A 144,179-nucleotide genomic window follows, 5' to 3' on the forward strand; every position below is an offset into this window, starting at 1 on the left:
GCGACATTGTTTGTCTTGATGATGAATTGGGCACCCAAAAGATAATGCCTCTATGTTCTGGAGCAATGCACGATAGTCGTTATCTCACGCTCGTGTATTGTGTAGCGGCTCTTCGCATCTTTCAGCTTCCGTCTCTCATAGTCAATCAGATGACCCTCCTGCATGATAACTTCATCGATGGCGAAGTCGAAGGCATCTGTGTGCACTTTGAAGGGTCTGGAGTGGTTTGACAATCGCAACACTAGTTCCCTCACCAAGGCCTTCTTCAAGCGATCAAAGGCTTCTTGGCAGGCTCATGTCAAGAGCCATACCCGATTCTTCTTCAATAAATCCATAAGGGACGCAACAATGAGTGAGTAGCCTTCGATGATCTATCAATAACAATTTGCTAAGCCAAGGAATGACCACAACTCTGACACTTTGGTCGGCAAAATCTCTACCTGAATGACTCTTATCTTTTGTTCATCCATGCACAACAAACCACGCCCCACGATGTGGTCAAGAAAACTGATCTTTTTCTGACCGAAGAAACCATTCTCTCGCTTGATACAAAGATCATTCTCCTTCAGCACCTAAAACACTATTTGCAAGTACTTGACATAGTCCTCCATGTTGTTGTTATAAATCACGATGTCATCAAGATAGACTACCACAAACTTGTCTAAGTAAGGGTAGAAGATCTTGTTCATCAACATCATGAATGTGGCTGAAACATTCGTCAAGCTGAATGGCATCACTAGAAAATCATAGGCACCATAACGAGTGACACAAGTCATCTTAGGCTCATCACCATCAGCAATCCTCATTTGCTAGTAACTCGATGACAAATATAGCTTTGAAAAGACACAGACACTGCCTAGCTGGTCGAACAAGTTCGCTATTAGTGGTAACAAATACTTGTTCTTCATTGTGACCTTGTTCAACACACGATAATCCACACATAACTGTTTGGAGCCGTCATGTTTCACCTAAAAAAGTACTGGGGCACCAAAGAATGCTTTCAAAGGATGAATGATGCCTACTTCCAACATCTCATCTAGCTACCTACACAACTCCTTCAATTCAGCTGGCCCCATGCGATAAATGACCATAGTAGGAGGCTTTGCTCCAGAGGTTAACTCTATCTTGTGGTCAACCTTGCGTGTCGATAGTAGACGCATTGGCAGTTATGGGGGCATCACACATCACACCCTGAAACTCTGACAATAGTAGGTCTGTGATAAATTGGCATCAGAGCAGAAAGATTCACGACCTTGTTGTTCATTGTGTGCGACACTGAAGAAGACAATGATGATTTATCTTGGATACACAACTTGCGTAACTGAAGTATTGCTGACCAAGCACATAAGCAAGATGGTTGCAGTATGATATGAGACATCTTGACCATGTTAAGCAGAATTGTAAGGTTGTTATTCAGTTGGCTAAAAGAATATAAATAAGCCAAAGATTTTTACTAGTTGTGTGTTAGGCTCGCAGGTGGAGCATGGCATTTGCCTTGTGTATACATAGAATGCACGTTGGATTCAGTTGAATGGATTTGCACATTTGAGTTTAGGAGACTCAACTAAACTTCTATATTCTCTTTCAAGATTGTAGGTTAGCAGAGTGCTCATATTGAGCAGGATGCTCATTATTTTGGTCCCTTGAGTTGACAGTTTCTCTATGGATTGTGTGTGTAGAAAAAGTTATTATTCGTAGTTCATCGGTTTCTGCAAAAATGTTTTGCTGGCTCTTGATGAGAGTTACAATGTGCTAGTTTCGGGAGGAAAGTTTCAACGTTGGGATAAGGTACCCATGTGAGGATGAGTGACCAGGAAGACAGTTTGAAGGACCGCATTGGGGTGATACATAAGAAGACATCTCCCACTTGAGGACTAGTTTGGACCGTTGAAAAACTGCAAGTTGGTGCTCAAGGGAGTTGATATCCCTACGACACGCGTTGATGGTCGTCTTTCTCTACGAGGACCACGAAGGGATTAGAATTGTTCTTGTTGGGGTTGAAAGTCACCCCAGCCATGAGCATAGAGATGACAAGTTTATCGTGCGGGTGATGATAACCTGTTTGTGTATGAGACTGCACTAGGGTCCCACGAGCAAAAAATGCTCGATGTTGATTGAGCGAAAGACCGTTGTCTAAGTGATCGGAGGTGCGTTAAGGTATGAGATTTGGCATGTTAAAGATTACGTCTATGGTGGATGGAAACCAAAACAAGTTGAGTAGGGTGAATAAAACAAGAAAACCAAAGATAAGTGTAAATAAAAACTAACATATCAAGTTAGAGTGTGTTCTACTTGCTCCGGTATTGTTGAGGACGAACAATGGTTTAGGTGTGGGAGAATGTCCTGAGTCGATCCTTCGAAATGGGGCATGTGCAACGCAGAGCTCTACTGAGTGGAAAATGCATCGAGTGTGGAAACACGCAGTATGCATTAGCTTGATCGGTGACATGCGCTAGTAGTATGGCATGTGATAGGCAATAATATCGTCGTTAGTGCATCGCTGTGTGGCAGCACAGAAGTGGAGCGTTGTTTGGTTAAGCAGTGCCAACGGATCAGAAGATGTTGCCTTTAAAGATTTGGTTAAAGACCTCTTAGCTTGCAAGATGTCCAATGCATAATGGTTGGACATACGGAGGTACGTGTGGGTTAGGGCTAATTCCCTCAGGAATCACATTAGGTGATTTCAACTGAGTATGATGACCCAGGGCTAGGCGAGTGAATGCCTAGGCACCGACGAATGAGTCTGGGTGGTGCTCTTCGCTATAGTATTCAATCATCAACTTGTCTTCAGACTGAGGTTGTAAAGTCTTGATCCTTCAGTGGTGAGGTTTGATTTAGCATGCGCGTGAAGTTGCAATAAACTCTATGGCATGCAAGGCTAAGACAAAGTTTGTGCCTTTTTTTGAAAGTGATAGTTGGTATGAGAGGAATATGCACTAAGTGACATGGACTACATAGAATATGCATTTGGAAATGCGTTTGATCAACTTTCACTAGGCACATGCGCATGGGGTGGTGTGCATGGCCAATGAAATGATTCAGTACATGAAAAAATATTAGTACGTGGCCTTTGGCCATTAGGCTATTTAGACTGGGCTGCTTGACGCATTGAGGGTTTGCGAAACATTCTATGCCCGTGACAATGTAGTTGCGAGTGAGCGATCGAAAGGCTTGCGACAGTAAGAGAGGACCATCGCACCACACTGACTTGACTTGTTGAAGAAAATAAGCCCATGACACTTATAACCCTCTACAAATACACTTAAGGGTAACTAAGTAATTTCAAATAAAAAAAGCAAAGGAGGCATTTAAATATTTGAAATCTTAGGTTGTTAAATGTAAATTGCCAAATGCAAGCCGCCTATATGTAAATCGTTATCCAAAAATCCAACGAACCCTGTTACCGTAGACGAATTTCAAGGAGATAAAATTCCGTTGCATTCCCGTTAACAACGTCGGGAACGCACCCGCAGGACAGGATAATAACTTGTCCTCCACTTTAATAGCCAGAAAAATTGTCCGGCGGAAATAAAAGCGGCGAAAATGAATAGCGGTTATATACAAAACTAGAGCGAGGGAGAACGACAGAGAAGGAGAACCCGAGAGGCAAAGCTCCTTTCAGCTCTCCTCTGCCGCTGCGTTCCTGATCGCGCTTTTCCTTCCTCCGATCGCCCACCGGAAAAGCCAGGATTTTCCGGACGAGGAATGGTGGATCCCGCCGGAGAGAGCGGCCTGCTCGAGGAGGCCGCCCTGGTGCTGGAGCGGGCGAAGGAGCTGCAGGACTCGGCCGCCTCCCTCATCTCCCAGACTAAGAACGAGGAACAATCGCTCTGCCAGCGCGCCCTCGCCCTCGAGTCCGAAATCCAGCGGCTCAAGCGCTCCATCGACGCTGCGACGAAGGCCGGCGCCGTCGATCATCAGACCGCCGATAAGGTCTGCTCTTTATCCCGTTGCTCCGAACGATCGACTTCTTCATCTTCTTTTGTGTTTGCTGATTTTCTTTTTCATCCCTAATTGAACTTCCTGAGGTCCGTTCTCTCGTAATTAGATCGTATGGAATTCTATTTCCTTCCATTTGACGTTATTGATTGTGTTTATTCTTTTCTTTGGCTTTTTTGGGGTGAAGATAGAGGAAAAATTGTACAAAGCCAAATGTGTGATGGGCGATGGCGATGTTTCTTCGTTTCTCCCCGTGAAATCCAATGGTACCGTCTTCTCAGACTTGTATGGACTCTTCCGTAGATTTCTTAGCGTGTAGCTCCTAAATAGTTTCATCTCCTAAACATCGTAAACAATTCAAAAGAACAGTTAAGGCATTTTTTGTTTAATCTGAACTTCTAGATGTGTTGATCTTTATTTAATTGCTAAAAATCGTACTTTACATTGAATCAATGTAGCCATAAAATTCTATTTCATCGTCAAGTTTTAGTGTGATATCAACTGTTATTTTTTTTCTCTCTAAAAACACTTCCTAGACATGAAAAGCACACCATCTAAAGCATCTTTTTCTACTAAAAGTAAATTATGTAGAATATATTTGTAAGTTCAAATTAAGCAAACACCTAGGCATATGAGTTTTCGAGCCCTTTAGGAAGGTTTAGGAGATAAGACTGTTTAGGGACTATAATCTATGTCACATGGATATGGGTGCGGATATGGACATACATCCACTTTTATGAGGTTTCCGATATAGCTTGTATATACGGGGATACAGAGCGGGAGCTAAAATGGAGTGTCCATGTGACATAGGCCAGAATGGCATTAGGAATCACAAGGTCGTAGGTGTTCTTAACGTCTCTATATAGAGAATAATATTTTGGGGTTCATGTGTAGGTAGATTTCTTAGGATGTTTCTTGGTCCTATTAATGTACGGGCAATCAGAAAGGATGTGCAGTTGAAAGTGAAGGAGGAGTACAACAGTTACCGGGTAAGTCTACTCAACCTGCTTTGTTTACTTAAGTCATGGATTTGTTTGTCTTGGAAGAATTTTCTTATTGGAACAATAATTGTATGTATGTGCTAGAATTTATTTGGTTTTTTCTGCATCATGGACTGGCTATAAATAATGTTGTTGGTAGAGTATTGATTATATGAAATATATTATGGTTATGTGCACTTGTTTGCACTAATTAAAAGCTGCAATTATTAGCTTGAACTTGACAAGTTTAACATTTATGATATTCTTTCTTGGTGGAGAACAGTTTGAAAACTAATTGGCTTAGACAGGTTACTGTACAATTTTGAGGGACTCTAATATGATTTTTCCTTTTAGTGCACATACCTATGCATTGGCATTTGTGTTCTAGAGCTTTCTTGCAAAGAGACTGCAATAATGGTCGTTTTCTTCATTTTGTATTTTTCTCATTTTGATCTTGTGCTATTCCCCATAATTTTTTTTTCAGAAATTGTTGGAGGTTTTCTGCGTGTTCTTTTAGTAGGAGTAAGTGTCCTCACAGGTTGGTTATGCACCAGCTTTCTAGTATTCAGACTTTAGGCCTTTTTCCTGAAGTTATCCATTTTATTTGACTTGTGGTATTAGGTAGAACCTTGACAAACATATAGATGTGAAAATCCACAAGCAAAATCTTTTATTGATTTTCAAAAGTTTATTCTTTAGAAATCTCGCCTCCCATTTCAGAAAATATGGGAACCCCACTGGTACGATATTCAGCCGTTCCTCCCCAAGTGTCGAGGGATGACCCGATCAAGATTGAGACTTTCTTAAAGAATCACTTTTCTTGGCTTTTCGACAGAGCTTTCGCAACACTTGTGAAAAGAGAGAGAGAGAGAGAGAGAGAGAGAGAGAGAGAGAGAGAGAGAGAGAGAGAGAGAGAGAGAGAGAGAGAGAGAGAGAGAGAGAGAGAGACCACCAAGCCTCAGAAATTGGCAAGAAAGAGAAAATGACAATTAACAAATACAAAAGTAAAAATTTAACTAAAAATGGAAAAGAGAGAGGTTAGAGAACCTACTCGGGCTTGTTGAAGCTCTAGCCCCACTTGTGATGTCCGTATAGTCTCTCCATTCTGATTGTGAGCTTAGAATCCGATAGATTATTGCTACTCTAACCGGGGTTTCTTACAGAGAAGGGGCACTTCCCGTAGGAAAAAGCTATTCTAATAAGCTAGGAAAGTAAATTTCTACACTATACTAGAGTAATTACTTAGTATTTTCTCACGAAAATGGGAGAAAGTTTAAAGTAAGAAAGCTATCCCTAACCTACGCAAGCACTCTCTTTAATTCCCAGGCTTGGTGGCCAACCAAGCGAGAAAGCTAGACAGCCTACACTAGAAAGCTAGTTACCTAGGAAAGCTATCTATCTTATTGAGAAGAATAGGAAATTACCTCGAGGGGCCGCTCTTGGAAGCAAAAGAAAGGATGGAAGAAGGTAGGCACTCCCAATTCTCCATCAAGCACATGCACTCAAGTGGAGAATCTTGAAAAAGCTTGAGATAATCCGTAAATAAAGCATAAAGAGGGTTTTTGTAGGTGTTTTTCGGGCCTCAATAACCGAGACCGTCGACAAATGGGCCATCAACCGACATTCTGATCCTCGGCAGATGGGCCATCTGCTGAGGGTCAATCGGGCTGGATCGGATTCGCTTCGGGTCCAAATCTAGTTGACCATCGACCGATGGACCATCTGCCAACTGTCAAATGAATTCGAATCTGGGTTGGGTCAACCTAGTCTAGATCTAAACCTGGATCGAATTCACCGTCGATAGATAGGCCATCTGCAGACAATCATTTGGATATGAATCTGGATTAGCTCAAACCCAAATTGTCTAGACCTATCCTGACATGTTTCGGGAAAAAACCTATATCTTGAGTTTTAGAAATCCATTTGATGAACAATTTGGTGCATTGAAAAGCTAACATCCTCCTCTACAATCAGTCTTTTGGGATCAAAACCAAATTGAACTGTTTGAATTGTCAAAATGCCCTCAAAGTGAGCCATAATTTTTGAACAAGTTATTTCAAAATCCAAAAACATGTTTTGGCCATAACTTTTCACTTTGATATTCGATTGAAGTGATTTTTGGCTTGTTGGAAAGCGAAAAGCCTCTACTTCTTAGTTAAAAATGTTTGAGGATGTTAGTTTATGAGTTAAAAAGTGGTAAAACCTGAGTTATTACTCCAAAATACTTGAAACACCTAACCTTTTAAAAAGATATTCTCGAAACTTATTTTATCAAATAGAACTTCAAAATACCCTTTAAAAATGTTTGAGTATATTTGACTATGTTTGTATGGTTTGTGCGCCTCTCGAGAATTTCCTTCCTTTCGAAAAGTCCACACCTTAATTCTCTTGAGTGCGAACAAGCATCTCAATTTTGACAAGTCATGGCATTGACTTTACATAAGGGCCAAGGTGAATGTTGGTTGAGAAGAACTCATAAAATTTTTGGGTGTCTACACGTTAAAATATGTACAATATATATATATGTTTGTATATATATATATATCTGTTTTGTATTAGTTTGCCAAGTAGGGGCATTTTTGTCTTTTCACATGTAATTATTTTTAGAAACAACTATATTCTAGTTTTTCCTATTTTTTTCCATTAGGGGCCCCACTCCTAGAGTCGTTGGCTCCCAAACGGTCATAAATGTGACCGTTGGGAGCTCCCCAACGACTGTACGAGGGGAGCTCCCAATGGCCTCCCCTTTCTTATGATGTATATAAATAGAAGTGTGTTCCTCCTATTTCTCTCATTGCTTTCCAAGCACCTCATTAATAATATTTTTATTCTTTTACTTGGTGTTGCCCTTTGTAGGTTTTTTGTATTGTCCCATTGTGGACTTCTTGCTTATGCACTTTTGTGCCTATTGTGCCTTTGTTATTGTCCACTATTGGACTTGTTTGGTGCTTTTGCACCTTATCCTTGTAATTTCGCATACTTCATTACATGATATCAAAGCAAGGTTGTGCTCTTGGTCTCTTGAAGAGTGACAATTGAAAGATCGTGATTCAGAGATCGACGTGCTTGTGGCAACTCAAGTGGAGGATCTCTTCCGTGTTTTTCCATATTCCTTCTCTCTTCTTTATAAGCCACAATGGAGAATGATCAAAAGATTGATCTTTCTTTTAAGTTGAATGGTACCAATTACATGATGTCGGCATTCACCATGGAAAATAACCTTAAAGGCAAGGAGCTTTGGGGATATGTGATGAGCTCTATTTTGAAACCTCAATTCAAACTCACCTCCAAGATAGAAGATTAAAAAAGGAAACATGTGAAAATTCTTGCATGGTTTATGAACAATGTTGAGCTTAAAATATATGCCAACATCGCTAAATTTCGAAAGGCAAACAAGACATGGTTTTTTATGAAAGGTATGTGCACACAAAAAGATCTTGCAAGACAATTCTTTCTTCTAAAAAAAATATGTACCATCAAATAAGGGGACATGAGTGTCTGTGATTATTTTAACACTTTAGTCCCTTATTGGATAAATTACTTCTTCTTGAATCTAAGTAGGTTACTAGTGAAGATGTTGAACTAAGAAGAGAGCAAATGAAAAAAGAACATTTTTTCCAATTCTTATATAGGCTTAGGCCCAAATATGAACAAGTTAGATCTTCTCTTCTTCATAGATCTAAGTCTCTTCCTTTGGAGGATACCGTTGCCGAAATATGCGAAGATGAGACTCATCTTGGCATGATAAAAGGAGGAGATGAAGTTTTAGCCATGTCCAAGCCCGACAATCATGTAAAAATCTATAAGCCTCCACACTTTGGGAGGCAAAATAGTTATAATGGTGGCTATAAGAAGGCTATTTGTCATCATTGCCATGAACCATGTCATATACGACCTAATTGTCCCAAGTAATATGACACCCCAAAGAACAAAGTAGCTTTCGTTGAAGAAACCATACTAAGGAAGAACCAATCAAAAGAAAAAAATTCTTTTTCTCTTGCTCAATTATCGGAGACACTTCAAATGTTACTTAAATCTCCATCTACATCGGGTGTCGCAATAGCCTCTTCTTTTCCTCCAGGTATGTCTTCTTGGATCTTTGATTCTAGGGCCTCTTTTCATATGACACCTCATGAAAATGATTTATCCGATTTATGCACTAATTCAAAAACCTCTTATGTTTCAATTGTCAATGAAACATCTTTGCAAATTTAAAGTATTGGAACCTTAAATTCCTCTATTTTTTCTTTTGTGCCAAAAGTAAGGGTTGTTCCTCAACTAAGTTTAAACCATCTTTCCGTTTCACAAATTTTCGATCATGGACATCTTCTTCTCATCTAAGGGTTGCTCCATGCAGGATCTCCAGTCCGAGAATCAAATTAGGCAAGGCCATAAGAAGGGAGATCTCTACTTTATGAACTATCTAAACCTTCTTCCAATTTCTTTTTATAATTATGTCCAAGATAAAGATATTGAAACTTGGCTTAAAAGACTAAGACACCCAAGCTTCTCAAAGATGTATCTTTTTCTTTTTGGGGAAAATTTTTGCAATGAAAAAAAATTAGTTTGCGAAGATTGTATCTTTGGAAAGATGAAATCTACTCTCTTTCATGATAGAACCTATGTCACAGGGATTAGGCCAACCAGGTGCCGCACCCACATCGACGCGACACGACGCGAGTGCGGTCAACGCACCCTGCATCATATATGTCCAAATTTTGGACTTTAAAAAAAAGAGCCCGATGAAATGGGCTTTGGAGGATTAGGGCAAAACATTTTTGCCCTGTCCTCTGCCTCTCGACCCCGACGCAGCGAGCCTGCGACTTGCTCTCGACCCCGACACCTACGAGCTATCACCGTCTAGCGACACCTCCTCTCCATCTCCAAGGTACGCATTCTCTCTCAATCTCTCTTTCCACTCGTCTCTCAATCTCTTGGCTACCTCAGATCCAACTTTTCCAAATCCCATCATGGCTAATGTCTTCCTAACAAGGGAAATACCAACAAATTTGTTCCTTTGCCATTTCCCTAATTCATACAAAAAAGTCATATCACAAACAACATCACCATAGAAGATATAAAAAAGGAATTCAACCGCTGAATCATAAAACAAAATACTAATAGAAATCATTGGTAAAAAGTGCATTCACTATATGCAAAATTCCTATGAAACCTCACAAAGCTCCCATCGTACATGATTTGAAAATACGCCATTCCCAACCTTCAATGTTGTTATATGTTTATAGGGTAGATTGTAACAATAACATGGTGTCTTTATCATCTATATTTCAGGGTTCATGGAACTATGTTTCCTCTGATGAAAGAGAAAAAGATACCCGTGTTTCAAAGAATCACCACCAATTTTAATTTGAGGTTAGCAGTCTACGCATAAAACCCAGAAAGAAAATTCAAAAATAGTGCAAACAAGCTGTGTATTTCACAGTGGATCTCCATGTCTGTATGCATAATGGTTGTGTAGTATCATGTTGTTTTTGATGATACTATGATAATTGTTTTTTATTTCATTAGTGTTACTGTTGTTAATTGTTAAAACTTAAAAACTATATATATATATATATATATATATATATATATATATAATTTTATATATACCCTCCCACACCTCTGCACCTCCGCACCCAAGTTTTTTTAAAGTGCCGCACCCGCACCCGCACCTATGTGACATAGAATAGAGCCTTTGTCTCCAAGAGACCTTTTGAATTAGTGCATTCGGATGTTTGGGAACCTTTTCTCGTCATATCAAAAGGAGGATATTCATATTATGTTACCTTTATTGATTATTTCACTAGATATATATGGATACACTTTCTTAATTTTAAATTCGATGTGTTTTCTTTCTTTAAAAAATTCTATATAATTGTCAAAAATCAATTTCAAAGCAACATCTCTATTCTTAGATCCGATTCGGGTGGTGAATACTTATCAAATGAGTTTCAAAATTATCTAGAACTAAATGAGATTTGTCACCAAAAGTCGTGTCCTAGAACTTCCCAACAAAATGGATTAACCGAAAGAAAACATACATATTTTAGAAACCACTAGGACACTACTTATTTCTAAAGATATTCCAAAAAGTTTTTGGACCGAGGTCACTCTAACATCAACTTATTTGATAAATAGAATGACTTCATCATCCTTGCAAAACACATCTCATTATGAAAAATTATTTAAAAGAACACCCGATTTCAAACGGTTGTGAATTTTTGGTTGTAAGTGTTTATACTTTTGCATAAAAGAGATAAATTGTCTTCAAAATCCATTGAATGTGTATTCATGGGTTATGGAGAGAACAATAAAGGATATACATGTTTTGATCCTAAGAGTAACAAACTATATGTTTCTAAAGATGTAACCCTTTTGGAAAATGAAAATGGTTTTCAGAGAACCAAGGAAAACAATGAAATCAATTATACTTTTCTATTTGATCTCTTGCCACAAAAAGGGTTGACTTCTTGTTATGATTCTTTGAATGACATCGGGGATAATACCTTAAATAACAATGAAAACGGTGATGATAATGTGCATTCAATTAATGAGAATGAGGAATCATCTATAAGAAATAATGATATTGTTAATAAACCTATTCAAACTTATACCAACAAAGGATTTCTTTAAATGCTTTAGAAAAATATTCACAAAATTTATCGTTAGAAGAAACCTCCCTTAAAAGATCCAATCCTATATCTAACCCACCAAGTAGGTTTGTATCTTATGACACATTAACACCAAAATATAGGTCATGTCTAATAGCTTTACATTCCTATCATGAATCATCACACTATGATGAAGCCAAAAATCTTTCACGATGGGTTGAAACTATGAATATATAACCTAAAGCTCTTGAAAATTCAAAACATGAGAAATAACTTCATCACCCATAGAAAAGAAATCTATAGGATGAAGACGATTTTTTAAGGTTAAAACCAAGAGTGATGGGTATCTAGAACGAAAGCTAGGTTAGTAGCCAAAGGGTACTCTCAAGAATACGATATTGATTATGAAAACACATTTGCTTCGGTAGCTAGAAGGACTAGTGTTAGGACCCTCGTAGCAGTTGCATCTATTAAAAAATGACCCATCTACCAACTAGATGTGAAAAATGTTTTTCTAAATGGTGAACTAAATGAAGATGTTTACATGGATCCTCCACCGGGGTTTTGTATTGAAAAAGGTAAAATTCTACTTATAAAAGCTTTATATGGTCTAAAACAAGCTCTTAAAGCTTGACATAATAAATTTAATAATGTAATGACTGATCTGAGTTTTCATTCATGTATACTGACATTGCTCTTTTTGTTAAAAGTATAGGTTCTATGGTTATCACTCGAAGTGACAAATAAGGAATTAGTGATATTAAAAATATTTTAAAAGAAAATTTTGATATGTCTGATTTAAGTTTTTTAAGATACTTTTTAAGTATTGAAGTTATCTACTCAAGTCTGGTATTATAAATGATAAGAAGATAAAACCCTAAAAGTAATTAATGCTAAATTGAGTCTGGAAGATGAGACTACTTGAAGATCCTACTCCTTACCGCCAATTAGTTGGGTCACTCACCTATTTATCCATCACTTGATTCGACATAGCTCATGCAATTTACCTTGTTAGCTAGTTTCAACATGCTCCTACCACTGTACATATGAGTGTTGTCTTGAAAATTGTCAGATACAGTAAGAATACTATAACGAAGGTTTTTTTTATATCCTCATCTTATTTATTTGATTTACATGCCTATACTGATGTTGATTGGGGTTAAAATCCCAATGATAGAGTCTCAACTACTGTTTTTTGTGTATTTTTTAGATAACTATGATTTCATGGAGGTGCAAGAAGCAACATAAAGTATCATTATCCTCAACTGAAGTTGAATATCGTGCAATGGTTACAACGACCATGAAACTTGTGTGGCTTCGAAGTCTTCTCAGTGACATGAGAATAATCATCTCAACTCCTTCGAAGATGTGCTGCGACAATAAGAGTGCAATTTTCATTGCAAACAACCACACCTTTCATAAGCGAATTTAACATATCGAGATGGATTGTCACTATGTACGTGATGAATATCTAAGAGAAACTATTGCGTTGTCATATGTCACATCGGAGTACCAGTTGACGAATTTCTTCACAAAAGCTATTCGTGTTCGATTTATTTTTTCCTTAGCAAACTTTCAATTATTTTTCCATAAGTTTGAGGGGGAGTGTTAAAATATGTGTTTGTACATATATACTTATGTATATATATATATACATATTCACACATATATATATATATATAATATATATATAATTTGTTTTGTATTAGTTTGCCTGCTAGGGGCATTTTTGTCTTTTCACATGTAATTATAGTTGTTTTTTAGAAACAACTCTATTCTAGTTTTTCCTATTTTTTTCTAGTTTATTTTCTTTTTTTCTTTTTCTTTTCTTTGCCATTAGGAGCCCACTTGTAGAGTCATTGGGGCCCCAACAGTCAGAAATATGACCGTTGGGAGCAGTGTTGTTAGAGGCGAACGCCTTAGTACATGAAGCGTATGCCTCAGAGGCGAAGCACAAGCTCAAGGAACCGAGATACTGTAGGGAGGCATTTGTAGGCTTGAAGCACACACTTCACATGGGTGAAGCGCACGCCTCACATCGAGGCGCGCTTCGCTTCTAAAGCGTATGCATCAACTCGTTCAAGGGCTATGACAGGGTGAACCAGCAACAGAAGAGGCTGCAACACAGGAGGAAAACCAGGAAACAGATCGCCATCATCGCCGCATCCTCCATCATTCTGATTCTCATCGTCGTCGTAGTCGTTGCCAGCACGTTGATCTCCCGGAGTAAGGACTCTTCGGATTCATCGACAATGACAAGCGTCTTTAGCCAGAACGAGATGATCAAGGCTGTGTGCTCTGCCACCTTGTACCCCAGCTCCTGCATCGCCAGTCTCTCCTCTGTTGCGGATCCGCAACACTTCTTTCAGATCTCGCTGCAGGTCGCCTTTCGAGAGCTCTCAAACGTCTACGGTCTATTCGGAAAGCTCGCCGGAACCGTCAAGGACAATAGGACCAAATTGGCACTTTTGGACTGCCAGGAGATGATCGTTGACGCCATTGTCAAACTTGTTCTCCTCCTTTGAGTTGGGTGTTATTGGGTGAACCTGGTGGTTATTTTCCTTGCTTCAACACATTTCTGCACCCACCATGGCTGCAAATCTGACAAAGCCATGTGCATATGGGGCCCCATTCCACTATTCATGCATGCTTGGACCCAGAGAGGAGATTCAGGGAGTGCTTAAGTGCCATGTCACTTGATCCCCTCTCCTTGGACCATGGGTCCACAACCAAACAAAGATGTGGCAGTTAGGGATGTCGACGGGCATGGGTTAAACCTGGGTTCTCATTGGACAATTGGCAGAGTGGATCTCAATCCAGATCAAAAGTCAGCCAATGCTAAAATTTTGTATCTAGTCCTCAATTTGTTGGAATTTATGGCTCTAATTAAATCCAATTATAAGCTTCAATGGACCCATTCATTGTTTTTTTTTGTTTTTTGGAAGTAGAAAATGGACTTCTCAGAAGGAGGAAGAACTGGCGTTAATTATAGGAAAGTAGTATTTATTTTATACTGTCGTTTATTAGTAGTTCTTATTTAAAATTTGCATTATTTTACTAATATTATATATTTTATTATTTTGATCATGAAGCTTACGCTTCAACGCCTTGAGGCTTACGCCTCGCTTCATAACAGGCTCAACGCCTCGCGTTGCCTCATCGCATTTAACAACCTTGGTTGGGAGTTCCTCAACAACTTTATGGGGGAAGCTCCCAATGGCCTCCCCTTTCTTGTGATGTATATAAATAGGGGCGTGTTCCCCTTATTTCTCTCACTGCTTTCCAAGCACCTCATTAATAATATTTCTGTTCTTTTACTTGTTGGTGTTGCCCTTTGTAGCCTTTTTGTATTGTCCCATCGTGGACTTCTCGCTTATGCGCTTTTGTGCCTTTGTTATTGTCCACTATTGGACTTGTTTGGTGCTTTGGACCTTATCCTTGTAATTCCGCATACTTCATTACACTACAAAGCACCCTACTAATAAGAGGTTTCTCTTGGTTTAATTCATGCTTCTTATTGATTAAAGCACTTGCTTCTCATGTTCCTTTGCTGAAGATTCATTTTTTAATCTCATGGTTTTGGTGTCTGCATGCTAATTCATTAAAAATATTATGTTTAATATTCATCATTTAGTGTAATGGTTATGTTGGTTCAAATGATTTTTTTTTTCATTCTTTTGAAGAAAACATTTATTGAACTTTGCATATGATAAGGAACTTTGAAGGTGGCACCATCAATTTTTGTCCTTAAATTTTCACATCAAAAGCTAACTAAGGCTCTTGTGAAAATCATATGTTTGACTTTTCTAGGGTCTTAGTTGTCTGTTTTTTGTTTCTTATGTACATTGATGTAAATATATGCTAGTTAGGTGTATTTTAGTCTTAATTCTCTATTTTGTTGTGGTACCCCTAACAAAGGGGGCCGGCCCATATATAGTTTTGTGAAAGTATCTTTAACAAGATACTATGATCAAGACCTTAATATCCTTGATGATAAACACGTGCGCACATGCACAATAATCACTCTTAGAACACTTGTGCACAAAAGCACAACTCACTAAATCTCACAAATGCACAAAGGCATAAAAGAATAAAAAGCTTTATTGAAAAACACTTGGGCTTTGACCCAAAGCCTTAAGATTACAAAGGGGGATATGTCCCTATTTATACACAATTGTGACCGTTGGAGGGGTCCAACTCATAGACGTTGGAGCCCCTCCAACTGTCAAAATTGTGACCGTTGGAGGGGCCCAACGTCTATAAGAGTGCCCCCAAGGTGAGTTGACTTAGTCAAATGAAAAAAGAAATAAAAAAAAGAAAAGAAAAATAAAAAAACAAAATTACAAGCATATTCGTAAAATGAATAGGCGCAAGAATGGTGAAATGACTAAACTACCCCTATGGCTAATAATAAAGAAATATATATTATATATATAATTAGGTAGATACATATACATATATATAGTATATGTATATGTATCACCTTTTATATATATAAAATATATATAAGATTACAATATTTGATATATAATTTAACACCCCCCTCAAACTTACGGCAAGATGACCAAAAGTTTGCCAAGGAGAAAGTTGAATCGCGGTGCACACAAAGCTTTGGTGAAGAAGTCTGCCAATTGATATTCTGAAGTAACATATGGAAGATCGATGACTCCTTTCAGATAGGCTTCACGAACATAGTAACACAATGTGCTTAGTTCACTCGCGAAAAGTATGATTTTTAGCAATATAAATTGCACTCTTGTTATCACAACATAGTTTGGTGGGCCCTTCTAATATGATCCCCATGTCTTCTAGCAACTGATGAATCCATGCGATTTTCATGGTAGTAATTGCCCCATGCGATTTTCATGGTAGTAGTTGCCATGACACGATATTTAACTTCGGTTGAGGATAAAGACACTTTTTGCTGCTTCTTGCATCTCCATGAGGTCAATGAATCTCTTAAAAATACATAAAAACCAGTGGTGGAGTGACAGTTATTTGGGTCACCTCCCTAGTTAGAATCAGTATAAGCAATTAATTTTAATTCAGAAGAAGAGGATAAGAATACTCCCTTATTTAGTGTATTCTTTATGTATCTTATGACCCGCACAATTGCACTCATGTGAACCGATGTTGGTGCATGTTGAAATTGACTTGCAGTATGAACTGTATGAGAAATATCTGGTCTAGTAATACTCAGATACGTCAATGATCCCATAAGCTGTCTGTAGAGGGTGAGATCAGAGAGAGGAATACTATTATCAATCTTCATTTTGGCTCTCACTATAGCAGGAGTTTCACAAACCTTATCATCCGTAATACCTGACCTGTCAATAATCTAGGAGGCAAGTTTAGTTTGAGATAAAAAATACCCTTTATGAGAGTATGTTACTTCAATACCCAAAAAATAAGTTAGAAAACCTAAATTAGACATTTCAAATCTATCTTTTAAAATTGATTTTATACTTTTAGCCCTTTTAGAATCACTTCCAGTTATAAGCATATCATCCACATATAAATGCAGAATGATAATCCCGACATTGGTTTTTCTTACAAATAAGGCAGTGTCAGTGAAACAAGATGAAAAACCATTTTCTAACATTACGGAGTTAAACCTATCATACCAAGCATTGGGGGCTTGCTTTAAACCATAAAGTGTTTTGCGAAGGCGAAGCACTTTCCCTTTGGGAGTCTCTATTCCTAGTGGAGCATCCATATATATATCTCTTCATTCAGATCACCATTTAAGAAGGCATTTTTAACATCCATTTGATAAATGTTCCATTTGTTGATTGAGACAACGATGATAAGACATCAGACAGTGACCATTCGGGTCATAGGGGCAAAAGTTTCTTCATAGTTAATCCTATATTCTTGACTATATCCCTTTGCAACTAATCACGCCTTATATCTCTCAAGAGATCCATCGCTCTTAGTTTTTACTTTAAATACCCATCTACATCCTTTTGTTATCTTACCCTTAAGAAGATCCTGAAATTCCCAAGTCTTGGCTCTTCTCAGAGCATCGAGTTCATTCTCCATAGCTTCTACCCATTCAGAACATTTTTATGCTTTCTCAAAATTTTTAGGTTCTATGTAAGAATGAATGACACTAAGACAAGCCCTATATTTCGGTGAAAAGGAGTCATATGAGATAAATCTAGAGGGAGCTTTCTTATGTCTTTCGGTCCTACGCAGGTTCTTCTCTCTTGGGGGAACAATCCTACTGGTGTCATCATATCTTTCAAGAGCACTTCTGAAGGTGTTTTTATCTCTATGGACATAGGTGATGGGCTCTTTAGATGATCCCTCATCGATATGTTGATGAGGAGGAGAGAGCAGAGATGTGATAATTTCCTCGGTTTCATTATCGCTGGAGTTATTCTGAGTTGACTCATCATCACTTGTATCATCATCTTTAGCTAACATTTCAAATAGAAAGGAATAATCCACATTCTCATCATGAGATGCAAGACTTTCAAAACCACTATGATTTTCCAAAAAACTCACATTTCTGGAAACATACAATTTGTCATTTTTAACATCATAACACCGAAAACCCTTTTGGGTTTTCGAATAACCAAGAAAGAAACAAGGAATGGCCTTTGGGGAAAGCTTATCATTTTTATCCGTAAGGACAAAACATTTACATCCAAACACCCTTAACCTGCTATAGTCAGGTTCCTTCTCGTATAATTTTTCAAAAGGGGGAATTTTGTTCAAATTTTTTGATGGAAGTCTATTTATGAGATAGACCGATGTAAGGGCTACCTCAGCCCAGAGTTTTTTTGGAATGTTTTGCGAAATAAGCAAAATTTAAGTTGTTTCAATAATATGCCTATGCTTTCGTTCGACTAATTCATTTTGTTGAGTGGTTTTTGGACAATATTTTTGATGGAGAATACCATAACTTTCAAGATAACTCTTGAATTCGTTTGATAGGTATTCTCCACTAGAGTCGGATCTAAGGATTTTTAAGTTCCCATTTAATTGATTTAAGATCATCATATGAAAAGTTTTGAAAGTCGAAAAAACTTCATGTTTATGTTTGAGAAAGTATATCCAACAATACCTAGTGTAATCATCAACAAAAATCATATAATATGAGAATCCTCCTTTAGATATCACAGGAGCCAGACCCCATACATCGGAATGAACGATTTCAAAAGGTTTTGTTGTAAACATGGATCTTTGATAAAAGGGTAAACTTTTCATTTTCCCAAGAATACATTCATTACATGTAAAATCTCCTTTACAAAGATGTTTAACAAAAGGTAAATATGAAATTTTAACAATATTTAGATGTCCAAGTCTCTTATGCCACACATGAATATCTTTATTTTGGACAACATTAAAAAATTGATTCTTGGGAACTTGGAGAAAGTCGACATAGTAGAGATCTTCTTTCCTAGTGCCTTCCCTAATTAACCTCCCGGACCGACGATCCTGTATTCAACATTTATTAGAAGCGAATTTTATATCGCAACCATGGTCTGAGAGTTGTGAATCCAATTTAGTTTTGGTATGAATCTAATTTTTGGAATAAAAAAATCTTGTTTTTTTGAAATTTTCTATTCTTTTAATTTCAAGAGATGTTCCATCCGCCGTTGAGACAAAAGCTGAAAAAGATTTTTTAGAGTATTCGAAAAGAGAACAATCACTTGGGGTCATATGAAATGATGCACCAGAATCTAAGAGCCAAGATGGCTTACCGGGAGGGGAAGAGGTTGACATAGCGGCTTCGAAAATTCCTCCCTTGAAAAGAGGTTGAAGAGCTTCCATAATTTATTGTAAAGAAAGAGACCTATTGGAAGAGGATGGCCGTTCTTCCGATTGAGTGGTGGTGGCCATTGCAAGCAATTTCTTTCATTTTAGGCAAATGGGTTTGATATGCCCCGGTTCTTTACAAAAATGACAATTTAATTTGCTATAGTCTCTCTTTCCATTTTGCCAATTTCTCCCTTGATTTTGATTCTTAAAATGAGGCGGTTTGTAAGTCTTCACATTGTTACCCGGTCTTGAAACGACATTCATCCCTTCACTTCTTGAATAGAGGAGGTTGCAAGAATGTTAGGATTGCTTGTACTAATGCCCATACGGGTTTCTTCCCCACTCAATTTAGTAATAACATCTTCAATGACGGGAGATGTGAAAGAAGAAAGAAGAGAACAAATTTGTTCAAATTCGGGTCTAAGACCATTTAAGAAGTTAAAAAAACGATTTTCCTCTAATTGTTTGTGTCTAAGCTCGATAGCTTCATCACTTCATTTAGGTTCAAGTATAGCAATCTCGTCCCAAATGGAAGACAATTCGGCAAAGTATTCCCGAATAGTCATATCATTTTGTTGTAAGGTCAACGCCCTCTTTTGAAGGTAGTATTTGTGTGACAAATCTCTTGAAGTATACATTTTTTCAAGATATAGCCAAGCTTCAGAAGATTTTTTGAATTTGATGATATTGGCATTGATCTTAGTTTCAACGGATGAGAAAAACTAAGATAAAATCTTGAAGTTTTTCATTCATGTTTCTTTGAATAATCTTCAAGAGCTCTTTCTCTTTCTTCTCCTTCAAGAATCTTTATATCTCCTTTTTCGATAATGGTAATTTTTGGTTCGGGTTCCGGTATCGAACCTTTAACATACCTCCAAAGCCCCTTCCCTTTAATATGGGCTTCCATATTACCGGCTCAAACATGATACTTTGAACCATTGAGTTTAAACCCGAGGAAGAAGTGAGAGTCTTTTTCACCCATTAGAGAGTATATAAATAAAAAAAGAACACATACCTCAATATATTTTTAAGTCGTTCTTGACAAAGAAGACTTCTAAAATATTGACCGAGGGAAATGATCCACTCCAATCTTCAATAGCTTGAAGGCATGTTTTTCGAGGCACCCAAGAATGTGGAGAAACACACGATCTTCTTTCCTCAAATCAAGCTCTGATACCATGTGAAAGTATCTTTAACAAGATACTATGATCAAGACCTTAATATCCTTGATGATAAACACGTGCATACATGCACAATAATCACTCTTAGAACACTTGTGCACGAAAGCACAACTCACTAAATCTCACAAATGCACAAAGGCATAAAAGAATAAAAAGCTTTATTGAAAAACACTTTGGCTTTGATCCAAAACCTTAAGATTACAAAGGGGGATATGCTCCTATTTATACACAATGAGGAAGACCTTGGAGGGGTCCAACTCATAGACGTTGGAGCCCCTCCAACGGTCACAATTGTGACCGTTGGAGGGGCCCAACGTCTATAAGAGTGCCTCCCCCCCCCCCCCCAAAGGTGAGTTGACTTAGTCAAATGAAAAAAGAAAGAAAAGAAAGAAAGAAAAAGCAAAATTACAAGCATATTCATAAAATGAATATATGCAAGAATGGTGAAATGACTAAACTACCCCTATGGCTCATAATAAAGAAATATATATTTTATATATATAATTAGGTAGATACATATATATATATATATATAGTATATGTATATGTATCACCTTATATATATATAAAATATATATAAGATTACAATATTTGATATATAATTTAACAATTTTCTCTTAATTCAATAATACAAGACGTTTGGCTGTCTATCAAAGCTCTCTCTCGCTCTACGATTGATTTCAATATGGTATCAATGCTTAGTTAGGAGAGAGTTTTTGCATCCAAAAGGAGGGCATTGGAGCATCTAGCTGCGATTCTGCAGGGAAGTTGCATGAAATGCAGATGGTGTCATCCTTGGGAGGGATGATTGGCTGGTTTTGGCTACTTTTGGAGTAAGTTGGTTTTGAGTTGGAAGAACACTAAACCCCGTCATTTGCAGCTATAGGGAGTGAGTTTCAAATTTTTTTTTTGACTCTGGAAATTTTCTGAAAGCTGCAATCTGAAAGTTGAATCTGAATCCATTTTCGAGTTTTGAGACCCTAAATTGATTCTATTAGTGTTATTTTTGATGTAAAGGTGGTAGAAGACTTGGTTTGACAAGATTTGGTGTGATTTTTTCATGTTGGGAAACTTGTGAAGAGACATAAGAGGCAGCAGCCTATTCTTGACTAGTTCTTGCCCTACAACTTGCTATTTAAGAGCATTGGTGGTTTATCTTGTGCTGCTATTTGTGTTTGGAGGTATTGGTACTTTGTACTCTTGAGTTGTTTTTGTTTGGGATGGACAAGAATGATCTTATTCAAGTAGTCCCTATTAAACTTGATGGTACTAACTACATCTTTATTTTTATTTTTATGAAAACATTGATAAAGGGAAAAGGGGCTTGGAGGCTACCTAAATGGGACTTGGGTGCCACTTAAGATTGGAAAGGTAAACTATGAAGAGAAGCTCAAAGAGTGGGATATCAATAACTTAAAGAGTTTGCTAGGATTGATAGAACAAAACATGACAATTAACTTGGCAACAGATGAGAATGCCAAGGATGCTTGGAACTTCTTGACTCAGGTGCATCAACAAGCTAACTAGGCTAGAGAATACTAACCTAGGAATGCAATAAATTTGTGATGTTATTGCCATGATGGATACTCTATCTAAGTACTGATGTGATAATTGTAAGACTTGTCAAGTGAGAGAGGTAAGAAGATTGACAAGTCTCAAATTATAGAATTTCTGATAGTTTTGAGGCTAGAGTATGATTATGTGAGAAGTGCCTTGATTCATAGGGTACAATTTCCTTCTTTGACTTAAGTTTTGGCAGAGTTGATTATAGAAGAGAATAAATTTAGGTCTCTTAAGACTAGACCCATAGAAGAAACTATGCTTGTAGTCAAAGAACTCTTTTGAATTGGGTGGATTGATGCAACATCAAAGCGAAGGATTTGTAAGTGGAGACATGAGCTCAGTGAGGTGTGGGGCATATGAACCACAATTTCCAGTCTCAATAGGAAAAGGTTTCACATTGCTGCCTATGTCACATGGGTGCGGGTGCGGGGGTGTGACACTTTAAAAAAACTCGGGTGTGGGGGTGCGGCAAAAGTATATAATATATATATATATATATATATATATATATATATAAAGTCCAAAAGTTGGATATAAATGACCTTGGGTGAGGTCAACACACCCAGGGTCAGGTTGACCACACTGGGTGCCGCACCTGCACACACACACGTTGCGTCGCGTCGACGCAGGTGCGACACCGATTGTTGCATGTCTCCCCATATCATACCAAATAAATTACTTGGACGCGTTGTGTCAGGGTTTTACACAGTTGTAGGTCTCCCCATATCATATAATGCATTATTATAAATTTTCATTTCTTTATGAATTTGATCTTAAGCACCATAATCAGGGTTCAACATTTTAATGCAATCTAAGAGTCCCTTGTTGACTTTCCTGTCTATTTTAAATATAGGAAAGTATATAAATGCATGATTTAAATAATATGCTGCAACATGAAGAGGTTGATGAAGTTACTGTAATGAAATACACGAAAATAAACCCAATGTCCTATAATGGACATTCACACAGTGAATGCAAAGATCAAGTCCACAATGGCCATACACAAAAGCCAACAATGGCTTGCAAATATAAAAATGTTATAGAAGCAAGAAATGGGTTTCAAGAAGCCTTATAATGCAAAGGGGTCTACCCCTTTATTTATAGACAAGAGACTGAGAGAGAGTAGGAGAAAAGATAGAAGGAGTGGGCATTGGGGGCCCCAACAAGGAGTCGTTGGGCCCCCAACGGTCACATTTGTGACCATTGGGGGTCCAACGACTCTTGGTTGGGACCCCCAATGCAACATGCATTTAATGCATGTACAATAAAAAAACAAAAAATAAAAATACAAATAATAAAGGAAAAAGAAGAAAAGCATGGAAAAGACTAAAATACCCCTATTGGGTAGAATTACAGAAATACCCTTAGTTGGGTATGATATATATATATATATATATATATATATATATATATATATATGAGTATATATATTTCAACACCCTCCCTCAAGCTTTACAGGGACATGACCGAAAGCTTGTTGAAAAGGAACATAAAACGAGGAGCAGCAAGAGCCTTGGTGAAGAAGTCCGCCAACTGGTACTCAGATATATTATACGACAAAGCTATAGTCCCTCTTAGATATTCATCACGAACGTAGTGACAGTCCATCTCAATATGTTTAGTACGCTCATGAAAGGTGTGGTTGCTTGCGCTGTAAATGACACTTTTATTGTCACAACACATCTTCGAAGGTGTAGAGATGATTATGCCCATATCACTGAGGAGTCTTCTAAGCCACACAAGCTCTATGTTGTAGTAGCCATTGCACGCTATTCCTTTTCTGTTGAGGACAATGATACTTTGTGTTGCTTCTTGCATCTCCAAGAAATCATAGTCACCTAAGAATACACAGAAACCAGTAGTTGAGACTCTATCATTGGGATTTCCTCCCCAATCAGCATTAATATAAGCAATTAAATCAAGTGATCTGATGATATAACTAAAAATAATATAACTAAGGGAGTTTTCTTTCATCTTCTTCATGTATCTGATGATTCTTAAGACTGCACTCATGTGCACGGTTGTAGGTGCATGTTGAAACTGACTGATTGAGTGAACTGCATGAGCTCTTTTTGGCCGAGTGATGAATATATATGTCAGAGACCCAACGAGTTGACGATAGGAAGTGAGATCTTTGAGAAGGATTCCATCTTTCAACCTCAACCTTGCATTGATAACTTCAGGGGTTTCTATTTTCTTGTCATCTGAAATGTCAGACTTTCAACAAATGTCAGCATCAAGTTTCATCTGAGAGAGAATGTACCTTCATGGAGAGTATGCTACTTCAATACTTAAAAAATATCTTAAGAAACCAAGATCAGACATGTCATATTTTTTTTTAAAATTTTCTTAATATCATTAATTTCTTGCTCATCACTTCCAGTGATGATCATATCATCAACATAAAGCAGTAGAATAACTACTGAGGATCCTACACTTTTCACAAATAAAGCAGTGTCAATATAACATGAACAGAAGTTTAAACTTGTCATTACATTGCTAAATCTATCATGCCAAGCCTTTGGAGCTTGTTTCAATCCATATACTGCTTTGTTAAGTTTGAGAATTTTATCTTTACCAATACATACTCATGGTGGAGGATCCATATAGACCTCTTCATTTAATTCACCATTTAGAAATGCATTCTTAACATCCAATTGATAAATAAGCCATTTTTTAACTGAAGCAACCGTAATAAGAGTCTTAACACTAGTCATTCTAGCTACGGGAGCGAAAGTTTCTTCATAGTCAATGCAGTATTCTTGTAACGCTCCAAAATTTTAACCCAAATTTAAGAGGATTTTTTTTTTATTAACAGCGAAAATAATTAATATTATAGGGTTAAGTATTTTGAGACATTACGGTGGAGAGAAACCCAAGACATTTATTTCATTTCAATATTAATGAAAATCATCAGAGTTTTAAATGATATGAATAATTAAAAATTACATTAAACTCAAGCGATTCCTGGAACAATAAATCCAAAAACCTCGATCCGATGCCTCATCCCGCAGCCGCTCATAAACCATATTTTTTTTACCTGAAAAATAGTAAATTGATTGGAATTAGACTACCACGTCTAAGTAGGAAAACTGTAACTCTTAATGCAGGTACATCATGAGTCTAGTATATGATGTGGGTGTCAAGTGTAAATCTTTAGTATACACAATAACACGTAAAACAACAACAGTAATCAACAGTCATTCACATGGGCAGGTAGAACATGGTACGCAACATTAACAAGCAAGTGAGGTAAGTTATGCAACAACAATAACATACATAACTTTCATGTAATAGTTCAATCATCTCATATTTATCCATTTCAGGATTTCAGTTCATTTTAATTTCAAAATATAGAGCATGCTGAAAGAATATGCAAATGTCCCTTTAATAACTCCACTCACTGTGATACCTAACTGTTCTAAAGAGTGTTTATATTATCTTATCCCGTGGGTACACACGGGCCAAGGCAACCATCACAGAAGAGAACGTTCGGGGATATATTATTCAAGGGTATTTTATTAACCCGAACATTCTAACTGAGACTGAAAATCCTAAGGGAGCGGTCAATGACCGAGAGAACCTCCCAAAGGCCAAAACCAAAAACAGGATGCATCCCTAACTTCTGCAGAAGAACATGGAGCTACCACCTAGGACACATTTGGTAGTCCGGGTCCCCCAACTCTGAGGACTGGGACCAACGAGTCGCTTTACGCTTGAAAACAAACACATGTCCCCAGAATTTTGTACCACCTACCCTCTCCAAGGTAAGTCCGAATCTGAGTGGGTTAATCTTTTCATTTAATTATATTCCCGAAGTATAGGGCATTTCCCTGACTTCCTTCTACTATCATAGCAGTAGAATCCCTAACCTTAGTCATTTTACCAAGGTGTACAAAACAGTCCCAACCCTTTGTCACATTGATTGCATAAACCCACTCAAAGTGCTCCGGTGCCTTTAAACCAGTCAAGCACACAAGCCCCGGTACCTTTAAACCAGTCAGGCCCCGGAATTTAAATTTAAGTCTTTCATCAGTCTTATGGTTATTACCCAGAGTGCTTCGGTACCTTTAAACCGGTAAGCACCGATGCTCCGGTACCTTTAAATCAGTCGGGCACACAACACTTAAGATTAAGTTTTTCATTGATTGCATTGCCATAGCACACAAGCTAACAGTCCAAATACCCGTATCGGGTATTCAACCCATATTGCCCATTAGGCAGGAGTTCCCAAACACCCTCTCATAGTGCTCTGGTGTCTTTATTATCATTTGATAATTTCAGAAAGTATGTAGTGTGCTAGGACAGTGGTCGTTAGAAAGTTTATACACCTTAACATAAAGTTAAACCTTAGATGATAAGCAACTCCATAAACATTTTAACGTTAGCAAGGGTGCAGCTTAATCAGAACTTTAAAAAAGTAGGCACTTCGAATATCATAATTTATGCAGTTTAATATGCACTTGGACCCAAGTAACTATGCAGCTCAATATGCATTTATCGTCAAGCAATATGCAGTTTAAGAAATTATGAGGAAGAAGCTTATTAGACTGCAACATATTCAATTTCCCACAATATCATGCATACAACTTGTATAAGATTATACATAATCATATGTACTCAGATCTGATCACAGCCAACATAACTACTTGAAGACAATACTGATGATGGGAAATAAAATAACTTGGAACTCAAGTCTGATAATAGGTAATAAAAGAATTCAAAATTAAGCATGATAATGGGTAACGAAAACATATGTATTCAGATTTGATATCAGTTATTAAACCAACATTGAAACAGATTTGATATAGTCAGTAAAATGACATATAGTTATCTTGGATATCAATCAATATAATAATATATAAAAAAACCAGATTTGGTGATGGAACACAACAAGATATCATATAATCAACTCTAATCACCGTCAACAAACTAATAGGAAATCAGATGTGATACAATCCACCAAATAACATATTACTCAAGTATTTAAACTGTCAACAAAACATCATATAACCCATATGTTTACATTGTTTTTATGTTCATGGCATTTGCCATATCTGAATCTCCAAGTCAGATATGCATCCTCCTTCAGGATTTTTCTATTATTAAATATTTAGTGTGGTGTATAAATTTCACTGTCATAAAGAGAGCTTAACTGTGAAACTGGGGCATTGATAAAGTAGAGATTCAATGTAAAAGCAACATCAGAACCTAAATTAGCAAATATTAGTAATTGGAACAGATAACATGCTCTATTGTAAAGAAAATTAACATGAGGAATGGGTTCATGCACAGGTAAAACAAACAAAGTCCATTCCTATCGTCATGGGTTTTGATGTTAATCATGTATAACTACAACCTAAAAAGAAATTGTTCTGGTAGGAGGGTCAAAGATAAGTCATCAGATCAACCCCTTATCACACCGGATATTTAAACCATAAATTGTAGCATGCCACCTATAGATACGGTTGTATGCATACAGCCAAAGAGTTGAATGAAAAATATAATGGCTGATGCGGATATGGACTGGGGAGTGGCAAGGTTGACGAGGGTCTCCACGAACAAGCATCATTTGTAGGAAATTATGCCTATGTTTTCCTAAAGCAGACAAGATCCAAACGGATTGTGTAATGTGACCATGATTCTACCTTTTTCAATTAGCCACTTATGGTATATTTGAAACATCCCTTTCAGGTAGCGTAACAGACATAAAATTGCACAGCCTCAATCAAAAGGTTGTACACTTATTGCAGCAAGGCTCCCGAGAATCTTTTTGTTCCAAGATCACTAAACCCCACATCCAGACTATCCAACAAAATTAACGCAAAATACAATACACCCAAATGGAGAGAAAAACTCCAAGAGTGCTGAAATGAAGAAAATCAAGAACGCCAACCAACTCGTTTCATAAATACCTTAACTATAACAAACGAAAGAAATCAAAAACACCAAGAGACCCCTTTTTCCTTACCCCCATTCTGCGTTCAAGAAACAATCCTATGAGTCTAAAACAAGAAACCCCCAAATCCAAGAAATTGGGTTCTCGGTTTAGGTTATCAGTAGCCTTCAGCATTCAAGTATTTTTTTTTCCCTTGACCAACACAAGCACACCCAGACCCACTCAATAACCCACAAGAAAAGTTACTGATCCTACATGTTCCAGCGTTTCTCCTCGAAGATGCCATGGATGGAGGTGTTGCCGACCACCCCTACATGACCGAACACAGTCAATACCCAAAAGAAAATTTTCAGAAATCCTACAGCAGGAATAGAAAACCCCCTTTTTTTCTTCTTCTTTGACAGACTTACAAAACCCCCAAATCAACGATTTGGGGTTTCGGTTTGGGGTTCACCGTGAAATCCCGAATAGCAACTCGATTTCCCTAGATTTAAATCCATGCCAGACACTCTATCTCTTTACTATTGAAACTCCAAAATCCCCAAATCGGAGATTCTGGAATTTTAGTAGCTTAAACCCTAAATCCCCAAAATTTCTTGTCGGATTTGGGATTCACTGCACTCGTAAATCCCTATTCACTGCCCCCGCACCCCATACTCGACCCACATAATACCCCAAAGAAGAAGAAAACAAGAAAACCTACCTGTTCCGACGACGAGGAGGTGGCTGTCGCAATCAGGGAGATCGCCGACATCGGTTGCTCCTGCTGGCGAGCTCGGGTCGAGAGGGACAGTGAGACAGTGAGTGCGGGAGGAGAAAGAAGAGGCGAGTGGGAGGAAGAGAGGTGTGGGAGGGGAGTAATTAAGGAGGATGGCCCCAAAACGGAAGGAAGCAGTTACCTTCCTCCCTTCGCTCGGCGGCTGCGCACCCAGAATCCTTCACTTAACGTATTAGGGTTCAAAATGAACCCTAACACGATTTATCATTTTTGTTTTTGTTTTTCACTTACCTCTTTACACAGGCATGGCCCCAGGTCCGAGTCCGCGACCCTGGATCCAGACGCAGTATGGATCCACGACAGCTCAGCGGAGTGGATCCGAAGATCGGACCCAAATAGATCCAATTACAGATCCACATGATATGTTTATTTTATTATATATACATATATATTTGTACAGTTATATATATATATATATATATATATATATATATATATATATGGTTCCTTTATGGATCCTTTTAATAAATCTGGATCCAGGAATCTGAAGTTTTAATTATATGATTTGGAACTATGGATCCAAATGAATTCTTATGGATCCAACTAAATATACATTGATCCTTACGGTTTCCATACAAGGATCCAGATTAATATTGAAGTTCCGACGAAGATCCAAATGAAATGTTATGGATCCGAACATCGCCTAGGCTATACTAATCCCACTAAAGTGTTGTAAACCCAATATAGAAATTTTATCAATAAAAATTTGATTTAAACTTCGAGGATCCAATCCATTTGACCAAAATCTATCATTAAATATTCAATTTAAGGTTCGTGGTCCGATATCTAAGATCCGAATGGAATATCAGAGTTCTAATCAGGATATTAGGGATCCAACATTGAAGATCCAAATAGAGTATCCGATATCCGAATACAAATAACACATACAATAATAAAAATATCTGATATTCAGTTCAAGAACATAAATTTCAAGTTTATTTATCGGATAAAATTCACGGGTATTACAATTCTTGGGCGTATCTTTTGGCTACCAACCGTGCTTTATTGCGTTCTGATGACCCATCACTTTTAGTTTTGATTTTGAAGACCCATCTACATCCAATAGATTTCTTTCCAGTGGGTAATGAGGTTATTTCCTAAGTTTTTGCCTTTTCAGGGGCATTAAATTCTAAGTTCATGACTTCAACCCACTGGAGAATATTTTTGGCTTCATTATAATGAGATGGTTCATGAAAAGAGTGTAATGCAATTAGACACACCCTATATTTTGGTGTTAGAGACTCATAGGAAACAAACCTATTAGGAGGATTAGAGATTCGACCAGATCTTCTTAAAGAGGTTTCTTCTATGTTAAACCTTGAGAGTATTTTTCTAAGGCACTTATGGGAACTTGTTGACTATGCCTAACGTAGGTTTGAATTGGTCTACTTTCAATGATATTACTTTCATTTTCAACATTGTTAAGAAGAATATCCTCTTGGTCATTCAATAACTCATTAGAAATTACCTCTTCTTGAGGAGTCACCTCTTCTTGAGGAAGATCAAACAAGAAAACATATTCACTTTCATCAATATCTTTTGTTTTCTCAAAACCATTTTCATTTTCTAGGAAGGTTCCATCTTTAGAAACATATAGTTTGTTGCTTTTGAGGTCGAAGCATTTAAAACCTTTTTTATTTTCTCCATATCCTAAGAAAACACATTAAATAGCTTTAGGGGATAATTTATCTCTTTTATGTGAAAGAACAAAGCATTTGCACCCAAAAATTCTTAATCTATTAAAATCTGGTATTCTTTTAAATAGTTTTTCATATGGAGATGTATTTTGTAAGGATGAAGATATCATTCTATTTATCAAGTAAGTTGATGTTAAAGCGGCTTCGACCCAATAGCTTTTTGGAACTTCTTTGGAAATAAGAAGTGTCCTAATGGTTTCCAAAATGTGTCTATACTTTCTTTCGGCTAGACCATTTTGTTGAGGAGTTCTAGGACAAGATTTTTGATGACGAATTCCATTTGATTCTAAATAATTTTGAAATTCATTTGATAGGTACTCTCCAATCGAATCGGATCTAAGAGTAGAGTTATTACTTAAAATTTATTTTTTAACTATCATATGAAATTTCTTAAAAAAGACAAAGACATCGGATTTTAGGTTGAGAAAATAAATCCACATATCTAGTGTAGTCATCAATGAATGTAACATAATAAGAGTATCCTCCTTTCGATATGACCGGAGAAGGGCCTCAAACGTCCGAATGAACTAACTCAAATGACCTCTTGGACACAAAGGTTCTATTTGGAAAATGAGTAGATTTCATTTTTCCAAAAATGCCACTCTTGCAAACAAAATGTTTCTCATTACAAAATTTATTTCCAAAAGGAAAGGAGTACATTTTTGAGAAACTTGGATGTCCAAGTCTTTGGTGTCAAGTTTCAATATTTTTATCTTGGACATGGTTACAAAAAGAGTTGGTTGGAATTTTCAAGTTGCTCATGTAATAGAGATCTCCCCTCCTATGGCCTTGCCCAATCTGCTTCCCGGACCAGAGATCCTGAATGGAGCAACCCTTAGTTGAGAAGGAGATTTCACATCCATGATCACATAATTGAGAAACAGAGAGAAGGTTTAAATTAAGTTGATGTACCACCCTCACATTTGGTACAAAGAAATCTTTGAAAACTTAACATTCCAAAACTTTTGACTTGTAAAGATGTACCATCGGCGGTTGAAACGTAAGTGGTTTTTGAGTTTTTACATAAGTTGGATAGCCCATTCTCAAGAGGTGTCATATGAAAGGATGCTCTGGAATCAAGGATCCAAGAGGACATACCTGGAGGAGAAGAGGAAGTGATGGTGGCACCCGAAGTTGATGGTGATTTGAGTAGAATTTGAAGTGCTTCCGATAGTTGAGTAAGAGAGAAGGAATCCTTTCCTTTCATGGGCTCCTTCTTTTGAGTAGTTTCTTCAACGGAATCAACCTTACTTTTGGGAGCTTCATTTAGCTTAGGGCAATTAGGTCTTATATGACCCGGTTCTTGGCAATGATGGCAAATGACTTTTCTATAGTTGCCATTATAGTTATTTTGCCTTTCAAAGTGTGGAGGCTTGTAAGCTTTCATATGATTGTTGGGTTTAGACACGGCCAAAACTTCATCTCCTCTTTTAATCATGCAAATACGAGTTTCTTCTTGGCATATCTCGGCTACGACCTCTTTCAACGGAAGAGGCTTAGATCTATTAAGTAGAGAAGATCTAACTTGTTCATATTCAGGCCTAATCCCATGTAAAAAATGAAAAAAGAACACTTTTTTCATTTGTTCTCTCCGCAGTTCAACATCTTCACTAGAAACCCATTTTGGTTCTAGTAGAGATAGCTCATCCCATAAGGGTCCAAGGGTGCTGAAGTAATCTCTTACACCCATTTTCCCTTGCTTAATGGTATGAATTTTTTCTTGGAGGAAGAATTGTCTAGCAAGGTCCTTTTGAGTATACATACCTTTCATAAAGAACCATGCTTCATTTGCCATTCAAAATTTTGGAATGTTGGCGCAAATTTTGAGCTCCACATTGTTCATGAACCATGCAAGAATCTTTGCATGTTTGCTTTCCCAATCTTCGACTTTAGATTAGTGATCTTCAATGGCCTTCATGCGAGCATTTCCTTCAAGTGTTTTTTCTTGATCACCGTCCATCTTTGTAAGTTGGAGTTGTGGTTGCGGAATAGTGCCCATAACATATCCCCAAAGCTTCTTACCCTTGAGGTTGTTCTTCATGGCGGCGACCCACATCATTTAGCTGGTACCATTAAGTTTGAAAGAGAGATCGATCTTTTGTTCTCCTTCCATAATGACTCAAGAAAGGATGACAAACAAAGAAAAAAAATATAATATGCAAACTATAACTAATCAACTAGCTATAGCAAAAATCAAGAGCATAAACCTTGCTCTGATACCATGTAATGAAATACATGAAAATAAACCCAATGTCCTGTAATGGATATTCACACATAGAATGCAAAGATCAAGTCCACAATGGACATACACAAAAGCCAACAATGGCTTGCAAATATAAAAATGTTATAGAAGCAAGAAATGGGCTTCAAGAAGCCTTACAATGCAAAGGGGTCTACCCATTTATTTATAGACAAGAGAGAGAGAAAAGATAGAAGGAGTGGGCATTGGGGGCCCCAACAAGGAGTCGTTGCCCCCCCCCTCCCCCCCCAATGCAACATGCATTTAATGCATATACAATAAGAAAACAAAAAAGAAAAATACAAATAATAAAGGAAAAAGAAGAAAAGCATGGAAAAGACTAAAATACCCCTATTGGGCAGAATTACAGAAATACTCTTAGTCGGGTATGATTCATATATATATATATATGAGTATATAAATTTTAACAGTTACCAAGTCCACCTATGATCAATGATGTTCCATATAGAGATGTACAAATTTTTCTTCTCATTCAAATTATCTTTAATAGCCTCTTTTGCCTTATTCATGGCTTTATAGAGATAACCCATAGCTAGTATGTCTTTAGTGTCAACCAATCGAAGGACCTTCACCAAAGGTATAGTGATTCTCAACTTCTTGCATAAATCCCATAATTCTCTTCTGAATACAATATCTACAATTTCTCTTGGCTTTCTTTTTTGTGCATGGCGATATGCATTCCACTTATCTGATGAAAACATTTTTTTAGTGTACTTTTATTCTTTACTAGGCTTTGCACTGCCAAAAAATTCTTTGCAAATCTAGTAACTGCACTACGAATCAATGCAACACCACTAGTCTACTTTCTTATCAAGTTCGAAATTCATGTATGATTGTAAATAAGTTTAGTAACTTCTTGGCAACATTCAACTGTGTACTTTATCTCATCCATGCTGCTTATGTCCTTAAGCATGAGGTCTATGCAATGAACAACACACAAGATCCAAAAGAATAACTTATAACTTTTTGTCAATTCTTTACCTGTGGCTCTATAATTTGTTGTATTATCAATAATGAATTGAACAATATTTTGAGGTTAAACCTCTTCCATAACCTAATCAAATACCCTGAGCAATACATCTGCTGTCTTAGGCATATCTGACAGATCAATTGACCTCAAAAATATAGTTCATTTGGGGCAATAGACAAAGAAGTTTATTAAAGTCCTTGATTTTCTGTCTGTCCATGATGCTATACTCAGTTTCTCTCCATGATTGCCTCATCTCATTACAATATGCCTTCACTTCATTCATATTAGTATCTAAATTGTTTTCTCTAAAAGCATGATATGAAGGCATTTTATATCCAGGCTCTATGACATTTGCCATGACCTGAAAATGAAAAGAATTTGCCGTATTAAAAGGAATGCAAGCATTATAGAACTATCTCCCAACCACAATATTCACTTGCTCGACTAAATATTGAGGAGTCATTGTAGTATGAATGTTGGGTTGTGCCCTAGGGGCAGTCTTAAGAGGGAAAAAACTTCTAATAGAGCTTCTAGCTCTATCTCCTCTCGAAAAACTTTCTCCTACTCCTTTATCTCTTCCTCTTCTTTTTTTTGTGCCCGTGACACTATTACTACTAGCACCATCCATACATTTTTCCTTCGCTGTAGAACTTTCTACTTCTGATGCTATGATGGGGGCTGTAGGATCAAAAGTATGGAGCCTATCTTTGTCTTCTCAGGGCTGCACATACCCTATTTCTGCCTCATTCATCTCTTTTTCTTGTCTTTTTTTCTCTCAGACCAGTGAGTAATTGATGTCATTGTCATTTCACGACATTCGACAAATTTTTTGATGTGTAGGCTGCAACATTAAGATGTGTCTCGGCTAAATGATGCTTCAACCGAGAGATACTACCTGAAAACACAGTATGACAATAGTTGCACTCGATTTTCAATTTGTTTTCACTCATTACTTGAGTGCCTCATTGCCATTCCAGATCACTTAATGCGAGCTCAATAACAATTACAAAATAAGGTTTTTTTACCTTAACTCATTTTCTTGAGTGAAAAAAATGGAAATGCACTCTTTAATACACCTCCAAAACCCTCTCCCTTGTGCACAGATCAGCTCCCAAATCGCCCTCACAAGTCTTAGGTTGCGTGGATACCTCTCTGGTGGCTTCTACACAAATGAGGGAGTCGGCCCTCAAGAGGTCTTTAAAACCCAAACTAAAAAATTATGATTCGGCCATTTTTTAAGTGTGTCGGCCTTGTATCTACAATATGGCGTGATACACGTGTGTATCATATTGATATTCTACATAGCAACGATACATATAGTACCATATCGTACAGTACAATACGATACTTACTACATTGCTTTCACCCATTAATAACTCTTACACTTCCCTCCCAGAAAAGCACCTAGCTGGTTTCATGTCTGACAACACTGCACTTGTATCAGTCTTCAAGTGACATAGGTGTAGGCGCATAATGAGTTACAAGTATATCTTTGAAATCAACTGTTACCATATTCCAATAAAAGGCATGCTAATGTCTGAATGAAGTATAGGGCCTGATTACCAAGCTCTGGCAGCTGCTGATTCTTAAGCCTAATCAACTCACCGTTTGGTGACTGCTTATTTCAGAAAACAGATGAACCCATTTTTATGTTGTGAAAACAAGAGCATTGTGAAAATTCTTTGGAATCTAGTCAAAAGAGTGACGAATAAGCATGTTGATTTTGCTTGGAAGAAAATTGAAGACGCTGAATTTGACCTTAATTTGTTAGCAGCAAGCATCAAATTGCAGATTTGTTCACAGAATTCCTTTGGCATGATCAGCTTAAGAAGAAAATGTCCATGGTCATATCCATGCACAGTGTTGAGGTGCTGTTAAGAATGGCATCTAGTTTTGTAATTTGATTTATAATATGGTTGTTTATACTTAATGTTGAGCCTAATAGCATAATCATAAATCATTATTAAGGGCATTGCAAAGAATAGAATAATGGTTTAATCCATAAGTTCTGGCCTTTGCTTCTTGGCAGCTGATGCATTTTCTTCTCTGCATTCTCACTTCCATCTTATTTTCTTCACTAACAGATACATTTTTGCTGCCGCTTAACCATTTTATGTTTTGTATCCATTCCTTTTCCTGTTATTTTGTTATTCATTTATCATTTGATGAATTAGTTTTTTATTCGAGTTTGCACGTAGCATATATACATAATGCAATGATAAATCATCTTTTTCTTTGCTTGTTTTGATGTCTCTACTAATTATTGCTGGCAGGACCGCACAGCTGTTTTATTTATGATATTTCCATGTGCACTCCTGTTTTTAAGGAATTGGATCTGGGATGGATGCTTTCCTGCACTTCCAGTTCAACTATACCAAGTATTTACCTGTTCCTTGTCAGATACTTGAAAAACAATTTACATCTTCTACTAGGAATGTAGTGTTCAACTTATCGAATCAAAGCATGAGAAAATTTCTCTTTTTTTCAGGTCTGGCTGCTATTTCTATATACGAGTTTGGCCTTGAGGGAGAACATATTAAGAGTAAATGGGAGTGATATTCGTCCTTGGTAAATGACCTTTTTTTGGTCTGATCTTTGCTTCAAGTGGCTTGCCAAGTTTCTTTTGGAGCATGAACGTGTGATGCAATTTAATTCTTTTTGCAAATTCTGGTTCTTAAGGTTTGGTGAAAGTATTTCTTTTCCCATTATTCAGCCTAAGGCTGATGATGCCACGAGACTGTATGTTGGGTTTTATAGTAGATTACTTGCCATGACTTTGTCATTCAAGTTGATCTATATTAGTTTTATACTCATTGTAGAGATTTGATAAATATGGAGACAACATAACTGGCAATTCTTGTATCTTTAGTTTTTCTACAGACAAAATTCAATCCTCATTCAGGTTTTCTCTAGATAATCTTCTAACAAAGTTCCTAGAAAGTTTATGAAAGTATGTATCTTAAGAAGTTTATTAGTGATCAAGAAGTAGAAATAATGTTAAAGAATATAAAGAAAAACAAATCATCAGGTCCAGATGGTATTCCTATCAAGTTTTGGAACCCAGTTGGTGAGAGTGATAAAATGGTTAATAAAACAATTATTTGTCCACAAAAGAAGGGTGCAATGGGTGGAAAAGGGTATTTTTGTTCATATACATAAGAATAAATGTGTTATCCAAAACTGGGCCAAGTATATGGGTATTAAGCCTATCTTTAAAGAAAAAAAGGCATAAGGATATTAAACATAGTTAGATGAGGTGGTCATAAGCAAGTGGAATATTATGTGAGATAAATCCTCTTTATAATTAAAAGGATGTTTCTGTAGGACTGTTGAAAGATTTACATGTTTGTAGTGTTGCATATTGCACAACTAAAAAAGCAATAAGATATAATACTGGTTGCAGAAATGCATCACCGAGTTGACTTCCACCAAAAATGAAGTGAGGCATAAGCCTCTAGGCATAAAGTGTAAGCATCAAAAATATATTTAAAAAAAATATTAGAACTTTAAAAAAATCTAAAAATACAAATAAATAAAAGAAATGCTTTATTGATGAAGAAACAACCAATAAGAAATACTAATCTCTAATAAATACCAAAAATATGAGAATAACATGTAAAAGTAACATTAATGCAACAACTTGATCTATCCAAATATCTAACAAATAAAATATGAACATTCAATGAAAATTTAAGTTACAAAATCACTAACAATCAAATTCCTCAACATCATCATATAATGCACACAAATTCATCTAATTTTCTAAACAAACATTAAGCTAATTTTTCATGCATGCTTGTTTGAAAAATTAGCTCTGTCAAACTACTAAAATCACATAATAATCCATACCTACACTATTATACTAACATCTGCTTTTGTTCATCCTGGATAGGTGGATATGCCATCACTACTGTGCTATGGGAACGGCTCTGATCAGTCTCACATGGGAGATAAAAGGAGTACCTGATTGTGCCCATAAGCAGGTTGACACTGCTTCTATTGTACCCTAATTACTCATTATTTGGTTGATTCCAACCATTTTTTCCAAATGAATGATGCAGAGAGGAGTTCAGCTCTTTTTGGCATGGGCTATGATGCAAGGTGTTGCAATGCTTCTTCAGAACAGATATCAACGTCAAAGGTTGTACACTCGTATTGCATTGGGAAAGGTAGTTCTCTCCTGATATACATTTTAATGACTTATTTCTGCCTCTTTATGACACTATTTTTCGATAACAGTTTTCTAATTACTCTTCATGCTTTTGTATAGATAATGTTCCTGTAATTATAGTGTAAAAATGATACTCATCAGTATGTCTATCATCACTGTTCAATTAGCTTAAGTTTCCATGATTTTACTACATCGTTTTGAAAGAAGGAAAATTAATAATTTTGAAAGAAGGAAAAAAATTTAGTGTGCATTTGTTTTGGTCACAGCTGTAATTCCTCAGCTTGTGAAGGCCGGTCACAGGTTCACACATGTGACCAACTTTAACAGTTTAGAAGGGGTACCTAATAATAGGTGACAATCATAATCACGGGTTCTACTTTCACATGTTTGCATTGCCCTGTGAGAGTTCTATGATTGTGATTTGTAATCACAGGTTGAAAAAATCCCACTTTCATAGGGTGTTGCTAACATGCCCTTATTACATTTTCATGCACAATTGTGTTTAAAACCCATTCCATCATCGTTGCTGATAGAAAGTGGCTAAATTTTTAAGATGTTCTTTGTGCCGAACTTTGAAGTCGTAGATCTCTGTGGGGAAAATACATCAATGGACATTCCATCTTTTGATGTATGGCCCTCAGGATGCTTTTTCAATGGTCTAAAGGGTCTGGTCATTTGGTATAATAAAAAAGAAACCTCCATAAGTTTTAAAAGGGGGATTTCTTGTACTAGATTTTTTTTTTTGGATAATGAATGGAACCAACCATGCAGGGTGGTTGGGGAAGGATTTGCGGTCTCAACTTTCCTTTCACCAAACGACCTCATGGGTGTAAAACCTGGAGTATGTCCCCCTTGCCAACCAGGTTGGTCTCCCTATCTCTTTGGCCTTGCGGCAAGGGACATGCACCCTGGATATTGAACTCTCAATGCCCTTCAAAACCCACCTAACCAAGTGTGTGGAGCTTTTGTGTCTATTGTACTAGATCTTATGTAGAAGGAAAATGTGGTGATAGTCTCTTTGATAGTGGCGATGATTGACCTCTATGTCATGGTTGCAGAACATGCCAGGCAATATTGAGGAATTTCTTGCACTAGATCTTTTCTTGGAGTAAAACATGGTGATAGTCACATCGTTTCTGGAGATAATTAACCTCTTAGTTATGGTTGCCGAACATGCCCAAGTCCCTTCAACATGCCCAAGTCCCTTCAACATGCCCAAGTCCCTTCATCCTTCCTGAACATAAGATGTCCCTAAGGTGCCATAACTATGATATATCTTTGGAATGCATGGTGAATCTGTCTGGTGCCCATCAGGGTCTATACATCTTAGCTGTGATTTTCTATTCATGTTGGGCCAGGTGATCCATTAATATTATGACTTTGACAGCCATAGCGACTATTTGGTCTTGGAATCATGTTATGTTATTATCTATTCATATACAGAATCAGGTTTGGGTTTATAAATATTGATGATATGATTATAAGAGGAAGCCATATTGCGGTATTACTGCAATTCTGTGCAGCTTCATCAAGTGCTTAGTATGAAAATTTCTGATATTAGTCATTTTGGAGCAGCCAGTTGCTTTTGATTGAAGCAAGTGTTATAAATTTGTCCAGCTTACAGACAATAACATGGTGAGAACAGTCATAGAGCTTAATGTTAAAGCTTATTACATTTAAATATGTTTATTATACTGTCTGACTGTGTGTGTTGGTTGAGAAGGGGGCGGATGTGTTTTGGCATCATCAAAGAACAACAGAAGCTCACTATACGGCTCTGTTTCCATAGGGGTTATCCTAAAAGGCCAGTGATATAGCCAAAGACCAGGAAAATGATACTGTTTTTCAGGCTTATTATGTAGAAACTCTCACTTCTTGGATGAGATTTAAGTTTTCAGAGATTTATGTACACTGTTACCATCTAGTTGTCTCCAAAAGTTGTCTACAGTGACACTTTCTGGATGCTCCAGTTTTTAGTTCATAAAGTGTCTTTTTTGTAAATTTAGATTTAGGATTTACTGTACATTCTAACATGTTTTTTGCTATTTCTTTCTCAAATTAGAGGCTTCTTAATGATTTTATACTGAAAGCATATCCTTACAATATTTTTAAAAAACATGAACCAAAGTCTATAGAGTGAAATACTAATACTTTATTTGTCTATCCATAACATTACTAGTTTGGCACCCTTTTTCTGCATAGGCTATGTTCAAACGTGTTTTACCCTCTCTTTGAACTTCAGGGTTCCAACATGCCTTTCTCTTGTGTGTGTGTGTGTTCACATGTGCATGCATGTGCACATGTAGTTGTGTAAAGCGGTCTTTTTAAGCTTCAATGTGTCCATTAGGAACATTTGTCCAACATTGATTCCTGTGTTTGTGTCCTAGTTTTCGTAGATATTCTATGCTCCTTCCCAGTCCAAACTATCTACCTTCTCATGCATGCTATGTTGTTTGTTTTGTGAAAATTGTATGCTGCCAATCCATTTCTCACACTTGCCACCTAATTCAATCTCATCAATGTTGGTGATCTGGAAATGAAACTAGGCATGGGAAAAACATTTGCAAAATCTAGATGAATGGGGTGCATGCATGGATGCTTGTGTATGTGTGTGTTATTTGCCTTTCCCACTATTTTTAAGTAGCAAAAATTGCTAAAATGTTGCAAAATTTTTTTTGCTCAAGATGAACGGTTAGTTGTCTAAAACCCTCTTTGGTTGGATGTCATTATGATGAAAGATTTGCTGACTGGTATGTCAGTCTGTTTCCAAGGCCTACCTTGCTTGAGAAGCACCTCACTTCCAGTGATGTCATGGACTAGCACTTGGCTTATGCGTTGCCTCTCAATGTGTGCCTCATGAATTCAGTAGCTTTTCATTCTTGAAACTGCTGCTTGGAATGCTATGTAGGTTGCACAGTCTATCTTTTCAGTGGAGAAAATATAGGAGGGGTTCTTATGTTACATAATGACTTCATCTTGCGGAAATATTCTCGACGTTACGTGTAACAGATATTTAACTTGCTGGCATATTTATAGAACTGCATTATGCTGCTTGATTTAAGTTCTTAGCACACTACTTTGATTCACTGCAGTCATGGTTTTCATGTATTGTCTAATGCAATCCATTTTGATCATTTCGCTTGTACACCATCAGGGTGCCTCCTCTTTCATATTCTTGCACTAAAGTGTTGGTGATTTTCTGTTTGCAGTCAAGGAGAATGAATGTTGTATGGGGAGAAACTGCTGGTGTGGAAGGACAATTGTGGCTTTTATATCCTATCCTTTTCACATTACAGGTAAACTAAATTGCAGCGTATTAAAATTATTATTACCTGTAATTGGATTGGAATGCACTATTCTATGAAGAATGACATCTTTCATTTTATTGCTACTTGTTGAGCTTTTACATTGCGCATATGGAAATGGATAGGTCTGTGTATATCTGGAGATCCAATTCATTTGGGTGGCCAACTTGGCTTAGCCTAAGTCAGAATGACACGGCATTTACTTGGTTGTTCTAATCATCTGACTGCAAATCTACAAACACAATCAACTCTAAAAGTGGATCAGCTTATGTGTCTCATGCTTAGGCACAAAAAAAATCAATCTTCTGCAGTTTTATGCTTCTGGGATGGTGACTGTAGGCACGGCAGGCACGACCAGGTCTCCGATCCTGGATGTGGTTAAAAAAAAAGTTCTGGAGTCTTGTCCAATGTCTTGACGCAAGATATTGATAGGATTTTCAAAATTCAATGTCTTATGATCATTGGTGATGTTTAATATGATAAAAACTTGACATATCAGCTCATGTTCTCAGGTTTTTGAGGCATATGTGGGGATATTACTGCTTCAGACTGCGTTTGCTGGTGTTGTTTCCGAATGGCAGGTAAGTGCGTTCTTCCATGCTTATTTCAGGAAACTTTGTATTATGTTTAGCAGGTATGTGCGACATTTGATTTTGAAAGCATTTGTAACCATCATGCTGTCGTTCAGGTTGTTGTTTGCGGAACTCTGCTGATTATAATGGCTATAGGAAATTTTATAAACACGGTTCAGACCCTTACAGCGAAATCAAGGTTCAAAGCAATGAAGAGAAGCAGAAGCAAACAGGACTTCAACCATGGTTCACCCACAAGCCCTTCCATATAGAGTGAGTCTTCCAAGTCGTAAGACTATGGAGCCTGCTTGGTGTTACATTGTGGGATAATCTTGTAGGATAATCCTTTCTAGCTTTTTGGTAAAATGTTCTTTGCAAAAAGGTTTCATTCTTTCTCCTTTTGTGGCAACATCATGTGCCACATTGTATCCGCATGGTTCTTGGCCCTTTTTTCTTTTAATATTTTTAATCAGATCTTTGAATGTGTTTCGGCTAGCATTCATCTTGCTAGGAGGCTCTGACAATTGTGCTGGCTAGCTTGAGAATGCATATTGTGCTGGCTAGCATTCATCTTGCTAGCTTGACAATTGTGCTGGCTAGCACGAATGTTGAGCTTTTTCTTCCTATCACAAGGAGTTTTTTTTTCTAAAAACTTTCATTTGTGATTGCCTCTCATCATCATCATAAAAAATGTTTGTTTCCACGGAAGGGGTCCCCTTGGAAATAAGCAAGAAAAGTGTCTCCCATGAGCTGTATGGGGGGCCATGGAAACAGCATGTCTGCTCCATGTTTTCCCTGTTTAAAGCACGGTTTTCACAATTTGCAGTTTATTTTGTCGGTTTGGGTTCGACCAAAACATGTGTTGCTATGCAGGCAAATGGCAGGCGCAACTTACACTTCGATGTTTATGAAATTTAAACCCCTCTGTTTGCCTTCACTTTTGAGAGAGAGAGAGAGAGAGAGAGAGAGAGAGAGAGAGAGAGAGAGAGATGATGATGGGCCATGTAAGAAAATGACTGATAATTATTCAGCATTTAGTAATGAAGGACATGTAAAATCTTTTGCTTCGTTTAAACCAGAATAAATGGACGCCACCATATGCCATATGCATGGTCACTTCAGTCTGTGAGAGATCAAATGGTCAGTTCTTTGAGTTTAGCAGTTTATCGTTTTTTCTAGAATTGCCTTACCTGTTTGCGTAGGGAGGGAAAAGGAAAACTGCTTTTTCGGTTCGCTTGGAATTGGCACAATTTTATGCATTTTAGATTAAGAGCTATGTTTGATAAGGGGGTAACTGTGAGTCATTCAAAAGAAAAGAAAAGAGGTAATTGTGAGGTTTCAGAAAGGAGCTGTAAATTTATCCTGCAAATAATTCCCGTTGCTCAAGTTTGGCTCCTTCCAAAACCCGCAAAACCCTCCGAGTAAACTTTGGAAACAGCGGCAATTCAAGTCATCGTGAACTCCGACCAGCATGCACCGTCCTGCGTGCACTAAGCACTGTTGTTAAATCAGTGAATCGGTTCCTTAAAAAAAAGTTGAAAAAATAGAATCGATCTTGAATTGGCCCCTTTTTTATCGTCAGATGACGTGTAACTAAAAATTTAAAAATGTTTTAAGCCTCTTGAAAAACATTAAAAAAACTTGGAATGAGACTTCATGCAGAAGGATCTGACTATAAAAGTCGTTAAAAACTTTATCCAAGAACCAGCATTTATTGAAGAAGCAAAAGAGTTGAGGCTTTTGCTCTTACCATAAAGTCAAGTCTCCCAAAGCCTTTCACCCCCTTTCTGCCACTCTTGCACAACCCTATTGCTGCTGGAATGAGCAGTAGTAGGATGGTTGGAATCTCAGGCCTTGAACGCCATGCCTTCTCACGGACTTGCTGCAGCTATTCCATTGTCTAAAAGAGAGAGCTTGCACACCTTCTAGCTCAAGTTGTAATTGCCTACGTGTTCCCTAAGGGTATGTTTGATGGTTTGTGCAGGGTTGGACAAAATAAACAAAAAGGATGAAACAGAACATTGGTTCTGTTGGTTCCATGACAACTGTTTCAAGTCCAACGTTTGTTTGGACCGTACTCAGATGCTATGTTTCAAATGTCCGTTGTTTGATGATGATGATGTGCGAACAGCTTGAACAGTCATGAATAATGGGTGGAATTACTTGACGACCAGCTTGAACATTCCGTTGGCAAATTGCCAACTGCGAGAATCCACACCAGCAGCCCAACTGTCTTCTTCTCCTGGGGCGTGGTCGAAGGAGGACGCTGCCGCACAGGCCTGGATTCCCAGCGAATAACAATGAGTGAAAGGATGCCGATGCTGATGCTATTTTCAGCAAAAAGGGGACAAACGCCGCGATAACCAAATCTCATTTGCTTGCTTCAAATAAAACATAACGTATCCATAATCTGTGCTGCTCGAATACTCCTGGGCCAACCCAAACAATGTCTTTACAGCCGACTCTATCATCTCCATGTTTTAGACATCAAAGAAAAGCCAATGGAAAGATAACTATGTATGACACCGATTTTCGTCTTCTAAGAGCTTATCTGCATCAAATTAACCAACTGTGAACAACCTGAAATAATGAAATTTCAAGACCCCATCTCGTTTGAGAATTTCAACAAATACTTTGTGAGCATCTTCAAAACACCCACATTTGCAACACGTCTCGATGAAGATAAGCAACGCATGTAGTGAGTCCACCATCACCTACATAAGAGATGACTCTTCGTCATCTTGCACAACCTTTTTTTTCCTTATTTTCCAAATTATGGTATCTCGTTTTCTCTAGTTTTTCTGAGTGGGTTTCCCTTATTTATGCGCGTTTTCTGTTTTTGCAGGCTTTGATCAGAAGACTAGAGTTGTTGGCGAAGATGGCAACAAGTACGATTCCAATGCTGGGTTTGTTGGCGATCATCCTCCTATGCCGCAGATGAAGATGATGGTGGAGGTGAATTCTAAAGCAGGGATACCAGAGGCAGAAATAATGGCTAACAGGAGGACTAGTTGGCAATACCGGGTGGGTGGGTGGGAACAGACCATGGTAGCGAGAAGATCAATCTGCCCTTCATTGATTTCCTTTTGGATAATCGATCGGGTGGGGAGAGAGAGTTCGAAGAGGCCAGTCGGACGAGCTCTTCCAGGTGAGGAGAATGAGAGACGCATTGACGGGCGCGGCGTGCATTTTTTTTAAGTTCCACCCGTTCTTGTTATTTTTGTAACAGGGGGGAGGGTGGAACTAAAATAACATAGAAATAAGAACGCGGCGGACGCGCGGAACGTCGTCCGCCGCATCCATCGTTTGTAGAAAATCGCTGTTCTTAGCATAATTTTCGTCTGAATCACTCTGAGAACGGCGCATCAAACATACCCTAAGGTTACATTTGATGCACCGTTCCCAGCGTAATTTGAACAAAAATCACGCTGGGAACGGCGATTTTAACAAACATTGGACGCGACAGACGGTGTTCTGCGTGTCTGCCGTGTTCAATATATACCGTAATTGTTGATCCACCTCCCCCTGTTACAAAAAGAACAGGAATAGAGGGAACCAAGAAAAAAAATTATGCATCGACGGGCATGCCAGAAACTTCTCTCCTCGTTTCCTCGTCTTCCTCTTCTTCTCACAATTCTTCTTCTGCAAGCTTCGGCACCAACCCTAGCGTTGTCGGATCTGTCTTGTTAATCGGGGTTTGGTTCCTCACCGGCAGAAAAATCTCTGACGAAATGCGGTTGGGTTGGTCGCCGGAGAGATCGGTGCATCCCTGGTCCCCGGAGAGATCAACAAAATACGGTTGAGCAGGTCTCTGTTGGTTTCCCTTTCAGTGGTATATCCAATTTGGCTCTGGAGACTGTCTACAGGCTCAATGTGGGAGGTCCTAAGATCACCCCAATCAATGATATATTAGGAAGAACTTGGGAGAATGATAGGATTTACCTGTTCTCTAACAACTCCGTGACGGTTGCATATGTGGATCCAACCTCCATTAACAATGGAACGATGGTCACCAAGGCGATCGCCCCCAATTGGGTATATGTCACTGCTGAAGCAATGACAGACGTGAATGTTTTAAATGTCAACTACAACATCACATGGTCTCTCCCCGTCAATGGCGTAGCTAGGATTCATGTGGGGGGGGGGGGGGGGGGGGGGGGCAAACACGAGTGTAGCAAAAAAAAAATTTTGGTGTGATAGTCGGGGGTTTGGGGGCAGCGCCCTCGATTTTTTTTTTTAGATAAAATAAAAAATGGCTATAATTATTAATAAAAATCTATTTCATGTGGACAAATAAAAAAATTTGCTGCAATTAGGGTTGGGCTAGGACTGGGCTAAAAAAATGGATAAAAATCTATTTCATATGGAATCAGGGCTGGGCTTTAAAAAAAATAAATTAAACTGTTTCGGGAGGCAGGACTGGGTTGTAGCCCAGTCCTGCCCCCCCCCCAGCTCCGCCTCTGCTCCCCGTTGATCCAGGCTTCTTGTATTATATACAGCTTCACTTGTGTGATATCATTAACAATGCTTTGAATGAGCTCATCTTCAATGTGTATGTCAAATTTGATTATGGGGCAACTGGTCTTGATCCCTCAAAGAAGACCAATATGTTGAGACGATCATATTATGCTAATTTTGTTTCCAATACCTCTCCTGGATCAACTCGCATAAATGTGAGCATTGGCCCTGATTCGACTGTTTTGGATAATGCCAATGCCACTCTCAATGGTTTAGAGATCATGAAGATCAACAATGATGCTGGGAGTTTGGATGGCCTGCTTTTTGTCTGAGACATTTATTTTGGTTCACAGCCGAAGAAGATGAAGTTGACAATCGTTCTTGGAGTGATTGTGGGCAGCTTGGCGGCAGTTTTACTGATAGCTTTGTATTACTGTTGCTTTGTCTTTCTGAGATCGAAAAGGTGACACCATGCTCATTCGTGACTGCCATTGCCATTATATGGAGATTCACACACCATGAGCAAAGTTTCAACTACTTCTCAGAAGATCGGAACTGCCAACTTCATCTTTTTGGCAAATTCAAACTTGGGGTGCTTATTCACCTTCCAAGAGATATTGGATGTGACCAGCAAGTTTGACGAGGGTCTGCTTCTCGGTGTAGGAGGCTTTGGCAAAGTTTACAAGGGAATGATTGATGATGGCACCAATGTTGCTATCAAAAGAGGAAATCCAATATCGGAGCAAGATCTCACTGAGTTTCAGACTGAAATTCAGTTGTTGTCCAAGCTTACACATCGTCATTTGGTTTCTTTGATTGGCTACTGCGATGATATCCCTAGAGAGATTGAGATCCATATTAAGTGTAAAATTTCAATTCTAAATTCATATTCAGGGCAAAAATTCATGATTTTAGATATAATTGTGTAATTGGATCTATATTTGGGCAAAAAACCATAATAAACTTGTTAAAAGATGTAAAATAGTGAAGGGACAAAATAAAGTAATTTGACCCATTATTCATGACTATCCAAGTTGTCTGTACATTGTCATCAAATAACGGACATTTGAAACATAGCATTTGAGTATGATCCAAACAAACGTTGGACTTAGAACAATTGTTACAGAATGAACATAACCAATGTTTTGTTCCATTCTTTTTGTTCATTTTGTCCAAACCTGGACAAGCCATCAAACATGCCCTAAGGGCATGTTTGGAAGTGACAATCTCATAAGAAAAGAATATTTTACATGTGTAGGAGAACTCTATATGAAAATATTTCTCTCCTTTGTGTCACATGAGAAAATCAAGTTGGAAAAATATAATAAATGTGATAATATTGTGTACCACTTAAAACTCAAAATGTTTCTTGAGACTTTTCCACATCGACTTCCATCTAGCAGCCTCACCAGAGGTGTTACTGCAGATTCATTATCTGAATCTGGTTCCTGAGGAAGGGAATCTCTGAAGGTTGTCTCTCCAACTCCTGCACAATTACCAGGATTCGAATTTGAGGCGATCACCCTCCATGAAATTAAAATGATGATGATACAAGACAGAACAATTGTCTAGCATCCTCAAGTTTCATTTTGTGATGATGTCAAGAATCAATAAGGAAAATACGGTTCCCATAGTTGCAGCAATGAGCCAATGTCATGCAATTATGAAGAACATAAAAAGAAAGTTACCCAAAAATATTATTTGACTTTCTCAAAGACAAAATACCACATTTAAAAGACAGACTCAACAATGTCAACAACAGAATAGACAAGACCATAAGCCACAACATCCATAGACATTCTGCATATTTGTATTTATGATGTGCTAGAGTTTACTGTGCACAAGCATTGAACAAAGAAAAGTTGGTTTTCAAAGTGCTTGTTTAGTTAAGCTTCGCTTTGCGAGTGCTTTGTGGGCAAAACAGCAAAAGAACAACGACATGGAACTACTTTTTCATAGAGCTTTCCCTCTAGTTGAAAAGACTGATTATCCATTAACTGTTCTTAGTGTGGCATGCCTTCCTCAAACAAAAGGATAGATAGCCTGCCATCCTATCGTCGAAGATGAGCCTCGGGAAATGGGAGCGGCATACAAAAATAATTCCTCTTCATAAGCCCCCAACTACTCCTCTCCAGCCATGAAGTAGACTCCATCAACACAAGCCTTAATCGTTTTCTCTTGCCTCTCTACCGGGGTAATCTTCCTCATTAGTTTCCCGCTCCCCCTGCCATGTCAGGGATTCCTGTGCATGCTCCTGAGGCTAACGGGGGGAAATCAATGGGTCTGGGTCATTCACAAACCTCCAAGGGTGCATTGGCCTTTTTGCCCCAATCCATTAACCGACATAGCTTGCCGGAGGGAGCGATGGACACTGCCAAAATTGAGAAGATTGAGTCGCCTGGTATGCTATGCCATAAAGCCAACCAAGCTCTCTTCCACCACCCAGATGAACAAAAATAGATGGTTGATATGAGAGGACATCCCTCACCATTTGCGGGCCAACTTTCCGCTTTTCAGGTAACGACAACTTTCTCTCCTTGCTCGATTTTCACCAACCTTGCCTTGAAGCTACAAAGTCAGTCCTTAGGTCGAAGTTGTCGACAAAGTAACAAATCAAAGAAAATCTTTATGTTGCCGCTTTGAGACAAGAAAGCTTTTTTGAAAAGAACAGTCAAGGTGTGTAGCAGCGAAAAAGCATGGTTTCTCTTCATTCTTCGCGGTCCTCTTCATCTTCAGTATAAAAAATTGGTCAATCCAAAAAAATCTATTAGTTCTTCCAATTCCTCAAAAATGCAATGGAGGCTGCAGAACCATCGAAACTCTTCATCGCAGTCGCTCAATACGTTGTATCAATGGAGTGACATTTGGGCTTATCCACCCCCCCCCCCCCAATCCCTCTACCCAAGGGATCAACAAGCAATCGATTGACGAGCGAATCACATCTGTTCCAATTCTATCGGATTTCTCTGATCGAAGTAAGATCAAATGCTTTTATTTGAGATCTCAATGAACCAATATTGGGAGGAAGCAACTAACCAATTTCATTTCTCAGATAAGTTCTTTTAGAAATTAGTTCATGCTCTTTCATCCCCTCGTTCAAGGAGTCAGAGATGTCTTGGCAACAACTCTATGGGCCTATCAATATGCAAAAAAAGCGACCTTTATTGCCTAATAGAACAAACACTAATACCTTAATGGAGTTGGTCAAGATCAAATATGTTTATCAAAGTGCTTCTCAGATTGCTCAAGACATCTCTTTTCAATCGAGGAACAAAACAAAATCATTTCATTCCATTTTTAGTCAAATAGTGAAGGATATTCCATTAGTAATGCCCAAAGAGGTGGAGGGGATTCATATTAGTTGTTCAGGTTGATCAAAAGGTATAGAAATAGCTAGAACAGAATGCAGAAAGTATGGAAAAACATCTTGTAATGTATTTCACCAAAAAATCGATTATGCTCCTGATGTAGTATCTATTGTTACGAAATCTCAGGTGTCAAAGTGTGGATCTCATATAGTCATTCAAGAAAGGCACGTGCGATATCCAAAATGTACTAAATATAGTAAATATCGTAAAGGCACATGTAGTAGGGGCCACGAATCAGATGGTACATAACTTGGTTTTGAAAGATATGACACCAAAAGTTGTGAAGCTGGTCGTCTTTCCTGTCGCATCAGGCTAAAATCATACAATTCCATCATGCTATGAGTGGACAATTTCAAAGAAATGATAAGATATGGGTAAGAGTTCTCGCAGATCTCCCAATTACCAAGAAACCTACAGAAGAGAGAATGGGAAGAGGAAAAGGAAATCCTATGAGTTGGATTGCTTGTGTGTCCACAGGACAAATCCCATTTGAAATGGATGGTGTGAGTTTGTCAAATGCTTGACAAGCCACTATATTAGCGGCACATAAACCATGTTTATCAACCAAGTTTGTTCAGTGGTTGTAACGTAATTTTTTTTTTGGAAAAACCTGTAGTCTCTTTTAATAGACTACACTTGATGGCCGAGACCTATAAGTGGATTAATAGATGCCTTCGAAGATCCTATCACATTCCATCCTTTTCTCTAATGGATGCTTTTATCTACTCGTATTTCAAAGACATGTGCTTTCTAAGACTGATTTGTTTGGCCTTCCTACCAGCAGAATGCCTCTAGCGTCGCCCTCCAGAAGCTTCGCTTTCGGGAATGAATCTCTTCGTCGATAGGTGATGAAGGCTGACATTGAATCTCTGCCGGTTGATGGGAAAAGAAAGGTGGCAGGCGGGGCCTTAGCAAGACAATTCTTCTTTTGAAGCGTTTTGCCAAGAGAGTGAGGGCACCCTTCTGGGAAGACAACAACTTTTTCCTTCCTCTTTAATCATTGCATGAAACCAAAGCACAATATTGTTTTTGAGATTCTTCTTACATACAAAGGATTTACTTGTTACTAATAAAGTCTAGTCTCGATTCTTCCTTAGATCCCTTGTTTCACTCTGATAGTATCATAGATCGAGGTCTATGCAGGGGAAATGAATGCATTCTCTACTATAAATTAAGTGAAATAAATGAAAGTGGAATAGATAGAACATAATCTGGATCATGCCACATCACATATTCTACTAGATCTTACGAAGCCTATTCATGCATGACATGATTCAAGTCTGATCATAGAAGAGATTCTTCTCAAGGGAACCAACCTATCCTCTTGATCCGCAGGGGGCTGCGGTTGCAACAAAGACACATTTGTTTATGAATTTCAATATGAAAAATAATATATTTGCATGGACCAATCAATAGTTTAAGTCACACACTCCCATAATCCATCCTCTCTTTTGAGAATCCACTTTAACTATTCGTAGATGGAAAAACCGTTGGACCTGTGAAAAGGGTGGAAGATCTGGCCAAAGAAGGTGATAGCCGTGTAGATTTGTTCCCATGGTTCGATCCTTCCCAGTAAAATGCAGCATGTTTGAATGATGATCACTTTTATGCGAGAAAGGGGGACCACCCTCTCAGCTTAAGTATTTCTCAATGACTGATAGCGTACAAGTACCATGAGGGAAAGGTGAAAAGAACCCTATGACGGGAGTGGACCCAATCATGAGTTGGAAGGATGTTACCTTTTATCGAAAAACTCCCGATCCTGAGAAGAGAGAAAAGGAAGATGGTGCATAATCGAATCCTGTTATGTTACTTTGAATGAATCTTAGTCTGCCTCACTTTAGTGAGCATAAGCGAAGTCCAGGGTTCAAACTTTTTATTGAGAGTAAGCAAGCTACCTTCATTCAACATATTTGTGGTTGAGTCAATAACACGCTCATGGTCGAGAATCTTTGCTCTTTTGTATTTTTGTTGCCTGCGTTCTTTGTATCCGTCTGTATTGCAAAGCTGGTCGACGTCTGGTGCTTTCATAGTTGTGGAAAACTGTGGGCCAACCAATACCCCTTAAGAAAGAAATAATTAATGCATTTTTGAAGCGTATATGGACAACCTTTTCTCACATGCTAGTTGTTGAAGATTTATAGTAGTTATTGTAGGGAGTTAGTGATGGTGTCTATAAAGGCTAAAATGCACTATTGTAGGTTTGATTACTCTAATTGAAGATATATACTGGTTTTCAAAAATATTAGCATTAAGAAATTTTCGACATTAATATTTTGAAAACTATATATGAAAAACTTATTGATCCCCCAATATAGTTATTTTTCAAACATAGATAACCATCTAATATTGAATGATGTTTGGGACGATGATGATATAAAATCGATGTTATTTAGTGGTGATGTTTACTTAGATGTTAGCAAAGTTAATCAATGAACAGTTAAACAAGAAGCAATTGGAAGTGATCTACAAAAAGCAATTGATGAATGAAATAATGTGAATCTTGTGAAAATATGCATGTATCTCAGACACTATCTATTGAGCTCAGTCCTTTGCCGATCATCAAATTATCCCAAGTAGTAAACAATATTGATGTTGTACATGATAAAATGATCATTGCAGAGGATGTAGAAGCATATGGGCAAACTAGTGTCGGTGATCTTCATCATTGCAATTTGAATGACATCCAGTCTTCTTAGGCAGATGGCAAATCTAAGTACAAATTATTGGATTTTGTAATTTATGCTTGAGATATAGGTATTATGATTGATGTGAAGATGTTATGATTAATCTTGAATGTTAGAAATACAAAAATGTTGAATGCATGAAAGCAAATAAAGCAATAGATATATTTTGATTTAGTTTGTGCAACCGAATAGTCAATTAATGGTAACAACGATCACGTTGATAGTAAAGAATCAAATGATATCGATGATGATAACTATATCATGTCCATGAGAGAGGATAAAGAGAACAATGACATGAGACAAATAATGACCGGTGAAAGCGATGTACAAATAGCGTTTAAGAAGTCGAACCCTTGATATACAGTATATGCTATATGAACATTTGCTGAATATATAATTGTTTTATGTTTTTACACTAATGAAAAAAATGATTGAATAGATTCTTGTTTAATAGATTCTCTTATAATTAAGAGCAAGTGCAAATCATTAAAGCAGAGGCATTTCAAGTACCACAGTGTCTCTCGTATCTTAACTTGATTCAGAATTTCATTTTTGAGATTCAAATAAAATAAGATTCCAGAACCAAACTCAGTTTTCAAAAATCAGATTTAGTGTAGGTTTCACCCATATCCAACCAATTTTCATTATTACTCAACTTCGATAGACTCAGTGGTTTCAGATCACCTAATGGCCTTATTCTGACCCTCTATGGAGCTTATGACATTTTGATCTTCTACAATATCAAATTTTATTGTAGGTACAACAAGATTATAGTTTGGTAACGACAGAATCAAAACCTCATTACAAATGAATTGAATTCCTGCTAATTGCTTTCTTATTTTTTTTTTTTAAAAACACTTATGTTCTAGGTGTCAAAACAATGAGATGGTATAACTTAAGATTGAGAATCTATTCCCTTTTTCTACCCCCAATTGTTTTTTCGGATTTAATTGGTTGCAACATTTTTTAAATTATTTGGTGAGTTCTCAGTCCTAGACGAGTTCATAATGTGGACAAAGTCGTAGACAAAAGTGTTGGATGTAGGAAAAGGAGAAGAGGGAATTCAAATAAAGAAAACCATGGAGAACACTCATTTATGGAGTGTGTTTAGACTTTGATGATGTGGAATAGTCTCATATTGAAGAGTTTCAAGAAAGTTATGGGTTTTATAACCTATATGAAGACTCTAACACTTATTCCAAAGAACAAGGGGTTGGGATGACTACCACACACGCACACACATGCCCGTCCACCGTGCTGAGCTGGGCCAGGTTCGGGTAATTGGCTCTTTAGGGCCATATCCATTCAAAGTCCAATGATCTTTTTGTCCCAGATTTCTGTTTTTATTTGGATTAAATAATGAGTTAACATAAATGAATAACTGATAAATCCGTTATTGGGTCATGACCTCTCGTATTCCATAACATGTCTCTTCCACGTTTTGTAACCGTTTGTGGGTTATAAAACGTGGTTAGCACTGGGGTTACAGGGATATACGAAGTTGCCTGACTCTTCAGTTTTCTCTCTCCCTGCTTCTATCTCTCTCACTCTCTTACGTTTCTCAGAAAAGGGGTTTTCCTGCTAGAGCGGTTCTGAGAGGTTGTTTTTGAAGAACGATCTACCGTCAAAGTGCACCGATCTGGATTGTCGAGGCTATTGTATCCTGAGGGAAGGACGTCAGACCCTATTTACACCGTATGTGGGGGCAAATCTTCTCTAAAGAGAGTACTTTCATACACCTTGGCCTATTGCATAATATTAACATGTTGTTTTTATTATGTTTTATGCATCTATTTGATCATTTGCATTTGTCTGGATTTTGGTATAATGTGGAAACCGACATGTTTGCTCCTGGTTTATGTTTTGATCGCTTGTTAATCATGATTATTGTGTTAATTCCTATTTTGAATTATATCATGATGTTGATTGTGAAACGAATTGATCTGAAATTTATTAGAAATTTAAATTAGCTTGTCTGATCTGTCAGCTATTAAAATTCTACTTAACTGCATGACTATGACTATAAATTGCCAATACTGAAAGGTCTAGGTAATGCTCTGATCCAAGAAAGGATTGATATTGCTATACTGAAAGTTCAATTAATGGGCTACAAATTGTCATTCCCCATTCAGACTGCCTGTTGGATTGTAATGAGTTCTTTTGCCAAGAAAAGAGTGATTGCAGCGCGTGGAACAGTATGCTTATGTCTATTTTATTGCATTGAGAAAGGTGATGAAAAAGATATGTTACATATAGTTGAATGAATCGCTAAGCAGACAGCTTAAGATTAGCACAAAAAATTTGTGATACCACAATATCAGATGAAGTCTGACTTTGGTCAGCGATTCACTCAATTAGATATGTTTTTTTTACCATTATTTAGAGCTGTCAAAAACTAAATAATGTCACAGCTTATCAGCTCGAGAACATCATAGGTTGCTGGAACATGAATTGAACTTCTAAAGATTTCAGATTTTCAAGGCCAGCAACGTCCACGAGCTTTTCGCAATCACTTAGAGAAAATTTCTTCAATTCTTTTAGGTTTGAAACGTCTGAAATCGTTGTCATAGAAGAACAGCCTTCAACTCTGAGACTGACTATAGAAGAGGGTAGCCGAGGGAGAGACAGGAGTCTCCCACAACCGCTTACGTCGAGGTCTCGTAAGCGGGAAAGGTCCCCAATGGAATCGGGTAGTTCCTTTAAGTTGGAACATCTGGACAAACGTAGCTTAGAGAGGTTTTTCAGTTCCCCTAATCCTTTTGGCAAAGCAGAAATCGACAGCCGGCTTAACTCGAGGGTTGCAAGGGAGCTCAATTTGCAAATGCTTGAGAGGTCATTTACTCGTTCGCAGAACTCGATAGTTAGCGATTCCAGCTTGTTAAGATTCTCAATCGATTCATCAACTCGGAGATACTTGCAGCCAGTAAGATTCAGTATCTCTAGGCATGGCGTAAGAGCAAAATCAGGAGATATGAAGAGTAGATCACAAAAAGAGAGTTCCAGGACCTTCAATCTCTCGAAAACCTGCAGATCAATGGATTCAGAGATAAATGCTATGAGTTATCATACATGGTTATTAATCTCATTAATTTGTTTTAGCTATTGCGACTAACCGTCTTAGTTGATCGTAGCACTCTTCGGAGCCCTGAGCAATACCGTAGTTGGAGAACAGCAAGTTCCTCGGGATGGCATTCATCATCATCACATAGCACGGACTCCATGGAACAATTTCTTGCAAACAACCATCTTAGTTTCCTAGGCAGCTGCACTAATCCACTTCCGAAATTGCAGAAGTCTATAAGGAGCATCCTGAGGTTGTCAAAAGCAGCAAAGGCGTTACTTCTCAAACGCTCCATGCTGCTGTTGGAAACGAGAAGGACGGCCTGGATGTTGTTGTTCTCCGTTTCCTAATAAAAAAGAGAGGCAAACAAGACAGCTAAAACACAAGTGGCCTTCAAGGTAAATGGGAACAACGTATATATTAAGGGTGGAGGAACCTCCTTGACTCAATTTCATCAGTTGACTCAACCAACAAAATATGCTGATTTATAAAAATAAGGCAAGAGCTGGGTCCCTAAATGGAATTTCTCTTATAAAAATTAAAACTCGATGGCATTACTCCTATCCAAACTCAACAGGTGCTTGACTCATATAAGCTCGTTAGTTATTAAAAAAAAAACATATTTTACAATTTTTTTTTAATCCTATTTCTTCTAGCTTTAATTCGGGCTCATTATGAGCTAAAACTCAGTTTTGGCTCGCCACAAGAATGAGCCACGCTTGAACACTTAACGCTCGGCTTTGTCACCTCGTTTACCAGCCCTACCCCCAGCTTGAACATAACAAAATGTGTTCATTTAGACTTTCGACTAAGCCCAAACTGAAAAAAAAAAAAACGAGGGAGTCCACTAATTGCTTTGAGTCATTCAATTGGTCATCTATTCCCAAACAAGAATTGCTGACACCAAGCTTAGAGAGAGTCTAATCACAATTAAGACTTGAGTTACCAAGTTATTTCAGGCTCTGTTTGGGAAGTGGTAGCTACAGCTAGGATGGAAATTAACGCATCTGCTAAAAGCATGGTCAAACTACCTTGGTGGTGGTGGATGTTTGGAAACTGATAGCTGGGATGAGAGTTTCTGAATTAGAGTGGAACTGAGGCCAATTCTTGATTTGGCCTGCCCAATGTGTGTGGCACAAGTATTGACAGAAATGAAAACAAGTCAAGAATGGAAAATATTATTTCTCTTACCTCATTGTACTTCAAGACATTTAACACTTCATTACATTCCCAAAGTCTGCTGCGCTTTCGAAGGTCCGAAATGCTTTCTTGTCGAACGATCTCTCTTCCCATATCTCGGATTTGGTCATGCATTTTATAGTAACCATTATTTCCAATGCTAATGAGAGACTTGTGCTGGAGAAATTCAATAGCAACCTTTGGGGAATATCCACAGGCATCCCACATATAAATTGCACTTTCTATATCTCGAATACTGCTGAAATTAAAGCACGCAATGTCCAAGAATATACATTGTGCTTCATCATCTAATCCTTCATAACTGATTTTCGATCTTTCCTGAATGTCGTTGGGCTGCATTCTTTTCAACTTCTGCAACGATTCTTGCCAATCACCTTTAGCCTCTAGACTGAAAAAATGTGACCCAAATACAAGAGGGGCATCGGTCGTTCGCCTTTCAGCAATAATGTCCGACGACGACTGTCACCGGAGAAGGAGGTGATAGAGGGGGGTTTGGTTGAGACAGAGAAAACAAAAGAGGGAGAGAACTTAAAACGATGGTCGAAGCAGGACTGGGCTTGAATATAGTAGAGTAGAGGGAGGTGGTTTCTTTCAAGCTTGGCAAAAATATATCGTGTGTAAATTGGGACAATCCAAAAGCCTTAAATAGACCATCTTCTTCTTCCAACAAAATCTTCCACTTACTCCCTACGAGTAAAAAATTGGCAAGGACCTCCACTTGGTAGTCAAGACTTGAGAGGCCTCTACCGACCTACGTCATATTCTCTTAATCGGTGAAAGATAAGTTGTACCTTGTTAGGCACGCACGCATTGACCTTGTCCCACTATTTTCATTTTCACTATATAAAAAAAAGAGAGAGACCGGGTCAAGAATCTAAACTAAGTATGTACAAATACATAGTAAAAAAATTAAAACAATGAATTCTAACAATATGATTCATTGATATGCTAATTAAAAAAATATAAAACCCTTAAAATTCTAATCAAAATCAAGCAATTATTCAAAACATCATGTTTGGTATTGATTGGAATTAAAAAAGAACAAAATGCTTAATTAAATATTCATGCCATTTAAGAAACTAAATAAAAAATTAAATTCTAAAAAAATCAGGCATTCATTAAAAGAATATTGTTTAATGATATATATAAAAAATATCACAAAAAACCAAAAAATTATAAATATACATTTGCTATCATTTTGGAAAAATGCTAACCAATACCCTAGTTTCTGAAAATTTCATGGATTTATGTTCATTTAAAAAAACAAAATCTCTAATATTCTAACTAAAATAAAGTATTCATTACATACCTAATTACTAATTAAAAAATATATAAAAACCTTATCAAATTCCCAAATCTGAGATACGAAGTACACGCATTGACCTTCAGCTGAGCTGTCAGAAAGCAACGTATAACCAACCAAATTCCCAAATCTGAGATGAAAACTCTTATTCAAATAAAACTCATAAAAATATAACTAAGGATAAGTATTCATTGTTGACAAATATGATGGATTTTAATCATTTTCATTTTATTATTAATCTTATCAAAATTTTGTTTTGATCATTTAAAATTAAGACATATTACTATATAGAGTCGGGCGTAGTGTTAGACGCTCTTAACTTTCGACACTCATCAAATTGGTGCTGGCCATCTGATTTTAAGTGAAACCCTAAGATTTAAAAATGGCAAGGAACTGCTGACATAATCTATACTCTAGGTGAAAGATACGGAGTACACTTATTGACGGTGTCTCAATACTTTCATTTTCACAGCACGACGCATGTAGAGAGAGACAGAGAGAGTTGAAAATAAATAAAAAAAATATCAGTGTCTTTTCTTTTCAACATTCATCCCTTATCACCTGAGCTGTCTGAAAGCAACGTATAACTAACCATATTCAAATAAAACTCATATTCAAATAATTAAGGGTAAGTATTCATTGTTGACAAATATGATGAATTTAATCATTTTCATTTTATTATTAATCTTATCAAAATAATGTCCGACGCCGACTGTCATCGGAGGAGGTAAGTTTGGTTGAGAGAGAAAACAAAAGAGGGAGAGAAAACTTAAATGATGGGCGAAGTTCCTTGTTGGGCGAATCTTGTTTAATGGTATATATAAAAAAATATCACAAAAACCAAAAAATTGTAAAATAACTATTTGCAACATTTGGAAAAATGCTGACCAATACCCTAATCTCTGAAAATTTCATGGATTTATGCTCATTAAAAAAACAAAATCTCTAATATTCTAATTAAAATGAAAATGAAGTATTCATCACATACATAATAGCTAATTAAAAAATATATAAAAAGCTTAAAACCTTAATTAAACATTTATGATATTTTGAAAAACTAAAAAAATAAAAACCCTAACAAGCATCATACATACATCATGCTGAAAAAAGCAAATAAAACCCTTAAAATCAAAACATTCATGCTATTATCATATAATTCTCAAGAAAAGAACACAAAGAAATTAAACCCCTAATTAAACATTTATATCATTAAAAAAAACAAATGAAAAAAGGCCCAAAAATTATTATACAAAAAATGTGACCATTTTCTTACCCAATTTGGACCATCGTGCCATTAATAAATTGGGTCAATCCAAAAGCCTTAGAGAGACAATTTTCTTCTTACCATTTAATGGGCATGTGTACCCTCTTCCAACAAAATCCTTGACATGTTCTGATCCTTTCATTTTCTCCATATTTTCTAACCTAATTTGGACCATCATGCTATTAATAAATTTGAGCTGCCAGCTATTTAAAATGAGAAATATTACACAAATCCCTACAAGTCAAAATTGGCAGGGACCTCCATGGGCATGACCCCACTTGGTAGTCAAGATTTGAGAGGCCTCTATCAACCTACATCATATCGTCTCAATTGGTGAAAGATAAGTTGTACCTTGTCGGGCACACATTGACCTTGTCGCAATACATTCATTTTCACTGTATATATCTATATAGGGTCCGAGCCAAGAATCTAAACTAAGTATACGCAAATACACCCAAAAAAAAATTTAAACCATGGATTTTAACAATATGATTCATAGATATGCTAATTAAAAAAATACAAACCCTTAAAATTCTAATCAAAATCAAACACTTATTCAAAACATCATGTTTAATATTGATTGGAATAAAAAAAGACAAAAATGCTTAATTAAATATTCATGCCATTTAAGAAACTAAATAAAAATTTAAAATCTAAAAAAATCAAGCATTCGTTAATAGAATATTCTTTAATGATATATATAAAAAAATATCACAAAAAACCAAAAAATTATAAATAAACATTTGCATCATTTGGAAAAATGCTAACCAATACCCTAATCTCTGAAAATTTCATGGATTTATGTTCATTATAAAAAACAAAATCTATAATATTCTAACTAAAATAAAGTATTCATTAAATACCTAATTGCTAATTAAAAAATATATAAAAACCTTAATTAAACATTTATGCTATTTTGAAAAACTAAAAAAAAAAAACCCTAACAAGCATCATACATAATGCTAAAAAAACAAATAAAACCCTTAAAATCAAAACATTCATGCTATTATCATATAATTCTCAAAAAAAAGAACACCAAAAAAATTAAACCCCTAATTAAACATTTATATCATTAAAAAAAGCAAAGAAAAAAAAAGCAAAAAAATTTAATATACAAAAAATGGAACAATTTTCTAACCCAATTTGGACCATCATGCCATTATTAGGGATGGCAGTGGGGCGGGGCGGGGGACAAGGTCTCCACCCCCGCCCCGCCTCAAGATTAGAACTTCCATCCCTGGGGATGGATTTTAAACTCCACCCCCGCCTTCATCCTTGTTTCATGTCCTCCATCCCCAGTTCAAACAGGGATGAGGCGAGGCGGGGCAGGGCTATTGCGGGGAAAAGTGGTGGGGACGGGGCGCGCCAGGGCTATTGCGGGGAAAAGTGGTGGGGACGGGGCAGGGCAGGGATGATGCAGGGATGGGGCAGGGCGGGGCGGGGTGGGGAAAAGTGTACGTCCATCCCCGAACGGGGATGGATTTTAACCTTCATCCCCGCCTCCATCTCCGTTTCATACCCTTCATCCCCGGTCCAAATGAGGCGAGGCGGGGCGGGGTGGGGAAAAGTGTACGTCCATCCCCGAACGGGGATGGATTTTAACCTTCATCCCCGCCTCCATCTCCGTTTCATACCCTTCATCCCCGGTCCAAATGAGGCGGGGCGGGGCTTCGCTTTCCCCCGGTCCACTGCCATCCCTAGCCATTAAAAACCGGATCAATCCAAAAGCTTTAAACAGATCATTTTCTTCTTACCATTTAATGGGCATGTGCACCCTCTTCCAACAAAATCCCGACATGTTATAATCCTTTCATTTACTCCATATTTTCTAACCCAATTTGGACCATCATGCCATTAATAAATTTGAGTTGCCAGCTATTTAAAATGAGAAATATTATAGAAATCCCTACGAGTCAAAAATGGTAGGGACCTCCAAGGGCTTGGCATGACTTGGTAGTCAAGACTTGAGAGGCCTCAACCAACCTATGTCATATCATCTCAATTGGTGAAAGATAAGTTGCACCTTGTCAGACACGCATTGACCTTGTCCCAATACTTTTATTTTCACAATATATATATATATATATATATATATATATATATATATATATATATATATATATATATATATATTGGCAGAGCCAAGAATCTAAACTAAGTATACGCAACTACAAAGTAAAAAAAATCAAAACCGTGGATTCTAACAATATGATTCATAGACATGTTAATTACAAAAATATAAAACCCTTAAAATTATAATCAAAATCAAGCAATTATTCAAAACATCATGTTTAATATTGATTGGAATAAAAAAGAACAAAATGCTTAATTAAATATTCATGCCATTTAGGAAACTAAATAAAAAATTAAATTCTAAAAAAATTGAGCATTCATTAATAGAATCTTGTTTAATGATATATATAAAAAAATATCACAAAAAAACAAAAAAATGTAAATAAACGTTTGCATCATTTGGAAAAAATGCTAACCAATACCCTAATCTCTGAAAATTTCATAGATTTATGTTCATTAAAAAAAATCTCTAATATTCTAACTAAAATAAAGTATTCATTACATACCTAATTGCTAATTAAAAAATATATAAAAACCTTAAAACTTTAATTAAACATTTATGCTATTTAGAAAAACCAAAAAAACAAAAACCTTAACAAGCATCATTCATCATGCTAAAAAAAGCAAATAAAACCCTTAAAATCAAAACATTCAGGCTATTATCATATAATTCTTAACAAAAAAAATACAAAAAAAATCCAAACCCCTAATTAAACATTTATATCATTAAAAAAAGTCTAAATCAATACCTTAATTCTTAAAAAAATAATAAATTTATTTCAACTGAAAATAAAAAAACTAATTGTCAACCAAAGGAATAGAGACCGAGAGGGGTGGGTATGTACTTGTCACACTCGGCTCAGGGTCACCCTAACCCATAGTTGGCCCACTAGGTGACTCAGCAAAATATCGTTTAATTGGGACTCATGATTCGACAAGACTCAGCGAGTCAATGCCAAGTCTTCCGATTTTACTTCAGATGAAAAACTTGAACTATTCTTTAAAACCTCACCACTCATATGAGTTTCACTGGTTTATGCCAAGCTTTCACTATTTTTTGACATCTTTCATTTTTATTTTTGAGGTTAGTCCAGGTCCTAACCCTGCCTTCTCAAATACTTCAAATAAGAGAAAAAAAGGATATAAACAACCCAAACAATGAACTCAAACTAATTGGCCACTTGATTCAATCAAATGGTGAGTCAAGTGATCAAGCTTTGAAAAGTAGGTCCCAAAGACCTCATTGATTTTAGAAATTGCATAGAAATTAGTTGGGAGTGGGGTCACTTCAAAAGTCTTGGTCACAGTTTGGTGGTTCTCGTATGTTATCAGGATTGTGATATTGGGCACAATTTTCCTAAGGTTCAAATTATAAGGTAGGAAATGTCTTTCTCACTTATCTTGGTCTATTTGACTTAGAGAAATTTCATTTATTGGAAGGAGTTGGGAAAATTGAACTAATGGAATTGGGAGGAGTTGTGGACTCCCTCTTTTGTTTGGAAGCATAATTAAACAACTCCTTTAAGGATTCAGGCTTGCAACTACTCCTGATTCCTGACTATGTTTGAAAACTCGTAGCATGGTATTTGAGTCGAGCTAGGATTTATAAATTAGTCCTAAGCTCGACCCGAAATGGGATGGGCTATAACCAGGCTCAGTAATATATATTTTCTATAATATATACACATATATATTATGTGTGCCACTCTTTCTTGGATTCTTGAAAGGAAAGATGGGTGTTTAACCATAAAAAATGAGATCTGTTTAACACCTTTTCCTCACACCCGTTACCTCGAGGACCAACCCCCTTTATTTATATATATATAAAATCACCCATTAAGACCCTTAAAAATATCATAGTTTTAGCCACTTTTGCTGGATATAAACCGGTAGATATGTCCACCTAAGAGTGTGTTTTGAGATCCGAGGGATATGCTCTAATCTGAGATTCGAAGACATGAGGTCCAACCCCCTAAGTCATATCTTAAATCCTTCTTTCTCTCCCTTTTATGTCACAAAGAAAGAATCTCAGATTTGTGGTGGCCTTTCTATTTGAAATTCTTCATTTGATATACCCGAGATCTGAGATTGGAGGGTATACCCAAACACCAAATTCATGACATTGAAACCAAACACTAGATCAAATTTGCAAAAAGTAATTGGAAAAGGATTTGTACAAACTAGCAATTGAAAAAGCATGAAAATGCCCATAACATGAGTTCAACTAAAATTGATAAAGAAGAGCTTGGAGTGAGTATGCTTAACAAGTTTATATATATAAGGACATGACTTACAATTTCAAAAATATTGAACTTGAGTACCAAACATGCAAGTAAAAGGAAGTGTTGGACAAAACATCAAATTGTCTACTTCATCAATTCCAAATTTTTTTGCACTCTTTAACAACACATAAGCACAACCGCCAATTGGTTTGGCATAGATTTAACACTTGAAATTAAGATTCTGTGTTAATCAAAGTTTTAAGAGAGTAGGGGAGACGAACTATCAAAAAAAGGAAAATTTTCAAAAAAGAAAAGTGGCGGAAACAACATGATATAAACTTCTATTATTCAAAGAAAAAAAAACCCAAAAAATTAATATACAAAAAACGTAACCCTAGGTCTGAAAATAAATCACAGGGTAATGCACCAAGCTATAGAATGAAATGGCTTTTGACTACTGTCTATCTAATAAGACTAGATGTTTTCGTTTTCTAATTTTAGGTAAACTTGTGAAACAACCATGAAGTGAAGCACGTATGCTTAAAGTAGTTCTAGTAGAAATGACTATAAATAAGGCAAGTAATCTATAGAAAAATACCAAACAACCAAATTTCTTTGCCATGAAACTGAAAATAGCTCAAATCTTTCGTTTAGTATTGTAGCTCCCCTAGTGGCTGGATCCAAATAAGGAGGAGCAAAACCTTTCACTTCTAGTCTCCCCATTCATTCATTCCATTCATTTCAACAAAACCTTTTATTCCTTGTTTAACTAAATATGAAAATATACATTCATTCCATTTAGATTTCATTCATTCTTCCTTCAACCTATGTTCCTATACATACATTTATTGCATTCAATAAAAAACCCACATGTGTTCTCAAATACATGCATTTGTTGCATTTAATAAAGAACCAACATGTGTTCCCAAATACATTTATTTTATTCATTCAACTAATGTTTTTAAATACATACATTTCATTATCAACAGTATCATAAATCCAAAATATGCATATTGAAGCAATATAACAATAATACGTGAGAGAGTATAAGAGTATGTGGGAGAGTATCATAGTATAAGATTTATGTACATGATAATTATTTACTTAACTTTGGGTATTACTAGAGGTTGGTCAGGATCATCAAGTGCACTATACAATACTTTTACATTGCTCTATTTCACTCATTGTGACCAATTGTTAATAAAAAAATACAACTTTTTTTCAAGACCTACATCACGGGCATCTTGCAATAATTCACTTATGCGAAAAGCTTCACATAATGCAATGCATGTCTTTTTTCATGCGTAAAAGGTCAAAACAATTGTACTGATGACCAAACACATAATCACGCATAAAATCCTTACCCCTATGTATAGGATCATGAAACTATTGCCCTATATGACCTCAAACTATATAGAAAAATGATCAACACCACTATAGTGAGTAAGTAAATAAGTTCTTGATTGGGGTTCATTATACTTCTGTAAATACAAATAAAATTATTGAAGTTTTAACATTAGTAACATGCACAAAATCTAAAAAGTATATATGAATAATATGCACCACTGTGAACATGTTAAACATGATTGAATAAACATGTATAACACGACAAAAATCAAATAAGAACAACATGATTGCAATAAACAAGTATACTGAATATGTAACAATGTTATAACATGCAACATTTCAATAAATAAATATTTAACATACACAATAAATATTGATCATTTAACAAAATAATAACACCAAAAAGTCAACATAAGTGTTGACTTATGCAAATGCATACCTAAACATTAGGAGACAATTTCAAGTTCAACCAATCAACCCGACATTGTGGATCCATGTTCTATAACAAAATTATGTTCTTAGGGACTATCATTAAGTCCAATGCTCTCATGCATGTATTTTCAGTAATCTCACCATTATTGAACATTTCTTTTAATATATCATTACACGATTTGGTCATCGTGCAGGAAGATTGATTGCTAATGGTCTTCACGTACTCAGAAATGTTGCCTAGCATTTTTAAGATTTGATCTTCAATACAGATTTAGTGCTTTCCTTTAGTTTAAAGCTAATTGGTGGTCTGTTTAAAGTTGCTAGCTTATGGGTTATTCATGGGTGTCTCATCACCTAAAAATTTTGGCTCCTTCCAAAAACCTCTAAGTAAACTTCGGAAACAGAGGCAATTCAAGTCATCGTGAACTCCAACCAGCATACACGAGAGGGTGTACATCCCACAGGCTGGTGTTCGGCAGTGTACGATGCTTCCGTACACCCGACTGCGCACCACGCGATGCTCAGTCCGGACCCCGAACATGCACTGTAGCTACAGTGCGTGATCGAGGTTCCTTAAAAAAGGTTGAAAAAATAGAATCGATCTTGAATTGGCCTCTTTTTTATCATCAGATGACGTGTAACTAAAAAATAAAAAATTTGTTTTAAGCCTCTTGAAAAACATTAAAAAACTTGAAATGAGACTTCATGCAGGAAGGATCTGACTATAAAGTCATTAAAAATTTGATCCAAGAACCAACATTCATTGAAGAAGCAAAATAGTTGAGGCTTTTGCTCGTACCATAAAGTCAAGTCTCACAAAGCCATTCACCCTCTTTCTGCCACTCTTTCACAACTGTATTGCTACTGGAATGAGCAGCAGTAGGATGGCTGGAATCTCAGGCTTTAAGCGCCACGCCTTCCCATGGAATTGCTGCAACTATTCCATTATATAAAAAAGCGAGCTTGCACGCCTTCTAGCACAAGTGGTAATTGCCTAGGTGTTACCTATGGGTATGTTTGGAAGTGACAATCTCATAAGAAAAGAATATTTTACATACGTAGGAGAACACCTATATATGAAAATATTTCTCTCCTTTGTGTCACATGAGAAAATCAGGTTGAAAAAATATAATAAATGTGATAATATTATATACCACTTGTTAAAACTCAAAATGTTTCTTGAGACATATCCGCAAACAATGGATGCGCACCAACCCCTTCCTTCTCTATTGTCCTAATTGGTGGGCAGCAACATGCTCAGAAGTTTCATCCATCCATTGTAAATGGTAGCGAAAATTTAATGATGGTCTCCCTATGCTCAACCTATCATTGATTGAGTTGGAGTAGTTCAAGAAGCGGGTCCCCCCCAAAAAGATACAAAGGCAGTTTCTGCAGAACCTAAGATGAGTAGCAGCAAAACAATGGACGCTACTGTAAGAGAGAGAGAGAGAGATTTCAACATAGCCACAAAAGGGGTCAACAGAGTTGAACTCAAAGAGAACAAAAGCATAGCAAAACAAACAGAAACAAGCGGCTCACGCCGAAGCCGCAAAACCAAAATTGTCTTGGGAAAACGAAGCAACACCAGCAAGAAAAGTAAGATTGGGAAGATGAATACACAGAATCGCGTAAACGTCCACTAAGATTTTGTGTGCAAGAAGATTAATATGAACCAGAGATTCTCAAAAAATGACATTGTTGCGCGCCATCCAAATGAACCATCAAGTGGTAAACAACCACGACCTCCAGATTAACCGCCACCGCATATTGCGCCAAAGGCAGACCGAACCCAAGATGAGGTCGAGCTCAAAGGACTCCTCTAGAACCAGGATCTCTGGTTGCTTCCAAGTCCTACAAAAGATCTCCACAAAAATAGGGCAAGACTAGAAGAGGTGGAAAGAAGATTCTTCAGCAGCATGACAAAGCACACAGCAGCACGGCAGCTGAAAGCCCCACCTCTTTAAGGTAGAGTGAGTTTGGACCTTATCGTGTAAGATTAACCAAGCCAGGAGCCGAGTTCGGGGAGAAGGCCCCTTCGCCCATAGAGCAGATTCGGGCATCCAAGGCGCCCCCAGTGGAAGCAATGATCTATAAACTTTGTTGGTCAGGAACTTCCCTGTAGGAGCAATAGCCCAATGCGCCCAGTTACCAATATCAGTTGGATCATCAAAATAGTCGCTGAAGATAGCTAAAGCCGACAACCATGATTGTCGCAGATGGAAAAATGCTCTAGGTCTTGAACGAAGGAAAACTGAAAGAAGAGAAGGAGGCCCATACTTAGAGGGAAGAAAACTAGCGTAAGGATTCTCCGACTGATGATCAAGCCAACATTGCTTAGAGACTAGGGCAATACTCCTGAGTCTGGGCTCAAGAACACCTAAATCGGCCATAGAATGCGGCAAAATCACCGAACGCCAGCCAACCAGGTGGCGCTTACCCTTGAGATGACACCCAGACCAAAGGAAGCCAGCCAGCAGACGCGTCAACTGCTTCTCTACACCCACAGGCATCAGAAACATGGACATGAAGAATTTCAGAATGGTCGAGAGAACGTGCTTCACTAAAGTTAGGCGACCAACGAACGAGAGATAAGAAGCTTGCCACGAGAGTAATTTGCGCTTAACTTTAAGAAGCGTCGGAGCCCAAGCCACAGAGGAAAGGTGCTTAACTTGTAACGACAAACCCAAGTACAACATAAGCAGCTCAGATGCAACACAATTAAAAATCTTCATCCCAACAGCTAACATAGAAGGTTGGACGTGAAACATAGAAAGGGAACACTTTTGGAGGGAGAGAGAGAGAGAGAGAGAGAGAGAGAGAGAGAGAGAGAGAGAGAGAGAGAGAGATGGAGAAAGGTAGTTGAGTGGCAGCTGACAGAGTGAGATACTTTGAGGTGGAGAGGTTGCCATAATGCAAAAAGAAAAATTTCGATTGGAAGAATTTCTCTACCCCTCTAGATGGAGGAAATTTTCCTATAAAAAATCTAAGTTTTTAGAAAAACTTTCCTTTCAGTAATTCTCTTGTTTGGAATAGATGAGAAAGTTTCAATTTTTTTTCTACTTTGACTTTTCCTATTATTTTCCTGCTTCAAAACGTCTCGTGTTTGACTCTCTATCCACATTAAGACAGAACAAGTTGCATAGGACAAACGTAACAGTGGTCCAATCCAGGACACACTTTCCAGTTTGTCCTGGACAAATTTTTTTTTAATGTACCGTCTCGACCCTTCCAGGGGGAGGGTCGGTACAAAGAAAACATCATGGCATGCATCCTGTGGATGCACGAAACACCGTGGACATGTGTCTAGTGTTTGGTAGCAGGCACGTGACATGCATCTGTGGCGTTCTGTGCAAAAAATGGCTTCAGATATAGATCATGCAAGGTCTGGCCCATATCTGATCTGTTTGGCCATTGATTGGTGAGAATTGGTCTCTATTGGTCTGCCAATAACCAAAACACTGACAACAAAGATGACCGTGCATGACCGGAAAAAGGTCAGGAAATCTTTAATGTCTAAACTTTACTTTTTTATATTAAATTTTCTTATTTTCTTGAATTTGTTTCTTTCTACAATTCTTAATTCATCCGATGTGATTTAAATCAATTCAAATCAATTAATCGGTTTGTTTACGATTCAGCTTGTGAACTGTTTTAAGAACATTTCTTGGGTCTTCGCAGCAGGGATCAAATGGGACAGCCTTCCGACACAGGTCCACACTATATCTAACTCATCTGTTGCCACATCCAGGTAGTATATAGCTGAATCTGGGTGAGATCCAGATAAAATAAAGTTGGATCTGTTTGAATCTGAGACTGAATTGGATTTAATATGATTGGATCACAGTCAAAATCAGGTTTAACCCAACCTGCTTATCTTTTCCAATTGAAAAGTATGCAAAGTTTTTATGGAAAATGACCCTACTGTACGGACAAAATGACACATTTTCCGAAATATCTCAAAATTTCTGCTATTCTTTCCATATCCAAAATCTTAAATACTCAACTTCGTTAAAAAACTTTTACCCTTCACATGTGCGAACATACAGAGTTTTGTGATATATGGCTCTGCTCATTGGCTAGTGCAAAAGCTCGCATAAATCTATTTGTCAACATCCAGTTAGACTAAAACTTTAAACATCATAAATATCCTACTTAAGTTGCATGTACTTCATAAATACACATAAACATATGTGCGAACCTCTACTTAAACTAAATGTCACAACATTGCAAATATCCTACTTAATCCATATATACTTTATAAATTCGCATAAAAATATGTGTGACCCTCCACTTAAAGTGAAGGTCACAACATAGCAAATATGAGCTAAATATTTGTAAATTTATGGCATATATGTGTTCATCTTTACATATATGCAGATTTTTTCACAAATATGCAATTTTTTTGATACATTGCACATGTTTGAAATGAATAATATGTGAGTTTTCTTGTTTTTTTGCAGAGTTCTCAAATCATATATAAATTCATTTTTGTTCATTTGATTTTTTTTTATTTGTGTCTAGAAAAAACTTTTTTGTAGAACCTCTACATTGTTCATTTCCCCTTGCGATGATTTTTGTGTAATTTGGCATTGCAATACGAGAAAGCTTCTGTATCATCCTTGTCAACGACTTCTCAATCTATGGGTTTGAAAGGTAAGTTTCATACAAATTATATATATATATATATTGTTTATTTTTCACTCTTAACTTTTTGTTTTGTAGATATGATCATTTAATAACCCTAAGCGTATTTTTGTTTGATTGTTGCTGTGAATATTTTTTGTATGTTTTCATGTATTTTATTTAATATTTGCTACCAGATTTATCATTTAAGGTTTATTATATTTAGTTTTTTCATATATATATATATTTGTTTGTATTATAGATAATTTATTTTTGTTTAATTGTTCTTTAGTTAATATTTATTATTTTTGTATTAGTGTAACATGACTAGGGTTCATTGTGCACAAGCATTGAACAAGAGAAAGTTGGTTTTCAAAGTACTTGTTTTTGGTACTTTTGTCGGTTGAATGTATGAAGTGCATATGAACAACCTTTTCTCACATGCTAGTTTTTGAAAATCTATAGTGGTTGTTGTAGGCAATTAGTAATGGGGTCTGAAAAGTCTATAATACACTATCGTAATTTTGATTACTCTAAATAGAGATCTATAGTGGTCTCCAAATACAATAGCTTTAAGAAATTTAAGGCTTTGAGATGTCTTAAAAACTAGATATGCAAAAAACTTATTGATCCTCCTGTATAGTTATTTTTCAAAAATAGATAGCCAACAAATATGGATAGATATTTGGGACGATAATGATATAGAATTGATGTTATTTAGTGATGATGTTTACTTGAATGTTAGCAAAGTTAATCAATGAACAGTTAAATAAGGAGCAATTGAAATAGTGTGAATCTTGTAGAGAATGCACATCTATCTTAGACACCATCTACTAAGCTCAGTCCTTTGACGACCATCAAATTATTCTAATTAGTGAACAATATTAATGTTGTACATGATCAAAGGATCACTTCAGAGGATGTAGAACTATATGAGCAAACTAGTATCAGTGATCTTTATCGTAGTAATTTGAATGACATTCAACCCTTTTGAGCATATAACAAAGTTAAATATAAGTTGTTGGACTTTATAATTTATGCTTAAGATATAGGTGTAATGATTGATGTGAGGAGGTTATGATTAATCGTGAATATTGATATGAAAGAATGTTGAATGCATGAAAGCAAATGAAACAATAGATACATTTTGATTTAGTTTGTGCAACCAAATAACCAATTAGTGGTAACAACGATCACGTTGACAATAGAGAGTTGAATGATATCGATGATGACAATTATATTATGTCCACGAGAGAGGATGAAGACAATGGTGACATGAGACAAGTAATGACGAATGAAAGTGATGCACAAATTGTGTTTGAAGAGTCAAACCCTTAATATGTTGGTTTTATGTTTTTACACTAATAAAGAAAATAGTTGAATAGATTCTTGTTTAATGGATTCTCTTACAATTAACATTAAGTGCAAATCATTGAAGTGGAGGCATCTCCATTACTACTGTGTCTTATGTCTTAACTTGATTCAGAATTTCATTTTTGAGAATCAAATAAAATAAGATTCTAGAACCAGACTCAGTTTTCAAAAATCAGATTTAGTGTAGGTTCCACCCATATCAAACCAATTTTCATTATTACTCAACTTTGATAGACTCAATGGTTTCAGATCACCTAATGGCCTTATTCTGACCCTCTATGGAGCTTACAACATTTTGATCTTCTACAATATCAAATTGTATCGTAGGTACAACGAGATTATAGTTTGGTAATGACGGAATCAAAACCTCATTACAAATGAATTGAATTCCTGCTAATTGCTTTCATATTTAAAAAAAAAAAGACACACACACACACACTTATGTTCTAGGTGTCAAAACAATGAGATGGTATAACTTAAGATTGAGAATCTATTCCCTTTCTCTACCCCAACTGTTCTTCCCGATTTAATTGGTTGCAACATTTTTTAAATTATTTGGCGAGTTCTCTGTCCTAGACGAGTTCATAATGTGGATAAAGTCATGGACAAAAGTGCTTAGAAATTTAAATTAGCTTGTCTGATCTGTCAGCCATTAAAATTCTACTTAACTGCATGACTATGACTATAAATTGCCAATACTGAAAGGTCTAGGTAATGCTCTGATCCAAGAAAGGATTGATATTGCTATACTGAAAGTTCAATTAATGGGCTACAAATTGTCATTCCCCATTCAGTCTGCCTGTTGGATTCAAATGAGGAGTTCCTTTGCCAAGAAAAGAGTGATTGCAGCGTGTGGAACAGTTTGTTAATGTCTATTTTATTGCATTAAGAAAGGTGATGAAAAAGATATGTTACATATATAGTTGAATGAATCGCTAAGCAGACAGCTTATTAACACACAAAATTTGTGATACCACAATATCAGATGAAGTCTGACTTTGGTCAACGATTCATTCAATTAGATATGTTTTTTACCATTATTTAGAGCTGTCAAAAACGAAATAATATGTGACAGCTTATCATCTCGAAAGCATCATAGGTTGCTGGAACCTGAATCGTGCTGGGTCCACCATCCCCCAAAAACTTCATGATCTCGTCATCCCTATGGAATTGAACATGGTGACTGTCTGGGATGCACATTTCTGAATTGAACCAAGCGTGTGCGTCCCAATCAGATTTCTTAGACGCCCTTGTGGTTTGATATAAGACGTCGAGGCTATCTGACAAGACTTGGAGTACAACACTCATGTCTTCAACGCTTCGGAATGAGTAGAACGTCATCTCCATTTCCGTGACACATTTGTTTGGAATTACAAAGCAAAAGCGGTCACCGTCACGGATTCCTGGAATGCTCAGGTGCGCCAAAACTCCAAAAGAAGTGGCCTGTCATGGCAAAAAGGTTAGCTGGAACCGTCCAATCAGGCGTGGTCAGGTGATCGCGCTCGGGTACTTACTCGGGCTACACGAAACACAGCACCTGCACGAGCCTATTTTTACGGAAGCAGGTTATATGTCCCCCCCCCAACAGGGGAGCTAGCTGCATCTCATGTTTGGGGTCCCAAAGAGCACCACGTATGTCTCGTATCCCCATGTTTGTCAGCATTAATTAGCGTTGGAGTTTGATGCGATTGCAAAGACTTAAGTACCCTTTCCTTCATTGGTGCTAAAAAAAATGACGATTCTTGAAAAAAAGTGGTTGTAAAGGACTTAAGTGCCCCAAAGATGATTATTTAAGACTCAGTTTCTGCACTGCAAGATTATCCGAGAAAGAAATCTCCTCTGGAGGAAGCCATGAACATCAACTCTCTAACTCTCTCTCTCTCTTCTATTTCTGTTTTTGTGCACATCCAACAGAAGATCCTACATTGCTCCATCAAGCACCGACTGACCTGCACATTGACTGTTGTGGAGCCTGATTCAGAGTTTTTAGCCTTACAGGATGAGGGTTTGGGGGCTCATCCCAGCGTGGGTAGCATCATTCAACAAAATGAGTTGTAGATCCTGATTCAGAGTTTTAACCCTTACAAGAGAGGAGTCTAGGGGGCTCCTCCCAGCGTGGGTAGCATCATTCAACTTAAAGAGTTGTAGAGTCTGATTCAGAGTTTTTACCCTTACAGAAGAGGGGGTCTGAGGGCTCCTCCCAGCGTGGGTAGCATCATTCAACTTGATGAATTGTGAAGCTTGATTTAGAGTTTTTGCCCTTATAGGAGGAGGGTTTGGAGACTCCTTCCAACGTGGATAGCATCGTTCAACTTGATTCGTTGTGGAGCCTGATTCAAGGTTTTTGCCCTTACATGAGAAGGGTTTGGGGGCTCCTCCCAGCGTGGGTAGCATCGTTCAACTTGATTCCTTGTGGAGCCTGATTTAGAGTTTTTGCCCTTACAGGAGGGGGGTCCGGGGGCTCCCCCCGGCATGGGTCCCAGGTGTCTTGGTCAAAAAATGTACATGGTGTCGTGGTGAGAAAGACATATGTTTGTTCCAAGCAAGGTTGGAAGAAATCAATGAAAAATCCAACAAGGAGCATGTCAGAATCAAGATGCAGATGTCAAGCGAGAATTGTGTTATGCAACTCAAATAACACAAAATAATAAGGGTCTGATTTTTAGTTAAAATGGGGAATGAAATGACAATAGAAATTGCTTAAAATTTACAAGAATAAACTAGACTCAATAACGAAGAGACCACTTTTTACAGATTTGAAATATGACTTCTGGTTAAGGAGATATGACCCTGACAAGTTTGTCCTAATTTGGGTAGCGATTTGCTTACTGAAGAACACTACAAATCACTATAGTGATTTGCGGAAGACACTACAAATCGCTATAGTGAGATTCAAAAATACTATAAATCGCTATAGCGATTTGTGGAAGACACTACAAATTGCTATAATGATATCCAAAAGCACTATAAATCGCTATAACGATTTGCGGAAGACACTACAAATCGCTATAGTGAGATCCAAAAACACTATAAATCGCAATAGCGATTTGCGGGAGACACTACAAATCGCTATAATGAGATCCAAAAATACTATAAATCGCTATAGTGAGATCCAAAAACACTATAAATCGCTATAGCGATTTGCAGGAGACACTACAAATCGCTACAGTGAGATCCAAAAATACTATAAATCGCTATAGTGAGATCCAAAAATACTATAAATCGCTATAGTGAGATCCAAAAATACTATAAATCGCTATAGCGATTTGCGGAAGACACTACAAATCGCTATAGTGAGATTCAAAAACATTATAAATCGCTATAGCGATTTGCGGAAGACACTACAAATCGCTGTTGAAAATCCGGATAACACTATAAATCGTTGTGAAGCTCGTTGGAGGCCCGAAAATACTACAAATTGCTTGAGGAAAGCCCGATAATACTACAAATCGTTGTTGGAAGGCCCTAAAAAAATTTGGTCCGGAGGGCGCTGCTCCTCGAGCCCCCCGCGCCAGAGGGAAGCCCCCGAACCCCCCTCCTGTAAGGGCAAAAACTCTAAATCAGGCTCCACAACTCATCAAGTTGAATGATAATACCCACGCTGGGAGGAGCCCCCAAACCCCTTTCTGTAAGAGCAAAAACTATTAATCAAGCTCCACAACTCATCAAGTTGAACGATGCTACAGTCAGTATGCAGGTCAGTCGGTGTTTGATGGAGCAATGTAGGATCGTCTGTTGAATGTGCACAGAAGTAGAGAGAAAAGGGAAAGAGAGTGAAAGAGTTGTTGTTCATGGCCTTCTCCAGGAAGAATTTTTTGCCCCCCTTGATTTCTTCTTTAGAGAAAAAGAGAGAGGGTTTTACAGTGTTTTACAGAGAAAGAAGAAGAAGACTTTAAAGAGTCAACATCATCCTCGACTTTCTGAATTGAGGTCATGTTTATCCTTTTTTTGAATTATTTGTTTTTTCTTTTTTGAATAAAGAACATTTTTGTCATTTTCTCAAACCATCACTTTTAGATAATAGCAAGAAAGGGTACTAAAGTCTTTGCAACCACACCGGACTCCAATGCTTAGTAATGTCAACATACACGGGAATACGAGCACATGTGCTTGTATACGTGGTGCTCATTCAAAGCCCCGAACACAGACTTGGGATTCAGTGAATCATCCGGGGGAACATACACCACCCTCCCTATTTTTACTAAGGCTTACCCAACCATCCATGCGTAGGACTTCTAAATATTTCAGATTTTCAAGGCCAGCAACGTCTACGAGCTTTGTGCAATAACTTAGAGAAAATTTCTTCAATTCTTTTAGGTCTGAAACGTCTGAAATCGTTGTCACAGAAGAACAGCCTTTAGCTCTGAGACTGACTATAGAAGAGGGTAGTCGAGGGAGAGACAGGAGTCTCCCACAACTGCTTACGTCGAGGTCTCGTAAGCGGGAAAGGTCCCCAATGGAATCGGGTAGTTTCTTTAAGTTGTAACATTTGGACAAATGTAGCTTAGAGAGGTTTTTCAGTTCCCCTAATCCTTTTGGCAAAGCAGAAATCGACAGCCGGCTTAGCTCGAGGGTTTCAAGGGAGCTCAATTTGCAAATGCTTGAGGGTAGGCCTTTTAGTTCTCGGCAGTCTATGATAGTCAGCGATTCCAGCTTCTTAAGATTCCCAATCGATTCATCAACTTGGAGCAAGTTCCTACAGGAACCAAGCAACAGCTTCTCTAGGCATGGCGTAAGAGCAAAATCAGGAGATTCCATGAGTAGATCACAAAAAACCAATTCCAGGACCTTCAATCTCTCGAAAACCTGCAGATCAATGGATTCAGAGATAAATGCTATGAGTTATAATACATGGTTATTAATCTCATTTGTTTCTAACCGTCTTAGTTGATCGTAGCACTCTTCGGATCCCTGAGCACACCCATAGTTGGAGAACAGCAAGTTCCTCGGGATGGCATTCATCATCATCACACAGCACGAACTCCGCCATGGAACAATTTCTTGCAGACAACCATCTTAGTTTCATAGGCAGCTGCACTAATCCACTTCCGAAATCCCAGTCGTCTATAAGGAGCATCCTGAGGTTGTCAAAAGCTGCAAAGGCGTTTCTGCTCAAACGCTCGTTGATCCTTGTAGTCCAGTCCCGAGCGAGAAGGACGGCCTGGGTGTTGTTCTCCCTTGCCTAATAAAAAAGAGAGGCAAACAAGACAGCTAAAACACAAGTGGCCTTCAAGGTAAATGGGAACAACATATTAAGGGTGGAGTGGAGGAACCTCCTTGTAGTCCACCGACTCAATTAAATCAGTTGACTCAACCAACAAAATATGCTGATTTATAAAAATAAGGCAAGAGCTGGGTCCCTAAATGGAATTTTCCCTTATAAAAATTAAAACACGATGCCATTATTCCTATCCAAACTCTCTGTAATCCTTGAATCTTTCTAACTGGTAGGGGGTCGGGCTAACCCCAGCTTGCTAACAAAAAAAAAAAGAAAAAGTAAAATTCAACTTTCTGAATATACAAACTAAGGACCGACTTGAACTAAGAAAAAATACAAATACTAAAATATAAAATTTGAAAAATCAGACAAATTTAAGCTTTGACACAATTCCGATCATATGTATAACTTGTTTGACTAGTATTGATGGTGTCGAACAGGGTTAAGGAAATGGGTGTTAATCATTCTCATTGAGTATACCAATGCATAGACAGGGCAGGGTTTTACTTAACCTAACCCCCAGCTAGGACTGGGAAACAAGCCGAGCCGCTCATGACTTGGTTCGTGTTTGTCTCGGAAAGAGCCTGTTCGAACTCGTAAAATAGGTTGGGTATGAACAGCAGGTGCTTGACACATATAAGCTATTTATTTCAGGCTCTGTTTGGGAAGTGGTAGCTACAGCTAGGATGGAAATTAACGCATCTGCTAAAAGCATGGTCAAACTACCTTGGTGGTGGATGTTTGGAAACTGATAGCTGGGATGAGAGTTTCTGAATTAGAGTGGAACTGAGGTCAATTTTCCTTTTCTGTGTTTTGCACTAACTACCACATCTTAGAGGTAAGAGGTGGTAGCTGCCAAATCCAGGATTCGACAGATGCTACTTTTTCAAATGCATAAACATCCTCCAAACAGAGCCTCAGTTTCCAGCTCAGGGCTAAAGCGTGATTTGGCCCGCCCAATGTGTGTGGCACAAGTATTGACAGAAATGAAAGCAAGTCAAGAATGGAAATTATGAATTCTCTTACCTCATTGTACTTCAAGACATTTAACACTTCATTCTTATCCCAAAGTCTGCTGCGCTTTCGAAGGTCCGAAATGCTTTCTTGTCGAACGATCTCTCTTCCCATATCTCGGATTTGGTCATGCATTTTATAGCCACCATTATTTCCAATGCTAATGAGAGACTTGTGCTGGAGAAATTCAATTGCAACCTTTGGGGAATATCCACAGTCCTTCCACATATAAATTGCACTTTCTAGTTCTAAATATTTAAAGCACGCAATGTCCAAGAATATACATTGTTCTTCATCATCTAATCCTTCATAACTGATTTTCAATCTTTTATGAATGTCGTTGGGCTGCATTCTTTTCAACTTCTGCAGCAATTCTTGCCAATCATCTTTAGGCTTTAGATTGAAAAAATGTGACCCAAATACTTTCAAAGCCAATGGTAAGTCACCCGCAATCCTTGCGGCCTCCTTGGATAACTCAGTATACTCCTTCGGTGGTTCTCTCTTGACAAAAGCATGAAGACTGAACAGCTCAAGTGCTTGATCATCATCCATTTCTCTAGGCTTATAAACCTTACACCCTTTTAGTAGTATTGAACTGTCACGTGTCGTAATAATAATCCTACTTCCCGCACCAAACCAGCCATGCTCCCCAGCCAATCCATCTAGTTGCTCTCTATGATCTACATCATCAAGGATAATAAGGACTCTCTTAGAATTCATTCTGTGCTTGATCATGCTAATTCCTTCTTTAGTGTTGTTGATCGATATTTTTTCTTTTTCTTTTAAACAGTCGGTAAGAAGCTGGGACTGGAGAGAGGCTAGTCCGTCCAGTGGCTTCGACTTTTCCCTAACATCTAAAATGAAGCAACTGCCTTCAAAATTGCGGAACAGTTTGTTAGAGATGGCCATTGCGATAGTTGTTTTTCCCAGACCGCCCTCTCCGCAAATTGCAACCATGCGGACATCGTCTGTTTCTTCTGTCTTCAGCAGCCTCATCACATCATCTACGCGAGAATCAATCCCGACTGCGTACCCTTTTGCTATATCAAATTCAACATGATTTAATTCATTAAGGACCCTTTTGACAATGACGGATACCAGTTTTGCTTCATGCCTGCCAATTTTCAAGAGAAAATAAATGAACTAAGAAACTCAAATCATAACAAGGACAGGGGACATGACATGGCAGCAAGTATTGTTCAGTCTTTACAGCTCAGCTCAGACACTTTAAGTTTAAATCAAGGGATAATCCGTTAACCAGTGTTCTGTTCCGACCACCCTGATGTAGGTCACAAAACAGCATCTACTCATCAGTTTTTTTTTTTCACTAAATCTGGCACTAGAATCCGACCAGTGTAGAATTTTCCAGTGATTAAAAAATCAATGACTAAAAATACCAAAACTTTATGATTAAAAAATTATATTTTTCTTTCAGAAAAAGTTGTTTCACAAAAAGATCCCGTGGTCGATGTCGATCAGATCGACCGTGCTGAATTCATATCTGCTGTCAGATTTAATGAAAACAAGTTGCAACAAAGAAATTTCACAAGCTGTATGTCATAAGGGTGTAAAGATAGGGATGAATGGACCCCGATCGTGAGATCACCTGTAGATAATTCCTCCTTTTCTTTTCATTGGAAAAACAATGATAAAACAAACCAAATCAGAGAGAGAGAGAGAGAGAGAGAGACCCATGTGTTTCCGTGTCCAGATCGAATCCCGAAATCTCTGCTGCTTCCTTCAATGAATTTCTCCATCCTTTCACATCTACTTTTTCATTCTCGTGCTTGGAGAAGTAGCTCCCAAATCGTCCGCTCTGACGCCGAACATCTGATGGCTCGACTTTGAAGAACACCGGGATGATCAACCTCTTACTCGATGCTTTTCTGCACTCGACCATCTTGGAGATCTCCTTCAAGCACCACGTCGACTCGGCGTATCGCTCGGAGAAGACGGGAATCAAGATCTTCGATCTCTCTATGGCTCCAAGCAACTCTGATATATTCTTTCCCTTCTCCAATTTTTCGTCATCTTTGAAGGTGCGTATGTTTCTCGCCTCCAGATCCTTGTAAAGGTGGTCAATGAAACTTTTTCTGATGTCTTCTCCTCGAAAGCTCAAGAAAACATCGAAGTCGAAACCACCATTTTTTGGCAAAGATGACGATGATGTGAATCTTGTGAATCTTGTGAAAGTGATTTATAAAAAGCAATTGATGAATGAAATAATGTGAATCTTGTGAAAAATGTGCATGTATCTCAAACACTATCTATTGAGCTAAGTCTTTTGCTAATCATCAAATTATCCTAAATAGTAAACAATATTGATGTTATACGTGATCAAATGATCACTACAGAGGATGTAGAACCATATAGGCAAACTAATATCAGTGATCTTCATCGTTGCAATTTAAATGACATCCAACTTTCTTAGGCAGATGACAAATCTAAGTACAAAATGTTGGACTTTGTAATTTATGCTTGAGATATAAGGTACAATGATTGATGTGAAGATACTATGATTAATCTTGAATGTTAAAAATGTAGAAATGTTGAATGCATAGAAGCAAATAAAGTAATAGATACATTTTGATTTAGTTTGTGCAACCAAATAGTCAATTAATGGTAACAACGATCATGTTGACTGTGAAGAATCAAATGATATCGATGATGATAACTATATCATGTCCATGAGACAGGACGTAGAAAACAATGACATGAGACAAATAATGAATGGTGAAAGCGATGCACAAATAGCGCTTGAGAAGTTCAACCCTTGATATATAGTATAAGCTATATGAACATTTGCTTGATATATAATTGTTTTATGTTTTTACACTAATGAAAAAAATGATTTAATAGATTCTTGTTTAATAGATTCTCTTATAATTAAGAGCAAAGTGCAAATCATTGAAGAGGAGGCATTTCAAGTACCACCATGTCTCCTATCTTAACTTGATTCAGAATTTAATATTTGAGATTCAAATAAAATAAGAGTCTAGAACCAGACTCAGTTTTCAAAAATCAGATTTACTGTGGGTTTCACCCATATCCAACCAATTTTCATTATTACTCAACTTCGATAGACTCTATGGTTTCAGATCACCTAATGGCCTTATTCTGACCTCTATGGAGCTTACAACATTTTGATCTTCTACAATATCAAATTGTATTGTAGGTACAACGAGATTATAGTTTGGTAATGACGGAATCAAAATCTCATTACAAATGAATTGGATTCCTGCTATTGCTTTCTTATTTTTTCAAACACACACACACAAACACTTATGTTCTAGGTGTCAAAACAATGAGATGGTATAACTTAAGATTGAGAATCTATTCCCTTTTTCTACCCCAACTGTTCTTCCCGATTTAATTGGTTGCAACATTTTTGAAATTATTTGGTGAGTTCTCGGTCCTAGTCGAGTTCATAATGTGGACAAAGTCATGGACAAAAGTGCTTAGAAATTTAAATTAGCTTGTCTGATATGTCAACCATTAAAATTCTACTTAACTGCATGACTATGACTATCAATTGCCAATATTGAAAGGTCTAGGTAATGCTCTATCCTAGAAAGGATTGATATTGCTATACTGAAAGTTCAATTAATGGGCTACAAATTGTCATTCCCATTCAGACTGCCTGTTGGATTCAAATGAGGAGTTTGTTTGCCAAGAAAAGAGTGATTGCAGCGTGTGGAACAGTATGTTAATGTCTATTTTATTGCATTGAGAAAGGAGATGAAAAAGATATGTTACATATAGTTGAATGAATCGCTAAGCAGACAGCTTAAGATTAACACAAAAAATTTGTGATACCACAATATCAGATGAAGTCTGACTTTGGTCAGCGATTCATTCAACTAGATATGTTTTTTTACAGCAGTCAAAAAAGAAATAATATGTCACCGCTTGTCAGCTTGTAACAATCATAGGTTGCTGGAACCTGAATCGTCCTGGGTCCACCATCCCCCAAAAACTTCATCATCTCGTCATCCCTTTTGAATTGAAATTCGTATTTGTATGGGGCACATAATTCTGGAATCGTCCTTGTGGTTTGATATTCGACGCCGAGGCTATCTGACAAGACTTGGAGAACAACACTCATGTCTTCAACTCTTCTGTCTGAGTAGAACGTCATGTGCATTGCCGTGACACATTTGTTTGGAATTACAAAGCAAAAGTGATCACCGTCACGGATTCCTGGAATGCTCAGCTGCGCCAAAACTCCAAAAGAAGCGACCTGTCATGGCAAAAAGGTTAGCTGGAACCGTCCAATCAGGCGTGGTCAAGTGATCGTGCCCGAGTACTTACTCGGCCTACGCAAAACACAGAAAAATCATTACGCTACTATTTTCTTTGCAAAACACAAAAGCAACAAAGGAGAGAAAGGCACCTACCTGGAGGAGCCTGTTTTTACCGAGGCTTTTGCAACCATCCATGCGTAGGACTTCTAAAGATTTCAGATTTTCAAGGCCAGCAACGTCCACGAGCTTTTTGCAATAACTTACAGAAATTTCCTTCAATTCTTTTAGGTTTGAAACGTCTGAAATCGTTGTCATAGAAGAACAGTTATTAGCTCTGAGACTGACTATAGAAGAGGGTAGTCGAGGGAGAGACAGGAGTCTCTCACAATCGCTTACGTCGAGGTCTCGTAAGCAGGAAAGGTCCCCAATGGATTCGGGTAGTTTATTTAAGGAGCCACAACGTAGCTTAGAGAGGTTTTTCAGTTCCCCTAATCCTTCTGGCAAAGTAAAAAGCCACGGAGAGTTTAGCTCGAGGGTTACAAGGGAGCTCAATTTGCAAATGCTTGTTAAGATTCCCAATTCATTGCCATCATTTACTCGTACGCTGGACACGATACGCAGCGATTCCAGCTTGTTAAGATTCTCAATCGATTTATCAACTCTGAGAAATTTGCAGCCAGTAAGATTCAGTATCTTTAGGCATGGCGTACGAGCAAAATCAAGATATTCCAGACTACAAAAAACGACTTCCAGGACCTTCAATCTCTCGAAAACCTGCAGATCAATGGATTCAGAGATAAATGCTATGAGTTATCATACATGGTTATTAATCTCATTTGTTTTAGCTATATTGCGTCTAACCGTCTTAGTTGATCGTAGCACTCTTGGGATCCCTGAGCAATACCGTAGTTGGAGAACAGCAAGTTCCTCGGGATGGCATTCATCATCATCACATAGCACGGACTCCAAGGAACACCTAGTTGCACGCAACCATCTGAGATTCCTAGGCAGCTGCACTAATCCTCTTCCGAAATTGCAGAAGTCTATAAGGAGCATCCTGAGGTTGTCAAAAGCTGCAAAGGCGTTACTTCTCAAACACTCCATCCTCCTGTCGGAAACGAGAAGGACGGCCTGGATGTTGTTCTTCTCCCTTTCCTAATAAAAAAAGAGGCAAACAAGACAGCTAAAACACAAGTGGCTTTAAAGGTAAATGGGAACAACATATATATTAAGGGTGGAGTCGAGGAACCTCCTTGACTCAATTTCATCAGTTGACTCAACCAACAAAATATGCTGATTTATAAAAATAAGGCAAGAGCTGGGTCCCTAAATGGAATTTCTCTTATAAAAATTAAAACACGATGCCATTATTCCTGTCCAAACTCTCTGTAATCCTTGAATCTTTGTAACTGCTAGGGGGTCGGGCTAACCCCAACTTGCTAACAAAAAAAAAAAAGTAAAATTCAACTTTCTGAGTATAATAAATATACAAACTAAGGACCGACCTGAACTAAGAAAAAAATACAAATACTAAAATATAAAATTTGAAAAATCAGACAAATTTAAGCTTTGACACAATTCCGATCATATGTATAACTTGTTTGATTAGTATTGATCGTGTCGAACAGGGTTAAGGAAATGGGTGTTAATCATTCTCATTGAGTATACCAATGCATAGACAGGGCAGGGTTTTACTTAACCTAACCTCCAGCTAGGACTGGGAAACAAGCCGAGCCGCTCATGATTTGGTTCGTATTTGTCTCGGAAAGAGGCTCTTCGAACTCGTAAAATAGGTTGGGTATGAACAACAGGTGCTTGACTCATATAAGCTATTTATTTCAGGCTCTGTTTGGGAAGTGGTAGCTACAGCTAGGATGGAAATTAACGCATCTGCTAAAAGCATGGTCAAACTACCTTGGTGGTGGTGGATGTTTGGAAACTGATAGCTGGGATGAGAGTTTCTGAATTAGAGTGGAACTGAAGACAATCCTCCTTTTCTGTGTTTTGCACCAACTACCACATCTTAGAGGTAAGAGGTGGTAGCTGCCAAATCCAGGATTTGACAGCTGCCACTTTTTCAAATGCATAAACATCCTCAAAACAGAGCCTCAGTTTCCATCCAGCTCAGGACTAAAGCTTGATTTGGGCCGCCCAATGTGTGTGGCACAAGTATTAACAGAAATGAAAGCAAGTCAAGAATGGAAAATATGAATTCTCTTACCTCATTGGACTTCAAGACATTTAACACTTCATCCCTATCCCAAAGTCTGATGCGCTTTCGATCGTCCGAAATGCCTTCTTGTCGAACGATCTGTCTTCCCATATCTCGGATTTGGTCATGCATTTTATACAAGGTGCGATAACCATTATTTCCAATGCCAATGAGAGACTTGTGCTGGAGAAATTTAATTGCAACCTTTGGGGAATATCCACAGGCCTTCCACATATAAATTGCACTTTCTATATCTCCAATACTGCTGAAATTAAAGCAAGCAATGTCCAAGAATATACATTGTTCTTCATCATCTAATCCTTCATAACTGATTTTCAATCTTTTATGAATGTCTTTGTGCTGCATTCTTTTCAACTTCTGCAACATTTCTTGCCAATCATCTTTAGCCTTTAGATTGAAAAAATGTGACCCAAATACTTCCAAAGCCAATGGTAAGCCACCCGCAATCCTTGCGGCCTCCTTGGATAACTCAATATACTCCTTCGGTGCTTCTCTCTTGACAAATGCATGAAGACTGAACAGCTCAAGTGCTTGATCATCATCCATTTCTCTAGGCTTATAAACCTTACACCCTTTTAGTAGTATTGAACTGTCACGTGTCGTAATAATAATCCTACTTCCCTTACCAAACCAGCCATGCTCCCCAGCCAATCCATCTAGTTGCTCTCTATGATCTACATCATCAAGGACAATGAGGACTCTCTTAGAATTCATTCTCTGCTTGATCATGCTAATTCCTTTTTGAGTGTTGTTGATCGATATTTTTTCTTTTTCTTTTAAACAGTCGCTAAGAAGCTGGGACTGGAGAGAGGCTAGTCCGTCCAGTGGCTTCGACTTTTCCCTAACATCTAAAATGAAGCAACTGCCTTCAAAATTGCGGAACAGTTTGTTAGAGATGGCCATTGCGATAGTTGTTTTTCCCAGACCGCCCTCTCCGCAAATTGCAACCATGCGGACATCGTCTGTTTCTTCTGTCTTCAGCAGCCTCATCACATCATCTACGCGAGAATCAATCCCGACTGCGTACCCTTTTGCTATATCAAATTCAACATGATTTAATTCATTGAGGACCCTTTTGACAATGAGGGATACCAGTTTTGCTTCATGCCTGCCAATTTTCAAGAGAAAATAAATGAAGTAAGAAACACAAATCATAACAAGGACAGGGGACATGACATGGCAGCAAGTATTGTTCAGTCTTTACAGCTCAGCTCAGACACTTTAAGTTTAAATCAAGGGATAATCCGTTAACCAGTGTTCTGTTCCGACCACCCTGATGTAGGTCACAAAACAGGATCTACTCATCAGATCTCTTTGTCGCAAGTTTTTTTTTTCATTAAATCTGGCACTAGAATCCAACCAGTATAGGATTTTCCAGTGATTCAAAAATCAATGACTAAAAATACCAAAACTTTATGATTAAAAAATTATATTTTTCTTTCAGAAAAAGTTGTTTCACAAAAAGATCCCGTGGTCGATGTCGATCAGATCGACCGTGCTGAATTCATATCTGGTGTCAGATTTAATGAAAACAACTTGCAAGTTGCAACAAAGAAATTTCACAAGCTGTATGTCATAAGGGTGTAAAGATAGGGATGAATGGACCCCGATCGTGAGATCACCTGTAGATAATTCCTCCTTTTCTTTTCATTGGAAAAACAATGATAAAACAAACCAAATCAGAGAGAGAGAGAGAGAGAGAGAGAGAGAGAGACCCATGTGTTTCCGTGTCCAGATCGAATCCCGAAATCTCTGCTGCTTCCTTCAATGAATTTCTCCATCCTTTCACAACATCTACTTCTTCATTCTTGTGCTTGGAGAAGTAGCTCCCAAATCGTCCGCTCTGACGCCGAACATCTGATGGCTCGACTTTGAAGAACACCGGGATGATCAACCTCTTACTCGATGCTTTTCTGCACTCGACCATCTTGGAAATCTCCATCAAGCACCACCTCGACTCGGCGTATCGCTCGGAGAAGACGGGAATCAAGATCTTCGATCTATCTATGGCTCGAAGCAGCTCTGATATATTCTTTCCCTTCTCCAAATTTTCGTCATCTTTGAAGGTGCGTATGCCTCTCGCCTCCAGGTCTTTGTAAAGGTGACCAATGAAACCTTTTCTGATGTCTTCTCCTCGAAAGCTTAAGAAAACATCGAAGTCGAAACCACCATTTTCTGGCAGCGATGACGATGATGGCTGCTCTTCCTTCTCGGGGGTACTCTTCGAGTCTTCTCGTTTCAGATTCATTCTCTTTCTTGGATTCTGGAAAGGAAAGATGGGTGTTAACTGTAAAGAACTCGCACCCACCACCTCACCACCTCCAAGGACCAGGCCCTTTATTTGTGGTTGCCAAGAAGAAGACAAGAGGGGTATCGGGCGTTCGGCTTTCAACAATAATGTCCGACGACGACTGTCACCGGAGAAGGAGGTGAGAGAGGGGGTTTGGTTGAGAGAGAGAGAGAGAGAAAACGAAAGAGGGAGAGAAAACTTAAACGATGGTCGAAGCAGGACTGGGCTTGAATATAGTAGAGGGAGGGAGGTGGTTTCTCCCAAGCTTGGCAAAAATCTGTATCGTGTAAATTGGTACAATCCAAAAGCCTTAAATAGACCATCTTCTTCTTCTTAGCATTTAATTGGGCATGTGCACCCTCTTCCAACAAAATCTTCCACTTGCTCTGATCCTTTCATTTACTGCATATTTTCTAAATCAATTTAGACCGCCATGCTATTAATAAATTTGAGCTTGGCACCATCAACCTACATCATATCGTCTTAATTGATGAAAGATACGTTGTACCTTGTCAAACACGCATTGACCTTATCTCAATACTTTCATTTTCACAATATACATAGTGTCTGAGACAAGAATCTAAACTAAGTCGAAATCAAAATCGTGGATTCTAACAATATGATTCGTAGATATGATGCTTAATTAAATATATATGTCATTTAAAAAACTAAATAAAAAATTAAATTCTAAAAAAAACAAGCATTCGTTAATAGAATCTTGTTTACTGATTTATATAAAAAAATATCACAAAAAACCAAAAAATTGTAAATAAACATTTACATCATTTGAAAAACTGCTAACTAAAAATTTCATGGAACAAACAAAATCTCTAATATTCTAACTAAAATAAAGTATTCATTACATACTTAATTGCTAATTAAAAAATATATAAAAAACTTAAAACCTTAATTAAACATTTATACTATTTAGAAAAACTGCCAACGATGATGATTCCTCGCACCCACCACCAAGAAGACAAGAAGCTTTTATTTGGGGGTATCGGTAAGAAGCTTGAAAGCCTCTTAAAACGCCACCTCACTCTTCCCTTAATCAGAAAGCTCCTACTGAGGATTAATAAAAATCCGTACAGGGTTGATCTGATCAGTAAGGATATATATTTTTTCTTAACCAATTTTAGACCATCATGCTATTAATAAATTTGAGCTGCCAGCCATTAGAAATGAAAAATATTATGAAAATCCCTATGACTAAAAAATGGCAAGTACCTGCGGACATAACCTAATATTATAGGTGAAAGATGATGAAGTACACTTATTGACGGTGTCCCAATACTTTCATTTTCACAGCACGACGCGTGTAGAGAGAGAGAGAGAGACAGTGAGAGTTGAAAATAAATTAAAAAAATATCAGTGTCTTTTCTTTTCAACATTTATCCCTTCTCAGATGAGGTGTCTGAAAGCAACGTATAGCCAACCAAATTCCCAAATCTGAGATGCAAACTCATATTCAAATAAAACTCATAAAACTATAACTAAATTAAAAAAAATATCCGTGTCTTCTTCTTTTCAACATTCATCCCTTATCAGCTGAGCTGTCAGAAAGCAAAGCATAACCAACCAAATTCCCAAATCTGAGATGCTCAAATAAAACTCATAAAAATATAACTAACAAATATGATGGATTTTAATCATTTTCATTTTATTATTAATCTTATCAAAATAATGTCCAACGGTGACTGTCATGGGAGAAGGAGGTGAGAGAGGGGGTTTGGTTGAGAGAGAAAGAGAAAACAAAAGAGCGAGTCCATATTTTCTGACCCAATTTAGACCATCATGCCATTAATAAATTTGAGCTTGTCACCATCCACCTACTTTGACATCGTCTTAATTGATGAAAGATACTTTGTACCTTATCAGGCACACATTGGCCTTGTCCCAATACTTTCATATATATATATATATATATATATATATATATATATATATATATATATATATATATATATATATATATATATATGATCCCAACCAAAAATCTAAACTAAGTAGGCGCAAATACACAATAAAAAAAATCAAAACTGTAGATTCTAACAATATGATTGATAGATATGATGCTTAATTAAATATTCATGTCATTTAAGAAACTAAATAAAAAATTAAATTCTAAAAAAAAACAAGCATTCATTAATAGAATCTTGTTTAATGATATATATAAAAAATATCATAAAAAAGCAAAAAATTATAAATAAACATTTGCATCATTTGGAAAAATGCTAATCAATACCCTAATCTCTCAAAATTTTATGGAGTTATGTAAATTAAAAAAAAACAAAATCTCTAATATTCTAACTAAGATAAAGTATTCATTACATACCTAATTGCTAATTAAAAAATATATAAATACCTAAAAGCCTTAATTAAACATTTATGTTATTTTGAAAAACTAGAAAAACAAAAACCTTAACAAGCATCATACATCATGCTAAAAAAAGCAAATAAAACCCTTAAAATCAAAACATTCATGCTATTATCATATAATTCTCAAAGAAAAGAACACCAAAAAAATTAAACCCCTAATTAAACATTTAGATCATTAAAAAAACAATGAAAAAAAAGCTCAAAAAATTACTATGCAAAAAATGTGACCATTTTCTAACCCAATTTGGACCATCTTGCCATTAATAAATTGGGTCAATCCAAAAGCCTTAAGCAGACCATCTTCTTCTTACCATTTAATGGGCATGTGCACCCTCTTCCAACAATATCTTCCACTTGCTCTGATACTTTCATTTTCTCCATATTTTCTAACCTAATTTGGACCATCATGCCATTAATAAATATGAGCTGCCAGCTATTTGAAATGAGAAATATTATACAAATTCCTACGAATCAAAAATGGCAGGGACCTCCAAGGGCTTGACCCCACTTAATAGTCAAGACTTGAGAGGCCTCTACCGACCTATTGGTGAAAGATAAGTTGTACCTTGTCAGACACGCATTGACCTTGTCCCAATACTTTTATTTTCACAATATATATAGAGAGAGCCAAGAATCTAAATAAAGTATATGCACATACACAATAAAAAAAATTAAAAATGTGAATTCTAACAATATGATAAACATATATGTTAATTAAAAAAATATAAAACCATTAAAATTTTAATCAAAATCAAGCAATTATTCAAAACATCATGTTTAATATTGATTGGATTAAAAAAAACAAAAAAGCTTAATTAAATATTCATGCCATTTATAAAACTAAATAAAAAATTAAATTCTAAAAAAATCAAGCATTCTTTAATAGAATCTTGTTTAATGATATATAAAAAAAAATATCACAGAAAACCAAAAAATTATAAATAAACATTTGCTATCATTTGGAAAAATGGTAACCAATAGCCTAATCTATGCAAATTTCATGGATTTATGTTCATTAAAAAAACAAAACCTTTAAAATTCTAACTAAAATAAAGTATTCATTACATACTTAATTGTTAATTAAAAAATATATAAAACCTTAATTAAACATTTATGTTATTTTGAAAATCTACCGATGACGATGATTCCTCTTAAAACGCCACCTCACTCTTCCCTCAATAAAAGCTCCTATTGAGCATTAATAAGGGTTGAGATGATCACTATATATATAACCAATGCAATTAATAAAATTTGAGCTGCCAGCCAGTAGAAATGAAAATCCCTATGATTAAAAAATGGCAAGGACCTGCCGACATAACCGATATTATAGGTGAAAGATAATGAAGTACACGCATTGAACTTTCATTTTCACAGCACGACGCGTGTGCAGAGAGACAGAGAGAGTTGAAAATAAATTAAAAAAAAATCAGTGTCTTTTCTTTTCAACATTTATCCCTTATCAGCTGAGCTGTCAGAAAGCAACGTATAACCAACCAAATTCCCAAATCTGAGATGCAAACTCATATTCAAATAAAACTCATAAAACTATAACTAAGGATAAGTATTCATTGATGACAAATATGATGGATTTTAATCATTTTCATTTTATGATTAATCTTATCAAAATAATGTCCGATGCGGACATTAATTAAGCATTCATTAATAAAGTCTTGTTTAATGATATATATAAAAAATATCACAAAAGACCAAAAAATTATACATAAACATTTGCATCATTTGAAAAAATGCTAACCAATACCCTAATCTCTGAAAATTTTATGGATTTATGTTCATAAAAAAAACAAAATATCTAATATTATAACTAAAATAAAGTATTTATTTCATGCCTAATTGCTAATTAAAAAATATATAAAAACCTTCAAACCTTAATTAAAAATTTAGGTTATTTAGAAAAACTAAAAAAACAAAAACTCTAGCAAGCATCCTACATCATGCTAACAAAAAAATAAAACCCTTAAAATTAAAACATTCATGCTATTATCATATAATTCTCAAGAAAAAAAACACTAAAAAAGTTAAACCCCGAATTAAACATTTATGTCATTCAAAAAAACAAAAAAAAATCCCAAAAAATTAATATACTCAAAATGATACCATTTTCTAACCCAATTTGGACCATCATGCGATTAATAAATTTGAGTTGCCATCTATTTAAAATGTGAAATATTTTAGAAATCCCTACGAGTCAAAAATGGTAGGGACCTCCCAGGGCTTGGCACCACTTGGTAGTCAAGAATTGAGTGGCCTCTACCGACGTAGGTCATATCGTCTTAATTGGTGCACCTTGTCAGTCAGGCATTGACCTTTTTATTCTCTCTCTCTCTAAACTAAGTATACGATGATAAGTATTCATAAAACTATAACTAAGGATAAGTATTCATTGTTGACAAATATGATGAATTTTAATCATTGTTGGCAAATATGATGAATTCTAACTGAAATTTAAAAAACTAATTGTGTAACCAAAGGACTAGAGACCGAGAGGGGTGGGTACGTACTTGTCACACTCGGCTCAGGGTCACCCTAACCCTTAGTTGGCCCACTAGGTGACTCGGCAAAATATCATTAGGGTCAGACTCGTGATTCGGCAAGACTCAGTGAGTCAATACCGAGGCTTTCGGTTTTACTTCAGAGGAAAAACTTGGACTATTCTTCAAAAACTCACCACTCAGATGAGTTTCACTGGTTTATGCCAAGCTTTCACTATTTTTTGACAACTTTCGGTTTTTACATCATATGAGAAATCGTTAGAATGCTTGCTCAGACCGATTCACCGAATCAACGTTTTGACATGGACGAGTTTGCCAACTATGCCCTGACCCATTTGGGTCGAGCATAAGTGGTGCCCACCCCTATCAGGGCAATGCCCACATGTAGTTTGGGTCGGGGTGCACAATACTGTTGCCCACCCTGACCCATTATTGTTTGAGAATTTGTTCTGGTCAAGGTGGGCACGTGCCCACCCTACCCACCATATGACTCCAAATATATATATATATATATATAGAGGTAGAGAGAGAGAGAGAGAGAGAGAGAGAGAGAGAGAGAGAGAGACTTGGAAATAAATTAAAGTTGTAGTTAAAGGTAATATTCATTGTTGATAAATATGATGGATTTTAATCATTTTCATTTTGTTATTAATCTTATCAAAATACATTAAATATGTTATCTTATCCCAAATACTTTTCTGATTATTTAAAATTAAAAAATATTAAGAAAGTGTTGTATATACATATACTAAAAATGTAGCAATCAAGGGCATGGTGGAGCAAGAATTCTTTCCACGTAACATTTTAAAAATGACAAAGACCATTATCAGGGTTGAGGGTCATTTATTTTATTATTTATCACATTTTATTCTTATATAAAATATCTGTGTCGCATTTTTTTGTAAATGATAAGGTTAGCAATAAGGTTGTCATTTACTAAAATTTCTTAGAAAAGATGAGGTTTTAATTTCTGAGGTTAGTCCAGCTCTCCTAACCCTGCCTTCTGAAATACTTCAATTAAACCTTAATTAAACATTTATGCCATTTTGAAAAACTAAAAAAATAAAAACCCTAACAAGCATCGTACATACATCATGCTAAAAAAAGCAAATAAAACCTTTAAAATCAAAACATTCATGCTATTATCATATAATTCTCAAGAAAAAGAACACAAAAAAAATTAAACCCCTAATTAAACATTTATATCATTCAAAAAAACAAATAAAAAAATCCCCAAAAATTAATATACAAAAAATGTGACCATTTTCTTACCCAATTTGGACCATCATGCCATTAATAAATTGGGTCAATCCAAAAGCCTTAGACAGGCCATTTTCTTCTTGCCATTTAATGGGAATGTGTACCCTCTTCCAACAAAATTCTTGACATGTTCTGAGCCTTTCACTTTCTCCATATTTTCTAACACAATTTGGACCATCATTCTATTGATAAATTTGAGCTGCCAACTATTTAAAATGAGAAATATTATACAAATCCCTACGAGTCAAAAATTGTAGGGACCTCCAAGGGCATGACCCCACTTGGTAGTCAAGACTTGAGAGGCCTCTATCAACCTACAGCATATCGTCTCAATTGGTTGTACCTTGTCGGGCACACATTGACCTTGTCACAATACATTCATTTTCACAATATATATATATATATATATATATATATATATATATATATATATATATATATATATATATATATATATATGGGCAGAGGAAAGAATCTAAACTAAGTATACGCAAATACACAAAAAAAAACTTAAAATTGTGGATTTTAACAATATGATTCATAGATATGTTAATTAAAAAAATATAAAACCTTTAAAATTCCAATCAAAATCAAACAATTATTCAAAACATCATGTTTAATATTTATTGGAATAAAAAAGACAAAAAAGCTTAATTAAATATTCATGCCATTTAAGAAACTAAATAAAAATTAAAATCTAAAAAAATAAACATTCATTAATAGAATCTTGTTTAATGACATATATAAAAAAATATCACAAAAAACCAAAAAATTATAAATAAACATTTGCATCATTTGGAAAAATGCTAACCAATACCCTAATCTCTGAAAATTTCATGGATTTATGTTCATTAAAAAAACAAAATCTATAATATTCTAACTAAAATAAAGTATTCATTACATACCCAATTGCTAATTAAAAAATATATAAAAACCTTAATTAAACATTTATGCTATTTAGAAAAACTAAAAAAACAAAAACCCTAACAAGCATAATACATAATGCTAAAAAAATCAAATAAAACCCTTAAAATCAAAACATTCATGCTATTATCATATAATTCTCAAGAAAAAAAACCACCAAAAAAATCAAAACCTTAATTAAACATTTATATCATTCAAAAAACAAAAAAAAAGCCTAAAAAATTAATATACAAAAAATAGAACAATTTTCTATCCCAATTTGGACCATCATGCCATTAATAAATTGGATCAATCCAAACGCTTTAAATAGACCATTTTCTTCTTATCATTTAATGGGCATGTGCACCATCTTCAAACAAAATCTTGACATGTTATAATCCTTTCATTTACTCCATATTTTCTAACCCAATTTGGACCATCGTGCCAATAATAAATTTGAGTTGCCAGCTATTTAAAATGAGAAATATTATAGAAATCTCTACGAGTCAAAAATGGTAAGGACCTCCAAGGGCTTGGCACGACTTGGTAGTCAAGACTTGAAAAGCCTCTACCGACTTACTTCATATCGTCTCAATTGGTGAAAGATAAGTTGCACCTTGTCAGGCACGCATTGACCTAGTCCCAATACTTTTATTTTCACAATATATATATATATATATATATATATATATATATATATATATATATATATATATATATATATATGTGGAGAGAAAGAGGGGCAGAGCCAAGAATCTAAACTAAGTATATACAAATACACAATAAAAAAAACTTAAAATAGTGATTTCTAACAATATGTTTTATAGATATGTTAATTAAAAAAATATAAAACCCTTAAAATTCTAATCAAAATGAAGCAATTATTCAAAACATCATGTTTAATATTGATTGGAATAATAAAGAAAAAATGCTTAGTTAAATAATCATGCCATTTAATAAACTAAATAAAAAATTAAATTCTAAAAAAATCAAGCATTCATTAATAGAATCTTATGTTATAATCCTGACATGTTATAATCCTTTCATTTACTCCATATTTTCTAACCCAATTTGGACCATCATGCCATTAGTAAATTTGAGTTGCCAGCTATTTAAAATGAGAAATATTATAGAAATCCTTGCGAGTCAAAAATGGTAAGGACCTCCAAGGGCTTGGCACGACATGGTAGTCAAGACTTGAAAAGCCTCTACCGACCTACGTCATATCGTCTCAATTGGTGAAAGATAAGTTGTACCTTGTTAGGCACGTATTGACCTTGTCCCAATACTTTTATTTTCACAATATATATATATATATATATATATATATATATATATATATATATATATATATATATATATATATATATATATGGAGAGAGATAGGGACAGAGCCAAAAATCTAAACCAAGTATATACAAATACCCAGTAAAAAAACCTTAAAATCATGAATTCTAACAATATGATTCATAGATATATTTATTAAAAAAATATAAAACCCTTAAAATTCTAATCAAAATGAAGCAATTATTCAAAACATCATGTTTATTATTGATAGAAATAAGAAAGACAAAAATGCTTAATTAAATATTCATGCCATTGAAGAAACTAAATAAAAAATTAAATTCTAAAAAAATCAAGCATTCATTAATAGAATCTTATTTAATGATATATATAAAAAAATATCACAAAAAACCAAAAAAATTGTAAATAAACATTTGCATCATTTGAAAAAATGCTAACCAATACCTTAATCTCTGAAAATTTCATGGATTTATGTTCAATAGAAAAAACAAAATCTCTAATATTCTAACTAAAATAAAGTACTCATTACATACCTAATTGCTAATTAAAAAATATATAAAAACCTTAAAACCTTATTTAAACATTTATGCTATTTTGAAAAACTAAAAAAAAAACCTAACAACCATCATACATCATGCTAAAAAAAGCAAATAAAACTCTTAAAATCAAAACATTCATGCTATTATTATATAATTCTCAAGAAAAAGTGCACCAAAAAAAATAATCCCCTAATTAAACATTTATATCATTGAAAAAAAAAAGAAAAAAAGCCCAAAAAATGTGACCATTTTCTAACCCAATTTGGACCATCTTCCCATCAATAAATTGGGTCAATCCAAAAGCCTTAAACAAACCATTTTCTTCTTACCATTTAATGGGCATGTGCTCCCTTCTTCCAACAAAATCCTCGACATGTTTTGATCCTTTCATTTACTCCATATTTTCTAACCCAATTTGGATCACCATGCCATTAATAAATTTGAGCTGCCATCTATTTAAAATGAGAAATATTATACAAATCCCTATGAGTCAAAAATGGCTGCGACCTCCAAGGGCATGATCCCACTTGGTAGTCAAGACTTGAGAGGCCTCTACCGACCTACGTCATATCATCTCAATTGGTGAAAGATAAGTTGTACCTTGTGAGACATGCATTGACCTTGTCCCAATACTTTAATCTTCACAATATATATATATATATATATATACTAAGTAAAAAAAAATCAAAACCGTGGATTTTAACAATATGGTTCTTAGATATGTAAAACCTTTTAAAATTCTAATCAAAATCAAGCAATTATTCAAAACATCATGTTTAATATTGATTGGAATAAAAAAGAACAAAATGCTTAATTAAATATTCATGCAATTTAATAAACTAAATAAAAAATTAAATTCTAAAAAAATCAAGCATTCATTAATAGAATCTTGTTTATTGATATATATATATAAAAATATCACAAAAAAGCCAAAAAATGTAAATAAATGTTTGCATCATTTGGAAAAAATGCTAACCAATACCCTAATCTCTGAAAAGTTCATAGATTTATGTTCAATAAAAAAAATCTCTAATATTCTAACTAAAATAAAGTATTCATTACATACCTAATTACTAATTAAAAAATATATAAAAACCTTAAAACTTTAATTAAACATTTATGCTATTTAGAAAAACCAAAAAAACAAAAACCTTAACAAGCATCGTACATCATGCTAGAAAAAGCAAATAAAACCCTTAAAATCAAAACATTCAGGCTATTATCATATAATTCTTAAGAAAAAGAACACAAAAAAAACTAAACCCCAAATTAAACATTTATATCATTCAAAAAAAGTCTAAGTCAATACCTTAATTCTTCAAAAAATAATAAATTTATTCTAACTGAAAAAAAAACTAATTGTCTAACCAAAGGAATAGAGACTGAGATGGGGTGGTGGTGGTGGTGGTGGGGGGGGGGGGGGGGGAGGGGGTATGTACTTGTCACACTTGGCTCAGGGTCACCCATTAAGACCCTTAAAAAAATCATAGCTTCAGGTACTTTTGCTGGATATAAACCGGTAGATATGTCCACCTAAGAGTGTGTTTTGAGATCGGAGGGATATGCTCTAATCTGAGATTCAAAGACATGAGGTCCAACCCCCTAAGTCATATCTCAAATCTTCTTTCTCTCCCTTTTATATCACAAAGAAAGAATCTCAAATTTGTGGTGGCCTTTCTATTTGGAATTCTGCATTTGATATACCAGAGATCTGAGATTGGAGGGTATACCCAAACACCAGATTCATGACATTGAAACCAAACACTAGATTAGATTTGCAAAAAGTAATTGGAAAAGGATTTGTACAAACTAGCAATTGAAAAAGCATGAAAATGCCCATAACATGAGTTCAACTAAAATTGATAACAGAAGAGCTTGCGAGCTTGCAGTGAGTATGCTTAACAAGTTTATATATATAAGGACATGACTTACAATTTCAAAAATATTGAACTTGAGAACCAAACATGCAAGGAAAAGGAAGTGTTGGACAAAATATCAAATTGTCTACTTCATTAATTCCAAATTTTTTTGCACTCTTTAACAGCACATAAGCACAACCACCAATTGGTTTGGCATAGATTTAACACTTGAAATTGAGATTCCGTGTTAATCAAAGTTTTAAGAGAGTAGGGGAGACAAGAACAATAAAAAAAGGAAAAATTTCAAAAAAGAAAAGTGGCGGAAACAACATGATATAAACTTTTATTAATCAAAGAAAAAAAAAAGCCCAAAAAATTAATATACAAAAAATGTAACCCTAGGTCTGAAAATAAATCACAGGGTAATGCACCAAGCTATAGAATGAAATGGCTTTTGACTACTCTATATCTAATAGGACTAGATGCCTTCCTTTTTCTAATTTTAGGTAAACTTATGAAACAACCATGAAGTGAAGCATGTATACTTAAAGTAGTTCTAGTAGAAATGACTATAGATAAGACAAGTAATCTATAGAAAAATGCCAAACAACCAAATTTCTTTGCTATGAAACTGAAAATAGCTCAAATCTATCATTTAGTAATGTAGCTCCCCTAGTGGCTGGATCCAAATAAGGAGGAGCAAAACCTTTCACTTCTAGTCTCTCCATTCATTTCATTATGTTCAACAAAACCTTTTATTCCTTGTTTAACTAAATATGAAAATATACATTCATTCCATTTAGATTTCATTCATTCTTTCTTCAACCTATGTTCGTATACATACATTTACTCCATTCAATAAAAAACCAAGATGTGTTCTCAAATACATGCATTCATTGCATTTAATAAAAAACCAACATGTGTTTCCAAATACATTTATTTTATTCATTCAACTTATATTTTTAAATACATACATTTCATTCATTAAAATATCAACGGTATCATAAATCCAAAATATGCATATTGAAGCAATATAACAATAATATGTGAGAGAGTATAAGAGTATGTGAGAGAGTATCATAGTATCAGATTTATGTGCATGATAATTATTTACTTACCTTTGGGTATTACTAGAGGTTGGTTAGGATCATCAAGTGCACTGTACAATACTTTCACATTGCTCTATTTCGCTCATTGTGACCAATTGTTAATAAAAAAATTGCAACTTGTTCTTCAAGACCTACATCACGAGCATCTTACAATAATTCACTTATGCGAAGAGCTTCACATAATGCAATGTATGTCTTTTTTCATGCTTAAAAGGTCAAAACAATTGCACCGATGACCAAACACACAAGCACGCACAAAATCCTTACACCTATGTATAGGATCATGAAGCTATTGCCCTACATTACCTTAAACTATATAGAAAAATGATCAACACTACCATAGTGAGTAAGTAAATAAGTTCTTGATTGGGGTTCATTATACTTCTGTAAATACAAATAAAATTATTGAAGTTTTAACATTAGTAACATGCACAAAATCTAAAAAGTATATATGAATAATATGCACCACTGTGAACATTTAACATGATTGAATAAACATGTATAATACGACAAAAATCAAATAAGAACAACATGATTGCAATAAACAAGTATACTGAATATGTAACAATGTTATAACATGCAACATTTCAATGAAAAAATATTTAACATACACAAGAAATATTGAACATTTAACAAAATAATAACACCAAAAAATCAACATAAGTGTTGACTTATGCAAATGCATGCCTAAACATTAGCAGACAATTTCAAGTTCAACCAATCAACCCGACATTCTGGATCCATGTTCTATAGCAAAATTGTGTTCTCAGGGACTATCATTAAGTCCAATGCTCTCGTGCATGTATTTTCAGTAATCTCACCATTATTGAACATTTCTTTTAATATATCATTACACGATTCGGTCATCGTGCAGGAAGATTGATTGCTAATGGTCTTCACGTACTCAGAAATGCTGCCTAGCATTTTTATGATTTGATCATCAATACAGACTTTATGCTTTCCTTTAGTTTAAAGCCAATTGGTGGTTTGTTTAAAGTTGCTAGCTCATCGGCTATTCATGGGTGTCTCATCACCTAAAAATTTTGTTGACGAGTTCAGTTCCTCTGAACCGAGAACGATGGGAAATAGTGGTGGTGGTTGTACTTCTGATTGAATGGACATATAACTTCTTACATCTGTTGATTAGCCAAACATTTTATGAGTCTATTCAAAATATCATCATTTTTTGGGTTTTTGATAATTCTTTCATGTTGCATTTTTCCTCACACACTCAATCCATATTATCGTCTCTATCAAAGGCATCCTTAGTTTAGCGTCTCATCCAAAGCCCGATGTGTTTAAGATTTAGTTCATTACTATCAAGTTGGGCTTGACACGCTTCAACTTGTTATTCATTTTTCTAAGGTAAATTCGGCCCCAACCTTCTCCTTCATTTGACTCTCCACCAACCTCATGGCCTTCTCTTTCAATTTTTGAGAACATTTTACTGCATGTTGCTCTAACATGCAATCAAATAAGAAGTCTACCTAGGGTGTACTTCATTGTATTTTTTCAGTCTGGTTTGAATGCACTTCTTATACCTCACTCATTACAACATCTACCATTTTAGATTCTAATAAACATGTAAATAAAAGATATATTTTATGATGTTAGAGTTTAAAAAAAAGTATACTGCATGAGATTGGATAACCTTACATGGAAAATAGTTCTTACAAACTATTATAATCGTAGTTATAAAAGAGAAAGTTCTACCAAAAAAATTGGAAACATGACATGCATTAAGCAAATGACATAAATATTCATATTTCATAACAAAACTAAATTAAAGGATCAATAAAATTAAAATATTATAAAAATACTTTATTCAACTAGTCACACACAGAAAACAACCTCACAGTCATACACACATGCACACAATAATAAACTCTCTCTCTCACACACACACACATGGCCACGTACACCCCACACAGTCACATGAAAAAGAGAATTCAACACACTTGCTGTCATATGACATGCATATCACCATCATCAAGGTTGGAACAAAATGTGATGAGCATGATGGATGCATTTTGGGCATACATGACATGGACATGTTCATCATTATCTTGATGCTCTTGATTCATGATCTTTATGGTATAGCAAATCATTATATGATGTGCTAACACACATGATGTGGAAGAATGTCAAGCTGATTTAGGAACTATGGATGTACCGGAGTTAGGCCTTGGATTCATTATTTTAATAATGTATTGTATATGTCCTTGCAAGATGCATGTCATGCACTAGCGTGAAGAGGACTTCAGACCAGATTCAAAAAAGACTTCATACAATTATGCCACACTTGGTCTATTTACAATACAATTAGGAACTCAAATACAAATTATAGAACAGTTTAGGAACTCGACAACAAAGAGAAAATACAGAAACACATATTTAGTCTGAACCCAACTTTAACACAATCAAAGTACATAAAAAACAAAGAATCTCTTGACAAAAATTTGTACACAATGAGTCTGTACTACAGAGATCACACTGACAAAAAATCAGCCAAAATGCACAAGTCAACCCTCATGTGCACACGTGCAAATTATGTCAAAAAATATGACTATGTTCTGTTCTAGAACTGATCCTATGGAATGAGGATATGAAGTGGATCTACTACTATAATCTCTATTCTTTAGGAAATGAGGGAGTAACATGATTTCGATCTCAACCCTAAACCCTAAGTCAACTGCTCTATCATCACAAACAATTAGGAAACAAAACCCTTAAAAAATGCCTTATAAACAAACCCTAAACCCTAACCCTGCACAAACACTAACCAACCCTAGCATACATTCACTCAATAAGTTGTGAGAAGTTCGAATCTCTCATCCTAGATTGAAAAAATGGAGTGTAGTTGCAAAACCAACACAAAGAGATATAAGTGAGAGGTTTGCAGGAGAGAGAAGTTCATCGGAGGGACTGCCAGAGAGAGAGGATTGCCGAAGGGACCAGACAGAGGAAGGTTCACCGGAGGGACTACTAGAGCCAAAGAGAGAGGTTCAGAGTCGAGGGTGAGAGAAGCGAGATGGGAGTCGAGGCCGGGGGTGAGACAGCGAGAGAGTGTTGGGTGAGAGAGGAGAGAGCGAGAGAGTGTCGGGGTGAGAGAGAGATGGAGGACGGGAGAGAAGGGCACCCCCATCGAGGCGTGTGCTTATTTTTTTTAACTGTGTTCCTCCGTCCCAGTTCATTTTGTAATGGGAAAGGGGTGGGTGGGAACACTATTTACCCGCAAAAGCTAAACCCGATGGACTTTGTTTTGTGCATCCTTCGTGTCCCATGTTTGTTAAAAAACATGATTCAATCGGTCATGGCATTTAAGGGACACTTTGTCCTAGAGTTAGCACCGCTCATATTCAAAATTGTTATTACTTTACACTTGTAACAATTGATTGACATGAAGGAACTTTTTCTTATTCTTCATTAAATTATTATTTTATCTTTATTATAAAAAACAATCACGGTTTCTTTATTCAAAAGTTAGTTGCACTTGATCTTAAATACACAAACTAATTCAAAACTTTTTTTTACTGTTATAACAAATGCATGTAAGATTTTTTTTACATGCATGAATAGTGTGATTTCGTCCTTATAACGTGAAATTCCTATAGATATTTATTTTGTTCAAAGTTGCCTTTTAGATAGGGATAAAAGCAAAGTTGACTCGATGGGGGTAAGTGGTAAGCCCATGGAGTTCTACGCTGACAGGACAATGATCGTAAGTATGGCAGGCAGAACCCGTGTGGCTAGGTCTCTGATCCTAGAGGGTGGTTTCTCAGTGTAAATATTAAAAAAAATAGGGATAAAAACAAATGGATATGGGCTTGGGTTAAGTTGAATCCAATACTAAAACCATATTCTTGAATATCGATTTATATTTTAATTCAACTTAAATATCACACAAAGGTTATGAGTTTGTGCAGGATCTAAGCTTCAGTTGCATGTGATATGTTGGAATTTGGTAAAACATATTCCTTTTCATATGGAAAAAGTATGTTTGGCACTATGAGTTAGATCCAAGTCAAACAATTCCCCACCTTTTTGGGTCTTTATTTTATATTAAGATATTATGTTTTCTTTTATATAGGCATGCTCGGGCTAGGGCAAACCCCCACCAGTTTTACTTTTGTACCATTGGGTTTTGAACTTACAACATCCCAATGCAAAGGGACGTGCAATAACTGTTCATGCCAGACAATCGGAGCCCGCTTCGGCAATATTATGGTTTTTCTTCTTCAATTTATTATTTTTCCATTAGTCAGAAAATATCCTTTATTGAAAACGTTAAGCTATGGGACGAGTATTAACACAGGTCTAACCTAGATTATCAAATCCAGATAGTAAATGTGCAAATATAGATTGGATCTGAAACAAACATGGTTGATATGTTCGGTATCTGGACAAAAGTGGATCTGTGTTCGAAACTGAGTCTAATGGTTTTCCTTGAAAATCAATGAAATTAATTTACCTGTTTTTAGTGGATCCAGTGCCAAAGTGGTTCATCTCTCAACTGGATGCCAAACTTCATTGAAAGGTCAAGTGAAACCACTCTTTCATAACGGACCCATTGTCTGATCAAGCATGACCCATCCCATATCCTACCCGTTTGCAAAGCCTAGTTAGGCTACATTAGCGAAGAGTACATGCTTTATCTTAAAAATAAATACATGGTGCCCACCGCGTGTTCTCTAGCATTGAAAATTTGTCAATCATTATCAGAACTGGATAGTTTTACATAGAGTATTTTTTGTGTTTTCTTAATTGGATAAAACCTACCAGTACAATTAATGAAAATAAAATAAAGCATAAAAAAACTAAAACTAGAAAGCTAATATTTCGTCAATAATGTATATTGAATTTGGGGTCAACAAGAATATGAGAATTGCCATGTGAACCGAGATTTTCATGGTTTTTTTATTCGTGTCACTTAAATATGACCATATACATGTCATCTACATGCCTGGTTTTATAAGAACAAGCTTGAATCATCCAATTATGAAGCACAAGCAAGAATTTTTAAAACTTAAAAAATCAATAATTCAGAATTTTCATAAATATTCAAATATTTAAAAATCATATTTTTTGTTGAAAAAAATCCAATAGTCAATTACTAACAAATTCACCATGTTGAACACATCTGCATGGTCAAATTTGCAAAAACAAAAAAATGTTAAAATTGTTGAACACAATTTAATCATTGAGTAAATATTAAAATTGATTTATTGTAGTATAATAGTTACAATTATATACATCAACAAATAACTGATCTACTATTGCATACATATCAACAAATATTGAAAGTACCTATCCATGAGCACTAGAGCTTGTGACCAACTACGACCTTCATCAGATGATGTTCTCCATCTCTCTTCTCTATGCTCTTATCGCTATCATCCTTCACCTTAATTGAGTCATCCACCCTCTCCTCCACCTCAGCCTTCTCCCTTTGCTGAAAATCTTTCTCTGCTCTCTCACTACCCACGATCTCACTTTCCACCTCAGCATTAGCCTCTTTCCTTTGCTGAGTTTTCTCCTCTAGCCTCTCACCATTCACACTCTCACTCTCCACATCTAGATTAACCTTTTTATTAGCTTGAAGCAGATTTTCTCCCTTCTCCACTCTCTCCACCATAGCCTTGGCCTCCTCCATTTGTTGAAGTTCATCTTGTACCCTCTTCACCTTCTCCATTTCTATTTCATCATTGCCACAACAAGTGACCATATCTCCTGTTTTTCCAGCCGAGCCTATCCACTAGCAGTGATCGAGGAATCAAAAGTAATGGCTTCTTACCTACTAATTTCTTACTAACATCCTTCTATTTAGATTCTTCATGGATATGAGACATGATACTGGATGCAAAGTCAATAACCTTTTGTTCTGCAATAAATTTTTTTATAGAAGCCTCAAATTTCTATGTTTTTTTAGGTTTTTTATTTGTTCATATCAATCTTAGCCTCATCTTATTAATGCTGCATTTTTTGTGAATTACATCAAAAACTCATGCTCTTAGCTATATAGCAGTTTTCCTACCTATCTACGTATCAAGCTTTTCTCGTACATCATAGTATGAACCATCAACCAATGCATAATTTTTCTGAAAAAATAATATTCAAGTGAGAGAAATTTCAGCATAGTACACAAGGTTTATGGTACTGAGAGCAATTTCAATCGGCCTATTTATAGCTTGCATATATCCTACATGTTTTCATAATTGATCAATAGGTGTTGGTGCCTCCATGACACTTTCTATACTCATTATCTTTATAATGCAAGATAAACAAATTTCTAGACAACTAAAATTGAGGATAGAGGTAAACAGGACTCACATGAAATTGAATTAAAAAAATAGAATAAGCTATTGAAAATGCAAATATAACTTGATAATCATGCCATTGTTCTCTCGTTATATTTATAATATAAGATAAATAGCCAAATTCGAGAATAAAGATATACCAAGTTAAGAAAAAAATGAGACTCACATAAAATTAAATTACAAAAGTAAAATAAACTATTGAATATACAAAAATAACATGAGAATCATGCCATTGTTTCACATGATTCATGACATTGTTTTACAAAACAATTGATTCAACAATTACAAGGATCAAAACTTATACTTACCAAAAAATCTTGCCAGTGATGATTTGTTGGACGCAGAAAAAATTGTCGAAGTTGTGCCGCCACACAATGGAGATCAGGCAAGAACAATGACACATCGTCGAAAAAACTCGTTGAAAAAACTTGTTAGGGAAAATAGGTTGAGGACCACAAAACCCTCTCAAAGAAACCCTAATGTTATGTGAAAAAGGTCTTCAAATGTGAAGGAGAGCTTTTATACATATGAGAGCTTTTATACATACGAAAAGTCAAATTTTATGCACTTACAAAGGTTCACAAATGTTATGTGCAATGGTGAAGAGATTCACATAAAGTTTATGAGAATATTTACAAACCTCACAACTTCACATGTTTCACATGCGAATATTTATTAGGTCCGCAACTAAGGTCAGAACTTTTGCTTATACAAAGGATGTTCGCGAGTCATTTGCAAAAACATTAGAAGGATGATAGCAAATGTATGGCACAAACATGCCGAACTTGAACCAGAAAATATGTGAAGGTAATGACATTCATAAAATAACCTTAAGACATTTGCATGTTAAAGAGATTCTCTTTGCATTAATAGGAGTTTCACATATAATGCTTGCGAATGTGAGACTTTTGCATATAATATTGACAAAATGTTTGCTCTATACATTTGCGGATGTATGTTCAAACTTTATGCAAGTTTTTAGTTAAAAGAGGTTTGCATGGTATCTACGCAAAGGTCGTGATGTCCGCAAATGTGTGATGCAAATTTGCAATAAGAAAACATGTGAAGGTAAGAATATTTGCAAAACATATTTGTGAATGTCAGACATATATTTGTTGACCTAATCTAGACATTATGCATGTTTTTAGTTAAAGAAGGTTCGCATGGTATTTACGCAAAGATCGTGATGTCCACAAATGTGTAACGTGAACGTGCAATCAGAAAATATGCTAAGGTAAGGATATTTATAATACATATTTATGAATGTCAGACATATATTTAGACTTTATGCGATTTTTTAGTTAAAGAAGATTCACAAGGTATCTGCATGAATGTCATGACGTCCACAAATATGTGACGTGAACCTGCTAACCTCGAATCAGAAAGTAAGTGAAGTTAGGGACATACATTTATAGATGTATGCTTTGACTTTAAGCAAGTTTTTAGTTAAATGAGTTTTTTATGACATATTTGCAAATGTAAGGACTATCGCAAATGTATGGCTCAAACCTGCCAAGTTAGAACTTTTAAATTCTAAAAGATTCACATGAGACTTGTGAATCTTAAAAGATCAATGCATTTCATATGCAAATCTCCTTTGTTGGGATTCAAGTTAGCTATATTCATAAATACTTTATGTGAATTTCATTCGGTCCACGAAATATTCATGTGAATATCCTTTTTATTGAGATCTTGCGAGCTTCACGTATATATCTATCGTGTGAACATCAATAGGTTTGGAGAGGATTTCAGCACATTGTAAGTTATTTTCGAAATCATGCCATTTTACAAGGGTATAACAATTATTTTTTTTATCAAATATTAATTGCATATATTTTTCCATTGTATGTGTTTTTTTAAGTCATAGTAACAAAAGTTCGAGAAGATTCTCATGAGAATCTGGTATTTTGAGTTTCTTTCATGTTTTATGGTAAAAAATCAATGAATATAAGTAAATAAACATTTAAGAACAAAAATATGATAAATTAAAACTATGTAAAAGTCAGAATAATCCTTTTTTAAAGAAATAGCCAATAACAATCATGGTATTTTTGTTGAAAGGAAAAAATCAAGATATTTTGTTGAAGTGATAAAATTATGATGTTCTTGTTGTTTAAATGGGCGACAACAATATCACCTTTTTTTGGTAACATTCTCAAAATAGCACCTGACATTTGTTGCTATCCGTTAAGCAAGTGAAATAATTTTAGTGCTTCGACGTTTGTGATGGGCATTTTTTTTACCATGTCAGTTCACACGGACAATGACTTAGTTGACATTATTTTTTATTACGAATACCATAACTGATTGCAAACTAGAAAATATAACAAACATAACCATTTTACTGTGTTCTATAGTGACAAACGTTAAAAACGGCAAAATATCATTTTTCAAAAACTCGCAAGAATTTAATTTTTTTTTATAAATCTCATATTTTTCTTGGCAAAATCTTGGTAATAAAAAAATAATGTTTATAATAAAATATTAATAAAAATTATTTAAAAATAAAAACACAGTTTTTCACGAAAAAGAGCTATTTAAAACATATTTAAATCTTGGTATTTCTCTGTTTACATAAATCTCGTGATATTTTGAAAATCTTGCAAGAAATTTCTGTTTTAAACTTTTAGGCAATTTCTCACGATATTATGACAAGATTTTCATAAATCTCGGGATATTTTTCACTATGTTGTGTTCACATCATATGCAGGGGCGCTGACAGCCACCCATCTTGACATTTCTTGACATGAGCGTGATGCAAGAAATGCCCTCATTTACTATTTTTTTTACAGTTTGAGCCTTTTTGCTTTGTTCGAAATCATGATGTTTTATTTTTTAGAACACGACTTACGTACATGGCACTTGATTTTTTCAGGCGACAACTCATATGACACTTCATTTTTTCAGGCGATACTGACATGGTGCCCAATTTTTTCAAGCGACGACTTAGACAAGTGGTTTGACAAAGGTGACAAAATAGTAAAACCGCTACGTTTGACATATTTTTAGCAGTGAATTAGCCATGTTTGACATATTTGTTTAGCCTTTAGCCTTGGCCAAAACATGAAATGGTGCCAAAAGTGAGCGTCAGTTGAAAAACTAAAGCACTCCTGAGCATAAGTAGAGACATATCTTTGAGAACAAACAAATAAAGCACAAATTTCCTCCAAATAAACGAATTAGAACCAAATAGAGTGTACTAATTAAAAATGACAGGATTTGGACTCTACTAATTTATAAAAATACAAGTACATCGTCCCAAAGCTTTAAGCAAAAGGGTTTGAACTCTAAATTTATTGCTTGCAAGCAAGAACACTTCAGTCATCCATGTTCTATCAAATAAAATATATTTCTTACCAACTAATAAGCCTTCTTGAGCTGCGTTGAACCAGTTAAACACTCTTCATATTTGGCTTACCAAGCCTATTTTTAAGTCCTAGCTAACCGAACACAAGATTGGCTCGTCTCGAAGAAAAGAATATCATCTGTCATCAACAACCAAAAGGAACACCAACTCGGTCCTACGTCCGAGCAAGCTCCATTGAGTCAATTGACTCATGATCCTCCAGGATAAATGACCAAGCTTCTGACGAGGCAAGAGCCAAGGATCAGAAAAATATGGTCGTGCAATAAAAAAGCCCAAGAAGCCGTTGAATGCCACGTCGAGTGTACCTCTATGCAAACTCAGAGTCACACGAGATTTATGAAAATCTGGCTACTGAAAGTTTAAAACAGTAATTTCTTGCGAGATTTTCAAAATATCGTGGGATTTATGAAAAAACATAAATACCAAGATTTAAACAGGATATTTATGTTTTAAACGGCTATTTATCAGAAAAAATCGTGTGTTTTTATTTTTAAATAATTTATAATAACATTTTCTTATAAAAATTATTTTCTATATTTTTAATTTATTTTTTTATTGCCAAGATATTTTCGAGAAAATATGAGATTTATAAAAAAAAATTAAATTCTTGAAAGTGTTTGAGAAACGATATTTTGCCACTTTTAACGATTGTCACTGACTTGAGAACCGAGGCTAAGTAGGCCCAAAGAAAAAGTAAGATTCCTGACTCATGCCAATTATAAAAATATAACTCAATTTGAATCACTGCCACGTTATTAACAAGCCAGCTTTGTAGACAAATCTCTTTCAATTTAGGTTACCGTTTCATGCCAACTTTGTAGACAAATCTCCTTTAATTTTGGTTATCGTTTCTGAACACCCACCAAACCTTTTATAAAATTAACATTATCCACATTAGCTTTTATGAAATTAGATTAAGCCTCAAATTCATCACCTTGAAACAAATATCTTCATTTTTCTACCACCCTTGATTTTATTGTTATATTTGTATTGGCTATTGGGTTTAACATTATCGTTAGTGATGGTAAACGAGTTGAACGAACCAAACAGGGCATGTTTGAGCTCTCGTCTGTGGATTGAACTTGTGGGTCTGCTCGTGTTTGTTTTGAATCGAACTGAGCTTGAACTCGGCTCATCCCTCAATGAGACGAGCTGGATAGTATTCAAACATTCTATATATATATATATATATATATTACACTTAAAATATAGATTTTTTATATTACACTTAATAGTTCATATTTTTGCATATTGTTTTTATTATATATTTATATATTATATATATATATATATATATATATATATATATATATATATATATATATATATATATATATATATATATATATATATATACGCGCTCTCTCAAACCGAACACCATGTGTTCAGGCTAGGCTCGCCAGCTATACACACTCGCTCAAGCCGTGTGTTCAGGCTAGGCTCACGAGCTATACGAACAGATCACAAATGAGTTCGTAACGAGCCGAACTAACCCGAGTCACGAGCTGCTCAATTCGATCAGCATCCCTAATTATCATGTTACACCCATAAAAATAAGGATCACTGATTGCACATTGGCAGTCCTATTGTTGGTAAAAACCTTTGAGGTCCCCTCTATCCATGGGAGTACACCCAGCTGCAAGAGATGTAGATGCCTCTTTATAGAATTTGAATTGTGATCATCCAATGCTAGGTGATAAACCATGATCTGCCCTAGCCAAGAAGGAGGTCATTATGGGCAGGAGAAGTCACTGGTTTGAACCTTAGGTCCCTGTACCTATATTTTTTAGAATTGTCGTGTCATGCCATCCGTACCCAAGGTTGCATCATATCGTAATCCCATATCGGTCAGGCCCAAAGTAGATATGTATTGTATCATATCATATAGTAAAAAAATGTAAATTTTTAATAAAAAATCTAAAAAATCTTAAAAAATGAGAAAAATAGCAAAAATTCTAAACAAATCATAACACATGAAATAATAATAAATTGCACAAAATACAACCATAAAATCACATATGAAGCATTTATGAAATAAGATTAACTAACATAGATGTAATAAAAACATAATTTATTTATGTAATAAAATTAACTAAACATAGATATGTTGTTCTTAAACATTAAACAATCACACATTTAGTTGTGCAGCCATGCATCTAATCACCACAAATACAATCAGTGCCTATCCTTTGAACAAAATAACATTACATTTAAAACCTAAAAGTTTTCATAACTCATTATAAAAGTTTAAGTTACATTTTCAGTCACAGAATGCCATGCTAAGGGGAAAGGCATACAAGCTAGAGTTCAGAACCTATAATAAAAATCATCTTCAGTGTCAAACTTCATTGAATGTTCCACATACTCGTTCATTTCTTTTATCATATTCTATAAGACTAGTAAAAAGCTCGGCATGAATATCAGTAGAAATGTGATGTGTATATAGTTTTATGGTACAGTTAATATGCCCCACAATATGACATTTAAATCTATACAATCCTCCATGCATTACAAAACCACAATAAATATACTTCACTATTCCTTTCAAACGCATATCTAAGATCCTTTGAGAGGCATTCTCCAATGCCTCCACCCTCCATCGACCTCATAGAGCACAAATTACTAAATTTAATCACTATAAAGATATAAAACAATGATCAATAACACACTTAATTAGGGATAAATTCTGAGTTCTATAGGCACAAAAATGGGATTACGGGTAAAAAATACTAAAAATAAAGTAATATTTTCTAAAAACATAAAAAAGAGCTTACCTTACTTCAACTTTAATCATACATAAATGAAACTAAGAACAAAGATTTTTTACCTTAAATCACTTTCTTGAGTGAAAAAATAATGAAAATGCACTCTTGGGAAAATTGCAAAGTCCTCTCCCTAGCACACAGATTGGCCCCCAAATTGCTCTCAGACTCCTAGAGTGTGTGGGTTCCGCTCTAATGACCTCTGCACAAACGAGAGAGTTAGTCCTCAAAAGGTATTTAAAATCCAAAAGTCAAAAAGTAAGTTTTGGTCCCTTTTAAAGTGCATCGATATTGTATCATATGATATGCCCTGTATCGTACGACACAGGTCAATACAGAGTTGTATCATATGATACACCCGATATGAGTATGATACATACTCGTATTGCGATCGTATCGATAACCTCAATAGTAACAATACATACAATACTTACAACACTGCCTATACCCGTACCCAGGTGACATAGGGTTGCATCTACCCACTGGTTGCCCTTGCATCCATCTGCTGGAAAGGTCATCGGAAATGGACACTCATTGTGAGTGCTGTTGGAAATCAGGCTGTCTAAACCCAAAATCCCTTAACATTTAAACTCGCAATTCATCTATTACCCTAAACTAGTGGTTGCCCATGGGAAATTTATCGAAAGCCTTTATATACTGGCCAGAAATTAAGTCAGAACCCTTTCAATTGATGAACAATAACTCACTGTAATTTTATTGCAAGGTTGACCCAATTACTCAAGGTTTGACTTCAATTTTCCTGCATACGGATTGCTCTTTCAATGATTTATTTTTTCCATTGCTTTAGTGGTGTGTTGTAGAAGCTGTTGTTCATCAGTTAAGTACAACAGTTGTAGAAGTTGTTTTTTCATTGTTGTAGTGTCTCATCTAATCAGAGATTTGGGATGTTCTTTTTTTTTTATTCAGTACCTTTGTATCACAACTTACAATGAATTATGCCTCATCAGTCATTTATGTAGAAGCCAATTCTTCCTATCAATAATATGTTATGTCACACGGAATTTTCTAATAGGAAACTGCACCCACATCGCACTGGCACCCAGGCGGGTGCGACACTTGAACACAGCTTCTTTTGTGTTAGGTGAAGTCAACCACACTAAGGTCCATTTTTATCCAAAAGTAGATTCAAGTAACCCTAATCAAGTTCATTTTTATCTATATATATATATATATGTATATATACATAAATGCACACAAATACACATAGTGTTAACTTAAAACTGTTAAAAATTATATATATTCTCCCCGTACCATCGAACCCAAGTTTTTTTAAAGTTCTAGGTCGCCGCATCCACACCCCTACCCGCACCCACACTTATGTGACATAGATAATATGATATATTTTTCTTTAAAAAAAACAGAGATCAACTTGGAGGGAATTATGCATGTTAGTGAAGCTGAGAGAGAGAGAGAGAGAGAGAGAGAGAGAGATGCCAGAAAGTGTGATTTTGGCAAGTATATAGCAGAGTGAATCTTGATGAGACTTGTTATGGGTGGAATCGTTAGGTTTGGGCGACAAAAATGGTAGGTTTAAATGTTAAGGATTCTGTTGAGCAGAAAAGAAAAGAAAAAGTTGGCAAGGGATTTTTTATTTTGGGTTTGGATGGCCTGACTTCCAGTAGGCACTCACACGAAATATAAACCTTTGGTGGCTTTTTCGGTAGGTAGATACAAGGTTGGGCAACTAGTTATTAGACGTAGGGACAAAAAAAGGTGTTTATAGTTTTTAAACAAGGGTGATGGGTCATTGAATAGAAAAAATAAATAATAGTTTGGAAATGACCAAAAGCCCAATGCAAAAATTCCATCATCGTTGCTAATAGAAAGTGGCTAAATTTTTAAGTTCTTTGTGCCGAACTTTGATGTCATAGATCTCTTTGGGGAAAACACAACAATGAACATTCCATCTTTTGATGTATGGCCATCGGGATGCTTTTTCAACAGTCTAAATGGTCTAGTCATTTGGTATAATAAAAAACAAACCTCCATAAGTTTTGAAAGAGGAATTTCTTGTACTAGATTTTTTTTAGATAATGAATGGAACCAGCCATGCAGGGTGGTTGGGGAAGAATTCACGGTCTCAATTGTAAAACCTGGAGTATGTCCCCCTTGCCAACCAGGTTGGTCTCCCTATCTCTTTGGCCTTGCGCTGTGTCACATAGGTGCGGGGTACGGGTGCCACACCCACACTCGTGATAAGGCCTGGGTTTTTAGGACCTTAAAAATGCTTGGTGCAATAGCTACGGAAGCTGTTGGCTGGACTGCACGCCAGAGGTTTGCTGTGGAGGGTCAGAGACACTGGGAATGTAGAGATGGTGAGGCGGGTGTGTGCTGTTGTGTCAGCACCAAGTGCGCATCCTTACAACGCACGGGTGGCCTGGCTTGAGAGAAGGCAGTTAGGGTTGGCTCACCTAGTAAGGGAGAGCCGAAGCACGTGCAATTGTTTCGCACTAACTGATCAACAAACTCAGGGGGGCGAGAACCATGTGGCTTCCTGCCGGCTTGGAGAGAATCACGCTATAAGCAGCTCAGTGCAGGGCTAAACCTCTCCCAAGAGGTTGCGCACCAAATGGGGAAGAAGAAGGGAACCTCAATGGGGGACTTCAAATATTTTTTATTCCATTCATCATTGATAACCTCCCTGTCGTCCCTTACAAAGGCTTATGTAGCCTATTACAAAAAGCGCATCATGCACAAATACAAAATGAGCAACTGGTTGCTTAGTCAAATTTGGTAAGCCCCGAGGATTCAATCCTCCAAAAAAAAAAAAAAACCGTCGGAGCTTGATGTGGGGAAGTGGCGGAAGACGGGGAGGTTAGTGAGCGGCGGGTGACCCACGCACAGGTCGCGCACTGAGGGCGCAGGGGGACCTGCGGATGACAATGCGCAGTGTCAGGCCCGTGGGTGAGAAGAGGTTGTGCGTAGCCTGGAGGAACGCAAGGCACGTGAGATGCGGCAGGGGAGGCCGCGCGCGAAGGGCACAGCGGGTGGCGCGCGCGCAGCCCGCAAGATGTGACAGCGGCGGCCGCGCGTGAAGCGTGCGGCGTTGCGGTACGCTGGTGCGGCAGGGGTGGCCACGCGAGAGGCGCCCGGCGCGTAAGGTGCACAGGGATGGTTGCGCGTGGAGGCACGCGGCGTTGAGGCACTCGGGGGCGACAAGGGCGGCCGCGCGGGAGCCGCCCGGCGCATAAGCTGCACAAGAACGGCCGCGCGTGGAGCCACGCGGCGTTGAGGCGCGCGGATGCGACAGGGGCGGCCGCGAGGGGAGCCACGCGGCGTTGAGGCGCGCGGGTGCAACTGGGGCGGCCGCGAAGGGAGCCACGCGGCGTTGAGGTGCGTGGGTGCGACAGGGGTGACCGCACGTAGAGCGCGCGGCGTTGAGGTACGCGGGTGCGACAGGGGCGGCCACGAGGGGAGCCACGCGGCATTGAGGCACGCGGGTGCGACAGAGGCGGCCACGCGTGGCGTTGAGGTATGCGGGTGCGACAGGGGCGGCCACGAGGGGAGCCACGCGGCGCTGAGGCGCGCGTGTGCGACAGGGGCGGCCGCACATGGAGCGCGCGGCGTTGAGGTACGCGGGCGCGACAGGGGCGGCCACGCGCTGAAGGTGGCCGTGCTGCCGCGAAGGAAGGGGGCGACGAGAGGCCGCACTAGTAGGGGGTCCTCCCTGCTGCGCCCTGCGTACGTGCGTGGACGGTGCTGATGGTGAGGTGGAGCGCCGCACAACTGAGGCTTGCGCGGGGCTTGCAGTGTTGGGAAGGGGCTGCGGGAAGGAGCAGGTGCACGACGCTGTGACCTGCTGCTGCCGAAGCTGAAGAAGATAGATCCGGAGTCGAGAGCCATGCGGCCTCCGGCCGGCCAAGGGAAGAACCATGTCCCTTGGCTACTCGCTATTAGACTCCACACAATCCGGGGTTGAGAACCACGCAACCACCGACCTGCCAAGGGGAGAACCACACCCCTTGGCTACTCGCTGTGCGAGTCCATGAAATCCGGGGTCGAGAGCCACGCGACCACCGGCCTACCAAGGGGAGAACCACGCCCCTTGGCTACTCGTTGTGCGAGTCCACGCAATCCGGGGTTGAGAACCACGCAACCACCGACCTGCCAAGGGGAGAACCACGCCCCTTGGCTACTCGCTGTGCGAGTCCATGACATCCGGGGTCGAGAGCCACGCGACCACCGGTCGGCTGAAGGAAGAACCACGTCCTCCAGCTACCCACTGCATGGGTCTGGCCCAGGGCTTGCGCCTACTGGGCGTGAAGGAATGAGGAAGGGAGGAGGCACCAAGTGCAACACAATTCCACTATTCGATAACCAAACCCCCTCAGCAAGGGGGGATGCTTATAGCCTTCACAAAATAGGCCCCCACGGCTGGGGCACCCAAAGCAAAAAGGAAGAGCCCCAACGGCTCTCTGAATCAAAACAGGTCTCCTGCACAGTGTGCAGGGGTCAATGCCCAGATGCTTGGTAATAGGCGCTTGCCTTGCCACAAAAGGCCCCTGCGACGCACCTGCCGCAGGGGCTGCTGAAAGCTACCCCCTGCCAAAACCTGCGCTGGCCCCCTGCCAGCGCCCAGTCCTGCACAGCCATCTGCACACGCCACCCTTCAACAGCCTGCGCCCTGCCTCCTGCACGGCTGCCTGCACACGCCACCTTTTTGGGAGTGCAACGCATGCCTTCGTATACATCGGCGTACTCTAGACCGTGTGTGCACTTCTGTTATTGCCCCGCTCGCTTCGTGAAGTGCCTGCAGAGCAGAATGAGTGTTGTTGCCAGCAAACTTGCTGCCACCGTGTGCCGCGTCCCAAGCACCTATCCAACGCAGACCACCTGCGGCTGAGGCGTGGTATTTGGAGTGTTCCCCTCCTCGCACATGAGGTGCACAAGATCGACCAAAGCAGAGTGCGAAGACAGTCGCACACGCTGCACATCTGTCTCCGCTCCTCACGTCGGCACCAACCAAGCACGCGCTCCAACTTAGTTTGCCACTCAACCCTGACACAGTGCTCCGCACCTTCCGTGCCCCTGTGAGCTGTCTCGTTGCGCATGCACCTGTGCACACCAACGTGAGCGATAGCGCAGACATCCACCGCAGGCCACTCGCGCACTTCAGCTGTTACTTGTGCGCCCATGCTCCCTGCGATTGTGACCTTCTTTCTCCCACCTGTGCACCCCTTGCAGCATTCCGATAAGCGTGCAACCACTCGCAGGACTGTGGTTTCTCGCTCTCTTGACAAATGCATGAAGACTGAACAGCTTAAGTGCTTGATCATCATCCATTTCTCTAGGCTTATAAACCTTACACCCATTTAGTAGTATTGAACTGTCACGTGTCGTAATAATAATCCTACTTCCCGCACCAAACCAGCCATGCTCCCCAGCCAATCCATCTAGTTGCTCTCTATGATCTACATCATCAAGGATAATAAGGACTCTCTTAGAATTCATTCTCTGCTTGATCATGCTAATTCCTTCTTTAGTGTTGTTGATCGATATTTCTTCTTTTAAACAGTCGGTAAGAAGCTGGGACTGGAGAATGGCTAGTCCGTTATGTGACTTCGACTTTTCCCTAACATCTGAAATGAAGCAATTGCCTTCAAAATTGCCAAACAGTTTGTTAGAGATGTCCATTGCGATAGTTATTTTTCCCAGACCGCCCTCTCCGCAAATTGCAACCATCTGGACATCGTGTGTTTCTTCTGTCTTCAGCAGCCTCATCACATCATCTACGCGAGAATCTATCCCGACTGGCTACTTTGCTATATTAAATTTAACATGATTTAATTCATTAAGGGCCCTTTTGACAATGAGGGATACCAGTTTTGCTTCATGCCTGCCAATTTTCAAGAAAATAAATGAACTAAGAAACACAAATCATAACAAGGACAGGGTACATGACATGGCAGCAAGTATTGTTCAGTCTTTACAGCTCAGCTCAGAGACATTAAGTTTAAATCAAGGGATAATCCGTTAACCAGTGTTCTGTTCCGACCACCCTGATGTAGGTCACAAAACAGGATCTACTCATCAGATCTCTTTGTTGCAAGTTTTTTTTTTTCATTAAATCTGGCACTATAATCCGACCAGTGTAGGATTTTCCAGTGATTCAAAAATCAATGACTAAAAATACCAAAACTTTATGATTAAAATTTTATATTTTTGTTTCAGAAAAAGATCCCGTTGTCGATCTCGATCAGATCGACCGTGCTGAATTCATATCTGGTGTCAGATTTAATGAAAACAACTTGCAAGTTGCAACAAAGAAATTTCACAAGCTGTATGCCATAAGGGTGTAAAGATAGGGATTAATGGACCCCGTTCGTGAGATCACCTGTAGATAATTCCTCCTTTTCTTTTCATTGGAAAAACAATGATAAGACAGACCAAATCAGAGAGAGAGATCGAACCCATGTGTTTTGAGTCTCGAGATCGAAACCCGAAATCTCTGCTGCTTCCTTTAATGCTTTTCTCCATCCTTTCACAACATCTACTTTTTCATTCAACTCGTGCTTGGAGAAGTAGCTCCCAAATAGTCCCCTCTGACGCCGAACATCTGATGGCTCAACTTTGAAGAACACCGGGATGATCAACCTCTTACTCGTTGCTTTTCTGCACTCGACCATCTTGGAGATCTCCATCAAGCACCACGTCGACTCGGCGTATCGCTCGGAGAAGACGGGAATCAAGATCTCCGATCTCTCTATGGCTCCAAGCAGCTCTGATATATTCTTTCCCTTCTCCAATTTCTGGTCATCTTTGAAGGTGCGTATGCCTCTCGCCTCCAGGTCCTTGTAAAGGTGGCCAATGAAACCTTTTCTGATGTCTTCTCCTCGAAAGCTTAAGAAAACATCGAACTCGAAACCACCATTTTCTGGCAGCGATGATGATGATGGCGTTGAGACGGGCTGCTCTTCCTTCTCGGGGGTACTCTTCGGGTCTTCTCGTTTCCGCTTCATTCTCAAAAACATCAGACATACAACGACGATGATAACGGTGGGTGCCAACAGACACTTCATCTCTTTCTTGGATTCTTGAAATGATGGGCGAAGTTCCTTTGATGGGAGAAGCAGGACTGGGCTTGAATATAACTAAATAGAAAAATACACATTCATTCCTTGTGTTTAACTAAATAGAAAAATACACATTCATTCCATTTAGATTTCATTCGTTCTGTCTTCAACACGTGTTCTTGTACATACATTTACTCCATTCAATAAAAAAACCAACGTGTTCTTAAATACATACATTCATTGCATTCAATAAAAAACCAACATGTGTTCTCAAATACATTTATTTCATTTGTTCGAGAATCAACTTGTGTTTACAAATGCATACATTTTATTCATTAAAATATCAACATTATCATAAATCCAAAATATGCATATTTAAGCAATATAACAACAATACATGAAATGAAAAAGTATAATAGTATGTGAGAGAGTATCATAGTGTATGATTTATGCACATTGATAATTATTTACTTACCTTTGGGTATTTAGTCAGGATCATCAAGTGCACTATACAATACTTTCATAGTGTTCTATTTTGCTGCACTACTCTATTTTGCTCATTGTGACCAATTATTAATAAAAAAATTGTAACTTATTCTTCAAGACCTACATCATGGGCATCTTACAATAATTCACTTATGTGAAGAGCTTTGCATAATGCAATGTATGTCTTTTTTCGTTCATAAAAGGTCAAAACAATTGCATCGATGACCAAACACACAATCACGTACAAAATAATTACTCTTATGTATAGGATTATGAAATTATTTATTTATATGGCTTCAAACTACGTAAAAAAATGATCAACACCACCATTGTGAGTAAGTAAATAAGTTCTTGATTGGGGTTCATTATACTTCTGTAAATACAAATAAAATTATTGAAGTTTTAACATTTGTAACATGTACAAAATCTAAAAAGTATATATGAACACTACAAGAAAATGTGTATTAGTGACGCATGTTTTCCGTCCCTAATCCATCGCAAAATTCATCGCTAACGTGTTTAGCGACAGAGTATCGACGAAAAGAGTTCATCGCATAATCCTCGTTGCTAAAATGTGACAGAATTTATTTGTCGCTAATTAGCGACGGATTATATCCGGATATAATTTATCACTATTTTTTGGTCGCCAATTTAGCGACGGATTAAACTCCATCGCAAAACATCCAACGACGGATTAAATTCCGTCACAAAAAATTGACTGATTGAAATTGGCAATGGATATATCCGTCGCCAATTTAAAAAAAATAAAAAAAATTGAAACATGAATATCGATGCTGGTCAGGACCTTCCCGACCAGCTTTGTAGGTGCCAAATTTGAGGTATATCCTCCCTAAAGATGAAAGAGGTCAACATGAGATTATCAAAATACAAATAAGAAACATAAGAACAGAAAGGCACCTGCTGATGGGTTTGAAGGCGTTCTTCCAAGGAAGATGTCAGAAGCTTCCATGTTTCAACATCAGCTGTATGACTAACATTCTTTAATAACTTCAGTATAGCTTCACAATACCTGGTTAATCAATGTTCACTAAGACACTGGAAGATGAAGAACACTAAGAAAGTTAGTGAGAGGACAAGACCAATCTCAAAGATTCCAAAACCTTTCCCACCTCAGCCAGCATGTGGGCATAGACAAGTTTATATGGCTGAAATGGTTGCAAGACAAACTGAGAATTGCCAAGAACCTTTGCATACTCATACAATTTTGTTCTCTGTTGAAATAGTGAACAGCTCAATCAGGGTGTGGTGTCAATCAACAAAAACAATAAAAGCTCTATGGCTTGCTCAGACTAAATAAGTCCAAGAGAAAGGACTCCATGAGAGTGACTCATGTTACAAATAAACTTCCAGAGAATTCTCAAAAAGTAACACAAATGACTCTTTAACAAAGAACTAAGAAAAAAAAAGGTCAACTTAAGAGAAATTGATAATAGTCATTGGCAGCAAAGACAAGCTAGGCAATTCAGTGATTTAAGTATTTGAAGCACTCAGGGTTTTCTGTAAAATAATCAGCATCTAAAGACAAGAATCTTGTTCCTTGATTATTCAAGGTAAAAGAGGAGCAATAATATGTATTTGCATGTCATATATATATATATATATATATATATATATATATATATATATATATATATATATATATATATATTCACGTTTGGATTTAATTATGAAGCTATTTACTGTTCTTCAACAGCAGTGTTTTCTTGGTTCTTTCTAAGTCTTAAAGCATAAGAGCTTAAGTCATGATTGTTTGTACTTTATACTCTTAACATAACTGCTATACTTACCCTGCACAAATTTCTATGATATATTTCTTACATATGCCAAACATAAATATTATGAATGTAACTAAATTGAGAAGGAAAACATAAACCAATACGTAAGCTAAAGAAGACTTCAAAACTAAGAGTGCTGCTTCCAATGAGTATGAATAGGTTCGTCATAGTATCACATTCAAGAAAGGCAGTAAACATACTCAAAGCTTGTGCAGTAGTCATTTTTTTATGGTGGTCCTTATTGAGCAGCCTCTTCACAAAATCTTTTGCTTCAGGAGATACTGCGGGCCATGGCGCATCACCAAAGTTAGGATCTGCCCTAAGGACAGAACGAAATATTCCAGACTCTGTCCTTGCCCAGAAAGGTCTGCTACCACATAATAAATTGTATGTTATAACACCTATGCTCCAAATATTTGCTTCCATGCTATATGATCTATGAAGGACTTTAGGAGCAACATAATATGCACTGCCAACAATATCATTCAATCTTTCATCTGCACAAAACAAAGGATTGTACTTTTAGATAGAATGAAATTGTAATCAATAGCATGGTCACCAATAAAGAGAGAGAGTGAGAGCCCAAAATTGCAAATTGCTCAAGAAGTCTCAATTATTACCTGGTCTAATGAAGTATGAAAGCCCAAAATCGATGATCTTCATTGGTGCACCTTCATCTCTAGTGGTGAAAAGAAAGTTCTGTTTCAGAATGTTAGTGTCAATGTGCAAAGAAATGAACATTTATACATAAAGAAAAATGATGATGACAACTTGAGAGAAACCACAAAGTTTAAGGTGGAGAATGACAGAATATGGCACATAAAAAATAAATCTGAAGAATAGAAAAAACTGCAAATAAGGCTAAAAAAAACACAAGCAATTACGTCCAATGCAAAACAAAATTAAGAAAGCGATTCAGAAGAAATAATCAAGGAAAAGACCATATGCTTTTAGGAAACTCAAGACAAGGTAAGAGAGCATACTCCATAATAATGTACACATTATTGGCATCTTCAGAAGCATCATAGAATTTGACCAAATGTTTATGCCCAGATAGAGATTTCAATATTTTCACCTCCCAGCGAACATCTTCAATTGAAATTGCAGTAATCATCTGCCAAATAGGAAGAAATGTCAAACACATTCTTAATGATAACATAAATGCTCATCCAATATAAGGAAACAAGCCCTGTTCTCCACTAAGAGAAAAGGAAAACAATCTTAAAAACAAATATTGTTAAAAAACGAAGTAAAATAAATAAAAAATCAAGTAATTATTTCTGGAGATAACAAGCAAACCACAATATCAGATGCAGCACATTTAGTATGCACAGAAAACCTACTATTTAAGGAACAATCCTTGATTGTAGGGCCGTAGATGGCTCAGTCACAGCAGGCCTAAGTCAGGCCTGATTACAGCTTCTTTTACCCTTCGTGTAGATATGAAGAGCATGACCAAGTCCAACCTAACTGGGTAAATCCCAGTTTGTCTCAAAATGTTCAGGTAAAGCTGTTGGACTCAAAGCAAATCAATGGGCCTACAAAGTCCCCTCATTATCACTCACTGTGAGCGAAATCCTAGAAACAACATGAACAAGTCTTTTGTATTTTAGAACAAATTCAGCATATTAGAATGAAAAAAATATCAAATCACCCCTAACTGAATCGCAGAATAGCACATTATACCTTGGTGGATGGACGACTGCATGGATCACTTAGGCTGCACTGAGATGTCCTAAAATATTTGGTGGCACGGAAATGAAGCTCTGATTCATCGAAAATGACCTGAAACCCCAAAAAACAGGTTCCTACTAACCACAGAACATTCAACGCAGAAATGAAACCCTAATCCAACAAAAAACAACCCCAAAATTCAAAAATTAACAATACTACTAACCTCCACGCTGCAGAAACTCAGGGCGGTAGTTGAGGTTCGAGTGAACGAAGCCAAGCTGCTGCTGCCCATCGTGCTGGAGCCCATCCGAAGGAGGAGGCGCAGTTTTGACGCCGAAGCCGCTCCTCGAAGACGAGCTCAAGACCGGGAGGGCTCATCTTCCTCCAAGGTCACCTACGCCGCCTGGATCAGGGAGTGGATGGGGAGGGCTCATCTTCCTCCAAGGTCACCTACGCCGCCTGGATCAGGGAGTGGATGGGGCTCAGCCAAGGAGAAAGGAGAAGAAGAGAAATGCTCGGGGGGGGGAATCGATAGCTAATTAGCAACGAAAAAAATTTGTCACTCATCCATCACGATGACGTTGAGACAACAAAATTCTGATGTTAATCTATCGCTAACTAGCAATGAATTTTGCGCCAAAATTTGTTTTGTCGCAAAATCCCTTGCTAATTTTAATTTTGGCGATTAGTTTTTTCTAGCTAATTTGTTGTAATTTTACGACAAAACAAATCTGTCATAAATTTTTGTCACTAATTAATATTTTTCTTGTAGTGGAATACGATACACCACTGTAAACATTTAACATAAACATGTATAACATGACAGAAATCAAATAAGAACAACATAATTACAATAAAAAAGTATATTAAATATGCAACATTTCAATGAAAAAATATTTAACGTACACAAAAGAAATATTAAACATTTAACAAAATGATAACATCAAAATATCAATATAAGTATTGACTTATGCAAATGCATACCTAAACATTGGGAGATAATTTCAAGTCCAACCAATTAACCTGACATTCTGAAAACATGTTCTGAAACAAAATTGTATTCTCAGGACTATCATTAAGTCCAATGCACTCACGCGTGTGTTTTCAGTAATCTTATAATTATTGAACATTTCTTTTAATATATCATTACACGATTTAGTCATCATGCAAAAAGATTGATTGCTAATGGTTTTCATGTACTCAGAAATGTTGCCTAATGTTTTCATAATTTGATCATCAATACTGACTTTTTACTTTCCTTTAGTTGAAAGCTAATTGGTAGCCAGTTGAAAGTTGCTAGCTTGTGGGCTATTCATGGGTGTCTCATCACCTAAATTTTTTTTTGACGAGTTAATTTTCTTTGAACCGGGATTGATGGAAAATGGTGGTGGTGGTTGTACTTATTATTGAATGGACCGTGAAAAAACCATGTGTTTTAATTTTTATTAATATTTTTTTTAAAAATTATTTTTTATATTTTAAATTAAGTTTTTTATTACCAAGATTTTGCCAAAAAATGCAAGATTTATAAAAAGAAATTAAATTCTTGGGAGTTTTTTGAAAAAGATATTTTGCCGTTTTTAAAGTTTGTCACTATGAAGCCATGTGGCTTGAGAACTAATGCCAAGTAGGCCCAAAGAAAAAGTAAGATTCCTGACTGATGCCTATAAAAATGTAACCAATCTGAATCACTGCCACGTTATTAACACGCCAGCTTCGTAGACGAATCTCCTTTAATTTTAGGTTACCGTTTCATGCCAACCTTTTAGACAAATCTCCTTTAATTTAGGTTATCGTTTATGAACACCCACCGAACCTTTTATAAAGTTAACATTATCCACAATAGCTTTTATTAAATTCGATTAAGCCTCAAATTCATCACCTTCAAACAAATATCTTCATTTTTCTACCACCCTTGATTTTAACGTTAGATTTGTATTGGCTATTGGGTTTAACATTATCGTTAGTGTTGGTAAACGAGCCGAACGAACCGAACAGGGCATGTTCGAGCTCAGCTCGTCTACCAGTGGATTGAACTTGTGGCTCGGCTCGTGCTTGGTTTGAATCGAGCTGAGCTTGAACTAGGCTCATCCCTCAATGAGACGAGCTGGATAGTGTACAAACATTCTATGTTATTTATAAAATGGAATAACATAGAATGCTTAAGCAGCATGGAGGGGAATCTTTATTCAAAATAAAATAAAATAAAAAGCTGCGTGAAAGTTAAAACAAGTATAAAGGAAGGGATAAAAGTACGAAAGGCAGGTAGAGAGAGAGAGAGAGAAGGGCCGATACAACGGCTCGCACTCTTGCGTGGATCGCTGCAATTATCGCTCCGAATTTTCAAAAAATAGAAGGGCGACAGCAAAAACCCGAACGGCTCAACCCCAACCTCCTCCTCTCTCTCTCTCTGTTGGGAGCCCTAGTTCCGGCACAACCTCGCCGGAACTATCGTCGAGGGATCGCCGGTCCTCCGATGCCCTAAATTTCTGGGAGATCCCCTTGATCAGGTGGCGGGCTGGAGATGAGCCCCGGGGAGGATGTTGAACCACGAGAAGGCTAGGGTTATAGGTCGGTTTAGGAGCCGGCGGTGGCGCCAGGGCTGGGCCGGCGCCGCCGTCTCCGTCTCCCTCGCCCTCCTCCTCGCCACCAGCGCTTGGCTCTCCCTCGTCTTCTCCGGAGGCGGCAACCGGCGACGGTGTTGGAACCAGCTGAAGCAGTGGGAGGGCAGCCCTCGCTTCTTCCCCTGGCAGCCCGACGAGGGCTCCGGCGACAGGGCTGATGCCTCCGCCGCCGGGCCTTTCCGGCGGACCGCCTTCCCTGGTGGCGTTGGCGGCCGCGGCGATGGCGGCAGGGAGGCGGAGGAGGAGCTATCGTTGAGGCACATCGTGTTCGGGATCGCCGGCTCCGCGCAGCTGTGGAGCAAGAGGAAGGAGTTCGTGAGGCTGTGGTGGAGGCCCGGCGAGATGATCGGCCACGTCTGGATGGAAGAGGAGCTCTCTGCTGAGGAGAGTTTGCCACCGATTAAGGTCTCCGAGGACATCTCCAGGTTCAGCTACACAAATCCGACGGGCCACCCCTCTGGTCTGAGGATTTCTCGGATCGTCAAGGAGAGCTTCCGGCTCGGGTTGCCCGGAGTCCGGTGGTTTGTGCTCGGGGACGACGACACGATCTTCAATCCGGATAATTTGGTTAAGGTTCTGGCAAAGTATGACCACATGGAGATGTTCTACATCGGCGGCTCGTCGGAGAGTCATTCAGCGAACACCTACTTCAGCCACTCGATGGCTTTTGGCGGTGGTGGGATCGCCATCAGCTACCCGTTGGCGGAAGCCATCTCGAAGATGCAGGATGAATGCTTAGAGAGGTATCCGAAGCTCTACGGGAGCGATGATCGGCTTCACGCCTGCATCTCCGAACTCGGCGTGCCGCTCACCCGGGAATATGGATTCCATCAAGTAATTCCCTTCACGTTTTGGTTCTATCTTTGATTATTATCTAGTTCGAATTGGTTTTCTTGTTATTCTCCTCTTTGTTCATTCACAGAAAATTTCAGTTTGAATTTTTTCCTTTTTCTTGGATTGGAAATTATCTGGTTAAATTGTGGTACGCGCAGTGGGATATAAGAGGGAGCGCACAGGGGCTTTTATCTGCTCACCCCGTTGCACCATTCATTTCTATTCATCACATCGAAGCAGTAGATCCTTTTTACCCTGGTTTGAATTCGCTCGACAGCCTCAAGCTCTTCACAAGGGCAATGAAGGTTGGCCCTTTAAGCTTCTTGCAGCGGTCGATTTGTTATGATCGTCGACTCAGGTTGACGTTTGCTGTTTCTCTGGGTTATGTTGTTCAAGTATACCCCAACATCATCCTTCCTCGTGAACTTGAAAGGTCCGAGCAGACGTACATGGCTTGGAACAGGCTCAGTAATAAGAATGAATTCGATTTCGACACTAGGGATGCTTACAAATCAACATGTAAGAAGCCGGTTCTGTTCTTCCTAAAAGATATTGGAAAAGTGGGGAATTCTACGATGGGTACATACACGCGAACAAAAGGGAGAGATGAGCTGAAAAGACGGGTGCTTTGTTTTCCCAGAACTCTCCCTCTTCGTGAAGTGCGAGACATTGAAGTCATAGGGAAACCCCTCAGTGAGAATTGGCAATTGGTGGGTAGTAAGAAATACTTTTTTTTTTTTTTTGCTTATGATTGTTTAAGAATTCCTAACTATTTCAAATTGTATGTGCCTTAGTAACTGCTCAATGTTTTGCTGCTAACTTTTTGTTTTGTTCTTTGGTTCAGTTTCCTCGAAGACTATGCTGCCAAATGAATCTTAATGTTAACAGTAGCCTCAGGTTGATAGTTGGGCAATGCGAGAAAGGGAAGTTTTCATCTGTTGTTGCTGATGTTGTGTAAATATGGTGGAGTACCGATTTTTGCTTTTTTACCTGAAGAATCATTCTGGCAGCTGGAAGATTTCGTTCTACACTTTATGCATGTGAAGTGGCCCACCTTGAAGCTTGTACACCGTGTCATAGATGCTTGAAGTCCACCATCTATGGCAGCAACCTCCTATTTTAAATGGTCCAAGATCTGTACTTTTGCTCTAAATTCAGATTTTTATAACTGGCTACCAAGGTAGTCCTTTGGATTTAGTAGGCGTGGCATTGTATACAGCTCAGAAATCTTGTATATGGAGTTGAGAATTGAAGACAATGACAGGAGATAATTTTGGGATCGACAATCATTTTCTTTGCCTTCTTCTCTTTTACCATTAGAAGGTGTTCCATCATAAAATGAGGTTTAAATAGGCCTTAGACACTGATGACTCTTAATTCGGTTGTATGATTGTGCCCTTGAGGTTTATTATAATAGTAGTACTGTAGCTACAAAGCTATTCTTCTTAGCTTCCTTGCCAGTTGAAATCAATGAACGCTTGCATTGATCACTTTGAGATATGCAGTTCAAATAGAAGCTGTACTATCTTGCTACTTGAAAGGTCTGTTTCCACAAGTTCTATGTTATCGATTAATCTAATGTTCACATTGATAATGCATTAGTTCATCTAGTGAAATTGCAGAAGTGCATATTGGTTGTCCTAGAAAAATGAAAGATATGCTTCTTTAGATGTATCATTTGATTAGGAATGTGGCAAGAAAACATATGACTTCGTTTAAATAAAAAGAAAAGATAGGCACGGTGACACTCATTAGTTCTGTTGATTGAGGGGAATGATGAGGACTTGGCTTAATTGACCTGATTTAAAGGTCTCTGGTACCTGTTGGTTTACCTCTGACTTGTTTGATTGACCACTATCAAAATTTCCATGTGACATTGGCCGGCCTGAATCACTCATTTCTTCTTCTTGGAGAGAAGTTTTCAGTGGTCGTCCACTTTTTTTATAGTGATTATTGGTGCAAAATTATGGTCATGGTTGGAATATTACAATGTATTCTATAATTTGGTCTTTTTTATGTTCACGATATCTGACACAAAGATTGGATTCACTTTTCTTGCATTTTAAAATTTGTTTCTATGTTTTTCAAAATGGTAACTTGCAATGAATTCTTGCCAGCTATTTATATATGTTATTATCAATATCTATAGGTCGGTTCCTTTTTTTCCCTTTTGTGCGTTCCCTTTTCCCCTTTCCTTTTTTGGGGTTTTGGGGGGATCAGGGGGGTTGAATGGGGAAGAGAGGGGGGAGGAGTTAAGAGGTGAATGACCAACCTGCCCTCCTAAAAACTCTATGTTTTGTACCAACTTCTGTTTTAATCTTCTTTCTTTTTAGTTTTTTATGTTAATTTACATATGGTTTGTGGTGCTGTAGTGTGACTATTCGATTTTCTCATCTTTTGCGAATCTGTTTACTTTTTAGTTTTATCATGGTAACTTAAAATGAAAGGGTGATAACAATCATTTATTCATGCAATTGCCAATATCTATTGTTGGGGTGAGCAGAAATTATGCCTCAATAAAAGAACCTCAAAGTTGATATGTTTGAAAACCTTCTGAAGAAGTCAACCTTGTCAAAATTTTCAGTGAATGCCTATGCATAACTAATCAAACATTGCAACAGATGTCCGACAAGCCTTGAAGTTAATTTCTTCCTATGAAAATTGGATAGATTAATTGGTGTTATGCAGTCTGTCTTTTTTTTTTCTTTGTTTTGGTAACAGAATTGGAGTATCTTAATTCAGAAATATATAATTGTGAACAGGGGAAATATTAGAACCTTGATTGGATGAACAATTGGAGCCACGTCAAAACTGCCTACATCGTGAGTAATTTAGGAGGTAGCAATTCAATGTGTTGCAATGTAACAGTGTGTTGTTCCCCTTATGCTGCAATCTGTATATTACTCCATTTGGACCTGGGTTGAACATTGTCTGTTCACTGGCTGATTGGATGAAAATGTTGTTGAAATATTTGACTTTTTATTTCTTGTTTCTTTATAATGTAAATCTTGATGCAGGTCACCTCATTTGTTGGGATGTGGATTGAGATGTTCGACTTTGTTTTCTGTTGTATGGTATTATGAAGATTGTCTATATGTTTAATCGAATACTCTTTCAGATACTATTTGGGTATTTGAATGAAAAACAATATATTGTTTTTCATGTTGATTGTTGCCCTTGGGTACTTTTAGTTTTCTCTCTTCGCAGGGCCAGATGAAGATGGATCATACCCAGTAAATTCTCCCTCTTTTGTCAATTAACTATTCCTTTTGTTTATCTTTTTTGATGCTTGTTTCTTGATGACCAAGCAATTGGATATTTTTATTTTAGAACTGTTTTTGCAGACTATTTTGGTTTTCATCATCAGTATTTTTCAGAACTATCCCTTTTATTATTCCCCGGCCTTGGATAAATCAGTGAAACAATTTGAAGTAATTGATTGATACAACAAGGACGTACATCTGTGGTCGAAGCCAGAAATTGAAATATTACTTAAAAATTAAATAGATGCATGTGCATACAAATTTTTTTAAGAATGTATACATACCTAAGTACATGTATGTATGTATGTATGTATGTGCAAACCTGTGCTAATGGTACATCTAAAGGAAGATCGTTTTCTTTTAATCGTTAATTGTTTCTGACTGCCTTTTCATCATTAATGGATGTCTTGTTCATGGTGGTTATTTTTTTGAGCTACTTGCTTCCTGCTGCCTTGCAGGAACAGTTTTTGCTTCAAGCAGGTCCACTATTTGATGCACTATATAAATCATTACCTGCTTTGTAGGGCAACTTTTGGTATTTCAAAGCTCCAACTAATTCGTGGAGCTAATTAGTAGTTGGATTTTTCATGACTTGTTACTCAAATTCCATATGATATGGCAATTTGAGTGGGAATGAGAAAGATCCATTGGTCTTTCCATGGTGTCACGTGTCTTATTTAAAGATAACTGTGTAGCTCTGGGACACACTTGTGGATGGAATGCTGAAAGTACAAGCGTAGGGGAAAGCTAACTTCTAGTCAGTTCTAACATGCAAGAGCCGTAGGCCGAAGCTGGGTGCCCTTCCACAAGGCTCTGGTCATATGGTAAGAGCTACTTGTAGACGTTACTGAATTGACGGAATGTCACGAGTTAAGGGGCATTCCCTTCCGCAAGGTCGAACCTGAGTTTACGCTCCTGCTGGCAAGAGAGATCTTAACCTGTTTGTCTCATTCCCATGAAGCCAGAAAGGGCTGAGCCGGCAAGAAAGCTCAGTCCTTTCTCGCCTTGGAATGAAACAAACAGCAGCATGGAGGGATAGGAATGTGATGAGCTGGTAACTTTTTCTCTCTCACTACTTTTTCATGTCATTTTTCATTTTCACCTCCCCCATGAAAACATTCTCATCCCACCATCCATGCTGGCAGCTGCATGGGCCCCAAGCATGGAAAAGTGCCATTTTTCATCCCCACTCCATGGGAATGAAACAAACAGGCCCAAGTGTTTTACCAACTTGAAGCCTACTAATGTGTGACCAGTAATGGAGGTTTTTTCTTTTGAACAAGCCAAAAAGGGAAAAAAGAAAAACATGCAAGAAGCATAGTGTGCCATTGTTATCTTCAATACGATGTAGGGGAGTTGATGCAAATGCCATGAACACCAGAGTTCAGAAGGAATGCAAAGTTCATTACTGTACCTTATACATCCATAGAGTTGCATAAGCCAAAACCCTCATGAAATATCTTCTTCTCTGTTGTAGATCCTCCTCAACAAGGTGATAGCACTGTCTTGTGTATGTACAAATTGGTAATCCATCTCCGGGTAGGTGGGGGGCAGCCCGGCACCCCTCCCCAAGAATTGAAAAAAAATGAAGGCCTTATGTGGGGCCTGGACCCATATAAATCATGTGGGTCCTCCCTTAAAAAATAAAAACTCCCACTTTAAGATATGATATTTTGAGAAGGAAAGGGATAGGTGTGGGTTGAGTTGCTTATCTCACTTCCTTCTTCCGTCTCCTAAAACTAGGCGTCATTGAGATGCAAGTGTTTAAGATATGCTCTTCACCTTTATCTCCTCTGCCCCTTCAATAAGCTCTGAAGTCAATTCAAAGGTGCAAACTAGAATCTGTACCTCATAATATAAAGAGTGAGGATGAAAGGTGCATTTACTTATACAGTGACTTAAGGTTGGTGTTTCCTCAAGGGCATGCAGATTCATCTGAAGATAGTAGAAGAAAGATAAAAAAATAATAGATTTTATAGTATTTTTTTGGCAAAAATATAAAGCCACAATTTGATAAGTCTTTAATAACAAAAGAAACAAAAAATATACTTTTTTATAGGCAAAAAAAAATAAGATACTTTGGAATATCTCCAGATATTCAAAAAACATCTTTTTTATATTTTATAAAAAAAGATACAACACATAAAAAAGATATTTTTTGGAAATCTCAAAAATATCTTGAGAAAATATCACGATATTTTTGCTTCTAGTGATTTGAAAATTTTGAAAAATATTGATAAATCTTGAAATACTGATAATATAATGATATTTTCAAAATACTGTAGGGGAAAGAGAAAAGGGTTGCTAAATATGTTACTTCAAATGATTGTTGATATGGGAAATATGCAAAAGCAGATCAGGTGATCTGTCAAATCACTTTAAGAAAGTGATTTGACATCTTACCGTCCATTGCTTCATTCCAGAAGGACCTCATGGTCATTTTGTACATTGTGAACAGTGAGGATGCCAAATCATTTTTCTAAAAGTGATTTGGCAGATCACTTGTTCTGCTTTCGAAATATGCTCTACAATGATTAAGAATAAGTATTACATTGATAATCTGACACTTGGTCAAAACATATCTTGTTTTGGCAATGATTTCTTCAAATGAAATGCTGGTTTATATCACACAACAATACCCTTTGATTCTCAATGGTCTGGCTGCCTGTTCATTAATACTTTCTTTAATCAAATGTTGGTTCATATCAGTATCCTACGATTCTTAATGGTTTATGTGACTCAATGAAATAATTTAATACTGTTCTGTTGTTAAATAGGATTTTGGAACTCTTTGATTCAATAGAGTCAATGTAAGTTTTTATGTCAAGTCTTCTAAACTGCTTAACGCTTTGGTCAATGTTTACAAGAAGAACGATGCCAACGTGATTTTAGAGTCATCTCCGATGGCATTTTTGAGATAATACTTGCTGAGATCCCTTGGTAGTTGCTGGAGAACATGCCAAGTCCATTAACTCATGTGAGTGAATACTTTACCTATACTCAGACCTTAATCCAAACCAAATCAAAATGGGTCATCAGAATTGCTTAGAGCTTGGGCTTGGCTGATTTAAGTAGATGAGCTTAATTAATTAAGTCTCAACTTGGGCTTGGCTTATTTAAGTAGATGAGCCTAATTAATTAAGTCTCAGCTTGAGCTTGGCTCATTTATGTAATTGAGTGAGCCCAAGCCAAGCCTTAACCTGCCCAAATTTAGGTTGATGTTTTAGGTTTTTCGTTTTTTTATTAGCATACTAATGCCCATAGCTTTTCGGCCACTCCTACATAAATTTTCTGGTTCTGCCCCTGTCCATCTCGAAATATACCCTGTTCATATAAGACATGACTTTGGCTAGCAATGATTATTTGACTCTTGTTACAAGTACACTTATCCTGGTTAGCCATCTTATCCTGTCAAAACAGTTTGCATTATTGTTGTTTTTTTAATCACGCTGAAGTGAGGAAAACCCCGGGTGGGGCCCCATGGCCACCCTGCCTTAAGTGACCCACCTTTGAAAGCTACAGACATACCCATGCGCCAGCAGGGTTTGATCCGGTGCCTTCATCTCAGCACTCTCAGAACCACCTGTTCTCCAGCATTATTGTTGTAACAAATATTTTTTTAAAACATTTGCTTATATTTTATCATTCAACTACTCGTAAAGGCTCAAAGAGGCATGTTCAATGCTAAAAATTGCTTAGGAGTGGGGTTAAAAAGATTCATTGAAACAAGAACTCTGCCTTCTTGGCTAGAGTTGACCATGATTTATCACTTGACATGGGACGATCACAGTTCAAAACTTGGGATATCAGTTGCAGCATGGACAAAGCTGGGTTAGGGTTTACTCCCCTGTGGCAGGGGGACCTCAAGGGTGTTACCAACCTAAGACCTGCCAATTTGCTTAACTAAAAGTTGCAGGGATAGTATAATGTGGAGCTGCATGAGAATCATGGCGATGCAGAAGTGTATGCATAACTAAAAGTTGCAGGGATAGTATCATCCGTTCAGGTTTATGTTCTTTAGTTATGCTCTTATCACAGTCTAGTTTCAACCCGTATGGTAACCAATCAACAATTGTTGCGCACAGCAAAGAAAATTATACCTACAGAATTATAAGATACAAACACTATAGAACAATTGCGATGCCAATGATTCTTGGATTTTCTCAGCCTTTTGTGATTTCAACTCACAATGACAACACTCAAATTTAAGAAAAATGAGAGTATAAGTTGTGATTATGATTCACTTTAAGATACTTCTCCCTTGAATCCTGTGAAAGTTAGTCGCAAGATTGTCTTATGACAAAAAATCACAGTTTTTGGATTCTCAGCTTTGATTGTTCATCCCACCTGTGACCAAAGCAAATACACCCTAACATAATACTAATGGGGATTTAAGGGCACGTATGCACTTGCCTATGATTCTTAGATTTTCTCAGCTTTCTGTAATTGCAAAACACAATCACAATACTTAATTAAGTCTAGTAAAAGCATGAGAAAGTGCAAGTTGTGATTGTGCGTCTCACTTGAGAATGCTTCCCCCTTGAACCCTGTGGAAATTGGTCACAAGACTGACCTTGTGATCAACAATCACAGGTTTTGGATTTTCATTTGAGATTGTCCACCCACCTGTGACCAAAAATGATGTGCGATAAGAAATAAACACTAATAGATGAAACCACAAAAGGAAAGTTGGGCAGAAGAAAAAAAAAAGTAACAAGGCTATGTTTTCTTGGATAATGAACAACTATCTCAGGAAAAGGGAACATGTTGTAAGAATCTTGCATGCCTCAGAGCGCAGACTCATAGAAGGCAATTAGAAGTCACAGGGAGTATATTTTCATACGGAATCCAGAAGGAATGTGCCATTGGCGCAGCCAGAGATATGTTTGTCTACAATGCCAACCATTACCGTTGCTTAGAATAGAAGTGAATCTTCTCTCACTAATGGGGGCTCGGCTTGTCTGGTGGGAGCAGCTAGTGCACGTCACCTTGTGTTGGGACGTTGCAGGTTCAAAACCCAATGGTATAGTTGTATAACTGGTAGGGGTCTGCCTAACCCCAGCTCTCTCTCTCTCTCTCTCTCTCTCTCTATATATATATATATATATATATATATATATATATATATATATATATATATATATATATATATATGGGAAGGGAGTAGGGGTGTAGCATAATTTATAAATATACCTAGTACATGAAAATTTTCCAACAAGCTTTGCTGAAAAAGGCTGCAATTCAATGTATTATAGATTTTACATGAGAATAATTGACCGAAAATCTTGAAGGCGCATATCAATGGTACTTTCTTAAAAGTGACAATTGCCCCACTAAGCGCAGGAGGGTTGGATACAACCTTGCTTCTTGGATACAACCAAGTCTACACCTTCCATGCAATGTCAAACTCTCTTGGCACTGAAAAAGTTGACCCCATGACCTGGCTACCTTGAGCAGCTTCATAAAGGAGAGAGAGAGAGAGAGAGAGAGAGAGAGAGAGAGAGAGAGAGAGAGAGAGCTAGTTGGTGATGGACCAGAGGCAGCTGGGGTTTATATAGATCCCAACAAAACAGTCTAGAGTATCGTTTTCATGAGTCCATTAAGGCCAAAAGGGTAGCATGCACTCGTCAATGCTCAAACGAGTAGAATGGATCAGATAGGACTGAATTGAGGCAAGTTGGACTGAATCCAAATCCATATCCAAGTCACAAGCTCCAAGATGGCCTTGATCTTTAGGTCAACTCTACACATTTTAAACTCATTGTGTTTCTAAAAAAATGATCAACAATGTGAGACTAAAGAAATTTCATTAAGTGAACTTTTTCTCAAAGATTCATTTTTCAAAAAACTTAGGCAAAGAGAGGGTTATTTGGTCAATAAGCTTAGTTCAAAAGCTAATAATGTTGAGCCAAAACAACAATCTCCCACATGAGTCAAAATTCTAACAAAGCTTAAAATTGATCATAAAAGTTATATGCATAAATGAATGTACTTTTTGAGTTTAAACTTTTACTTAGTATAAATAAGATTCAAAAAGTCTTAGAAACTAAGTAACTAAGCTTTGAACTTAGTCTATATTATGGACTTCCTAGGACCATTCACAAGCATATTTCTTTCAAGTAACCATATATGTTATCAATCTATAAAGGCTTTATATATTAAGAAATCTATGCAATATCCCACTTCATGAGTACTCTAAAGACAACTTCAATCCCATAGAAGGCAACTTACACCTTCACACTTATATAAGTGAGTGTCAAAAGTGAAAATTTGTTTAAACCATTTTATTTAAATTGGCATACAAAACTCATTAAGGGTCATTAAAGTCATTTTTATATCATAAATTACTTATATCAGAATGAGGCATAAAGATACTCTCTATCTTCATATATACTTTTAGTGCTCACCCAATTACCGTAGGGACTCATTATTTCCATTGAACTAAGAACTCAATTAATATGTGTCACTAGGTTGGGTTTCTATCATGGTAATTTCTTTAGTAGGTTTTAATCTCATTCCTTCGTTCGGGTCTTCTCCCCCTGCTTGACAAGCTTGGAGACACAATGTGTCTTTCTACTTTGGATTTAAAATTTTAAACCTTAGGCATGGATACTTTGTTTTATGTTATGTCATTTGATGCAAATCCTTTTTATATGGTTGAAGAATTGCTATTTGTCAAAGCGGTCAACCAAAAAGTACCCAAAACTTCAACTAAGTAATTCTCACCTAGACCTTGTACATTATCATTTAATAAAAAAATTCAAAACCCAATAATATGTCAGTTTTTCTGTCTAGGGATGCCATAACTTCCCCCCATTTCAGAACTTTCTTGTGGCTGAGGATAGGAATTCAGGAATTTGTTTTAATCCCCCCCTTTTTATCAATTTCTTTTGTATTTGTCTAAAAATCCCCAAAAATGAGAAAATCTAAAAAAAATCAAAAAAACTAAAAAAACATAATGCTTTTGATTTTAAATAGTCTTTCCAAAATGAGTCTCAAGGCAATCTAGGGCATGACCTATAGGAGAGTCGATAGAGGATCATCAAGTTTTCATGGTAATGTCATTCATGCACCCTCATCTGCATTACATTATGTCACTTTTTATGTGGGCATTCAATGTCATAGGTCTCATCCATCCTCATGCATCAAGTGATCATTGCTATATCTTAAGAGTTTTTTATTATTTCACCAAGTAGGTCAGCGTTGTCTTCTAAGTTAGAGTCAAGAGAAAGCATGTAGCTTAATTGAGCAATATTGTGTTTTGACATGTGATTTAGTGATCATTTCAAGTCGATGATATAGTCTGGTGATTCATTCACCATGTGGGTCTGTATTATTTGGAAAATTGGATACATAAGAAAGTTCATACATTATCAAGCAAGTCTTACTTGAGAATTCATGTTGATTGATAAATCCTGATAGAGTTGAATTACTCGACCCCAATCAATGTCATGTATTTGAAAAAGTTTTACCATTGGATTGGATCTTTTTGAAAATTTGGCAAAAAATTCTCTTATCTTTTAAAAATGTTTTTTAGTAAGATTGGCCAAAATAAAGTTGTGGAGATTAGAATCCTAATGGAGAGATTATCCTAAAGAAGAAAAATTGGTAATGAAGCAGAGTTGCCCAAATCATTATATCCTAACTAGGGATTTCTAGAAGCAAATTATGGAGAGACATAGCTAGATATTCTGAGTCAATGATGTAAGACTATATAGGACTTCCTTAGATAACCAACTCTATGAGCTTAAGATCAGGCTTAATTTATCTTTTGTTTGGGCTTCTCAATTTTCTTTGGTTGGTCCTAGGAGACCCCTAATCAATATGCCAAGTGAACTCCACCAATAGTCAAACCGAAAATAGAGGTAAAAAGGGAAAAATATAAGAAAAATATGTGAAAAAGTGAGAAAAAAGCATGTCATACTCCTAGGCTTAGTGGTTTCTGTAGAGAATATCGTTCAGTTATAGATTCAAGTGGCAATGATCGAGTGGTGAAAAGAACCAAAGTGACCACACACATAAAAAAGTTAGAATGAGTCAAAAGGGGCCACAAATGAAAAAAGAAAGTGTGTGAAAGTAAGTAAATTAGAAGGTTATTAGTTGAAGAAAGTCATAACATGGTGAACTAATTAGACCTTGACTTATCTTCAATATTTTATATTTTCAAGGGCATAAAAAATCTCTAAGGTACTTTTCCTATTTGGTGGCATATAGAGTTATAATCTCTATAAGACCTAATATGACAGTCTATCACTATAGATATTTAACTTTGAGTCCCTATAACTAGTCTTTTCATCACTATTGGAATCCAATAATGAGGCTGATGGTTAATGTGAAGCTAATTTTTCTAACTTGGGATAATCTCGAAGGAAGGTATAAGATTGAAATGACCTAGTTTTGAAGTTAGTTTGAAAAAAAGTACATTGAAGCATGATAATTGGGGCATACTTGAGTATAGACGTCACATATTTTTCATAATTTTTTTTTTTAAATCTCAAGGTTTGATGAGTTCTTTAAAGATCACTTATCTAAGTCTTCATGGCACTCAATCATTTTCTGGTATCTCATTTACATGTCACAAATTCACATAGCATTTATTCTCTCAGTCATGCATTTACGAGTCAAGTAAAATGGTCACCAACATGCATACACACAAGTGTCAATCATGTTTTATAGAATCTGTCCATCATCATCATAAAAAGTCAAAATCATGGCCTACAAGGATCTTTATCACTAAGATACCCTTAGCCCTTGCTTGTATCTCCGACCTCACTGGCATCATAATTATCTTGTTTCCCAACACTCATTGCATATTGAGTGGTCGTCAGTCCAATTGTGCCCTAATTTATCTAAGAAATTTCTTCTTGTTTGAGCTTCCTCCTTTGTAATGATTCCAAAAAGAAGCATATAAGTATTTCCAAAGAGTTTTGAGTCTTTTTTTAATTATACAAAAATAAAATACCAAAAACAAAGTATATGATCATCTATATCAATTTCCTAAAAGCTTTAGACCAACATTCATGTCATTCTATATATTCATCTTGCATACATACGGGCTCTCCATATATTTTATGTATGCTTCATGCTTGATATGCATATATGCATGACCATAATCTTTATTCATCCTTTACACATTTCTCTGTATGCATTATATCATGAAGCATATGTTGACATATCTTGCATGCTACTACCATGTTTTTCTTAAAGCTAACATAACTAGCAACCCAATTCTACCATTAGGAAACCTACCCAGTTTTATCTTAAGATCATCATATAGATAGATGTATATTAGGTTTATAGGTTGTCTTACGAATTGATAGAGCAATATGATACCCATTTGATGAGCATGCAGTCACCTTTATCTCCAAGCGTGTCTAGGCCAAAAGTGTTTCTATTGTATCATGATGTCTTTGTTATAAAAGTTTGTTTGTTCATCTTTTTAAGAAGTTTATATCTTCCAAAAAACTCTTCAGTCATCTTCTATATAATCTTATATGACAAGACACTTATTTTGTATTTCATTTGCCTCTCTCAATAGAGTCTTTGCACTCATCAGACCGAGTTTAAGAGAAAGCCCTCGTGTTAAATAAAATATTAGCTTAGTTTTTAACCCAAGGTCGTACAACCAAGACCTCTATATTGATATAAGAAGGCATCATAGGGAGACCCTCATGTGAAGCTACCTACATGCCTTAAGCTATGCAATATATTCTGTCGTCATGTTATTGTCTTTCACAGGACTTCGTCGAAACTCCTAGTGTCAGAGTCAATCTTTTATATTTCAAAATTGGTGTATCTACTTCTTTATTTATGACCGAGCTTCACATGCTCGACAATAAAGAGAGATACTTGTAGACACCCAATTTTGACCAAATATTTTTTTGAAAAAATGTTCCTTTGAAAACAATGTTTAAAGTCATTTTTAAGTCAAAATTAAGTTCAAGTTCATTCTTAACCTTCAAAACAATATCTTCAAAGGTTTTAATCAAAAAATGGATTAAACTAGAGAGTCTTAACTTTCAAATATGACAAAAATCAAGTCAATTCAACATTGGAGTAAAGAATTATGACAAAAATAATGTGACTTGCCTGACCAAAATCTTGTTTTTAGGTAGGCTCTATTTTATGTACGTTTTTTACCATAAAAACTATAGAATTTGGTTTTAAACTTAAAAGATGAATTAAATTAGAGGATATTATATTTTCAACACATAAAATCATGTCTTAAACTAACACTCAAAAAGAGAGTTATGGTAAAAAAAATTAGCTTGCTATAATAAATCTGAAGTACGACCAGATTTGAAATATGAAGATCCAAAATTTCTATATCCAGTTCCTAGGAAACTTCTAGAAGCCTCAACCATGCCTTTAGATTATTATTTTTTTTAGAAAACCCTAGAAGCTCCCCCTCTTTTCTTAGATACAAGTGTTCCTAATCTCTTAGAGATTGCTCTCGTCTTATATTAATTGAACTTGGCCAATTTCAAGTTACTTAGCTCCTACTAGATAACTCTAACCAATAGGATTCAACCTACTAGCAAGAACCAATCAGAAAGAGATTTCAAAACTTTCAACCAATAAGTTTGTTCCATATCATCAGAAGCTATATTTAAATATTTGAACACAAATTTTGTTTAATTAAAACCTAAATCCATTTTAAAATCTATAAATAAGGATCCAACCCTCTAGTCCAGCTATTTAAAACTACTGTAAGGAAGACATGCCACATTGAGAGCCTAACCCAACTCGAGCATCCTCACTTTGTCGAACCTACCTGCCAAGTTTAGGTCTACATCACCTATCCTAGGATCCATTCTGCTGGATCTAAACTTTTTTGAGCATGTGCCCTATGAAGGTGATGTCAAATTTATTACTCATCAGAGTCATCTTAGAAGGGTTACATATGCCCGTGGTGAGTTAACTTTCTTTTCATTTTTATTTTTATTTTATTTTATTTATTTACAATGTATTTGTCTCTAACATTTGTATATTTGCTTTTGTCCATGATTTTTTGGGCATTGAGTCAATCCATAACCATGATAATCTTCAACTAATTTGATTTTAAGAATTACATCAGCAAGCTCCATGTCTTTCATATCAAAATTAAATGACAAAAAATTCTTAGTATCATTTGTGCATTCTATATTATTGCTAAGTATTAACATGTCATCTACATATAAATAGTCAATGGCAATGTTTTCATGATCAGCTATAATATAAATTTATTTTTTCATATTCAAGAGTGTTAAAATCATAACTAAAAACCACTTAGTTAGAATTTTCATGTAATTTTTTAAACGATATAATGACTTAAGCAGTTTGAAAACTTTGTTATCTTGACTAGAAATTATAAAACCTCCAAGTTGTTCCATGTAAATCTCTTTTTCTAGGTTTTCATTCAGAAAGATGGGTTTAACATATATTTAATGAATTTCAAGTTTAAAAATCGAAGGTCAAGCTATAAGAATTCTAATATACGTAATTCTTGAAAATCTGACATATTCTCAAAATAATCAACTCTAGATTTTTGTTTTAAGCCTTTTGCTACTAATCTTGCTTTAAGTTTTTTAAAAAAAAAATCTATTTACAACCAAGTGTTTTAAAACTATATAATAATTCTATTAAAACCCAAGTTTTATTTTCAAGAATTGAATTAATTTTACTTTGAATAACATCTTCTAAGATGCAACATCAAGTGAGGACATAGCTTAAAAAACGGTTAATGGATATCTATCAATCATGTAAAGATGAAAATCTATTCTAAAATCCTTAAATTTTTTAATTGTCTTGCTTTTTCTATTTTCTAAATTTTCAAGTTCCAAAATTTCCTTTTTTGATGCAAGTTCACATAATGAATTGGGAAAAGAAAGATTTTGCAAATCTTTGAAAGTTAAGTCTCTCCTAAATTTAGCTTGCACAAATTCACAAATGATCCAAAAAGCATGATAAAAAAATGGTCAGTCAAACCAAGACCAAAATCAAGACCAGACTGGGTTGGACTGAGTCAAGCCAGATCGAGCCAAATCCAAGTCCAAATTCCAAAGTTCAATTAACAAGCATCCAGAGGGCCTTGCCCGCTAAGTCAACTCTACACAATTTAAACCCATTGTGTTTCTAAAAAATAATCAATATATTACTAAAGATATTTCATAAAGTGAACTTTCCTTCCAAAATTCATTTCCCAAAAATTTTTGGAAATAATAGGGGTTATTTGGCCAATAAGCTTAGTTCAAAAGCTAATAATTTTGAGCCAAAACAATAACATGACGTTGATTCTTGATTCCAAAAGGGAGATTGTAATTAGGGGTGGCAAAACAAAACACGACCCGCCAACCTGACCCGCCAACCCGCCTCTTAGGCAGGTTCGGTTTATGTACAGATGAATTTAATTCATTTAAGGGTAGATCAACCCCATACTCGTGTTGGCCGGTATTTGTCACCCCATACCACCTTCCTCTAAGCTTATATATGAAGCATCAAAATCTTTTCTTGTCTCTATTGATCCCTGGTCTGATGTCTCCGGGCCAAAATCTTGATGTATATTTAAGGCCATTGATTAATGAACTGAAAATACTATGAGATGACGGTGTTCTCACGTATGATGCCCAAAAAAAATGTTAATATGAAGGTTAATGTTCTATGAACAATCAGTGACTTCCATGCATATGGGATGTTATCTGGTTGGAGCACACATGGGAGGTTGGCATGTCCGTACTGCATGGAGGATACAAAATTGTTTAGATTGATGCATAGAAGGAAGTCGTGCTGGTTTGATTATCACCGTCGATTTCTACCCAGCGATCATTCATTTCAATGACAAAAGACTGTGTTTCGAGTAAACACAACTGAAATAGAAAGTTCACCCACAAGGTTGTCTGGCATAGAGATTTTAAGAATATTGCGATACTTTTCATGTGGACTGACAGATGCCCGTAGACCAACGCTCTTTATTGGATTTGGGAAGGATCAGAATTGGACAAAGAAATCTATATTTTGGAAACTATCATATTGGCCGACCTTATTGATAAGACATAATTTTGATGTCATGCATGTGAAGAAAAACATGTTTGATAATGTTGTTGAAGAAGGTGATTACTATCAATCAGATGATATGTATGACTTCTCTTATGGTCATGATGTTGCACATGGTATGCATGTCATATCTCCATTGTCCAATGACACATGCATGGAAGAATGTGAACCAAATGATATACCAAGTGGATGGGTGCTAAATGAAGAAGAAGAAGATGACGACGAAGAGGAGGAGGAGGAGGAAGAAGAAGAGTATGAAAGTCAAACAAGTGATGATGAATCATTCTCAAGCTAGTGAAATACATCTTATAATACATACCTATATTTGATCTGAATGATTTGAATGTATTGAAATGTATTGTAATATTTGAATATATTGCATAAACTTATTTTCGATTTGATTATGTATCTTCGATAGGTTTCAACTACTGAATTGAATGTATTGTAACGTGTTAGAATTATTTGAATGTATTGCAATATTTGAATGTCTTGCATGAAGTTTTTTTTATTTGATTATGTATCCATGAAGATATAGAGTTGTATAGCCGATCCAATTGTATTGCAAGTTAAGGATAAGTATTGCAATATTTGATATCTTATGTTTTAATGTAGGTCCTTGAAGATATCTTATGTTTTAATGTATTGCAATATTTGATGTGAATGATTTGAATGTATTGCAATGTTTGAATGTATTGCATGACATTTTTTATTTATTAGAATATGGTTCATGGAGGTCACAGTCGTCGAGCACCCAATGGTAGCCATTCTCAGCCTTCATCTTCACGGGTTGCTTCGACAGGTATATTATTTAAATAATTATATACTTGATTAGTTTAAATGTGCATTGTGTGAATTTCTAACTCATTGTTCTGTATGTGTTGTTTCGCCTACACATGACCCACCTATGCCGAATGCAGGGTCTTCTCAATGTGATACACGACGAGTAATTCAAATAGTGTATATTGATAGTCGATCGTAAGTATTTCATTGTCACTTGTCCAATACTTAACTTATAAAAAGTGTATATCGACAATCGATTATTAATGTGTATCAATTCATGTGCAGTGTGAGGTTTGAGCAGCAAGAAGTAATACGAGAAATTATGAAGTCATTAATGCATCATCTTCCAAGACCGATAGCGCAATGGAAAGAGTACCCGAGAGAGGTGTTAGACAGATTAATGTCCTCATTCATGATATGCAATCGTTTATCATAACAAGAAGTGTTTCATATTTATGTGTTGTAACTTTCTAAAAGTATTTGTTGGCTTCCCATCGCTTTGTGACTGCAAACGAGGAGAAAGACATAGGGTAGTGTGATAGAAGGTGGTTGTCAATCGATTTGCCGACATGTTGCACAATATGAAGACTGCAACAAAAAAAATAGTTGGTGGGATAGATGATCCACTGCAGTGGAAGGGTCATGGGCCTTCTACTATCAGAAAAGATTATTTGGAGGGCATGTGCGACAAGTGGGTGAGCAATGAATTTCAAAACCGCTTAGCAAAGGCTACACAAAACCGAGCAAAGATGTTTGATGCCCATCTACACACAGGTCGATCTAGGACTTTTGGGAGCCACCAGAAGAGAATGGTAACTCATCAATATATATAGTCAAATTTGTAAGTATTTCAACATACTTATTAATCGATTTTTTTATCATTTAACATTACAGGAAGCAGAAAAAATGAGACATTGTGCCTTACAAGGATGTGTTTGTTGAAACACATAAACGTAAGAGCATGAGAGATTTTGTATCAGAGAAGGCGAGAGCGACATCAATATGTATTTATTGTATTAATAAACATTGTAATATAAAAGTTACTTTGAATTACGTTATCATAAACATTGTAATTCTAAATTATTAATTCATATTCTAATCATTACTTTATAGGAGTCATACGAGCAACAAATGATACAACGATATGGAGATGACTTCACTCAGCATCCGCCTTTTGATCTTGCAGCATGGGTGACTGCAACTGGCGAACCCAAAAAGGGTCGTGTGTTCGGGTTTGGAAGTAACATGAACATTACACCAGTTGTTGCCTCCTGCAGCCACGACTCTCAAAGTTCTCTCATCAACATCAACTCCAACGTTCAATTGACCCTGCTATGTCTTGGGATGGTGTATGTCAGCATCTTGAGGACAAAATGAATACTTTTTAAATGAAGTCATTCTCAACATTGTCCGTAATGAGTTGTACAACTCTTTTCAGGACAGGGGAACTTCGTCTGCATTCAACATGAGCTCTGACGCATGTCAGGTATAAAGATTCATGTCATTTGTTTCATGTTGTTAGATTTCAAGCTAGTATATGCATGATTGAATACATATATGCATAATTGCCTCACTATGAATTTTTTTGACATCTTATAACACATATATGCATGATTGATTCACTATATAATTTTTTTGACACCCTTATAACACATATACGCATAATTGAATCACTATGAAAGTTTTTTACAACCTTACAACACATATATGCATGAATTCATCACTATATATTTTTCTTAGTACCTTATAACACATATATGCATGATTTAATCACTATAAAAGTTTTTTGATAACCTTAGAACACATACAAGCATGCTTTCATCACTATGACAACCTTAGAACACATATGAGCCTGGTATTAGCATATATGCAAGTTTTTCAATGCCTTATAACACTTATGAGTCTGATATTAGCATATATGAAAGTTTTTTAATGCCTTATAACACACATATGCATGATTTAATAACTATAAAAATTTTTGACTACTTTAAAACATGATAGGCATGATTGAATCACATATAAAGTTTTTTGATTGCCTTAGAACACATATAAGCATGATTTCATCACTATGGAAGTTTTTTTACTGTCTTGCAACACATATATGCATGATTATGATACATAACACATTTATTTGACAACCTTATAAACTATATATGCATGCGCGAATCACTGTGAAATTCTTTGACAAACTTAAAACAGATATCTGCATGATTGAGTCATTGTACATTTTTTTTCA

At 36.8% G+C, this 144,179-nt stretch overlaps 8 protein-coding genes and 1 pseudogene across 12 annotated transcripts; 3 read left to right on the top strand and 6 right to left on the bottom strand.

Annotated features, from left to right (window-relative positions):
- The first annotated feature begins 3,581 nt into the window (after positions 1-3,581).
- LOC149833090 (uncharacterized) lies at positions 3,582-43,020 on the top strand. Of its 2 annotated transcripts, none has more exons than XM_090012713.1 (11): positions 3,582-3,933; positions 4,127-4,205; positions 4,834-4,928; positions 35,925-36,029; positions 36,140-36,219; positions 37,544-37,634; positions 37,713-37,820; positions 41,032-41,118; positions 41,640-41,708; positions 41,816-41,972; positions 42,526-43,020. In XM_090012713.1, the coding sequence occupies exons 1-10, from the start codon at positions 3,706-3,708 to the stop codon at positions 41,969-41,971; spliced, it is 1,098 nt and encodes a 365-aa protein (XP_089868839.1). In that variant the 5' UTR covers positions 3,582-3,705; the 3' UTR covers position 41,972; positions 42,526-43,020. The 2 variants fall into 2 exon arrangements, with proteins under 2 accessions (XP_089868839.1, XP_089868838.1); XM_090012712.1 differs by having other exon boundaries at positions 42,573-43,020.
- Positions 43,021-44,375: 1,355 nt separating this feature from the next.
- Positions 44,376-47,101, top strand: LOC149833091 (receptor-like protein kinase THESEUS 1; annotated as a pseudogene).
- A 7,299-nt stretch (positions 47,102-54,400) lies between these two features.
- LOC149833092 (TMV resistance protein N-like) lies at positions 54,401-57,085 on the bottom strand. Its single transcript, XM_090014899.1, has 3 exons — positions 56,465-57,085; positions 55,326-55,619; positions 54,401-55,236 (listed from the first exon to the last, which is right to left on the bottom strand). Exons 1-3 carry the CDS (start codon positions 56,810-56,812, stop codon positions 54,628-54,630), a joined length of 1,251 nt encoding a protein of 416 aa, XP_089871025.1. The 5' UTR covers positions 56,813-57,085; the 3' UTR covers positions 54,401-54,627.
- An 18,075-nt stretch (positions 57,086-75,160) lies between these two features.
- LOC149833093 (disease resistance protein Roq1-like) lies at positions 75,161-79,741 on the bottom strand. Its single transcript, XM_090013366.1, has 5 exons — positions 79,677-79,741; positions 79,035-79,526; positions 77,356-78,457; positions 75,991-76,293; positions 75,161-75,917 (listed from the first exon to the last, which is right to left on the bottom strand). The coding sequence occupies exons 1-5, from the start codon at positions 79,739-79,741 to the stop codon at positions 75,276-75,278; spliced, it is 2,604 nt and encodes an 867-aa protein (XP_089869492.1). The 3' UTR covers positions 75,161-75,275.
- A 1,318-nt stretch (positions 79,742-81,059) lies between these two features.
- LOC149833094 (disease resistance protein Roq1-like) lies at positions 81,060-86,394 on the bottom strand. Of its 4 annotated transcripts, none has more exons than XM_090014900.1 (5): positions 85,536-86,394; positions 83,809-84,928; positions 82,449-82,742; positions 81,741-82,361; positions 81,060-81,583 (listed from the first exon to the last, which is right to left on the bottom strand). In XM_090014900.1, the coding sequence occupies exons 1-5, from the start codon at positions 86,066-86,068 to the stop codon at positions 81,227-81,229; spliced, it is 2,925 nt and encodes a 974-aa protein (XP_089871026.1). In that variant the 5' UTR covers positions 86,069-86,394; the 3' UTR covers positions 81,060-81,226. The 4 variants fall into 4 exon arrangements, with proteins under 4 accessions (XP_089871026.1, XP_089871027.1, XP_089871028.1 ...); XM_090014901.1 differs by having other exon boundaries at positions 81,394-81,583; positions 81,737-82,361; XM_090014902.1 differs by lacking the exon at positions 81,060-81,583 and having other exon boundaries at positions 81,745-81,886; positions 81,984-82,361.
- Positions 86,395-115,553: 29,159 nt separating this feature from the next.
- On the bottom strand, positions 115,554-116,075 carry LOC149833095 (disease resistance protein Roq1-like). Its single transcript, XM_090013367.1, has one exon. It carries the CDS (start codon positions 116,073-116,075, stop codon positions 115,554-115,556), a length of 522 nt encoding a protein of 173 aa, XP_089869493.1.
- LOC149833096 (toll/interleukin-1 receptor-like protein) lies at positions 115,940-117,464 on the bottom strand. Its single transcript, XM_090014904.1, has 2 exons — positions 116,852-117,464; positions 115,940-116,277 (listed from the first exon to the last, which is right to left on the bottom strand). The coding sequence occupies exons 1-2, from the start codon at positions 117,458-117,460 to the stop codon at positions 116,272-116,274; spliced, it is 615 nt and encodes a 204-aa protein (XP_089871030.1). The 5' UTR covers positions 117,461-117,464; the 3' UTR covers positions 115,940-116,271.
- Positions 117,465-120,159: 2,695 nt separating this feature from the next.
- Positions 120,160-121,732, bottom strand: LOC149833097 (uncharacterized). Its single transcript, XM_090012714.1, has 5 exons — positions 121,634-121,732; positions 121,423-121,521; positions 120,720-120,850; positions 120,357-120,435; positions 120,160-120,233 (listed from the first exon to the last, which is right to left on the bottom strand). The coding sequence occupies exons 1-4, from the start codon at positions 121,715-121,717 to the stop codon at positions 120,396-120,398; spliced, it is 354 nt and encodes a 117-aa protein (XP_089868840.1). The 5' UTR covers positions 121,718-121,732; the 3' UTR covers positions 120,160-120,233; positions 120,357-120,395.
- Positions 121,733-123,671: 1,939 nt separating this feature from the next.
- On the top strand, positions 123,672-126,311 carry LOC149833098 (uncharacterized). The gene is made up of 3 exons (XM_090012715.1): positions 123,672-124,868; positions 125,027-125,578; positions 125,713-126,311. Exons 1-3 carry the CDS (start codon positions 123,951-123,953, stop codon positions 125,824-125,826), a joined length of 1,584 nt encoding a protein of 527 aa, XP_089868841.1. The 5' UTR covers positions 123,672-123,950; the 3' UTR covers positions 125,827-126,311.
- The last annotated feature ends 17,868 nt before the right edge of the window (positions 126,312-144,179 follow it).

The sequence above is a fragment of the Nuphar pumila genome, chromosome 7 (assembly GCF_984573655.1).
Source record: "Nuphar pumila chromosome 7, dmNupPumi1.hap1.1, whole genome shotgun sequence".
In the NCBI taxonomy this organism is placed as follows: Eukaryota; Viridiplantae; Streptophyta; class Magnoliopsida; order Nymphaeales; family Nymphaeaceae; genus Nuphar; species Nuphar pumila.

Bases quoted from the DNA above. Each gene is read 5' to 3' on its own strand.
- LOC149833090 (XM_090012713.1), top strand. From the start codon at position 3,706: ATGGTGGATCCCGCCGGAGAGAGCGGCCTGCTCGAGGAGGCCGCCCTG. The intron at 4,206-4,833 runs GTACCGTCTTCT...GTTCATGTGTAG, and splicing joins TCTCCCCGTGAAATCCAATG to GTAGATTTCTTAGGATGTTT. The intron at 36,220-37,543 runs GTAAATGACCTT...CATCCTGGATAG, and splicing joins GGGAGTGATATTCGTCCTTG to GTGGATATGCCATCACTACT.
- LOC149833092 (XM_090014899.1), bottom strand. From the start codon at position 56,812: ATGCAGCCCAACGACATTCAGGAAAGATCGAAAATCAGTTATGAAGGA. The intron at 55,620-56,464 runs GTAAGAGAAATA...CTTTTTTATTAG, and splicing joins ATGTCTTGAAGTACAATGAG to GAAACGGAGAACAACAACAT. The intron at 55,237-55,325 runs GTTAGTCGCAAT...ATTGATCTGCAG, and splicing joins TGCTACGATCAACTAAGACG to GTTTTCGAGAGATTGAAGGT.
- LOC149833093 (XM_090013366.1), bottom strand. From the start codon at position 79,741: ATGAAGATCACTGATATTAGTTTGCCTATATGGTTCTACATCCTCTGT. The intron at 76,294-77,355 runs GTAAGAGAATTC...CTTTTTTATTAG, and splicing joins ATGTCTTGAAGTACAATGAG to GCAAGGGAGAACAACACCCA. The intron at 75,918-75,990 runs GTTAGAAACAAA...ATTGATCTGCAG, and splicing joins TGCTACGATCAACTAAGACG to GTTTTCGAGAGATTGAAGGT.
- LOC149833094 (XM_090014900.1), bottom strand. From the start codon at position 86,068: ATGAATCTGAAACGAGAAGACTCGAAGAGTACCCCCGAGAAGGAAGAG. The intron at 84,929-85,535 runs GTCTCTCTCTCT...GAAAATTGGCAG, and splicing joins CTGGACACGGAAACACATGG to GCATGAAGCAAAACTGGTAT. The intron at 82,743-83,808 runs GTAAGAGAATTC...TTTTTTTATTAG, and splicing joins ATGTCTTGAAGTCCAATGAG to GAAAGGGAGAAGAACAACAT.
- LOC149833095 (XM_090013367.1), bottom strand. From the start codon at position 116,075: ATGGACATCTCTAACAAACTGTTTGGCAATTTTGAAGGCAATTGCTTC.
- LOC149833096 (XM_090014904.1), bottom strand. From the start codon at position 117,460: ATGAAGTGTCTGTTGGCACCCACCGTTATCATCGTCGTTGTATGTCTG.
- LOC149833097 (XM_090012714.1), bottom strand. From the start codon at position 121,717: ATGGGCTCCAGCACGATGGGCAGCAGCAGCTTGGCTTCGTTCACTCGA. The intron at 121,522-121,633 runs GTTAGTAGTATT...TTGGGGTTTCAG, and splicing joins TGAGTTTCTGCAGCGTGGAG to GTCATTTTCGATGAATCAGA. The intron at 120,851-121,422 runs GTATAATGTGCT...CCTATTTGGCAG, and splicing joins GCAGTCGTCCATCCACCAAG to ATGATTACTGCAATTTCAAT.
- LOC149833098 (XM_090012715.1), top strand. From the start codon at position 123,951: ATGTTGAACCACGAGAAGGCTAGGGTTATAGGTCGGTTTAGGAGCCGG. The intron at 124,869-125,026 runs GTAATTCCCTTC...TGGTACGCGCAG, and splicing joins GGGAATATGGATTCCATCAA to TGGGATATAAGAGGGAGCGC. The intron at 125,579-125,712 runs GTGGGTAGTAAG...TCTTTGGTTCAG, and splicing joins TCAGTGAGAATTGGCAATTG to TTTCCTCGAAGACTATGCTG.